Source organism: Pempheris klunzingeri, chromosome 11 (genome assembly GCF_042242105.1).
Source record: "Pempheris klunzingeri isolate RE-2024b chromosome 11, fPemKlu1.hap1, whole genome shotgun sequence".
In the NCBI taxonomy this organism is placed as follows: Eukaryota; Metazoa; Chordata; class Actinopteri; order Acropomatiformes; family Pempheridae; genus Pempheris; species Pempheris klunzingeri.
Window position 1 is genome coordinate 24084473 of NC_092022.1, and position 124017 is coordinate 24208489.

Genomic DNA, 124017 nt, shown 5'->3' on the forward strand with positions numbered 1-124017 from the left:
TGGTCGATGGTGTCGAAAGCAGCACTCAGGTCTAACAAGACCAGGACAGAGAGAAGTCCTCTGTCTGATGCCATAAGGAGGTCGTTTGTAACCTTCACCAGTGCTGTTTCTGTGCTGTGAATCTGACTGAAAATCCTCAAATAGACTATTAGAGTTTAGAAAATTACACAGCTGGTTGGCTACAACTTTCTCCAGGATGTTGGAGAGAAAGGGAAGGTTGGATGTAGGTCTATAGTTAGCTAACACACCTGAATCAAGAGTAGGCTTTTTCAGGAGAGGTTTAATTACTGCTACTTTGAAGGACTGAGGTACATAGCCTGTTAGTAGAGACTGATTTGTCATATCCAGTAAGGACGTGTTAATTAGGGGCAGGACCTCTTTAAGGAGTCCAGTAGGAATGGGGTCTAGGAGACATGTTGACAGTCTAGATGAGGAGATTATTGAGGCCAATTCAGAAAGATCAATGGGAGAAAAACAGTCAAAATACACATCAGGTGTAACAGCTGTTTCTATGGTTCCTAGGTTTGAGGTTGGACCTTCTATTAATGAGGAGTAGTAGGCTGCTCTGGCATTACAGAGGGCCTTTCTATAGGTTTTCAGACTATCTTGCCAGATTAAACGGGATTCTTCCACTTTGGTGGCCCGCCATGTCCTTTCTAGCCTTCGTGAGTGTTGCTTAAGCTCACGTGTCTGGGAGTTATACCAGGGAGCTTGTCTCTTTTCTTTAATTCTCTTCTTTTTTAGAGGGGCAATAGAGTCTAGTGTCATTCGCAGTGAGCCTGCAGCACTATCGACCAGATACACAGGCTGAAATACTGAAGGAATCACCTCCTTAAATTTGGCAACAGCACTATCAGATAAGGATCTAGTGAGGACCTCTCTGTCATATAGACCATAGTCCAGTAGCAAGAAATCAAATGTTAACAGGTAATGGTCTGATAAAATAGAGTTATGTGGAAAGACTGTTAGCTGTTCACTCTCAACACCATAAGCCAAAACAAGGTCAAGAGTGTGGTTAAAACAGTGAGTTGGTTCATTTACACTCTGGGAGAAGCCAATTGAGTCCAATAGTGAGACAAAAGCAGTGCTAAGACTATCATTATCATTATCCACATGAATATTAAAGTCACCTACTATAATCACTTTGTCCACACTGAGGACTAAATCTGATAAAAACTCTGAAAACTCAGTTAAGAATTCAGAGTCTGGACCAGGAGGGCGGTACACTGTGACAACCAACACTGGTTTTAGAGTTTCCAGGTTGGGTGTGAAAAACTAAGAGTAAGACTTTCAAAGGAGTTATAATTAAGTTTGGGTCTAGGTTGGACTATTAAACTAGAGTTAAAGATTGCTGCAACTCCACCTCCACGTCCAGAATCTCTGGGAATGTGAGTATTAGTATGACTGGGAGGAGTGGCCTCATTAAGGCTAACATACTCCTCAGGACGTAGCCAGGCTTCAGTCAGACACAATAAATCAATTTCATGGTCAGATATCAGATCGTTTACTAAAACAGCTTTGGACAGCAGAGATCTGATGTTTAAAAGTCCACATTTCACTCTCCTGTCCTGTTTCATAGTATCAGTGGTATTAACTCTGATTAAATGTTGATGCTGAACTCCTCTCCTGTTGGACTTAATAGATCTAAATGATCTGAGTGGTCGGGGGACGGACACAGTCTCTATAGGATGTTGGGTGGGTGACTGTTCTAACGGAGGAGCAGAGAAGTGTGTAAGACTGCAGCTCTGCTTCCTTGTCTCGACTCTGGATTGTCAAGTTTTAGGATTTATAAACTTCGCCATATTTCTAGATAAGAGAGCAGCTCCGTCCAAAGTGGGATGGATGCCGTCTCTTCCAAAATTTTGACTTCCAATTGTCTATGAAGCCCACATTGTTAGCTGGGCACCACCTCAACAGCCAGCGGTTAAATGATGACATGCGGCTGTACATGTCATCACTGGTCAGGTTGGAGTCTGACATTGTTTTGGCAAAGTTATACACCGACTCCACATTAATTTTAGTGACCTCCGATTGCCGTAATCAGGTGTCATTAACACTGACGTGAATTACCAAATCTACGTTTAGCCTTCGCCAGCAGTTTTAATGATATGTAAAGTATAAGACTGATATTTTTTGACCAGTAAGAAGAGAAATAAAACACCTCAGTCAGGTCTGTCTTGCTCTGATGCTCGTTTGTCTTGAGTATCCTGTAATGGCCGGTTGAAATCAGTGCAATACAACCTACTTTAGCACAGTAACTCCCAAAGAGCCTTTTCTGTCATTGCAGAAGCTACAACAAAGCCAGCTTTGTATTATGTTCGTGTATCTCAGTGTTTCCAGGAACAACAGTGCAATGTAGAACACAAACGCAAACATTTCTTAAAATATACAAGAATCAAGCCAGTTTTCATTCTTCTGTTTTAAATCTGACAGCAACAGTTCACACACACACACACACACACACACACACACAAAAACTGTGCCACATCCAGCATGTGATGTGATGATAAGCTCGGGGTGTATCCTGGCCGGTAGAGTTGGGTTCAAGGCTTGAACCCAGTCACCCCGAGACCGCCGGCTGGCACGACACCAGAGCAAACACACCCATCTTAGGCTGAACACACAGCACAGGTTAGCAAATAAAGTCAGTTTAATACAGTGTCCCAATTTACTACTAATGAACTAATGAAGAAAAAAATACAAACTCATGATAATCATGACTCAAGATTTTGTAGGGAACATGTTTTTTTATATTCATTATTGAAATGATCTAAACAATCAACTTGCATTTAAAAGAAACTTACATATAATTACAGTAAATGTAAAAAATATTTTTCTTCAAGTTCGTCTTCAAGTTAAGGGGAAACGTTAGTGGCATTAGGCATTAGTGACCAAGTGACCTGTTAAAACACAACAGGAAAGATTAAGTACTTGAACACCAACTGCAAAATGCTGCACTAGTAAGAGAATTTCAGTATTTAGTAAATACTACATTTATATTAGTGTGCACGGCACTGAGAGGCTGACATGCAGACAGAGGCTGTTTGTTAACTAACCGGATCAGCAAGAAATTTGGGGGTAAGCGTGCTCAACAATAGCTGGTTAATCTCCTCAGATGTTTTCCTAATCATTCACGCTCACCAACCAACTCATCAGAGTGCTGATATGGGATGACTCTGTAAAATCCTAGATCATGTTCCATTATGATTCCACTGAATGTTTTAATCAACATGCATGTCGCAGCTGCAGTATAGTTAAGATCTGTTTTGTTTTAGGTGACTAAAACATTTCATAATTCTAATAAAAGTCAGTGTTGATTGTTGGTAGGAGACTGTATGTTAATGTGCACGTACAATATATACGGCTGTACTTCCTGTACTTCACAAAACATAAATACTCTTTAAAAAAACACACAAAAAACCCCCACTGGTGTGGGTCATTACACCTTGACATTATCAGACAGGTGAATGTGGGACGAGAGGGAAATATGATAATGTGTTATGAGATATAACACTGCTTGTGTAATTACTATTGATTAAAATGTTCAAATTCATGGAAAACATACATGCAAATTCACAATAATGTGATATTAAAATAGGACTGTTGCTTTTGTTAGTCTGATTTGAAAACCACACGTTTTCATTTCGTCACTGTATGTGACACTGAGCTGTGACATCAAGTTACAGATCTAAAACCAGTCTGGAATGACTCACACTTCTCAGTCTGACAGGATTTTACAGTCTGGCTCCTCCTCCTGTGGGCTTTTTACCCGCTGCTCCAAGTTCCCGTCACCTTTGTGCAGAGTGACCTTTATACAGACTAAACTTCATACCTGGTGATGGTACAGAGAGGAAGAACACAACACAACACAACACAGCGCCGTTGGACCAGTTTATTTTATTTTTTCCGTGTGTTGTGCATCGTGTCATTTGTGTTACTGCCGTCACTGAATGTTGTGCCCACATTACACAGAATGTGTATGCTCATACTTGTTCGGCGTCATTTCAAACGCTGGGAGCAGCACGAATGAAATCAGAGTTGAGGCAAAACCTGAACAAAATAATATCTGCATGATAGAATTTGGAAAAACCCTTATGAGGTACATTTCCAACTGGGGTGTTTATAAGTAAGTGATTGGAAAAGACACAACAGACTATCTTTCCATGCATAATAAAAACAGATAGAAACACTTTCCAGGATATGAAATGATGAAGTTTAACATGAGGTGGGACCAAACGTGCTCATGGAATCCTGCTGTTCTTGTTTTCAAGCTGGTTGTGTTTTGTTATTCCACTGGGTCTTTCAAAGGGGGCGGCATCACTCCTACCTTTAATTTAAAGTTAAAAACATCACATGGACACTTTACACACTTAAATTATAGTAATTACACTATAAATACACTATAGTAAGTACACTCTAAAGGTGCTAAAAACTTATTCATAAATACTTATTCATAAAGATGAATAAACACCTGACTGGAACATTTTTTAATCATCATTCCTCCCCCAACGTCCTGTCTCCATGTGATTCATCTAAGAAGGTCAAATAAGTGAGTGATGAGTGTGAATAAGTAAATAAGTAAAAGGTTGTTCAGCAGTGTCAAATATTCACAGTAGTCTCGTGTTAAGCCCACAGAGTCAAAGTGAAGAATGAGCTAGAAGGCGATGCAGCAACAAGACTGTGTTCTCACGTGAGCTTACATGTTGACATCAGCGTCGCTGTGGCGTTTTGTGAGCGACGAATCCAACTGTTGGGCTCTCTGCGTCTCATTTATACCACGCAACAAGATCCAAAGTTTGTCAAAGAGGTATTCTGGGAAATTTGGGAAACACGTGGCAGGATAACGTGTTGAATTTCATACTGTACAATCAGCCCAATAATAGTTAGATCCAGCAGACGTAGAATGTAGGGAACACAAATGTGCATCAATATTATATTATTGCCAGGAAAGACGACACACCAACATATAGACTATCATGTCTCTCAGCCACGTTTTGGCAAGAATTTATGACTCTATAACCACTTCACCTGACACAATATCAAACAAAAACAGTGTGTCTTCTGAATCCGGCATTAGATATGAGGTGTGCATAAACACTCTCATCTTCTTCTATATCACAAAATAACAGAATAGTCAGGTGGGAGGATGGGGTTGATACGACTGATATATTTTTCCATCTTCCATCCTAATTTGAAATATGGTCTCAAGGGTCCGTTTGGTGGCCATCTTGGATTTCCAATGAAAATCGAAAACTAACTTTTGAACTAGACATTAAACAGACAAATGATGTTATTGAAATTATTGTCATGATTCTAACAAGTTTGTTACATTAAAAGTCAAATTTGTCTGTTTTCTATTTTGTCTATTTTCTTTTCTTTTTGTTAGCGTCTGATTTCACACCACTTTGTCAAGTTAAGTGGTGTGTCACTGACGATGTGGCTCAGCTATATAGCATTTGTGACAGACATCTCCTTTCCGATTCACCTTATTGCATGGGGGATGTCCGTAATCGCATTCCAGAGAGTCTTGCTGGTGCAGATCACTTCCAGTTTGTCAGAGCTTCTGTGTACTGTGCTGTCGATAGCATCTTGGCGTTTTCAACTTAACTGGATCTATTTAATGCTTCATTGTCACGCCTAATCACTCGCTGTACATTTTATTCTAAGCTAGCACTCGTAGGTCTCACTTTCTTTTAGCCATTGTCTCGCTATTTCTATAGTCATATAACTGTATCTCATCAGCTAGCTTAAATTTAGCAATTATGAATGGTTTGTGTGTTGGTAAGCAATTTTTTATTCAGTGTTTTCATAAAAGCCTTATTTTTATGCTTTTTATTTATCGTTAAATGCATATGGTGTTGAAATTGAACAGTTAACAGTCTTTCCACATAACTCTATTCTATTGGACCATAACTTTTGATTTCTTGTTACTGGACTATGCACTACATGACAATAATGTCCTCACTAGATGCTTATCTGAAAGTGCTGTTGCCTAATTTAAGGAAGTGATTCCTTCAGTATTTCAGCCAGTGTGTCTCTGTGCTGTGGATGACCCCCATGCTAATCTGAGCCCCTCCCACATTGATTATCTGGTCGATAGTGCTGCAGGCTCACTGCGAATGACACGAGACTCCATCGCCCCTCTAAAAAGAAGATAATCAAAGAAAAGAGACGAGCTCCCTGGTATAACTTCCAGACTCGCAAACTTAAGCAATATTGGAAGACTCCCACTAAATCTGGCAAGACAGTCTGAAAACCTATAGAAAGGCCAGAGCCACCCACTACTCCTCACTGATAGAAGAAAATAAAAACAACCCTAGATTTCTGTTCAGCACGTTAGCCAGGCTGACAAAGAGCCAGAACTCCACTGATCCTTGTGTTCCTTTAGAGCTCAGTAGCAACGACTTCATGAGCTTCTTTAATGATAAAATTCATCACCTCCTTCCCTCAACAGGCTCTGATTCAACCTCAGACTCAGGAATCATGGAAACAGCTGATGGGCTTAATGTGCATTTGGACTACTTTTCTCCCGTTGATCTTCCTAAATCGGCTTCAACAATTTCCTCAGGACCTGTTTGGCAGGTAAAATATTAACCAATCCAGAGCCATATTACTGATGCTAATACAGATTGTCAGACTGCTGATTAAGACCACTGGGTTAAAGGCTAAGCTGATGCTGAGTACAGGTGTTTGTGGCAGCAAGTCGTAGTTGACTTTGACCCGAGCGTAATCCAGACAGAAATGTTTTTCTAAAATCTTGGATGAAAATGGAGGCTTAATGATGGACTACATTTACTTAAAACAGGGAACAAACTAAGATTTTCCTGTATGCCACTACAAATGAGAACCGTCTCCATAGAAATTTGAGTTTGAGAAGTTTTGAGTCTTTGAGTACCTTAAAAAATGTGACATGACTTTGAAAATACTACTCTGGCCTCTCAATTTATTTTTGAGGCTGTATCTTTGCGCCTCCTGTGAATCTAGTTCTAAGATGGAGGAGACATTTGAAAGAGTTACAGAAACTTGGGTGAGGATGAGGGAGGGGAAGAGGGAGGGGAGAGACAGAAGAGAGCTCTGCCTCCTTTATTAAATAAAGCTTCAGCGAGGTGTGCTGTGTGTCTGTGACAGGGAGGACACAAGCTTTTCAGCTGAGAGGAAATGTGAGACAAAAGCAACCGATTGGCCTCCTGATGCTCGTCCATTCCTCTGTTTTTCATCCTTAATCCACAGTATTTTTCTGGATGTGTCTCATCTTATTCTACATCTTCACTGATGTGAAATTCTCAACGCACTGGGTCTGAAAAGCCTAATTACAACCAAACACTGAGCACAGGTAAGACTTAACTTTTCTTGCTTGTTCACACAGAAATATGAAGAACTCCTTGTGATGAACTTGCCCAGACTGCAGCCTTTCATTTGTAAACAGATTCTCATTGCGTGTCATGTTTCTTGCTCATTGCTTCTAAAATTATACTCTTGACTATAACGTAGCTCTACTTTGCAGAACACCAATCACTTTTTAAAGTGACAAATTTATAACACATAACTCTGGAAAAATCCATGTAATGAGTGTCATGTCATGTAAATAATGTCAAAGCATAATGATTTAATTTGGAGTTTGATTTGAAAGTCTTATCATTTGCCCTTCGGCTTTTTGGCCTTTTACTTGTGCACTTGGCCCGAGTGCTGCTCTGCTCTCAACCAGCTCTAGTTACAGCAGCTGAAGTGCAGCACGTCCACTGCACAGTCACCGTATCATAATAGTGGTTATACCCCCCCACCCCCACCCCCACCCCCACCCCCAGACTGTGTCTGAAGGTATCCTGTGAAAGTGTTAAAGGGCATTTTCATTTTAACCTGTGTTTTATTTTCATACATTTTGGACAGTGAAGACACAAATACACTACTCACAAACAGTTAGGGATATTCGACTTTCAGGTGAAATATATGGAAAATGTAAAAAGTGAATGCTACAGTGATATTATATCATGAAAGTAGGACATTTAAGTAGAAGCATGCAATGGTGATTTTATTCATTTTAAACAATTTATTGAAAGAAAATCTAACAACACTGGTAGGTAAACCACAACAAAACATTTTCAGTGTCTCAATAAATTGGGACGTGGCCAAAGGACGTCCACTCCTCTCCTTTCTGTGACTCTTCCAGTCTCTGTATCACTGTTCCAACCTCCTGATGACACTCTGTGACCCTCTAAGCTCAGTGAACACCTCCGTCTGAGGACTTCCTGTTTGAAGCCTCCAGTGTTGAGGTGCTGCTGATCAACTGTTAGGTGTCGTCTTGGTCTCATGATGTCAGAATGTGAACAGCAGGATGAGGAGGACTGTTTAAATACCAATTCTAACTGAAGCAGGAAATGTATTGGTGGATTCATGGATCAAACCTGTTGTGAATGTTGCTGTTAAGCTTCTTGTTAGAGAACAGCAGCTGGTGCAGAAAGTACTGAGACACTGAACAGTTGGACATGTGCATTCAAAGGTTTAGAGAAGGTCACATTAAGTTCACCTGGAAAGGTTAGAATGCATTTTAGGTTCATCCTGAAATTTCACCTGGAAGCTGAATATCCCTAACTTTTAGTGAGTAGTGTATATCTCACTGACAAGCTGTGACACTGTTTACAGAAAAAAACATTTGCAAACTTATCAGGTTGACTGACTGACAAGTCGTGTCAATATTCTGACAAAGTATGTGAAAACATCAAAAAGCTGATCAGACAGCTGCTCTTCATGTCATAGTGATGCTGTAGTGTCACCAGAACTCAGAAATGAACTTGGCTTTCAGGTTTCTATTTTTGTTTTCAGCCCTCTCTTGTGTCCTTATCAGTTCTGATAACATTTTATGCACCACCTTAATTGCTGATCATTATAACAGAGTCCAGTGGGGCAGCTAACACGACTGTCACACAAGTTGTAAACACATTTTGTTGTAAACAGTTTTACCATTTACCTTGAAGAGAAAATAACTGAACAAAGGGGATCTCCACAAATATAGATTACTAATATTATTAATATATTACACATCAGAGTGTGTTTGGGAGCACGTGTGTTCATTTCGCTCAAGTGATGTCACCTGAGTCAGCACTGGTTGGGTCTGAGGATTACAAGTTTGAAAATGGAGGAAATCTGTTGGTGTGGAGCTGAACAGACATCTGTATCTCCAGAGCAGGTTAAGGGCTCCAGCGGTCATACTGCATTGTGGGTAATGTAGGAGCTTTGGCAAAGAAGAAGAATGTGTGGGATAAAAAAAAGATGATATCTCTGGTTTTATTGCATTCAGTGCAATTAAAAAAAAACTTTTATTGTTATGAATCTAACAGTGTTATAGGAGTGCAATGCTCTTTTAAAGGCCAGCTTCACTTTTTTTTTTAAACCAAATTATATTAGAATTCTGTTTTCCAACCGTATGCACACTATCATCTCTTTGTGCATAATGATTTTAAAGGATAAGCCAGGTTATGGCCTGACAAAACCACCAATGAAGGTGCAGCAAGTAAGTCTAAGTATGTCTTGGCCAAGTGAGTTTACTTGCTAAGTTTACTCTGCAGGAGAGGCAGTGCAGCATGAACAAGCCTTAATGAGTACAGACATACTGTTTGATATAATCCAGCAGAAAGAGAGCTGCCCTCTGAGGTCAGGGGATTTACAGTTGAGTTTGTTTTTGTGAACTCCCTGCCTTCTAAGACTTTATCGCTCTGCCGTTTGCTGACGAGGCAAATCTCCTTGGCATCCATGTCATTAGTCAGGATTAATGGAGACCTGTTGTTTCACAGGCTGCAGGGCAGCATCTGCTCCTATATCACCGGGGAGTCCTGTTAAAACAACCATTAACAGCTGCACAGGTGGGATTTTTATGTAACAGCAATATACCAACTATACTGCAGTCTATTTAACATCTCTCAGTTTCCACAGAAATCCAAAAGAGCAGAAATCAAAACACTCCAGTGAGATTGGGTTTAATGATGGTGAAGTCCAGAGCTGCTCTGTGTGAGTGCAGCGCTCTCTATGCTGGTCATTGTAGTATTATAATAGTATCATCTAAAAAAATCAGCTTGTACAGAAATTCCTAATGAAAAATTGCTCTACAAATGAACAGCCCCTAAGAACATATCATATCAACATATCAATACATTTTAGACCATCTCAACATGAATACAGAGCTTACTCATAACTCATGTCATCACACCACAATGGCAGAAAAACTTGATTTCCAATCACTCCCAAAACGGTATTTGAATATTTTCACAGACTTCTATAAGACGGTTGGGGACCGGCCACAAACCAACAAATATGCTACACTCATGGCATAAGAGTGTACAGTTTAGTTAGGTTTAGGCATTAAAACTACTAAATTAGGATTAGGAAAACATAGTGGTTTGGATTCTTCATTGCTTAGTAACAGCAATGAAGATACGTTATGTAACTTAAGTGATGTATGTTACATACATGATGCAAGTTAATGTAATTCAACATTGACTTTTAGGTTCATGAACAGTCCTGTGTCATATTAATTCCATGAATATGTTAGTCCGATATGTTACAGTAATAAACCCAGTTACAGTTACAGTAGTGACGTTAAAATACAATTACTCAAAGATGACTTTTGGTTTCACATGGGACACAAACAGCTGTCTCCTAGTGAACTCCCCTCCTCACCCAGACTTTACCTCTCTTTATGCCTCCTTGTTCAAAGTATATGAATTCTAGCCAGCAGGCTTTAACCACAGTGTTTAGAGGTAATAAAGCAAGCAACCCCCAAAGGCACACAGCATGCTGCTGCTAGCTGGCTAACTAGTTAGCTCTGTCCTGTTAAAAGTTGAAGATTGATTGATGAATGGATGTCATGATGCCATTTATTGAAATAGGAACAAATGATTAAGTAAGCAAACGCTGAATTTTGATACAAAAATACGAAGAAATTGTTTTTTTGGTTTTTTGTTTTAACATCACAGATTATTAAGTCGGAGGCCGAGGACACACTGCCTACCTGAACCTGTTGCTTTTTTTTCCGGCACCCATGTTAACAGGTTAGAGCAGCCATACTGTTATGTGGACACCACATGCATGCGAGCTGCAGCAGTTAAGCGAGGCAGCCATCACGCACAGGTGGAGGTAGGCAGTGTGGCACTCTGCGATACAGCCAAAACAATACTTGGCATGCAAACTGTTATAGGAGCTCGGTGTGGGCTGGACTGGACTTAAACTGGGCAAAAGGCCATGAATGATATATTCTGATATTCTCAGTATAACTGAAAAGTCTGCACTTCCCCACCAGTGGAAACAGACCCTCCACTTACATCACTGTGACCTCTGCACTACGTCTACTTCAAGTGTAAGTCACACCAGAGCTAAAAGAAGCAGCCTGGTGAGGTTCAGATGGCTGCTGACCTTTTGACTTGGATGCTACTTGACTCTCTGGAAGCCATAAGCCACTCCTCCACTCCATATGAAATGCAGAACTGCACCGTCACTGCCCTCCGCGGGGAACCTGCAGATGTTGGGTTCATTTTCTGCATATTTTTGTCTGAAATCTCCAGAATTCCCGGTGAGCTCGTTCAGCTGCTTTATTAAACTGAGGGAAAAGATTTGATCCAAGGTGGGTCTTTGCATGAGAAAAGACAGTGTTTCTTTATCACCAGTGAACCTGCGTACAGTATTTTTGGCATATCCCTCCTTCCTCCTTTCCTTATTTCACATTTCTTTCCTTTTATTCATGTCCTCAATCCCCTCTTTCTGTCTGCCCTTTCTTCCCTGTTTGTCTCTTTCCTCCTTTTCATTTCTCTTTACCTCCTCCCTCCTGTTTTTATTCTTCTCTTCTTCCTTCTTTTTCTTCTTTCCTTCCTTTTCCACATTAATGTTTCCTTCCTCCTTCCTTTCATGTTTCCTCCCTCCCTCGCTCCCTGCCTCCTCCCTTCCTCCCTTCTTTCCTTCCTTGCTTTTCTTTTTCTCTCCCTTTTCTTCCCTCTGCCTCCCTTTCCTGTTAAGCTGATACTTGTATCTACCAGTGGTGGATACAACAGATGAATGGGTCTGAGGGAAGATAAGCAGAGGCAGATGAAACAACAGTGGGCAGCAGCGACCTTTCCCCTACATCCTACCGACAGACCGGGCTTATATAAGCAGTGTTTAGGTTGCCCAAACAGCAGCACAGCAGAAAATCCAAGATAGTCACATAAGGAATGGATCAGGTCAGGACATGCCCCTGTGTTTCCACCCATATAGATTTCATTTGGATTCATTCTGACACTGCATGTTTAAGTTTCTGTAATCCCTCTTGTCTTCTGATTAAATATATACTCTTAACAAATTCAGATCAGTCCGAATGTGACTCAGTATTCTCACTATTGGGTGAAATGTGTTGAAACTCATTTTCACTCAGTTTTACTGTAGGGCTGAGCATAATCCCACAACGATCCTGAACCCCAACCCAAAGAGTGGAACGTTTCTGATTGGCTGTATCAGTCACCTGATCTCAGTCCACCCAATCAAGTGAATCACACAGACCGTCACCATCGAAATGGTAAATGGTCTGAGTTAGTTTTACAGCACCTTTCCAGTCATTTGGACTCAGTGCTTTTGCATCACATCCTCATTCACACATCATTCATACAGGAGGAAAGTTGGAGGAGATTATTCTTTCACACATATTCACACACTGAAGCTGCTTCAGGAGCAAGTTGGGTTCAACGTCTGGCCCAAGGACACTTCGACAGATCCAAGACTTTAGACGAGTGATTTAACACCAAATATTAAAGCTGTTGTGCAGGACTTTTACATATAAATGAACATCTAGCCAAACGAGTTCACACAATGCTGACTGAGCTTTTATTTCACTGTCTTTAAATATAAAATGTCTTTAGATATAACGCAGACTATGAGGTCTTTAACCTGATAGTCTGTGTTATACCTCATATCCAATGTGCTGGAGTGCACAGAGTGAACAGAGAGTAACCAGAGTGCTGCTCACACGCTGCACTTTAGGTCACGTCCTACTTCTGGGCTGGTATTCTGAGTGACCCTTGACGCTGCAGTGGTGGATATGTTTTGGACACACAACAGAGGTGATGAAGCACAGCAGTCAGTACTGTGTGAGAATTCAATCAGCTGCAGCATGTGAAAGGAGGTCACCTACATATGAAATGCCACACGGCCTCAGAGCTGAGAAACACTCATCACTCCGGTCCACACATGCCGTTATCATCCCAGCATGACCAATCACATTTATGTAACCAGGACTACAGCCAGGCCTCTTGTCTCTAATCCACATCCACACAGCTGTGTGGTTTTCAGGAACGTCCATTTTTATAGTCTCTTATATTTAGATGCACATGTATAGCTAATACACCGTGTCTCCAAACCAGCTTGGTTGCTGGGAGATTGGTGACACAAAAGCTGAAATGAGACATGCGTGAAATTTGGATTAACGTGTTCCTTTTTAGCGCACAGTTGATGCTCAAACCATGAAAGGATGAGGAAGATTTGTGTTTACAGCACAAACAAAAAGATCAAACCCAAAACTGGGGCAGCAAGGCTCTCAAAACAGACCAATGATCCCTGGACTGCAAGTGGATCTTATCTTTAAAAATAAATGTTGCTGTTTCCATGAAAGATGTCACCAGCCACCCCACAATCTCACATTTCAACACCAAAACAAATATTTTGAGAGTTCCTGTTACCAGAAAAAGTAACTTTTATCTAAAGCTAACAGGGCAGCGGTGGTGGCCCCGACTGAACCACGATGGACAGACCTTAATTAAACACAACTATGCAAACAGCCCTCGGGTTGTTGACTTGACTTCAGGATGAATCACTTCAATCCCATTTTGACACATCACCAGTATACCTGCCAAAACCTAAAGCTCTTTATTTATCTGATGAGAAGTATTCATTTACCTTTTCTCACCCAGGATCCCATTTGTAGTTCATAAAACAAAAGATCTACAGCAACAGAGATTTAGGTTGTTCATGCTAAAAGCAATAGCAGGTCATCCCCAAACATTAGACAGTGGAGGAAGTTCTACATACGTCCTTACGGGCTGAGACAGTTTTGTGTTGTCCATCAACACCTGAAGGTCATGGCTGTTCCAAAAAGAAACACTCAGGGGGGGGGATATGTCATATCATGCTGAGTTCAGGTGTTTCTTTGCTGATAAGGTTTGTTTTAATTAGTTATTTGGGGTGTGACATCATGATTGAGTCGGGCCGGTGTGTGGGCAGTACCTGGATGCCACATCTGAAATAACTCCATCACTGCTGTCTACTCAGACACTAATAGAATGACAAAAGAATATAAAAGGGTCATTTTCTCAGTGCCATTATATGGGTCTGTTTTCAGAGTGCTTAGATAAGAACCCTCGGGTGTATAATACTTTTCACAGTGCATTGTGGGATACTTAAAGTTTCACTTTATGGGGTATAATAATTGTCTCTATAGGTTTATGTAGTGGACTGTATAGTGAGTAGTGAGTCCTGGAAAATAACACAGAAGAACAATGCGTATTATGTATGTATGTTGTATTAAAAGGTTGCTCTCTGCCAGCAAACCCTCTAATAATGAAAACACACACACACACACACACACACACACAGAGTACCTAATATTGGCAGGATCAGTGTTCCAGGTGACAGGTTGAACAAACTGTTCCTGCATTCATGTGAATAATTGTTTCCTCATGTTTGGACATTCAGCCGAGCTCAGTATTTACTTTGCCCTCTTCATGTCCTGTCCACGTCTCTGACATTATTCCTTTTGAGTTTCTATAGGAGTTTCTGTTCTGTCTGTAGCTGCTCACGCTAACCGGCCTCTCCTGTTGTAAACTGGAAATGTAAAACATACAGTACAGCTACTGTATGGACTGATGCTGACAATCAGCTTTAGTGGTAAATCAGCAGAAGTTAATGTATTCTGCCTTTTTTTTTTTACAAACGAGAAATGAGAGGTGGATTAATTTGAGGAATAAGTTGGAGCTAAAACAATCAGTCAATTAGTCATCAGAGGAAAAACAGTCAGCAATGATTCTAGTAATAAATTCATTATTTCACTTATATTTCAAACAACAATTAGCTGGTTTAATCCGTTTGCTATAAATGAGAATATTTCTTTTATTTGTCCTCATTTCGTTTTATCAGTCAATCTTTCTCTATTGTCCACAAAGGAGGAATTAGGTTTGTAGCCAGGTGACAGAACTTGTTGACACAGCAGCTTATCTTACAGTATGTGACGGCCAATCTGATATCTTTGGGTCTGAAATGTTGTTTGGACAAAAGAAGACATTTGAAAATGTCACAGGTAACTTGTGAAAGACGTGTTACCCTATTTTCTGACATGTTATAAAACTCATAATTGATAATTCAAATAATTATGATAAATGCTAGCAGTTCCTTTTGGACTTCACATAAGTCTTTCTATCCATCCAGAACAAACAGAATCGTTATATATATCTAATGGAAGGACACGTCAAGTGTTTATAGTAAATGAAAATGCTTTTCTCTTCCTTTCATTTTTGACCTTGACTTATTAACACAATATTTGTTCACAGAGCAGCGTACGCATCCGACTGAAATCTCATAATTCCTCCTCAACTTTAGTTTTAACTCCAGACTGACATACCGGACAGGTTTGAGGTTTGACCTCTCCCCCTCTCCCCCTCTCCCCCTCTCCCCCTCTCTAGGATGCTGACCCTGTAGGTCAACGACCCAACAGACCCGACACGCCATGACCAGCGTCAACTCTCCAGCCTGTCTGCTTGCCCGCAACCACTTCTACAGAAGTATGACCGCACACACACACACACACACACACACACACACACACACACACTTTATTTTTATGACTTCAATCCAAGAGAAGGCAAATATTTCAATAAGAACAAAGGTTTGGTGGATTTTGTGCATGTGCACGTGTCTAGCAACAAACTCTAGGAACATGGATCTTCTTTAGAAAACCTGCCCTCTGAACTTTTGAACTTGCTGGCTGAACTCTGCATTCCCACAGTGAATAAATAACATCCTGCTTGTCCTAATTTAGTTTTCTGAACTGTAACGTTATCTGGCTGAGCATCTTAACCCTCTACAGGGCACTCATTGAAATACTTAGAAATTCTACATTTCAACCCTAGACCATCATTACAAGACTTTCTTTTACTTTTGTGAGTTTTTAAAAAAAAATATTAATTTAATGGTGATAATCAAGGTCAGTGAAGTCACCATATATGGTTTCTTGCCGGTCTGTCATGTAGCCTGATTGTCTCTGATTGGCTTGGAGAAATCTCGTAGTTCTACTGCCTCATGGTGAGACAAGGGGCGGCATTTTGAACTCCCACTTAAGTTACCAAATATGGTCCCTTGTCTGATGAAAGGGTTAAATGCTGTTTCTACTGTGCACACTGAATCAGCACTTACACAGAAATAAGGTACGGCTTTCTGTCATGCCATGTGCACATTGCACACACTTTCTGCACACTTCCTTCTCATAGTGGAGAGGAAACAAATAAAAACAGAGGCGTAGGAATGGAAATGACCTCTGACAGACTTCTGTGAGCCAAGTCATGTTAATAAGAATACAGCCTGTTCTTGTAGGATTTAATTAAGTCAAACTTGAGAAAACATTCACCAGCTCATGTGTTTCTCAAACAGTCCAGTGGGCTTGAATCATTAGGAAGAGTGCCCAGCAAAACTGAGAACGAGTAGAAACTTGCTTTGGGTTACAAATGTAAGTATGGTTCTTCAAATTCCTGGATGACTGCCAGTGGCAGAAGACAAAGTGGATATATCTCCTGCTCTGTGCTCTGTGCAGGATGAGTGCTTGGATAAACACAAGTCACATGTGTCACGTGTAGCTTACCTGCACACCCCAGCTATAAACACCATGAGGTAGCCTACATTCAGCCTCTCAGAAAAATGACTGGCAGTCATCCAGGAATTCACAGCACTATAGTTTCATTTGTAACCTCCGTTCTGTTTCCTTCCTTCCTGGCTTCCAGTGGCATTAAACAAAGTAGATGACCCATACCAGTAGTGTCACAAGGAATAAACACCCACCTACTGGTCAACTGCAGAAGCCAATGGTGGAATAGCTAATGGGGCCAGCTAATCTCCGGCCACACGGCCAATAGAATGACAAAAATCATCCGAGGAGGCAGATTTACCCACACAGCCCAACTGTTTCCATATACAATCCTTGTGGAAGGAGCTTTCCACAAATTAATTTTGACAAATTAAGGGCTCAAGGTCCGTCAAGAACAATCAGTCCCTCTCAGTGACCATACTCAGAACTGACGGATGCCAAACCTTCCCCTCCAGTAGGGAGAGGACGTTAGTCCTCACTGTGAGCCGCCAAGGATCTCCATCCAACAGACTGAGGAGTGTGGAGAACCTTGTCCTTGATGGCCACCTCGGTGCCATAGCAGGACCTTGTGAGATGCTAATCTCACCCTGTGAAGCATTAGTGTTATCAGGGAATCAGAGGGAATGCATAAAAGTGGTCCCCTCCCCTGAAATACCACTGAGGTTCTGTATAAATGATTACATGCTTGCCCTTGAGAAAGGGGAGGAAGTGTTTCAGTAGACTGTAGACAAGTAGACACTCCGGGGTTCTGAGACATTGATTTGTTTGTTGCTGTAGAAATGTGCAGCAGAGATGAACAAGGCATTTGCAGGTAACTCTCACCTTGACCCGCCTTCAAGACTGTTGTATCAACTCTGCAGAGGGCATAAATGCAGCAGCTCCAAGAATATGATTGCTGTGGGTCAACTAGTAGCATTCCCAGAAACTTGACCCACGTCTCCACTGTCAAAAGACTGTAGTTGGTCCTGAATCCGCGGACAGGACAGCAAACTGGTATTCATGAACCTGAAAGGCAAAATGGATAAATTTTCTGGGCTCTGGGTGAATAAGATAAGATAGATGTCTTTGAAGGCCACTGCTTATGGAGGTGAGCCATTCTCTGGTGTGATAGCCTGAAGGACATTGATTGTATGGAGCATCTAAAATAGTAGGACTCCCAAAGTCATGACCATCCTCAACCTGAAATTGAGCTCCACAACAGGCATACATCAGCATTGCCTCATCCCAATAGGGGATCAGACTAGGAAATCTGAGTGAGAACTGAGCCACAGAACGCAAACCAGAGCTTCTATCTGATTTATATCACTAACACAACTGAACAGAGACACAGCTAGCCAGTCAGGCCAATCAAAACCAGCAAGTCAAGTCATTCCAGGCCTGGTCACCTGAGTTGGGAATCCAAGCAAAAACTGCAGGTGGCCACAGAACTTTATTGGCACCTTGAGCAATATCTCAGCAGCTAGTTAAAGACTAACTGTAGACTCCAGCTGGCTGTCCGCTCTAAATTAGCCTTACAAAGTTAGGCAAGGAAAACTAGGCTATGGATTAACCACCGCACACAGCTAGAACTAGACCACAAAAGAAGAACAGGGTACTTTAACGTCAGCGTCACAGTCCCGCCCACTCCGTGTTTGACTGACAGATGATATTAAGGAAGAGCAGAGCAGAATACAACAGCAGAAAGCAACAGATCGGCACAATAAATCTACTTTCAAGAGCTTCAAATGTTCTTGGCTGTTTGGTTTCATTTCCCCCCCTAGCTTCTGTGTCACATGCAGTGAAATCAGCTTTTTGTCAAATAAGAGTTTACTATAGTATAATACTACACTACTACACTATAAGTACATCTCCCCTCCCTTCCCTGTCTATCTCCCCATCCCTCCCTCCCTCCCTCCCTCCCTCCCTCCCTGTCCTTCTCTCTCTCTCTCTCAGACTTGCCTCCCTGTCCGGAGCAGATGAAGCCTGTTTTTAACTGTCAGAACAACTCAGTCACACACAAACAGAGACGGGTCACCCTCTTGGTCACTATGGCAACGCCTCCTGGTAAACCTATATACTGCACTTGCACAGTAGAATGATGTAGGATAGTACATGTTTCCAGAAGGGCATAGATGTTGGCCACTGCTGTTAGGTGGCAAGGCCTGGCTAATAGTCTGTGGTCCAGTTCATTCAGGAGGTGCTGAATGGGGTGGATTTACTTATTCAAAATTATGGAAACTCACATACTTTAATTTTTCTATTTAGAAATTCACTGTAACTTTGAGCAACATTTACAACAAATGCAAAAAAGAAGGTGTTATCTGTTCCCAGTGAACGTTTGGCTCCATTTCCTGAACTTTTATCCTCTCAACATCAACCCTTTTTTGGAATGAACCCTAACTCTTTATTTAGCATAAAGAGTTAGATTGAATATTGAATATTGAGAACTAGGACATGTTATATGCTAGAACTTTGCAAATCACCACATAGCTTCTACATGTAGTCAGCCAGGCCTGTATAAATCCCCACCTCTACACCTAACCTTATGGAGGCTAGGGGTTTTTTTTAGTTTGTGGTGTCACTGGTGTCCCAACCCAAACCCTAACCCTGCTCACTGGCAAACAGGCGGGCTTTTAGAGGTTAAGTGCTTTTGTGGCCCTGGTGTATAAATAGGTAAGTAGGTCTAGAAACAAGCACTCATGCTGCATATGCAAAGACATGCCTGCTCTCTCAGAAAGTAGGTCAGTATCCTGTATATATACACATATACTATATACATATATATGTCCTGCTGACAGGCATGTGGATGCCTTCCCTCTCTCTCTCACACACACACACACGTGCACTTTCACACATGCAGTGCCAGTCACCCAGTTCCTAAAGTGGCCTTTTTAAACCGGGATAAATCCAGTTACAGATGTGGACTAGTCTGAATCAGTAAGGCTGGAGGTATTTTACAGTTTATATTATCATTATTATCAGTAAGTCCCATAAAAAGACCAACACCAATACTGTGTTTTAGTGCATCTCTCAACACTTTTGGACTTCCCAAACCTGTCTGTGACTCTCAGCCAGAGTGCTTTTCTTCCCGTTGAGACATAAATCTTTCAAAAAGGGGCCACAAATAGAAAGTTTCCCTTCTAAAAAAAAAAAAAAAGACTTCCTGAAGTTCCTCAAGCAGCTGGACACTGTAGCTGTTACTCAGACCTGAGGAAATTTGTTGGGGACTAATGTTAGCTTGGGCTGAATATACACTTGATCCTCTCGTGAGTATTTTCAGTCAAAATAAACTACAGCGATCAACAAGGTTTGGTACTTTTAAGATTACAGATGATTAATGATGTCAGTGCTACTGAGGACTGATTCACTTTAAATCAAGCAGTGTCAAATTTCAGTACCAAAGAGTGCATCTGGGTGAGACTGTAGGCTAGAGTATATGTTAGAGGGAAAGAGAGAGAGCGGAACAACGTCACCCCTGCAGCTTGGTCAGTCCAACACTGTGGTTACACTTTTTAAAACATGATGGGGGAGTGAGGGGCTTGATTTTGTATGTGTTCTACATTACAACTTAAATTACATTTGGTATTACAGAGAGAGTAATACACTTTGGTATGTGCACATTAAGCACATACCAAAAACTCAAGCTGGATAAAAAAACAAAAAGCAGCAGGATCTTACACTGAGATATTTTTAGAAAAATATTTTATGAGTCAAACTAGTGTTTCTTTCTCTTCCCAGGATTTCCTGGTGGCATTGGAACCAAAGGATTATGGGTCAACATTGTCCTGGGCGCGTCCACCTCCAAACCAAGCAGCCCCGCTGATGGTGGTGTCAAGTAGAAGTAAACAAGTGCACCTCATTGGTTCACAGACGGCCAGGAGGTTAAGAAATCAGGACCTCTTAGCTCCTCTTGTTTGACCGCCTGTGTCAAATGGACAATAAAAGACAAAGTGGACAAATTTCGTGTAAAAGGACACTTAAATATCCCCCTTTTTCAAGAGGACCTAATGTTTGATATCAAAGGCTGCTGATGCAGTGAAATATTGTGATTTCAGAATGAAATGTGAGTCTCCAAGCGGAGCAGAAAGTTGCCAAAATGTAAATGTAAAGCAAAGCCTCACAAAGTGCACTGTGAAAAGATTGTTTGCAACTCTAGGCTTGAGTCAAATGTCCAGGTACTGAGGACAGTAAGATATGTAATGATTCCCTGCCCCAGTTCACAGCCATGTAGCTAAGTTTGACCGGTGCTGATGTTTTCATCAGGAAGAAGGAAGCCAGCCTCTTATTTCTGACATGTTTTAAACAAACCTACAGGATCTACAGTCACCCTGAATGTGCATGTGGGGAACAAGCAGGTGCAGAGTACCGAAAGTGAACTGTTACTTAACTACTCGATTGAAAGAACATGACTTGGAGCCATTTAGATAATCTCTTAATTTACTATTCAGATTAATTCAAGCAATCTGTCTTGTAAAAGTGTTGGTCCTATCAAGCAGTCATTCTCTGAACAAGACAGACAAAACTTTGATGGAATAATTTGCTGTATTTCTGATTCATACGTGTATGTGATACTTTGGACTGTAGGCCGTACAAAAATCATCATTTTCTATTGTTTTATAGACCTAATGATTGCAGTGAGAAATGAATGGCTGGTTGCAGTCCTGTATGAATAACAATACCTATATACAATACAATACAATACAATACAATAAGCCCTCAAGCTGAAAAACATTGGTCACAAAAATGCTCCCCCGGGCAAAAAATGGGACACTAATGAGGCAGCAATGGAGCAAAATTTTATTTCAAATAAATACCTTTGCAAGATTGTCATGCTGGGTTATTAGTGTAGAACTTTGTATTTGCTTTGACTAAACTACAGTGGTCGGCTCAGGTGATCATCATAGTACGTCAGGTCTAACAACTGGCTACTGATTAGGTATCTATTAGTTATAGAACTATTAAATGGTCGATAACTATATATGTTTGATTTGAATACCTTTGGTTTTGCACTCTTGGCTGTTTCACTTTTTGCACATTCCACAGGCTAATCAATACTCAGTGAATTGAAGAGATAACAAATTAATAGACAGAGAAAATAAAAATGTAAACGAAGGCCTGTTCTGTTTTAAATACTATCATGATACTGATTCAACCATATAAGCCACAAAACACTATAACCAGGGGGCCAAAAGGAGGCCAGGTGTTGAGAAACAGGAGTGGGGAGGGAGGGGTCTGACGACAGGTGATAGAGGAGAAACTCTCCTCCTTCCCTCCAACTCTTCCATGACCCTCCGAGCACCCAATGACCTGGAAAAAGTGCAGCGTAGGAGGCCGGCCGGCCGCTTGGCTCTTCAAATGAGCCACAGAGCAAATCCTCTTTTCAGCCCATCACCACTGTCATGCAGAGGGGCCACTTTACAGCAGCGTCGCCCATTGTTTGTCTTTCCTCTGTTTCATAGAGACAGACAGAGAGACCGGGGAGGGAGGGAGGGAGGGAGGGAGGGGGAGGTGAATAGGGGACAGTAGTGCTTACACAAACCCATTTTACAGTCAAAAGGGAAAATCCTTGCGTCAGGATTTGTGCTGCACTACAGTCAGCAGGGAGATGTTTCTCCACACGTCAGGATAACTTGTACAAATCAGAAGATAAAAGGGAGTTTGTAGAATTGTAATTTTAGAGAAAAGTTCGCCGATGTTTCTGCTTTCTGCCTCGTCATCGCCTCAACTGAGTGCATGGAGCAGGCGGACAATGGTCCTCTATGCCTCAAATGCACTCCTGGCAGGATTTGGATATAAATTTGTCATTTCGCTGGTTTACTGCAGTTAATTCATCCAGTGGCCATAGATGTAAGCACCGAGAGTTTACTGTACAGATGAGTGTTTGAATTCAATTCAATTCAGCTTTAATTGTACCTGTAAGGTAACTGTCTGCAGCAGCTCTCCATCCAGATTAACAGATACAATCAAAATAAACAGAAGGGGAAAAAGCTTAAAAACAACATATATAAATAAAATGTAATCAGTATGAATAATGTGAAATACAGGGATCAACACCAGCACTTCCACCAAGGTGAGTCATGTTACTCTGAACGCCATTTTTGCAGCAGTCAGCTACACAAAGTGCAGCCGTCAGCTCTTCAATACGTCAGATTTCACATTAGTGTGGGAAGATAAGGGTCAAAAAGGGGAAGATAAATCACTTGCTGAATACACAGAGTTGATAGTTGATGTTAAACCGAAGCTCCACACAGTAGAGCTTGTGGATGACAATGACCAAACTGCATTTGGTCCAAGCCCAAAGCAGGCTAAGCTGCCTGGCAGTGCAATGAAAGCCAACATCTCTGTTTGGTGGTTTTTGTTGTTTCACAGGAGGGAGGCCAGATCATCAGACCTCCTAAACCTCACCTGACTACATGCGTATCCTTCTTTTACCTCAGGGACCCATAAAGAGACTTCACTGCTGCTACAGCACCACTTAAATTTAATTTGTTAGCTCTTAGTCACCTTTGTCCTGTTACTACACTACATGTGTAGGGTTGTTGTTTTGCTCCGGGGACCAGGAGAAACACGCTTTCATTCTGACTGCACTGTACACAGATGGGGACAATCTGAGTCTCTCTTATCTCGTAAATCCAAGAAACTGACCGTATCTACGGGAACAAAAACACGTGGTTGTTTGTTATGTGCACAAGCCGCTCACACCAGCTGCCGTGTGGACATTCCCCGGTGAAGCACCACAACCCATGAGAAACTTTCCATCGACAGAACGGAGACGGATAAATGTAAACCAAGAAACCGGTCTGACATGAATGTAGCACGTTCAGACTGAATAAAGGGAAAGTTTATATGAAATGTTGTGTAGCATGACAAGCAGATGGCCACGAGTACAGGAGCCTCATGTTGGAACGCAGAAGAACTTGCTTTAAAAAGAGAAGTAAAGCTGGGAGACTTATAAGAGCTGCCAAACACAAACAGAAGGTGGAGAATTAAACAGCCTGAGCTTGTGATTTATGCTGCAGGGTGGGAAGAGTGTGTGAGTGCAGAGGTTTGTCTGCCAGGTTTAAAAGGTGCTGTGAGGAAAATATTAGACTGTATTAAGGAAGGGGAACCAATCAAAAGAAATGGAATGTGGCCATGAGGGTGATAATGAAGTGTTGATAAGACCTGCAGCAAATTTTGTGCCAGGGTTAAGTCATACAGTGAAATTAAAGTACAAACACGTCTAAAATTCAGGCTAAAGTTTGATTGAAGCTCAACTTCAGGAGCAAAAATCAGAAGGCGACACCCTCGGGAGTCGAGCCAGTTTGTGCAGGACATGTTTGTCTACATCCACAGAAACCAAGGACACATTACAAAACCGCAGCAGCAGTCTGAGGACGTGCATTGTGCCATTTCACTGTTTACTCTGTTCCTGGAATAGCCAGTGAACCACTCCCTGGCAAACACACGGTCACCTCCCGGTCCTTATAGGGCCATTTAAACCAACAGCTCTCAACACATGGCACACTAATAACTTATCGCCAGAGTTAAAACCATGATCTTAAGAGCACAGAGTAAGCTGTACGTGTACTGGGACAAATGTTGTACATATTCAAGCATTACTTTGGTAATTGTCCGCTGAAGGCACACTTTGTGAACTTGAATGTGGTGCTTGAGAACAAAGCATGAAGCCAACAGAGAACATTAGGCTGCAAGAGTCTACTTTATTGCATTTGCAATCACAGGGTGACAAAAGTGAAAAATGTTTTAACAAAAGCACGTGGGTGTATGTTCACCACAGTGGGTCAATGCACCACAGTATTACAAATACAGAACAGTACAAATGTTTAAAAAAAAAAAGGAGCTTATCAGTTGCATTATGTTTTTTTTTTTTTTAATTCTTTTTTTTTTTTTCTTGGTTGTCAATAAAAACAGAAGAACAAAACACAAGGTTACCGAACAAAAACAAGTAAGGCAGCCTGTTCTACGATGAATAATAATATTAAAAAAACTAATACGGTTGTAAACGGGACATCCTCCCGTCACCTAGCGTTGGTCGTTGGTTCAAATCCCCCGAGGTGCGGTGTGGATCAGAGTGAGGCAGCGGGATCAGGAGGAGGTGGGGCTTCCTGCGTCACTGCTCTCACTCACCTGCCGTTGCATCACCATCTCCCTGGCAACGCAGGTGATCTGACCGTTCGTCACTGCACCTGGGACCCCCGCCCTGACGGAGAGCGAGAAAACGGTGTAAGAGAAAGGGTGGCAAACCGGTAAGGACTGATCGGTTGAGGTAAATTAAATACACTCAAATCAATTTGGCTTTCTCTGATTTTATTTTTACACACATCAGTCAGATCGTGATTTATTATATTATTACGACTAGAATTTAAAGAACTTCATTTAAAATCCCCCCACTTTTCAAACGGTTTGCAAGTAAAAACACTAGAGGTAGAAACACACAGAAAAAGCGGATTCTTTTACAAAGTTTGAAGACAATTAAAGATATTTTTTTAAAAAGGAGATTCTGAGAGAGCAGCAACTGGACATTTCACTGTAAGGATTCAATCAATCAATCAATCAATCAAGGATTATGACCAGGACTAAAAGAATTAAAGATACAGTGGCAGTGTTCAGCGATGACTCAGCAGAGTGTGTGTGTGTGTGTTATACTTACTTCTGCTGTGCCTCCTCAGTCAGTGGGGTCATCCCTGGCTGCTTCCCAAAAAAGAAACTGGACCACCAATGTCCAGAGTCCTGCTTGGGGAGTCCTGTGGGGGCAGACGATGACACAGGTTTCTACGGCTGACACAGTAGCTCCCGTCCAATCACTACACTTCTGTCTGCAGAGCTCGTGTGCAGGCAGCACTCTGACGCGCAGCGCTCGGAGGAGGGCAACGAGGCTGACGGTTTTAACATTCTGCAGCAGATTAAAGCTACTTCGCTCCTAATTACGACGTGGGGAAAAGTAGCAGCGGCAGCGGCCACCGAAGCCAACCAGCAGATTACTCACTACAGTGACCCATGTTAATACGAGAGCATGCGTTTCAACAGCTGCACTCGGAGGGAGGAATAAGTCGGGCTTCCTGCCTCAGCACTGGGACACGTGTTTGGCCCTGTGTCAAAGTGACTGGGACGCCCTGATTAGAGTCACACAGCGAACAGCTGCATTTACAGACAGCCAGTTACAGTACAGCTGCTGTGCCACAAGTAGCTTCTAGGTCAAGCTAATTCTAAATGGGTGTCAGTCAGGGACATACATGTGTCTGTATGTCTGTAAAAATAAATTATGCTATTTAAACGAGGTTAAGTTCTATTTTCTCTAGGTTTTTCTTAGTCGTCGATGGCTGTAATAAAATCATTCTACCATTACTGTTATTACTATAATTACTAATTCTATGTACAGTACACACCTGCACATCTTCCCCTTTCACCTTCTCTTATGTACAGCACTGTGAAAAGACTAAAACTAAAGATATTTTCTGTATATTTTCCATTTTATTTTAGTTGGCTTTATACGAACACAATATCATCGAACTCAGTTCTCTCTTTTTTTTTTTAAAGGTCTAGTTTTACTTTTATTTCAGTTAACTAAAGCGTTTTAGTTTGTTGTTTAGGTTTAGTTATCTACAATAACCTTGGTTATTGTTACTACCCTGGCACCATTAAAAAGCTGAGGCAGCAGATAAAAAAAAGACACGTCGACGCAAACTTGAGCCAGCACTTAACCGACGGCCCAGATGGTTTTCACATAAAGCTGCACTGAGACGCTGATCCAGGATTACTGCTGAAGTCAGCAGATATTAACTAGTGCCGAAGGTTATATTGGTGTACCAGGGGCTGAACGCACATCCACCCTCATCCAGAAAGACGAAGCGAAACACGCCTGAAACGACTTTCCTGACAGAAAGAGATCAATGAAACGAAAGAACATGGGCTAGGTGGCCACCGCGATGACTCAACCAGTGTAACTCTGGAGTCTGAGGCAACCGCTGACTCAACCGCAGTAATCCTGAGGTTACTGAAACTGCTGCACCGCTTCCGTACCATGACGTGGATTACGCAATGCCACGATCTTTTAAAACTATTAAACTGGAGGATGTAGGCTAGTTCCATTTAAAAAAAACACAATAGTGGATTGTTGGCTGACATGAGCTCCAACAGACAGAAACATCTGGATCCAGTACACACACACACACACACACACAGTTGTTGTTCTTGAACAGAACACACTGTTCTGTCCAAACCACGGCAATTTCAATGACTCAATGTTTTTTTAGGAGTGCGAGTGTGTGTGTGTGATCTCTCATACGTCATTTACTGACTGGATTGTTACCAACTCAGAAACGCTCTGGCAGCAGCTTTGATTCAGTTCATTTGGAGCGCAGAGTAATAACGACCTGTGTCGGTACTAATAAAACTGTTATGTGCGGTAGAACCTTTTTTAATTCGTTTGTGAAAAGTTTTCTACAATAATATGAACCATGTGTTTGTCAGCCGACCTCTCCTTTAGATTAAGATTTAAAGGATTGGGTTTAACCTCCCCCGAGGGTCTAAAATCTGTTTCAGAGGCTTTTGCACACATTTGAATTATGCAGACAAACAGTGAGTATCTGCAGTTTCCCTTTGCACACAAGAGAGGTAATATTTTGACCTCAACATTTCTTCTTCTTTGTGGGTATAAACACACACCTGGGTGGTGAGGGATGACCTCTCCGCTGTACTCCGAACTGCCACAAGAGCTGCTGCTGGACGTAGAGCCGATGCGCCCTGCAGGAGGAGGAGCAGAGACAAGGTTGGGAAAGAGGCCGGTTTCATCACAGTCGACCAAAGTGAAAAGGTGAAATGTAGCAGGTGGACAGCTCCAGGTTCACTCATCTTGGATTAATTCTTTGAGTCAAAGGGAGAACTTAATGCTGTTGCATAATATGAAACAATGAGAGGGGCGAGGGGGAGTTCACACGGACACGGAAAATGAAAACTCATTTTCCTCTGCTTATACAATCACAGCCTGAGGGCCGGCTGAGGCTGTAACGCAGGCTGCTGAATTGATTCACACAGACAGGTTACACGTCTATTTGGCACTCTGGGAAACATAAAATGATCACAGCTGTTTGTGAAGGCAGGAGACTCCCAGTGATGGAGACGTCCCTGTCTGGATAAACAGCTGCACCGATGTCTCCTCATGTTTGCTGTGTTGACACATTTGACCAAACTGACAAAGACTAAAACTAAAGACATTTTTAATCAACTAAAATGTTTTATCACACCTCGTTTTAGAGCCCAGGGCATTTAAGAACCTGGAATAAACACATTTGGGGATTTTTTTATTGAAAAAAGTTGCTGAACAGTCTTCCTTTGATCAACTAATCGATTATTGACCAATCATTACAGCTCAATAGCTGAGAGTAATAATACAATCAGTTCAACAGATTCTTTCTCCCTGAGCAGAGCCCACACATACTAGTCATCTAATATAGGAAAACACCACAGTGACTCATGCTCTGAATTTAAGGCACTTTAATAATGATGCATCTAGTGGGAGTTTACTGGGAATCCAACCGTGGAGCAATAGTCCGTTTTGAGGAATCAAAAGGAGAGACACTCACTTCGGTAGTAATCGGTGGTCGCCACGAGAGAACCGCCTGCTGGAATAGCCGCCATTCCACTGCTGTTGGTCGTGGTATGCTGTGCTTGATGGAAACCTGGACGGGAAAAACAGCGTGGTCAAACCCAGACGGGACACATGACTCCCCAAAACGCTGGGGAGCTTCTTTTTTTTTTATATATTCATTTCACATCAAATGCCCACGAATTTATGATTTCATTACATCAACTACTGATTATTTTCTGTTGAAGTTATCCATCATTATCTTGATTAACTTTTCTCCTCACATACAGCCAACCAGTTATCTAAATTGGGCACTTACATTATTGACTCGTGTGCCAATTACTGCTCAACTGATTGAGGAATCTTAAACAAAAATGTATTAATATTAATTCTTAACACTGAAGCTGATTATTTTTCTGTCAGTCTACTAACTGATGAATCGGTTGATCCAGAGCAGAAATAAATGTCATAATTTATTATCAATTAACTGCTCGAGGAGTCACTTTGCTCAACTAATGATGGTTTCCACAGTCATTTATTCTGTCATATTACTTTGATTAATCATGTCAGACGACACGAACAACATGCTTGGCTGGTTTGTTTGATAAATGACTGCTGATTTATTTGTTATTCACTTACAGCTGATGCTGATTTATTATCTGATCCCTTCACTTCAGGAGTGATTTGCTCTGCTTAGCCCCCTAATCTATTTCCACTTTAGATTTGAGCTTGTGTTTAATTTTACCATCTAATGGTACGTTTATGTTTTTAATGTTTTCATGTACATTTAATCCATTTCACTGCATCTAATCGCTTTGTTGTGAAGCACTTTGAGCTGCCTCTCCTATGAAAAGTGCTATACAAGTCAAATATAACAATTATTGTCATTATTATTATATTATTATATCATTATCATCGCTTGTGACCAGTCAACAAATACGCAAGACTGATCCTTACAGTATAGTATGCAAGAAAAACGTGGAAAAAGCAAACGCTAAATTCACACAGAAGCTGATTATGTCCCACAGATAAAACACTCAAATCGTTTATAGAAGCAGGGACATTTCTAGGGTTGTTTTTTTTTTTTTTTTTGCAGATTTAACAGCTGCAGACTCTCGTCTTCCCGCACGTCCGCATCCTCAGCACGGTGACGTCGCCCATGTTTGGCAGGGTCTTGTTTACATGAGGGGCGCTGCACCAAGTCACTGTTCCGCTTCATGACACACAGCCGGGGACCAATAAAGGCTGAATCTAAGGAGACCACGAGCAGGAATTAAGCGTGTCCTGAGGGGATAAAGCTAAAAACCGCAAGGCTTGACCCTTTCCCGTGTCCAGAGGACATTTTGACTATAACAAAGACAATTATCAGGTGTTAATATGGCCGTTGGCATGCTGGTCTTCGGCCATTAAGACCCAATACAACGAGAACAGACACACCACACAGACGAGTGTTCCTCTGAGTGTTTTTTTTAACCAAAACAAAGGCACCCAGACAGCCCTGCAGCAGCTGCCATCGTCAGCTCAAGCTAGCTAGCTAGCTAGCATCGTTAGCACGTCCCCACAGCCGGAGCCCACCACCATAAAAACAACACGGTTCTCCAACCGCTTTCAGATGACCCCCTCACCTTTTAGTGGCCCAGACGTGCTCGGTGTTCAGTAGCACCCAATTCAACTCAGTCGGCGAGGCTGGGGGAGTAAACGCTAGGCGACGGGGCCCATTTGAAAATAAGTTTTGGGTAAATGTAACCCTCCAAGGTCCGAACGGAGATCGACGCTGCTTTCCTAACGGCCAACGGTCTGCTCCGGCTTTTATATACAGAGGGTGGTGACGTAGCACCAGCAGTGGGCGGGGCCAAAGGACGACTTCCGCGCTGAGAGCTCTGTGCAGGCTGACTGCCCCTCTGTCACCCCAGCCTGCCTCCTGCAGAGGGGCCTTCCTCTTATACGGTGGGGCAGTTAGCAGCAACAGTAGTAACAAACCTGTGAAAATACTCTGCTACGAGTTAAAGTCATGAACAGGAAATGTTACATATGTAAAAGTTTATAAGCAGGCAGAGATCTGCATCAGTGGATTATTACCTGTTACTGCTGATTATTACTGTTTAACTGTCTACTATTTTGTCTCAGACAGGTAGAAGTACTCAGATCTACTTGTGTAAACGTAGCGATATATTGTAGTAAACTACATTACAAGTAAAATAAATGCAGTTTTTACTTTTTCAGAATATTATGTATTAGATCATTGGATTGTAGCTACGCACGCCTGTATGTGTGTGTGCATCACTTTGATGGTGAAGCTGCTCAAGGTGGGGCTACTGCTTGTGAATGCCTCCCCAGAGCCACGCAAAGTTTTGACTGAAAAATCACCAAAACAATGATCGAAATAGTAGCCAATTCATTTTCTGTCAATTTATCTGGTAACTATAGCAGCAAAATAAATGCAGTGCGGTAAAAAGTACAATAGGAAAATGAGAAACACTCAAGTAAAGTTCAAGTGCCTACACACATGGCACTATACAAATGTATTTATTTTACTACCTATTAACAAGCTGCTTAGTGTCACACAGGTGTGTGTTTACCTTAAATGGTAAATGGTCTGTACCTGCATGGCACCTTTCTATTTCTAACCTGGTACAACAGCACATTACCATATCCATCAGTCCCTTCAACATAAGGTTGGATTTTATTCAGATTTGTACCTCTCCCTAATTTTATTTCACCTGCTGTATTTGTTTTATTGCAATTTTTTAAAATAAAATCCTTCATGAAACTGTTTCGTTATCTTGTTTTCTCATTATTGTGTGTCTGTTGCTAGTTTGGTTGCCTTTATGTTGCATTTTGAAAAATATATTTTATTAAGCTATTTTCTGATTTTTACAGGATTTCTCTAAATAATGATCTGTGTTCAAACCTCTGTTTTAGTCACACAGTTAAAATAAGATTCACCCACTCTCAGGGACTTTCACAGTGTCACCCTGACTCACTGTGAATCACAGGTGACTAACCTCAGAGGAAAAGGTCCAGACATGGAGCACTGTATGTGCAGGCTGCTCTCTCCTGTGGTCACACATGAGAACTGCAGTGGTGTCATCACCCCTCAGGTAGACACTACAGTGGATACACAAGCACACGTTATTGTGATGAATTATTATTATTATTATAGGATTTTGGTCATTTAAACAATTTTATTCTAGTTCTCCATTGTATGTATTCCAGATTATTTAGGAATGATATTCAAAGCTGTCTTTGTAAAACAGTTAGAATGGTCATGCTTAATGGTGGTGATATTTTATTTTATCCTATTTTATTTTGTAAGATAATTCAAAGATTCAATCCAACTGTGCACATAACATAGACCAATAGAAAACTAAACTTTACCTTATAATGGACATCATCCTCTACAATTCTCTAGTGAAATAAACATTTTAAAAAGCCAAGACCCAATCAATATTTGAAATGTAAAAAGATTACTGACTGATGTTACTAACAATATGTAACCTTTAATTTATCTACCTTTCCTCTCCTGTGTATTAATTTGTTTTATATTGATATTTTATTTTTTATCCTCTTCTTTTTTTACTCTTTGGCATTCAGTGTGGATGGCAAAGTAAGATTTTCATTGTACAGGGAAACACATGATAATAAACGCTTTGAATCTTTTGCTGTTTACATTTTAACATTGTCAGTATATATTATTTTATTTTTTGGGGGGGGTGTATTAGGAAGCAGGAGATTGTTAGATTGATAGTTATGTATCCCCCTCCACATTGCTGTGACCAGTCGTAGTTTAACACATGTGGATGATCAAAACAGTGACTCGTTGTCGGCAGGATTCGAACCTGCGCGGGGAGACCCCAATGGATTTCTAGTCCATCGCCTTAACCACTCGGCCACGACAACTCACACTGAAACACCTGTAGTGAGATCTCGCGATACATCCCAGTGCTGCGTATGTTCTCGGGCGTGTTTACATTTCCGACTGTCGTTGGATTTGGACACCTAAACCTAATTATAACCATTACCACAAGCCAAAACTTTGGCCCTGACCCAAAGTTTGGCACACTGTGGTTAACCTGTGTACGCTGCAAACACGTGACACAGTGAGGAAACAGGTGAGACTTTCTTCAGAAGTATCTGTCCCTGGTGGTCTAGTGGTTAGGATTCGGCGCTCTCACCGCCGCGGCCCGGGTTCGATTCCCGGTCAGGGAACACAGTTTTTGTGTGTCTGCAACAATTAGATTAGATATTGTTTATTGATCCCTCAGTGGGGGAAAGTTTGCTGTTACAGCAGCTCGAGGGGACAGACAAAAAGCACACAGTTAAAGAAATGTAAATAGCAATAATATAATATATACAGAAGAAAAACCTATATACACAAAAGAAACAATTATATAAAGAATAATTACAGAAGAAAACAACAACAGGGTGAGGTGGAATGGGATGTGAATTACTGCACAGTTTATGTAATGACTAATAAAGTGCAATAAGTGGTGGTTGTGATTTTGATTGGTGCAGCAGACTATATGTAATGTAATGACACCAAAGTTCTCCCACTTAACTCAGCAGCCTTTTCAGTATAGTTGACTTCAGTCATATAGTGCTATGTGTCAGGTAGTACTGTGGAGTATTTATACAGTTTCTTTCTCTTCATGTGATACCCGACCTTGTCTAGCACTAAAATCACTGCTGACAGCTGTGGTGTCCTAAGATTGTTTTCTTAAAAAGTTACCTAATTATTGCATGCAACTTTGTTTGACATAAACAATTTAATCTGTACGAAATTCTGACAACAGACGTGTAGGTTTAACACCTCCAAACATCCATTTTCTGAAATAAATAAGCAATAATGCATCTGAAAAGTGTCTAGTCGGTTTTATGTAGTAAAATGACGCTTTTTTTAAAAAAAAACAAACACAAAAACTGGCCCATATTTGTGGTTGGGTATTAATTTAAAGGAAAAAAATGAGATAAAATGAGCTCAGTCCAGTTTCATCATTCCAGAAACACGATTGTGTTTAATAAACTTTTCACAGATTCCAAGAACAGGTCCACACACCTCTCAGTCATTTAAAGGAATGCTTTATTGATATCCAAACATATACAACAAAACCAAAGTGTTTTTTTTAATTCATTCACCATAATCTTCCAAATCTGATCCCTTTTGATATTCTACATCAGCTAGGCCCAGGACCTAAATAAAGCTATAAGGACTCTACTGTCGTCCAGCCCTTCAGCAGGGGCCGGAGCGTCTGAGCAGGCTCATCACGTGCTGCTCTTCCCATTATTCTTTTCTATCAGTCTCCAAAACAAACCGACTGCAGCTTTAAACAGACGACAGCTACACTGCAAAAACAAAGTCCATCCTAACAAGTCATCGATCCAGTCTTTAAATCCGATTTTTCTTGAACACAGTGAGGTCAAGCAATCGCGTCTGAGTGAGACTTTACACTCTGATCTGGTTTCAGGAGTCAGTTCTGAGGAAAATGACTTGAGACTGAGAATTCTTGTAGTGTGCAGCTGCAATTGTCATTTTGGCAAAGCAGAAAGTCAGAGGTTTCATGAGATTCACAGGCAGAAAGAAAGATTTTGTAACAGATATTGGCAACAGCTGATGGCAAATCATCTGTACAAGTAATAAATCTTCTCTACAGTCCACCTCTGCTAGCAGGAGGAAAGCCAAAAGAAACCAGAAGTATTCACCTAACAGGAATATAACTACCCAAATAATCGACACAAACACAAACAAAACGAGAAAATACACGTATGATACACTGGCAGCAGTTTAGAAGCAGTTTGAGGGGAAGCTTTGCTTAAAGACCGGGTATTTTCATTTCATGTTTGTTCATTGGAGCCCAACCCTGCCACAGAACGATGGCCCTCCTTTTTCTTTTTCTTTTCTTTTAAAACCTTCATAAGAAGTTTTGGCTTAAATCATCTAAATGTTAAAAAGGTACATAACTCTTGTTTATCCTTCTTTCTACTGCCTCAGTAAAACACTTGTCTGAGCCGACGCACTGAAGCTTGGCCAGTTAACAAGAGCAACACTGTGCAGCTGTAACGGGAGAAAAAGGGTTTTGGCAACGTAAGAAGCGACATCTACAAACCTCAAGAGCCTCCGGATAAACCCTCCACGAGCTTTGACAGCAACTCAAGACTGACCAACATTTTGAGACTATTTCAGCAAATTTTTTCCAAGAGTTGCCCTGTATTTTTTCCCCCCAGCATTAATGTCGCCTTTTTATCAGACACTTCAGCCACAAAAGGAAGAGAATACAAACTCCCTACTTTTTCCACGCTCAGGAGAAAAGTGGCACTGCTGCACATCTGTCATCGTCTCGTCTTCTGTTTGTCACTAGAGGTGCACAACGATAAGAGCAACGGTGATTTTGTACAAAACGTTTGTTAGTTTGGCCTCATGCAGTGTATGTGTGTGTGTGCAATCAGGGCATCTCGTAGCATTTAGTGTGTACTATCAGGAGTGCATTTGTGTGTGCGTTAAGGGGTTGCTGACAAAGTTTCTTCTATGGCAGCGAGATGTTCTCCATGACATGTTTTGTAGCCCGTCAGACTGTAAATATTTTAATGCTAACTCCCCTTCCTTCAATTGAACCACTCTGTACAACTTAAAAAAAAAAAAAGGAATATAAAGAAAAAAACAAACTATTTCTTTTCTGCTATCTAAACTGTAACAACAGGTGAACCATTTAAAGTGAGTAAGGCCGATAGAGAAGCGTTGACATTCACCAGGTAGTGTACACAGCGAAGCGGCGTCTCACATCGAGTTGTGTGTGTGTGTTAACAACGGCAGTCAAACCAGGGTGAAAAGAAACGCAGTCAAAGTGGTTTCCAAATCGTTTGACCCTGAAGAGGTTCAGTTTGACTTGCAAATGGCAGCATCAAAGCGCCGCAGCAGCACATCGGAGATCAAACGCACCTCCAGTCTGTCCGATGAAACCGCTTTGACTGAGCTCCTTCTTACCTCGGTCCGATTAGTCCTGCACCCACGTGGGCACAAAACGACCGCAGCTCATCTACGAGTCGGTTTCACAGGCACAGGAACGTTTAGACCATAAATGTACTTTAAACAGAAGAAACTCCAGACGGACAGTAACCTGTGCCTGTGAAATGGACTCATAGTGTTTCCACATCAGAGTTTGTTTATCCTCCCGCTGCTTTTCCTAAACCTCCCAAACTGATCACTACCACTCGGCAGCATCAGTGACAATATATTTATTCATATATATTTATACATATTGATAAAAGTTATGTAAAAACATTATGCAAAGCAGTGTAAAATAGTTTCAATACAAAATGGTTTAAGGTTGTTGTTTTTTTTTACATCCTGGGGTGCGTTTAGGGTGTTACAAGAGACCGTGGTCGTCTTTGCATGGTTGGGATGGTACAGCTGAGATGAGATATGCACATGCATGTAGCAGTAGTAGGTCTTAAGAGGGGTGAGATGCTGGATTTTGGGCCCCCCCCGCCCTCCCAAGCCGGACCTCTAACCTCTAACCTGTGAGTGCAGCCCGCGCTCTAGCTGCTGGCGACCGCAGAGCCGCGAGGTAAACTGGACACAAGTTTAAGAACAGGGTGGGGATACTGTGGTGACACTAGCAGGTGCTCACAGTGTAAATGCAGTATTTATGAAGCCGACAGCAGTCAGAAACAAAGACAGGATTAGTAGGTTTAAGTAGCATAGACATCACCATCTTTGCTTATGCCCGCAGAATGCTCCTCCACCCTCAGTCTTCCTAAACTCTGAGCTGCAGGGTGCAGGGTTACTTTTTGATGCATCGGTATCTTTACAGAACCACAGTTCTCTCATTTAGATAGACGTCCTGACATAGTATAATGCCTTTTCTTTAGCCAGGTGACGACCAGCTTATAAAAAGTGTGTGAGGTGTGCAGGAGACTAGTGTCAGTGTTTGTGGACTAACGGACGGGGTGCAGGTCTAACTGGGGAGGAAGTAGAGGCAGGACTGGTGATGTAACACAGCAAGGCCAGTAAATTATTCCGGTTTAGACATCAACAAAACATTTTCCTTTTCCTCGACAGTGAAGCAGAGGGATGGGACCGGTGGGGAAAGCTTTGTCCCACCTCGAACCCACGAGTCCTTCACCTCCGCCTGTCAACGTTTACACACCCTGGGGCGGCGGGGTGGGGGAGTGAGTGATGGTGAGTCAGTGAGGTGGAGGGTCAAAGGTCAGGGCTGACTCTGCGATGTGAGGTGATAACAGTACAGTCTCAGGTCGTGAGGAAAATGGCAGCGAGGAGGAGGAGGAGGAGGAGGAGGAGGGAGAGGAGGGATGTGTTCAGAAAGGCGGGTTCTCCTGAGTGGGGGTGGTGTCAGTGGGAGTGACGGCCTCCCCGTTCCCTCTGGGGCCGACAACCTTGTACTGGGAGAGAGGGAGAGTGAGAGGGAGAGCGAGAGACACAGAGAGAGAGAGAGAGAGAGAGAGACAGAGAGAGAAGGATGACAACAGAGAGGAAATAACCCAAAGTGTTATTGATCGTCATCATTAATATGCTGACTCATGACACTTTGAGTACATTTAAAACTCATTAGCGTTCCCACATCTACACTACCTACTGCATCTAAGCAAGCTCTTACTTGGTGTCCATGAACTAAAAACGACACTAAATAAGGTCCATTTTTGAGCAATTTCTTTTTTAGATGGCGACTATTCTCCCACAATGCAATGAAATGTAAGAGCGGCGCATAGCTGGAAAAATATAAAGACATTGTGGATGTTTGTGGAACAGAAAGATCTTTGGAAACAAACAAAGAATCAAATAATAGGAAAAACATTTTGCAGACTATTTGTGAATTGACGTAATGTGTTACGTGCACATAAATGCAGTCCAAACATTTTTTTATGCTATAAGTCTGTTTTCTTCAGTCACAGTGTGTTAGACACACAGATGTCCTACATTCAACACTGTGCCTGAATGCATCCTGTGTAAACACAGACAGAGGACTGAAACAGCCGGCTCACTATCATGGTGGAAACAGATGCCGTTTTTTCATTCATATCATTGTAAGACTCTACCGCAGAGCAGTCACATCATGGCCAATGTCTGCTCACCTTCAGGTTCCCCATTTTATCTTCAAATGACTTGAAGGTCGCAGAGTTCCTGCAGGACAGAGACAGGACGTTACATTCCCAAGAAGACATGTTGGACATTACATGCAATGATACCACGGTAATTATACCGGCATGTTAACAGTGAAGTCCAGCTGGTAATGGAAACATAGACTGTTAAAACATCCGTGACGTCACCCATAGGTTTCTGAAGAGCCCAAATGAAGCTCAATTAGAGGCTCTCTGGAGGTCGCCATCTTGGCATTGCTCAACTCCGCCCACTCGCGGCTAATCCAAAAATGGGCAAAGAGGCGGGACGAATGAAGCCTGGCTCCTGAGACACGCCCATCTAGAACTACGCTACCAAGCTAGCTACGGCTAAGAGGCTAAGCTAAGAAGCTACTCTGCATGACCGTGCTGCTCTCTCGTGGTGAGAGACAACAGGCTGTGTGTGTGTGTGGTGGATGTCAAATGTTGGTTTTATCTGTTTGTAATGTGTGACGTGTTCCAAGTTTTGTGGTGAAAATGAAAATAAACCTTGAAAGATTGACGGAAGTTAAAGTATATTACGTTGCTGAATATAGAAATAGAAAACTCATCAAAACATCTGAGTGGCATGTGAACTATGTATGTAGCTTATTACAGGGTGACTGCGGACCGGGCCTCCCAAATAACTAGCAACCAGCCATCTGTCAGCCTGTCAGCCTGTCAAGCCTTAATATAATTCAAACAGGTGAGTTATAAAATAATTTACACCCCATACAGCTTTCATGAGCAGAAAAATTGTCTATAGAGGCAGAAAAACATTTTTTCTGCGAGGCTGTAAACAGTTCAATTTCGGTTCAAGGACAGTGAAACAGAATCTTTGTAAATTATAGAACAATACAGAGAATGGCATAAAAGTTAATTCAGCATATCAGTACAAAGCACATGTTCAACACATCAGGAGCAAATAATGAATCAAATAAACAAAAACTTATTCTCATGCTGTCACAGATTGGTAAACATTTACTTGAATAGCTGGTCTACTAGCAGTATAATCTACACTGAGTCGATAGAATATGACGAGCTGCTAAATGCTGTTTTAAGTTTTCAAGGTTTACTTTTATAAATAAAGAGCCTGAAGAGGACTGTGTATCAAATATCGTGTCCACTCAGGTTCTTATTTTAAGTGTCTGACAACATCACAGACAGGATCCATACAGAGAAAAGACCTTTAAGATCGTTTTGGTTTCACCACAAACAGCCGTTATATCGCTCTCATCAAAGCCACAAGACTCAATTAACAAAAACTGCCTCTGCCTCAGTCAGTTAGGTTGTGTGCATTATTGAGTGACTTGTGGTGTTTTAAAGAGTTAGTTCAGATCCAAATTCACAAAAACTAGACCAACAACAACCAAAGCCATGTTCTGCGAGGTAAAATTACGTGTTTTGTCAATGGAGTCTGGTGGCTTAGATCTACTGGACCAATGGGGCCCTGGTTTAAAAATACCAGATTTATCCTTTAACCTTTAATCAACTTAAAAAATGGAATCTGGCCAAGAAAACAGAATGATAAGAAGCACAGACCTCAACATATAAACAAGAGTATTACAGATGAACACAGGGAGAAGTGCTGTGTGTTACACTGAAGCAGTAGTGAAAAAGAAGATTTGTGTGTTACTTTACCTCATGGCGGGCATACTTATCGAGTGGCGAATGGAATAGTTGCTACTTTGTAAGCGTTAAAAGAGAAGAGACAGAAGTGCAAGTGTTATAAAGCAAGCAAGCAGTGGGACACACGCAAACAATCATACGGACAATTTAATGCAGTTGATACAACAGTTAAAGCGTCATTAGTTAGCCCTTGACCCACAACTTGATTTCTCATTCACATGTACTTTAAACAGTAAAACATGATTCCTACGTGCTTAAAAGCTTAAATTAATCAAATTAATCATTGTTTTGTTAAGTTTCAATAAAGCAAATTCTTCAAGGAATCCAGCAGCTGCTTCTGAACTCAAATAAAAGCCTCAGACCACAACCAGAGCACATAGTTCTTTATGGAAACTGTCTAGGAAATCACCCTACTTTAAATCATTGAACCATTAAATAAAGTGTTACCATTATTTTAAAGAACCAAACCCTCTTTCTGTTTTGAGGCATGATGTGATCCAGCAGATTTAACAATTAAGTGTTCTAAAAAGCTACATATAAGTGACATGGCAGCAAATAGTACCATTAAAGAGCTACAGTTTTATAATATAGGACAACAGGGTATGTATCTATATGCTGGGGAAAAATAGATTCAGGCAACATAAGGGAATGAAATAATAGGGGATGCAATGGCTTAGTTTAAAAACGCCAAAAGTTTGGAAAAAGTAAAAGTCAAAGTATCAGCAGCAAAAATGGCAGAGCTTAACCTCTATGATAACTTATTTTTTCTAATTTCAGCTCATGTGATGTGATTAAACTGATGGATGTACTAACAGGACGGGTCCGTCTTACCTAAAGGAATTAGAGAAAGGCAGAGCTCTGCAGGTCAAACCAAGGCAGCGATTAAAAACAAGAGGAGAGTGTCAGGCAAAAGCAGCAGCACCGGAACGCACACACACACAAACCACAGCGGGCAGACCATGACGGCACAGCTACGTTATCGGCAGGGGAATCGTGAGGGAGGGTGGGGTAGAGATAGAGCAGGGACGGGTTAAGGACACCAAGTGACTCTGCTTCTTCTATCAGCAGCCTGACTTTCAGGTTTCATTATCTGCACACCAACTTGGTTTCGTTTCACTGATGGAGGCCCAACAAGGCTCATCCAGCTATGAACACAAGTTAAATGAAATACATTCAAATTCAGTTACCCAAAATGCTCATAAATAGCAGAGTGACAAATAATCATCGGGGCGTGGCTGGGAAAATTACCCTCAGCCAACAACAGCAGATCACATGGCAAATTTAATACGATGTGCATTTCCACAAAATCCCATCAGTGCAGTGGAGTCTTGTTCACTCTACTTCTTCTACTTCTTTAACAAATGTATTGTTTTCATGCTCAAATTAATTCCAGTTGTTAATTCTTTGCTGTGCTCCTGATCAACGTTAAGCTACCATGAACACAACTCAACACTTCCTGATGATTTTTCACATTAAAAGCCTGCATTTAAAAAGGAAGGATATGAGACTTTTTAATGGGAAAACTCTGGACAAAGGGTTGAGCTTCATTCACGGCTGCTAAACATTGTTGGGGAGGCGAAGCAAGGTGGACATGACTTAGGAGGTGGACTTTATATTGAATTTATCAAAATAGCTATGAGTTTGCATTGACTGGGGAGCAGAGGGAATTAGGAATAAAGGCCCGTCTCAAATACAGACCTCTCTGCCACTGAAGTAAAAAAAAAAGGTTACCATTTGAGAATTTACAGTCATCTGAAGCACAGACTTCATGTCCTTAATATTTTGGTACCGTTTGAGCTGAATGAATGAGTAGTTCCAGTGCTGTGTGTCCACTCCTTCTTACCTCCACTACAATTATGTGTACCATGTTAGTGTTGTTCATGAGTTTAGCAACACAACCAGCACTGAAAACTAAAACAAGGTGCAAAAATGGGGACATTTAGAACAAGAACTATATGGAAAACATGCAACATGAAGGGACGGACATGTCAGACACAAAGGTTCAACTGGGTCAAACCTAATGAAAAATGATGTTAGTGGGATATAATGTGTGACGAGCCAATGAACAACAGATATACACATCATCATCACCACACACACTCCATCAGCCGTGAATCGCTTCCTCACACACACACACACATCCATGAATGCATAAAGAGCAAATATCAATGTGGGTGGTGAAACAGACATGATATAATAAGGACAGTTGTGTAGATCAACAAGGCGCCATCAGAGACAAGTTAAACATGAAGGAGTCGGTGGTTGGTGCGTCTCCACTGAGTATTTGTTTTCCCATTCAGAACCTGCATGTTTTCACTCTCTCACCCCTCAATCACACTTGGTAATAATTTGTTACTCAACGTAGCCATGTTGTGTTACTAATGTTTTCTCACGTTTGGTCTTTTCTCACCTGAACGTCTGCACAGTTTGAAGCAAAATAAACAGACTACATAGTGTGATTCAAGGGTGGAAAAGGGTGCCTACATTGCAGGGGATGGTCCAACTATTCTAAAACAAATGTAATTCACTAAAGATGCTATTTCATACTCAAGTGGCTCCAATTTAAATTTAGCATTTGGGATTTTACTTCAAAAACACACCAGCAGAGCTTCACTTTACTGATGTCTTGGATAATAAAAGATGTTACAAAACAAAAAGTCTTTACTTTGTACAGATGGAAAACAAAGCAAGTCATGTTGAAGCACCCTGTGAGTTAGTGAAATGACCTTTTAGGCAATAAAGCTGTTAAATAAACAAACAGACAGGCACTAGGGACCGGTTATCATCTACAGCACTACTAGAAAAGGTTAGAGGAGAGACTCAGGTCAGCACAAGGAGACAAATTCAGTGCTACAAGATAAAAAGAGCAGTGGACAGTGTCACAGTGAGCAGACATTCAGCTGGTGATGATAACTAGTACCCTGGTTATGAATCTCATACAGGTTTTGACTCTGGAAAATAAAGTTCACATGGAAGCCAGAGTCATCTGCTTATTCAGCCTCTAACATGCACGATTATTATCCACTATTTCTGTCTTCGTCTCATCACGCCCAGCACCCTGGACACATTTACTGCTGTTTTTCTTTTCCATCTCATCCCCACTAATGGACTGTGACATCCTGAGTGGCCTTACCATTCATCCTTATCACATTTTTTGTTTTACTGGCTAACTCCTAGTAAGTGCATCTCTGCTAGGGGCATGACATGCCTCAGTACCTTGGCTTCCACTGTGTATGTATCTATATTTCTTTATCAAATATGCTGACTGGAGTAACCCAGCTGGCATATTTGAGTTTCTGAAAACCGGGTTTATCCAGGTTTCTGAAGTTAGAATATGATGTTTGCATGCACAACACATACATGAGATACTTCAGAAGCCTGGACATAACCTGAGATACTAGCCCCAGCTGTTTGGTGTCACCAGATTTGATAACAGTTTACAAAAGGACTGCATTAGTTTTCAAAAATATATTTTTTATTTTTTCTACATTTTCAGAAGTTCAGAGCTTCCTCCTCCATCCTGGAATAAATCTGGATTTGTTGTATGATATCCAGGGTTTGGGATCTTTGTTTCAACACCGTCCACTCCACTCATTTGCTCTTGTAGCCTAACCAGACTGCTGCATCGTACCTCATGTCGCCCAGTCTCTTGCTGATTACAGAGCCCACTGTGGTGAGAGCTGCACTGGTCTTCTGTCCCGCCTGGGAAAGAGTCTCCTGAGTCTTTTTGTATCTGCAGAGAGAGAGAGTAAGAGGAGGAGGGAGGGATGGATGGCAGGATGAAGGGAGGGAGAGAGAGAGAGAAGGTGGGAGGAGGAGAATAGAGAGAGAACAATAGAGAAAAGGAGCAGGAGTATGATGTGGGACAGCGGAAAAGAAAGAAAAAAGGACAGGACAGGAGGAGCAGTGACAAAGAAGGGAGGAGGATGGAAAGAGGGGGAAGACGACAGACAATGAGCAGAAAGAAACAAAATAGTGGAGCAACAGAATGCAGAAAAACAAGGCAGATGGATGGGAGAGGAGAGGGGAGGGAAGGGAAGGGAAGGGAAGGGAAGGGAGGGCCAAAAAGGTAAATTAGACCAAACCATGTGACCACAACGAAACACAAGCACAAAAACAGTGATTTAAGTTACTGCTCCATCCCACAAATGAAGAAGTGCAGTGTTCACCATCCCAAAGGTTAGTATTCACACAGAACACACAGCCACATGGGAATACAGGAGCGTAGGCCACAGCAGCCAGGTGCCAAAAGGCTGGTGTATCAAAACAAAAATAAAAAAAAAGCCTGTTCTGTTTGCTTTTTAAATGAACCAAACATGTGATGGCTGCTGTTACTGTTTCCAGTAATTTAAAAAACAAACAGATGAGAGATTTCTTTTTTCAGCATCTACTATGTCTGAGAAGAGTTCCTCAGTTTTAGCATACAGTCAATCATTCTCCTGAAACAGCTTCCCCCACAAGTAGAATAACGTCAGGTATGATTCAGCATGTCCCACTGCAGCTGAGGGCCTGGAATGGTGAGTGTCTACTTATTTCAGTGCAACGGAAGAGAGCAAACAAAGGGAAAATCAAACACTCACGCTGCCACACCCATCTCTTAGGGTGTGGTTACGCAGTATGATAGTATCACAATATGAAACTTTTTTTTTTTGGATTCTTCTAGAACCTGCTTTAGTCTGCGGCTTCCCCCTTTTTCTAAATACTCAAAGCAACAGCAGCAATGGTGACAACAACTGCACAGGACAGGCAGGTGGAAAAGGTACAGTGGTTCAGCTCAAGACTGGTCCACCACTTCAAGAACTAGGGCTCGATTGGAGAGGTGTAAAAGGCCTGCCATCGTAGTAAAGGGATGATGGCACACACCTTTTAATACAGTCATGGTGTTGTACGCATGATAGGCGACGAAAAAGTAGTTGGAAATAGAAGAAGTTGAAACCCGTGCTCCTTTCTCGCCTCCACACACTTGGCCAATCACGGCATACAGTGGGCAGGATTCAGAAAGTTTCAGATCAACACGATTATTTCTAATGCGCCAAGAAAATAGTAACAGCAGATGGCTCCAAACGACATTCTTACACATCAGATCAGTTTCTCATAAAATGATTCTTATTATTTAATTCATGAAACTTTCTTCTTTCATAATGGACAGATGTGAAATAAGAAGCCATCTAGTAGCATAATAACAGTATCGTACAGGGAGTATAATAACAGCTTACAGGTGGTCAGCACATACGCTTGAAGAGAGAATTCAAACCGCTGCACTAGACTGTGGCATTAATGCAGTAGATGTTTTGTGTACCAGGCTGGGTGTGGTGGATACAGTTCAGCTCGGATCACAAAACCTTAGTGGCAGGCTTTCATATCTCTAACTGAGAGGTTCTCAGTTAACATTTATCATTGATGATCTGTTTAAAAGGCAAAGGGGATAATTGTTACACTTGTTGGCATCTTCACTCTGACCCCAACAAAATAAAAATGTACTGAAGACCAAACACAGACCGCTGTGCTCTCTTGTCCAACGTGAACTTTTCTGGTTCCAAGCTCTGCTCCCTTATATTTCACCATATATTATATTTCACTACAAATGCGTGTTAACTGGCAAAAGTTACAGAGAGGGTGAAGTAATGCTTACACAAACATAACAATGGAAAACACACACACACACACACACACACACACACACACGCCAACTTTATGATCAACTGAGCAATTCAAGCACACATCAAGCCCCAACAGCTTTGACTGAGCAAATACAGTTTTGGTGATAAGCTGGAGAGGCTGAGCACCAATGCACACAGCCACGTCCATTAACATGGCTGACCTTCCACACTAAACACACACTTGCTGAATGAAGAAGTATGTACTATTTGATTAGTTTTACGATCCTTCTTGCATTATTTTAGGCTCATGCTGACTGATGACTGAAGTACACATCAATATCGACAAAAACAAATCTTTGTCATCATCCCTTCAGTCGTTAAGGCCATTTAACTTCATTCACTCTCAGAACTAAGATATTCTAAAACTAATCTCTAGAATCTGCGCCCTCCCTGTGCATTTAGAGATGTTTCTGATGGCGAGGCATGAGCGGCCACCGAGTCCCATTAACCTGCTACTTTACCCGTGCTGATTATCATTTATCTGAAAAGGGAAGTGACGATAACTTACACTACTGTAATGTCATGCGACACCTTCTACGGAGCTGAGCTTATTACTGTCATCACTGTCATTACTTCAAAATCTTTTCTTGAAATTAAATTTTAGCTTCAATAACAATTTTAAAAAATGCTAATCAGAATAAATGATTTAATAAAAATGTGTTAAAATCACATTAAGCATCTTGTTAAAACACATAATATTCCCAAATACAAGATGACATTGACATTACGGCTGAGTTGTCCACCCTTGTATTTCACAGGTGTGCTGTGACGTAGCTCCCTCTCCCCCTCCTACCCCTGCTGCCCCCTGGCAAAACAATCTCCTAACTCTGAAGTACTTATAAAATCATAATAAGTATGGAACGTATATCTCGTCTTTAAAAGCATGTTTAGGTGTCTTCTGATATAAAGCAGAAAAACTTTCCTTAATACAAAAGCCACGAACGCAAATATAAGACCATCACCACCACAATGGCAAAAGGCAAACAAAAGCAAAGAGGGATGGACAGTCAAACAATAAGAGAAACCCCCCTCAAAACAGAAAACCAAAACTGAAAGAAATCTTAGCTCATCTACAAAAACAAGAACACAAAAGAGAAAGGGGTCAACTCACGCTTCAGAGTGGGCAATGTCATCCAAAGTGGCTGAGGCAGACAGATATCTGAAGACACAACAGCAGGATAATGACACAGGGGAAGAGACACACACTCACAATACAGCACAGCACAGTAGAGTTCAGTAGACTTAGAGTTACACTTCCTAAAGGCTTCTCATTTCCTCCTTCAACACCGACTGAACGTTTCTCGTACGGACCGGATTAAAAAGGTTTTGGTGGAAGAGCATTGGAATTGGAAAGATCTTTAACATTTAAACCGATGTAGTTCACAGGAGAAACGGCAGCATTAACAACACCATAGAAAATCATAGGAATAATGCAACCAAACATTTTATTGTCTCCCCCGTATATTCAATGATGAATAAAAAAAAAAAAAACTCTCAAAACTGAAACTCATCATTTGACATCTGATTGTTCCGAATTATTTCAACGGGAAGGACAAAATGAATCAAAACTTTAAGTTAATGAAGGTAATGACATGTGATTTTGTCCTGCTGAACACTGGGAAACTGTTCACACTCCACTAGAAAAAACAGAGATGTGACACAATTAAATATTACATTTGTTTATCCAAACCGTAAAAGAACATCAGCTTATGAAACAGACACATGAACTTAATTCTATCATTTATGATTACATAAAAATTATATCAAAATGAGTGTGGAATCACCCGTCCAGATTGTTTAGCTACAGATTAGCTGTGGAACTGTGATTCTGCTATAATGGAACAAGACTTTTCAGTATTACTACTACACTAATAACAGTATGTTAGATGATCAATGCAGCTGTTATCCAGAGTGCTCTCAACATCAACACTCCCCGTGTAACGTGTGAAACATACCAGACTTCCCAGTGTGCTTTTCTAACTGTCACAGCAAAGCAACATTAAAGTTAAGTACTAAAACATACGTATCAACCTTTTCTTTAATATGTATCCTTTAAATCAGTTTAAACAATTTCGATCCAGATCATTTTGAACCACCCTTGCTTACGTCTAAGGTAACTTTTTTAAGGAATACAAAAAAAAGAAAAACATAGATGTGGATGAAGAGGTCTAGACGTCAGCCAATAAATCTGAGGTGTTGTGAGACGATTATTAGGAGAGGAAAGTAGGGGGGAAAAACTGATTTCCACTAAACAAAGCTCTGCTTATTTTTTAAGCTTTTTATCCTCGTTAGACTGTTAACAATCAGTCAACATATGCAATCAACGACAAGGGGTCACATGCAAGCAATACTTCATTTTTAAGGGTCACGTGATCCTCTGATCTAAATCATGTCTAGCAGTGTTGTGGCTATAAAAAAAAAAAATACATTACAGATAACATTTTAGCAAAGTTATGCTATAACGTACTGAAGATCCATATCTACAGAAGAAAACTATTATTATTATTATTATATTATTATTGCACCTGTCAGAGCTCTCACTGTGCCGGCTGGGTTGGGTACACAACTACAAAGAGGAAGATGAGGGTGGATGCTCCGGTAAACAGACAAACTCATTCTTTTGAATGTGCTGAATTATTGTAAAAAGATGTGTTTACTGCACCAAACTTCACAAGCAAACTGATCAAGCTACTACAGAGGAAACACACATCAAAGCCATTAAGAATGATATAGAACAGACTTTTAGAGAACCCATTGTTACAGCTACAGCTACTGCATTTATAGAAACACATATATATCAGTGACTGGTAAGGATTAGAGAGTACCCTAAATGTAAAGTGATGAGTAATGTCATTGTTTTTATCAAAGTAATAAGTAATCTAAACATTACATATTAAGTAATGGACTGTATTTTCTGATCTTGTGTCTATGTTGGTGTGATAAAAGAGCAGTTCAACTCCACAGGAAACTGTGAAGGGAAAGGGACACGGTGTTAGTGGAAAAGCTGAAAAACGTGATGGTTTAGTGTGGAAAAAGACCCATAGTGACTCTCAGACGGGTTAATAGATCAAACACCAGTTAACACAGCCTATCCATGATTAGCAGCAAAGCAAGCTTAAACACACACACACACACACACACACACACACACACACACAGAGTCCTGCCTGTGTGGTATCTATAAAAAGAGAGGAAGTGGGTTTGTGCTGACTGTTCAGTACAACAATGGAAGAGCAGATAAGGAAGCACAGTCAACATGAGACAAGAATGGCAGGAGACCAAACTGAGTGTTCATCTGGCAGAGCCTTTGATCCCTGAATGTTTCCAGTGCGTGGTCCTAAGACTCCTGATCCCAACACTGAGCGTCTCACTCGACACAGCCAGCAGTGTCAACAGCTTTAATACTGTTTGTACATGAAGATATCCTACTGAAGCACAGTCTTTCAGCTGCATTTAAGAGCTCTCAGCTCATGTGAAGGCGATCAGACAATGCCAGAGACATATTAGGACATACTAAAATGTGGATGTGTTTGTGCACAGCCTGTTATCTGAATACACTACTAATGATTGCTAATGTAAAAACCGGGAGAGGATTATGAAAGGTAAGTATTGAAAAATGTGTGATCAAGGCTAAAGATATAGCAGAGTGATCGCAGCTGGAAACTGTTTCTACGTTAACCTACAGCTATGGTCACAAACACCTTTGTCACGAACCAAACTCCAGTGTAGGGAAGTGATGCTGTGGATTCTGATATTATGTTTAAGCTTATGGTGACACGCACTACAAACACGACATCTATACTTGTTTCCATTGGCTGATGGCACCCACAGAAACTCAAACTTGGAAGGAAAAGCCCATAAAGTACTGCTGTTTGACTGAAAAGCAAAACAAAAACAACAACACCACACCAATCACTGCTTAGCTTTTAACATGCTAAACAATAAAGTCAAATATGACCTTGCAGATAGCAGGAGAACATTTTTCTACCGCGGTCCAATGCTGTTCCAGTAACAGGAGACAGCTCTGCTCCAGACAAGGCCAGTCTCTATATCCTGACTTACATCAGCACAATGCAGCTTACTGTACAGCACAGTGACTTCATACACACCAGCCTCATCACACTGCACCGCCTGCCCATACACCACTTCACTACCTTCTTTGTCGAGCAGTTATTTGTCGTTGTCGAAGGAGAAATCAGAGTGCAATATTAGTTGAAAATATGTGAGGGTTCAATGTTAGATGAAATCCACACATGGCTACTGGGAAGAGTTTTACTTTCTGAAGGTCTAATTAATTTCCCTTTACATTCTGAGTCAAAGAAACGCTGTTTGATTGTTATTGTGCTAATAAAGCATATTTAACTGTGCTGACTGGCTCTGTTTTCATGGCAACCCACCAAGTCTTTGTGCCTCCAACATATTCATAATTCATAACCAAGTTATGTCTTTGGTTAGTTCAATTGCTCCGTTTGCACCTCATAACCTCCATTTCTCTCCCCCTCATCATGTGACTAAACAAAACACCGTCTTTCTCTCCCTTCCTCTCCGCCTCTCTCTCTCACATTCCTTTCCTTTCCTCTCCTCCAACTTGTTCCATTCCTCCCACTTGACCAAAGCACATGCATATGATAGGAGATACAAACACACCCGTTCCCTGCGCTCTACTAGGCATTGAGTGTATGCATGTGTAGGCCTCAACCAAGAGCGATGTGCCTGCCTGCTCGTCTTTCTGCCTTTCATTGCAACTATGTGTAAAAAAATCCACAATTATTCAGGCAGTGTGGTGAAGACATATCTGAAATAGTCCAAGACAGAGGGATGCGTGTCTACTTACACATTCTCACAGTCTCTGTCCGTGTGTGAGAGTAGAACAAAGAAGACAGACTAAGCGCACCTGTTGTGGTTAGTGGAGGTGTGTGTGTGTGTGTGTAAAAGTGTGACACAGCGTCATCAGCGTCACCCTGTCAGGTTAGGCTCACTAGCTGAGTGAGCTTGCCAATCCAGTTCATTTGAGAAGCAGCCACATGGAAAATTCCATTAGCCTCAGACCTTAGAGCAGCAGCCTGGTGGAAACAGGCAGAAAACTCAGATTTTATGCTTTTCTTTCCTCTTCTTTCAGCAGCAGCACAGAACCATCTCAAAAATCTGCACCGTCACACTGTGTGCAAATTGATTTTATCTAGCCAATAAGCCCAGAATCAGAATCATTATGCAACCATTGTCAGTGTGCGGCTCATTGGAGTCTCATTTTTGACAAATGGGCTGGTTATACCACCAACAAGCTTGACTTTTTAATTATAAATATTTGTCTTCCATCTATCGTATCATCACCTTACAGCTAAGAAAACTCAAATGGAGAATCAGACAGTGTCGCTTTTCAGTGCTGGGAATAAAAGCAGAGAGGAAGTGTCTGAGAAAGCTTAAAATATGGAGGAATGTTGATTTGGTGAGGAAGTAGAGAGGAGGACGTGTGTCATCACTTCTGGATGGAGGAAGAGCAGACAGCTGACCTCAGAGAGGAAGTAAAAAACAGACGGATGATGATGATAGAAGGTAGACAGAATGATATACATGTTAATCACAGAAAAAAGTCCTTTATTTACACTGACTCCCATTAAAGAAATCCTGCCACGTCTCAATTGTATTCAACCATCTCAACTTACTGCACCATCTTGAAAAAAATCTGAAATCATCAAAACACTAAAAAAGGTGGGTCACAGGTCAGTTCGCAAACAGATTCAAGTGAATAAGTTATGCTACTCAGGCTGCCAAATCCCACTTAAGTGCTACAAGTCTGGCCACATACGCAAAAGGCTCCTGACAACAGTAGGAGTACTGATCCCAAATCAGTAAAAAAAGCTCCTAAACAGGGTCCGGCTAAACGTGGTCTCACTCCTGTTCTCACTTTTTACAGAACTTTAAGTGCCATCACACTGGAAATAGAAAACTATTCACTTCCTCCGATACAGTTCAGAAGATTAATGCTGCACGCTTATTTGGAGGCAGTCCTTTACAGCATCTCATTCAATGTGAGCAGAAAGAGTAAACCCACTACAGACAAACGTTTGTCCTCCCGACGGACTCGAGGTTAAACACCGACTGTTGAAATGGAAGCGTTCTCAAACATGGTTAGAAGGTGAGAAGGTTCGAGTGTGTTTGAGTCGAGTGAAAGTCAGAGCGTGAGAGAGCAAACACTGCAGAAGGCCAGACAGGCTGGTGAGCGAGCAGCAAACAGTGCATGGACTCACAGATCCGAACTGGTAACTCTGTCATTCCACTCGCCCAGTTTCTCAGTGGTTCTCACATAGCTAGGAACAGAGACATGAGGGGGTCAGTGAGGGCACAAAGCAGGCTGGCTCGAGGAGGAAGCCGGGTTTAGAAAATCCTAAAGAATCTCTGTCTGTTTGCAATTCATTTACAACAAGTTGGATTTAAGACTTAAAGGAGTTTAATTGTGAATGCACTTTAAGACCCATTTCACATCTATACCTGGCACAACAGTACGAAGGATGTGAAGGAAAATCCCAGAGTAGTAAATGAATTTATTCACATTCAACTGATGCAAGTTAACAACTGTTGCAACTTTATAAAAGTCACATTAACTTCACATTTTATGGCCAAAAAAATTGAGGTTGTCAGATTTTAAGACATTTTACGTATGTGATTGTTCCATGACACCTCTTTCTTTCCCCAGTTAGTTAAAGTTAAAGTTAAAAATCCCAATGTGGGCTGTCAGGTGCACATTCACTAAAGTCACACTGTAGGAGAAATGAGCATCTTATCCTAACGAAAACTGGTACAAATTAAATTGGGCTTCAATCGCAATACTGTGCAATAGAGCGGCCCCTTCCATCACTAAACTGAGGGCTTCACCTTTACGGATGATTCATCGAGGAAGCCTTAGATGGAAAAGTCTCAGATATGATCTGACATTCAGGGATTAAAATTCTCTCCCTTGTTTTTCTGGCTCGCTGGAGCGAAACTTGTGTCCTGCAGCAACAGCAGAATCCTAATGTTTGCAAATGCACGACAGGTACAAAACAGTTTAGTGGGGATTAGATGGTAATAACAGGAGCTTTGACGTGCTAATTAAGCTCTAATAATATCTGAGCATTCTGCTTTTAGTTGGGTCACTTAATGTCCAACAAAGTTAAGAGTGCAAATAAAGACCATCAAACTCTTAGAATAGTTTAAATGACCACCAAACATGATATCAAGCATGAAAAGTTATGTACTTGTTTCCTAAAAGGAGGTTAACACTGATCAAATAAAGGGTTAAGACACTTTACGAATCCGTGTGGACCGACAAATGGTTTCATCTTCATAATGAGTTAAGATGGAGCGCAGTAATAATCTCTTTTTGCTGGAAAAACTGAGTCATGAGCTTCAGCTGGATCATTTTATCGAGACGTTTGTTGTGTTGCTCATTAAGAGTCTTCAAACCAAGTTTCCCTGTGTGAACGCCTCCTGCTGGGGTTAAGGACAACAGTTGCTTAATTAATCATGTGTAATCAGATCTTCTCATTTAAGAGACAATTAACGGGTGAATTCTGATGATGTTGAAGCATTAAATTGAATTTCAAACGGAGCGGCTGCTTTGTTTGAACAAAGTGTTACCATAAGATGAAAAACTGCAGATAAATATTTGTTCCCCCAACTGTGACAAGCTAGATTAACAAACACATGCTTTAATACATCAATATTTCAGCGCCTTCACCTCTGCTGCAGTCCAGAGAAGCCAACTCTGTTTCATCTGTTTAAGAAGGTTTGTAACCACCCTGTATAATGTAAACCTGTGCAGAAAATTATCTTCAGAGGCCTGGATGTGTCACAGCAGGGTGAGTCTTTCTGATACTATGAAAGAATGCCTGCAGGGAGTGCAGATTCATTCATCTCTCTGGACTGCGATCGGAGTCATATGGGGCAAAAATGTGTTCTCAAAATGTGTTTAATAACGTAGGAGTGGTATTTTAGAAGGTTGCCAATACTCACATCTTACCTGGGTTCTTCTTAAGACCAAACTGGATGAGCGACAATCAGTTATCCTTGTTTATTCTTCCATTTTACTAAAATATCTATATAATGTCAGCATATGGTGCGCTTCTCTTTAAATGCACTCTTTATTAAACGGTAGCTGCGGCTCCACAATCTATTTTTCCGTTTGTCTTTCTGAACTAAATGGTTGTATACTAAAATTAGAGCACCTCATTTTTTTTTTTTAACCAAAATAAAAAAAATTAATGATGTTTTTTTTGCATTTAATGTTTCATTGCACTGCTGTGGCTACGAATGTGTTCACAATGACACAGAGACCAATTAACACCACCATTTTGTTTCACTGAGGCCACAAAGGGACCCAGAAACAAAAAAAACAAAAACAAAGAAGGGTTGTCCAGCAGAAAAGCTGAACCAATGCTACGTCACCCAGCTACACACATTTTGGCCAATCAAATATGTGCAAGAGTACTTCACCAAATATGTATGTATGTATAATCCTCTGATAAGCCTTCAAGCCACATACTGTAGGAGTTCAAGTAACAAAAGACCAAATGTTTGTTTAGTATACAAGTAAATACCAGTTTATGTCTCAGATTCTCAGAGAGAAACTCTGCTGAGAAAGTTAGTGGGACAGAAGCTCATCGACTCTCTGAACGTCCAACAACAGTCCAGTCTGGAGGGGCCCTGATTTAGCCTAAGTTGATGGTGTATATTCTGATTCTGTGGACCAGTGGATAACTGTTTAATGTTTAATACATACGCGTTGGAGGTCTGTACGTCTTGCCAGCTCTTGGTGAGGTTCTGTCTGATTTCAGTGAGCGGGCTGAGGCCAAGTTTCCTCTTCAGCTCTGTGGCGTGTCTCTCTTTGGCTGACAAAACCTGACGCAGGGTGTTGATCTCCTCCTCCACCTAAAACACAACAGACCCACCAGAAAGAGTTAAGTCTGGGGATTCCCCTTCGTTCATGGTATCTTACCAGGCTACAGCTCTTCTCTTTTCTAAATGACCAAAAACTGTTTTAAATTTGTATTCATCTGAGAAACACAAAGGTACTTCCCATCATCCACTGCAGGATTAAATTCAAATCATCCTCTTTACTCTGAGTCATGGTTTCACCTCCCACTGCTCTAATAATAATAATTTTAAATTGCTGTTTTTGAGTTAGCTTGTTCCATACAATTAAAGAAATACGAAAGGCACCCACACACTGAAATCCTGTGCTTAAGAGAGCTCTGATCCCACTGTATGCTTTTTGTTCAGCATCCACAACACAACTATTGTAGCCTAAAGTGACATGTAAACACCTGGTGATTTTGGACCACCGGGGCCCTACCTTGGTGAGCTCGGTGCGGAGCTCCTCTGCCTCTTCTTCTGTCAGGCCTGGTGGAAGAGGGTTGGCCGAGTTCCCCACTGCTCCCTCCACCGGCACGTCGGCCAGGCTGTCTGAATGATCCACACCGAGACCCTTGTTAGGGGAGTTCAGGTTGATGTCTGGAGAGAAATAAAGAGACAAGGACAAGGGGGGAGGTGATAGGATGAAAGGAAGGGACGGACAGAAAGCATGGTGGAGAACAGAGGAGGTTAATGAGTGTGAATACACACTTAGATCAGTTAAAAGCCAAGAGAGATTCACTCAGATGATCCCTCTCTCAGTATCCGTTTCACACCAAAACCAGGGCCAGGAGGAGATATCCGACGGGGAGAGAAAGTGGCAATTAGCAGAGCCAGCAGCCAAGAGCCAGCTCCGCACTCTGCAAGAGTAACTTAAGACCCATCTCTCTGAGTACAATTAAACCTTTCACTTTCTGTAAACAGGAACGCTGCGATAAAGTGGACCTGAAATAGCCAAAAGGAGGAAGAAACCATTCCAACAAAACAGCTATAATCCATTCCTGTGTAAACTTTAATTCCTCCAGAGATAAGCTGACAGCACAAAATACCAGTTTGAACTCTAAAAACAGCCACTGTCAGCATTCCTATGACTATAACAGCATCTTGCGTCATTCACCTGAGGACTCCATCATAATTTGGCAGCTACAGGAGCTCAGCGCAGCCAGAGCTGGCACACAGGACACAACAAGAGAAAGGAAAAAAACAAACTGGCGCCACTCCCCAAAAAAGCTGAGTAAAAATAGACTTTCTGCAGCTATAGTTCATCATTTACACAGTATTTATTCAGTGGGTGGGCCCAATATGAACGCTTAACTCACACACCACAATGCTTACAAACACACCCACTTCCACACCTGCAAACAGGCCGTGTTATAGAGTGTAGGACTGTCAGCCTCAGTCTCACTGATTCCAGGAGCAGACTTATATTAATTCACTATTAGCATCAAAGTAGTGTGCATGTCTATACGATTGACTGCACACAACACATTAGACACCACAAGACAACAGTGGGACAAGCACATGGTCGTGTTGCAAAACACCAAGATTAGCTTGTCTGCAGGTAGCGCTGGTGACGCCATGTGATCCCGTCTCAGCAATAACATCCGCATATGAGCCGGCGAGAAAAATGACGGCTCCACCCTGAAGGCATATTGATTCAGTAAAGAAAGATTCAGAAGTAACAGCAGCGAGGTTACAAAGAGACGAGGCTCAACAGTGAAGAGGATGAGTACAAATAGATTTCTTCTAGGGAAATAGAAAATTATATTCTTTGGTTATCATGTTTTGTGTTGTGAATCTGCCCTCAGTTAGTGATTCCAACACTTCCCAGAATGCCCTCTGACAACACGCGGAGCCAGTCCAAGTTCTGTTGCTTTCAATTAAAGGTTAGTTCCCTTATTTGCTAGTGATCTAACTACTCTGTAAACACTGCGGCATGTATGGGAGCACAGCCACACCCCTTACTTTAAAAACCTGGTCTATTTCCTGCTGACATGGATGTAGAATTTAAGTCTGTGTGGTACTTCTATGATGGTCTCTCCCTGTCTGGGCTGTGGAAAGACGCTCTTGCTCTTTGATTTTGACTGACACCAAATCTGACATCTAGTGCTAGTGTTTAGGATCGCTGAGGACTTTAATACCTTCACAGAAAAATATCTATCACCACACAAAAAGCACAGGCACATCATGAACACCTGTTAATGTTGTTCTTTTATGGTGGAGTTTTTAAAAAAAAATAAAAAATAGTGGCAGCAGTGTCATGTGAGAATGCATCAGGCCAGAAAAGTCCCTGGCTCGGCCAAAAATCCTATTCTCAGCTTTCACAGCATCATTTACGAAACAGCATTAGCAGGATTTTATTTGGACAGACATGCCCTAGTTTACTCCAGTTTGTCATACTTCAAGACAGGCAAATGTAGGTAATCTTAATCACTTCCTTTAAGTGCTCGTCCTGAAGCACAGGAAGCCTGATACAGCACGACATGTCCGTCATGGCCGCTCATCATTACAAAGCACAGGATACAGCCCGGGAAGTCTCATTAGGACATCCCCTAGGGCACTTTGTGACCACGATGACCTGGAGAGGCGAAACATCTTCTTTAGCGCTGTCAAATCGGCAGGACTGTTAAATTTGACAATTTCCAGGTGACCGTTTTATGTCAGCAACCCAACCCATAGGTCAGACGCTGTGGGAGCACCAATAGTGCAACTCATATTTATATCAGTAGAGTTGTTACAGTTTTTTGTATTTTATGTATCTAGATTTTATTTTTGACAATATGACAGCAAATGTTGTGTGGTGGTAAAAATGTGACGTCTGTCTTTTGTCTGTAAAAAGATTTTACAGACTCTGTTTGGACCCGTTTGGCTGGGTCAAGATATTTATACAAAAGTAGCTCTATACTTTTATATAAACATCTTAATTTGTTAGTTGTTTAATCCTGCTAACGCTTGTTATTTTGTCTAAACACTAAAGAAGATCTTCAGTGTAACAATCACAGTTTGTATCAAGATCTAAGCCATAATGGCCACCCATAGTCTTGCTATATATTACTCTCAGCCTAATTCGCTCACTGCAAAGTTTGTCAAAGCCAAAAATCAATTTGGTAAACTGTAAACAAGGTCAGACAGTTACACAATGATAAAGCAGAAGACCTTTCTGCTCATTTGTTTGGATCTCTGAGGGGCTGAAGATGGAGTCAATATGTGACAATGATAAGGCAGCAGCTAGCATGCTAACAGCACGACTGTGATCGACAGTCAGCAAAATCTGGCTGCTGTAACCTGATAAACAGTGATTAATATTGACTAAACTGACATACACGATAGCAGGTAAATAAGAGACACGGGCTGGTTGGGATGCCACCAAAACAACCTGCTAACACTTGTTTCAGCTGACATTAGTCCTTTTGTTTACCAGCTCGTCTCGTTACAACCGACGGGGTTAGTCTCACAGGAGAAGACAGCAGAGTTCACTTCTTAACCTTAGTGGTGTCAGTCAAATCAAACAGAGCAGTGCTGGAAGTAGTCGGTGGCATCAGTAACATGATCCTCCCTCCTTTGCTCTTAACTTGCTGCTCCTGTCCCTGTCATTTACCAGCGGGCCTGTCCGGTCCTCACGCCCGCTTCACTGTGATGGTTTATTCCGGTCCAAACCACCCAAACTTTCAAACAAACAAAGTAGCTAAAACCACAAAGTCGCTGGCTACTCTGGGGGCGGATTCATTTCCTACAACCGTTCGCTGTCTGGTTCTCAAACACCTGGACGCTTTTCTGGCACTAAGCTAAGCTACATGCTAGCTAACTTGCACGCTAAGCTAACAATTAACGTTACCTTGACTGGCGGGGTCCATGGCGTCGATTTGGCAGAGCGGGAACTCCTTCTTTATGTTAAATATTTAACTCGGCTGGTGTGAAATGCGGACAGCAGACTGCTACAGTTTGTCCTCCACCTGATGTCTGGAAATGTCCCTGGTTTTAGTGACTGCTCTCCCTCAGAGAAAGTCGTCGACAGCCAGCTCAGCTTAACAGCTCTCCGTGAAGCTAGCGGGAATGACGCGGTACGTCCGGTGAGGAACTTCAAAATAAAAGCTGTAGGATGGTCTGTCAAACATGAGCATTATTTATCTGTATTCAGGCATCTATCTATCCCTCATTTCCTCAGAGGTCTCAGCGAATCCCTTATGTTTATACGCCAATTTCCGCCATGAATTAAAGACAGCTAAAGTCAGTTTGGGGAAGCTTTCTTAAAAAATAACTTAGTATCACCAAATAACAAGAAACTTTGGCTTAGGCTCGTATATGAAATTGTGACTTTGTATCCCAATTACATTATTGAGTATCCCAAAATAATGTTTATATTATAATTATCTTTAGATATTTTGAGAAAGTCTCTCAGCATTTGAGATATGAAGTCATTATTTTGACACGTTTTTCTATATTTATTTGTTTATTTAAAGGCGTGTCCTCCCAGCAAACAGGAAGTTACTTTGCATGTTGCCTACGAGGAAACTTGAAAAGGAGGAAGAGTCATGACATCATCATATGAACTGTCTAGTCTAAACTTTTTCTGTCAGGCCCCCCTTTGAAAAATTTCCAGTTTAACTTTTAATGAATAAAAAGTCAAGATCATGACCTTTCTTTTTACTTTTCTACAAGTAGTTTCTTGTGCAAGTAAAAAAAACACTTCAATTACAACTTTGTAAACTACATTTTGTGACATTTTGTCACTAGATCGCTCCATCAGACTGCATTTTCAAAAATGAAGAAAATCAAATAAAATGTGCAGTCACCTTTTTTACAACAAGAACAATTAGTTCAATTTGTGCAAAGAAAAAACAACTAATACAGATTTTTGGCAACAACCTATTAACAACGATTAACCCGTTTTCCACTGCACATCTTTTCAAAACAACGACAATAAAGTGCCACCTGTGCAAAAGAACAAAAACAAGTGCAGGTATTTGCCAAGAAATATTTAGTCTCTTCATTTGTGAGGTCTCAAGTCACTGAATCACAGTGTTATTGGGTGCAGTGTGTGGGTATAATATTTGTGATTTGTGATCTTCATTCGAAAAAAACCAACACGACAAGTGAACCTGTTGAACCAAACAGTAACAAATCAGGTGAGTGTGTTGTGAGGGCTCAGGTCACTGAACAAGACAATAACAAAGAAGGTTCAATATGTGCAACAGCAAAGTTCAGGCTTCTACGTTACCGTCACCCCACTTTGTCTTCTTTGAATCTGAAGCATCTCCTGTTTTTTTTTTGTTTTTTTTTGAGGACCGCCACTTTGAAGCCTTGAGTTCTGCTTTACAGGCGTCGCCATGTTGTTTTCATCTGGCGATGAATGGTGTTAAACTACCAGCAGTACAGCAGTAAAATTCTGTATCACATTGTGTGTGGATTCAGCTGCCTGTCCTGTTTCCTTAACCAAACACTAAGTTCAAGCACTTTACAGTTGAACTTGAGGTGACACTTAAATTCACAATATCACTGTGTATCCCAGCAGGGACCTGCAGGGACCTGGCACGTTACTTCCACACATCGCCACATCCAAATGTCGGACGAGTCTTTTGGAGACGTCCCTCCTCCAAGAGACATGTGCCCAGGTTCCTCACGGGGCCCCGTACACATCTCTGGATGGATGGGTGTGTTCTTTTAGACATGGTTATGTTATGTAAGGCAGGCTCTAGGTAGCCTGCCTTTTATAAGGCAGACTCTAATAGAACCTCCCCGATCCCCTCCACAGGGCAGAGGAGGAAGCTCTGCAGCTCAGAGAGGAGCAGTCCGGAGCCTCTGCTCATCCTAACAGGAGGTCAGCTGCTTCACGCAGGCCGTCCCTTAGCCGAGAGTTGGTGTCAACAGTGGTCTCGGCCTCTGGGGAAGCTGCCGGCCTCCAGCTAGGAGGAGAGCAGGTGCTCAGACCGACTCCCCTCTGGGCCTCAGAGCTTCCAGGCTCTCTGCCCTGCCGGAGATCTGAAGCTAGAAGCTCACCGTGGGTCCTATTTACAAACTTCTGTCACAGCACAGTGATGTCATATATGAGGTCACAGATGATGTCATATATGAGGTCACAGCACAGAACATGATGATGTCATCCAGCTCTCAGGTTGCCATGGTGATGGTGCCTGCTAACACACAGCTGTTTTCATTGAGATGCTGTCACCCACTCTAGCCCTGAACATTCCACCACACACACACTAATGTAAAATCTGAAAAGGGCTGGAAAATCTTTTCAGCATTCACACCAATGAGATCAAATGGTTTTTTACATTGAATTATTGACCAGTAAGTGAGTGATTATTTGTACTGTTCCTTTACTAGTTTGATCCAGATGTCTAACCTGGTCCTTCCTGCAGCGTGGACACTTGCTGCAGGCTTGGAGGAGCAGCTGAGCAGTCAGACAAAATGAAAAGACCCTGTCAATCAGCCCCACTATCATTACCATCAACTTTCTAAGAAACCAGTGGAGCCTACAGGAAGTCACTGCACCTTTAGATAGAGCCAGGCTAGCTGTTTCCCCCTGTTTCCAGTCTTTGTGCTAAGCTAAGTGTAGTCTCATCAACAGCTGCAGCTAGTTTGTGTCTGTCCATCACCTGCAAGGTGGTCCCCTGTCACTAGCCTGCATTGTTTAATGGTGTCGGTGGGGGTGGGGTTGACACTCAGATTTGATCCTCAGGTAATGTGTAATGCCTTATACAAATGGTGTTTTTTAAAACAATTATTCATGCAGAAAAACAAATCAACATGTTTTCATATCATTAATATATTAAGAAACTTTAGTGACTTTTCAATGATCCCAAACTACAGGGGATCAGTCTGAGCTCTGAAGCTCCAGAAACTTCCATCACAATTGTCACTCCAGTTATGTGAAATCTGAGCTTGACTGGTTTTCGTCGTGCTGCCTCTGTTAGTGTGCAGCCTGCGTCATCCCATCTTCGTATTTACATTTCAAGTATGAATCTTTATCTGGACTCAGGGCTTGGTTTGAGGACCGCCACTTTGAAACCTTGAGTCCTGCTTTACAGACGTCGCCATATTGTTTTCATGGCCTTCGCCATCTTGGTTTTTTAGCACCAGGAGAGACGAACTACAGCTAGTTTGGTTAAGGAAACAGGACAGGCAGCTGAATCCACGCACAATGTGATATAGAAGTTTACTACTGGTCAGCTGTTCCTCAGATGATATCTGGCGATGAATGGTGTTAAACTACCAGCAGTACAGCAGTAAAATTCTGTATCACATTGTGTGTGGATTCAGCTGCCTGTCCTGTTTCCTTAACCAAACACTAAGTTCAAGCACTTTACAGTTGAACTTGAGGTGACACTTAAATTCACAATATCACTGTGTATCCCAGCAGGGACCTGCAGGGACCTGGCACGTTACTTCCACACATGGTCACATCCAAATGTCGTTACCACCACATTTTCTTTTGGAGGACGTGGACGAGTCTTTTGGAGACGTCCCTCCTCCAAGAGACATGTGCCCAGGTTCCTCACGGGGCCCCGTACACATCTCTGGATGGATGGGTGTGCTCTTTTAGACATGGTTATGTTATGTAAGGCAGGCTCTAGGTAGCCTGCCTTTTATAAGGCAGACTCTAATAGAACCTCCCCGATCCCCTCCACAGGGCAGAGGAGGAAGCTCTGCAGCTCAGAGAGGAGCAGTCCGGAGCCTCTGCTCATCCTAACAGGAGGTCAGCTGCTTCACGCAGGCCGTCCCTTAGCCGAGAGTTGGTGTCAACAGTGGTCTCGGCCTCTGGGGAAGCTGCCGGCCTCCAGCTAGGAGGAGAGCAGGTGCTCAGACCGACTCCCCTCTGGGCCTCAGAGCTTCCAGGCTCTCTGCCCTGCCGGAGATCTGAAGCTAGAAGCTCACCGTGGGTCCTATTTACAAACTTCTGTCACAGCAAGGTGATGTCATATATGAGGTCACAGATGATGTCATCCAGCTGTCAGGTTGCCATGGTGATGTTACAGATCAGAATCAGAATCAGAATCAGAATTCCTTTAATAATCCCCAGGGGGAAATTACTTTTGTTTCACACAGCTCCAAAAGAATAAGAATAAACTTCAAACACAAAAGTAAAAATATGAATTTATAAAAATTATGTTTTAAAATTATCATTACAAACTATTACTCAGAGATAAATTATTGCACCAGGTGAGTCCAGAGTCAGACAAATACTGAAATTAGTTTAAAAAAAACAACAACAACGTGTGACTGTTGAAAACTTAAGCAAGATAGATTGATAAGATATCTGAAATTACTTAATCGTAAAGGTTTTTTTAAACATTATGGTAAAGTATACTTTTTTCAGGTTCCTGAGTACTGTTGACAGTGTTGCACCAAACATACAAAACAACAAATAAAACATCTAAAAAGTTTACCGTTGATGCCTGAGCTGGACGAATCAAATTATTCCATGGTTCAATATATGTTTTTTGTTAGTACATGACATAAAATGTTAAATAAGGGGTCAAAATTTTTCAAGTGTTGATGCCTAAATTGTCCTCCCATTCTGCTGGCTGACAATTGATACATATAGAGTACATATAGAACATACAGAGTAAAATAAGGTACAGGTCCTGATACAGAGCCTTGTGGTACGCCACAAGAAAAAACAGTCATGAATACAATCACAGATGTACAGTAGTGATACCAACATTATTTGCCAGACAGTGTTGTTGTGGTATATCAAGCAGAACAAGGACGGAAGAAATCATTGCCTACCTTGAGCAGTTTCACTAAAATTTAAGGCATATCTAGAACAAAGAGGCATCTAATAATTACAGAACTGTTTGTTCAAATTTGGATTAAAAATAATCAATAATTAATTGTTAAGAGCAAAAGTCAATGAGCTGAGTAAAACTACCCTCTACAATTTCATGTAAAGGGAAGACACAATAGAGACGGGTTTATATTGTTTTTAACTATCTTATGTGATATCAAAGACAGAGGGCAAGCAGCTGGAAAAGTGTGGTATGCATAATATATACAGACTTAGTTGGTTGGAGGTGAAGAGAAAGAGTTAGCTGTTTTTATACCTTCATTTCTTCCCCTGAGGTTTCGTGATCAACATGTTGCTTATATTTTATCTATTTTATATCCACCCTTCTGTGTTCTGCTCTGTTTTTGTATTTGGAGCAGTCAACATGAAGGCTTGCCAAAAATGACCCCTAATGGCTGGCTGCAGTGTAAGTTATAAACCTGCGGGGTAACCCTTCCTGTTAACAGCCAAATAAATGAATTGTAATTATTAATTACTTTTCCCAAATATGGTTATTTAACGTCGTTCTTATCATTTTTGTTCACGTACTCGTTTTTCTAAATTATTTGGTTTTAATTAGTTATTTGATGCTATATAAACTCTAAACCTTGATTGGGAGCCCCATCATGTATTTGGAGCCAGAGTCTGCGCAGTAATGGTCGCGCGTCCAGCCCCGATCATGACTGCGCAGACTCTGGCTCCAAATCACGTAATCGGCGCAAGATGGCAGCGACCGTATCCGGGATAGTTTTGCTTCATTTTTGTATCTTTACAAAGAATCGGAGAAGATAAGTTCATCTGTGCGGTCTGAGGTGAAGCTCGCTCTTTGTCAAGGAAAGTGCTTTATAAACAAGGTTTGTCGATGTTAGTTTTTAAGTGAAGACGTGAATAATTAGATAGTAAAATACTGCAATTAAAACGATTTAATAATCGTCTAGACGCTAACGTACCCTACGTTAGCGTCGATGACGTGACCTGCTAAAGCTAACCAGGAAATGATGCTGGGTTAGCATGCTAACACACAATTGAAACATGACAATCGCGGTGGTTGTTAAAGTATAATGTAGGTATTATGTGGCGCCATTTTCTTATCAGCAACTGATAAATGAGACGTGAAATTTCGTTATATTTCTAGTTATTTATACTAGGATACATTAGCAATCACTATTTTAAGAATGTTGGACGGGCGGAGCGGTAGCGTTAGCTAAGCCGGGGCGAGGGGCGGGTTCAGGGGCCGGAGGGGCTGTGGGACACCGGTAGAAGAGTCACAGGGAGGAGAGCGGAGGGGGTGAGTACACGTTGTTTTCACAGCCACACTCTGAATATGTGTGCTAAAGGTTAAAGCTCAATGCTAAAACCCACACTTGCGTTGTTTCTTCAACACAAAATGAACGCAACCGTACGTCGAAGTTTACGTTCAGTCACGCTGTTAGTCCGCCATTTTCTGACGTTACGTTACTTTGATGCGCTTTAACGTTGCGTTAGCTCACGTTTTAGCTTCCGGCATGTAGCCACGTAACGTAGCTAACGTTTTTAAATTTAAACTATTACACGTTTATCTAAAGTTGTTGTGAAAATAAAGACATTTAGATGCATCCTGAGAATTTACACTAAACTAGCTAACTTCTGATTACACTTTTGAATGGGGTTTTGTAAATGTTAACGTTGACTTTGCGCAGACTTATCGATCAACAGTTTTAAATCTAAACAGATTAGAACATGATGAAAGTCACTTTACGCAAGAAATGTTATTTGGCTATTTTGCTTTAGCTAGCTGTCAGAGCTAGCGCAACATTATGGGATGTTGAGGTTCTTGGTTCATTGTTTACGGCGTATTGTTTGGACCCCGCGTCGTCCTTTTGCCTGTTAACATGGTGTCTCCATCCACAACAATGACCAATAATGGAGTCTCTTTGGGGGCAGTGTTGTTGAGCTGGCTGCAATCAGCTGATCTGAGCTCGGTTTTTGTGTTTCACGTCTCCTTGACACCGGTGACTGTGCTGACCCCGTGCCAGCTGCGGGTAACAACCTACGCCAGCTGATTCCATTGATTTCATTGGTCGGGATGTTACCCGCTCTAATCTGATTGGTGCAGAGACGTCAACACGCTGCTGCTGCGTTCAAGTCCACAACGAGAGTTAAGAGCTGACATCGCCAAATATAGTTAATTAAAAAAAAACAACCAATTACTTCGTAGATGTTCATGCTCAGTTTGGTAACTTAAAATCCCCAGTTGTTGACCAAAGGGAGTCCCAAAGTTCCGCCACGCCGGCAGAACTATGGAGGTAAGAAGACTGGACTTTCTTACTTCTCATCTGGAAGGAGTGAAATGAACGACACAATTTGAATGCAGCATTTTCGCGGGAAAGTCCAGTCTTCTTTGAGAGCGCGTGGAGGAGGTAAACAGTACACACAGCACGTGTCTGGATTTAGTTAAGCTACAAGTCTGCTGAAAGTAAAGTCGCTAGTGTTTTTGTGGGAGTCGAGAAGCAGTGACAATCCTCTGGGAGTCTCATCCTTTTAAATGCACACTGTAATTTAAAAATGCCTCCCTCGTGTTTCATGTGTTTACATCATGACATGTTTGGAAACACGTTATTGGGACATGTTCAGGAATGTGACTTTCAAATTAAACTTTCCTCTGTCTTGATCTTTTCCTGACTGTTCTGTCTAGATATTTACATTGTGTATGTGCAGGTCCATCCCTTTAGGAGATGTCAATGAATGTGGCCGTGACTGAGCCTGTGAGTTCGGAGAGACCGGACAGCCATGAGTTGCTGGCTTGGCTCAATGGCGTTTTACAGACGAGCTTCTCCAAGGTGGAGCAGGTGTGCACAGGTAGGACCATGTTTTCATTGTATGAATGAAACCTCAGCAGACAACCGTGAGTTATGCCGTTATAGTGCATATTTTGTGTATACTTTGGGTCTGAGTTTCCATTTTAAACAACAGCTGGCTGCATATTTTTCATCTGACCAGTTTCTACATTTACCAAGACCATGCAATTTACAATGGCCAGTGAAAACTGGAACAATGGTTGCCTCTGTGATGAGGGCATGGATTGGAAGTCATGAGAAAGGTTGTAGTAGGAGAAAACCTTGTATTCTACAGGAATCTCATTCACCAGAGAGCTGTCAGTTAAATCAACCAATAAAAATAAAGGTCTATATATAACTGGAAAATAATAAAGCAGACAATAGAGGATACATATCAGTGAACATAATGTCTGATTAGTTTGTGACAAAAAACAAAGGGTAAAGGCTTCTGGTTCTTGTTCATGTAAAACTTCAATACAGCTGTAGTGACTTAAACCAGACATCTATAGTGGCTGTGTGGTCGTATTTCGCTCAGTGAAACATGATGGATGTGTGAAAGATGATGACTTCATCTACACCCCTGCTTGGCTTGGCTTGTATAATTTTTGTGGCTTTTCTGCGTCTTTTTCTGTCTCTTAATAATTGCCTGCTCGTCTCCACTTCCTTTCATTGATTACTTTTGTGGTCGTGTGAATATCCAGGAGCTGCCTATTGCCAGCTGATGGACTGGTTGTTTCCTGAGTCCCTGGACCTCTCCAAAGTCCGGTTCCAAAACAGCAGCGTGGTGGACTGTGTCCACAACTACAGTTTACTGCAAGCTGCATTCCGAAAAGTTGGAGTGGTCCGAGTGAGTATTGTGACAACAGTGGTGGAAAACCAGCAAATCTGCATTTGCTCAGTGAAGTGAGGAGCTGGACTAAGAAATCAGCTCATTGTAGATTTGTTGCCACCAGTATATATATTGGCAGACCAATAACAAGGAATTTAATCTTTATCTATTATTTTAACCACCACATATTTAGATTTGATGGTTAAAAGTGTACATGAACTTAAACATCCTTTGAATGATGAATATAAACATACCTGCTACTTTCCTTCCGGCAGTTCATCCCCACAGAGGCGCTGATGAAGAAGAACTCCATTGTGGCTCTGACTTTCCTGCAGTGGTTTAAGCAGTTCTTTGAGCACAACAACAAGGGCAGGGTGTACCATGCCCTAAAGGCCAGAGGTGGACAGAGTATGGTTCCTACTGACTCAGGTGGGGGCAGTGTGTGTGTTGGTGGATAAACTGTTTGTCACACTGGTATAACACTAAACTTAAATTAGGATTGTGACGTTGTGTTTCAGGTTCTACTTCAGTTTTAACAGAGATACAAAGTCGGTAATATTATGTGTGTTGTTTCTGAAAAGCGCTCATTGCTTCCATTATAGATGGACATTACACCCAGACTGTTGTGACGACGGATGGCAACACAGTGGAAGAACGGAGGGAAGAAAGGCCAAGGGGAAATTTAAACAGGAATGCAGATGTGATAGTTCTGATATCAGATGATGAGGAGGATGTGGCGATGGAGCAGGCGACAGAGAAAATGGAGACAACGGTGAAAGGAGCACAGGAGAGAGAGAGGTTGAAGCGAGCAGAAGAAGCTGTGAACAAAGGAGATCGAGGGACTAGTTTCTACAGCAGTAATGTTTTGATGCGCTTCATCAGGAGATACTGTGTCAATGATGTGGACACTAACTCAAGAGGCAATACTGGGACAGCCGCTCAGGTTTCCGGCCCCTCAGCTTCCGCCGTCTTGAGTCCAACTCATCCCGCGGACATCATTAAAGCCTGCTCACACTCGCCGTACTGCCTCTACCTGTATGTGGGGGTAGAGCTGGACATAGGACAGACTGCAAGTGTCGTCCTGATTGGCTACTTTGACCAGAGCTCAGGGGTCAGCGTGGTGAGGCTGCTGCACGCTCTGCAGATGAGCAGTGACACTGTTTGCCCACAGACGTCAGTGGATACACACTCTGCAGCTGCAGCTGCTGATGCACACATGCTGGTTGAGATGCTAAACAAACTTGACCTTCCTCTGGCCAATCTAGCTGTGTTTTACTGCGACGCTCCACACCCAGGGGTGAGCCAGGCGTTTGTCTCCCAGCTCCAGGCTTTCAGCCCTAGGTTAATATCCCTCTGCAGCCTCCCTGGGATGGCAGGAAGAGCCTGCCAGGCTGGGCTTTTGGCTTCCTTTAGTTGTGTGGTTGACCTTGTTAGAGACATCCACCGTCATTATTCCACCTGCTCCTCCGACAGTGACTTTCTCAAAATGCTGTTTGCTGATGCAGAGAGTTACAACCCATCCCAACCTATTTCTGCACAGTGCTTATTTATCATCTGCACTGTGCAGAAGATGGTCGACAGCTGGAGGAATTTAGTGAAGTATTTTAAGTCGCTGAGGCCCACAGAAGATGCTGTCAGGATTGGAACCCAGCTGATGGATCATAAAATCAAGCTGTACTTCCTGTTTCTGTCCCACGCTCTGCAGTCCCTCCGAGCTCTCCAAGAACTGCAGCAGTACGGCACAGCCGACGTGACCGTGGAGCTCCAGCTGGTCTCCATGCTGGTTCACACCTACACAGCCAGTATCCTACATCCCTCGGCCGTCGAGCGCTTTCTCAGGGAGCGGGACCTGCAGCTCCTCCATGACGTCGAGCTGCTCCCCACATCAGTGGTGAATGTAGGTCCTCATGCCAGGGAATTCCTGTGGGCCACTGCTGTCGTTGATCTGGGGGAACGAGAAAGGATGGACTTCCTGAAGGATGCAGCAGCTTTCTATAAAGCAGTACTGCAGAGCTTAGTGGAAAGTATTCCTGCGCAGTTCGGAGACGTGGCACTAAGGAACATTGGCAAAGTGCTGAATCATTCTGAAAATGACAATGTAAGAAGATTTATTTCTGTAATACTATGTGAGTCTTAATACAGCCAGCTATGGCTTAATATTTGTCAGTTAGTTAGATTTTAATGGGAAAATACACTAAATCATAGTGGGGATGTAGTAGAAATTGTGGAATACACACATTTGTTTCCTGGTGGAGAGAAGTTGGGTAAATACCTACCACTATCATATCTGTCTATTGAATATAAGGGTACCATCAGCTGATGGTTTGCTTCTGGACTGCAGGCTGTCGCCCTAGATTTAATGGATCAGTATTAATCTTGATCTCAGCTAGTTCTCTACCAGAAAGTGAATAAGTGTATTTTCTCAATATGTTGAACTGTTCCCTAAACTGTATTTAGTTACTGATGTCCACCTCCAATTTAAAATGAGTTTCTAATGTTGAATCTACTTTTCCTACCAACGGGTACGTCGCTACTCACAATATCTGTTTTTTTTTTCTCCTCAGGGTTATAAATTGTCCAGTCATGTGCTGTCAGAGTTGGGGGTCCAGCTGGGCCTGTGTAACACTGCATCTTCAGAACAACATCAGCTGGCCTACGACTACATCAGTGTCATCCAGACCATAAAGGGGAAACAGACGGGAGGAACAGGAGGGGGCCATCACTGGCCAAAGGTAAACCAACAACGTAATGGATCAAGGTTGTCAAACATTTACATTTGTAACTGAACTGGAATGAATGTTGACTGTAAATCCTACAAGTTCAGTAACTACTTGTTTATTTGGAACATCAAAACAAGCGCTCCCTGTGTTGTCTGTGCAGATGCTGCATGGCATTAGACCGCACTCTCTTCTGCGTAGACTCCTCCTGACCCTCCTGGCCCTGCCAAGCTCTCTGCACAAGACACAGGTGTTTGCTAAGGTGAGCGTTAAAACCTACACTACTCACTAAAAGTTAGGGATATTCAGCTTTCAGGTGAAATTTCAGGATGAACCTAAAATGGATTCTAACCTTTCCAGGTGAACTTAATGTGACCTTCTCTAAACCTTTGAATGCACATGTCCAACTGTTCAGTGTTTCAGTACTTTTTGCACAAGTTGCTGATCTCTAACAAGAAGCTTAACAGCAACATTCACAACAGGACATTTGAATTCTTTTTGCACAGCCTTGGTATCTACACATCCTGTGTGCTTTGCCTTTAAACAGTGTTTGCATGTTTGAGAAGATGAAGAGATTTGTGTATGTGTGTGTTTGCTCCTGTCTCAAGGTGCTCAAGAAGGAACCCCCCAAAGCCTCACCTCAAGCGAGGAGGACAGGAAGACCCCGCATCCGCAGAAGGAAACTACCCGTCCAGGCAGGTCATGGTGGCACGAAGAAAGACCCGAAGGATGAAGACACTTCAACAGAGGATAATGACAGTTTTGTGGCCAAACCCAGTCTGCAAATTCCTTCCCAACACAACAACTGTATGGAGGACTCAGACTGCACAGACAACTCCTCTGGTAAGTCAGATGCACACTGTGTGGCTCCAGCTGGAAATGTGTGTCATTGTCTTTAGTAGTTTATGTTTCAGTGTGAAAACACGACTAATGACATGAACGTGCTTTAATGCCAACAGCAGTTCAAAATGTTGTTGAAGGTCATAACCAATATGATCATTTTTCATCAGATGTGCTTGATGTCACCGAAGTGTTCCACAAATATCAGATGAGCAGACCAAGAAACCCAGAAAGTAAGGAATGAATTATCTAGTAAAATGTATGACTGTAAGTTATTTCCAGCCTCATTAAATGCACTTCTCCACAGAAGCTGCATGAAAACAGGTGCTGCTGCTGCTTGTAATACGGTCCTGCAATACCTCTATGTTCCTCTTTCATGTGTCTGCACTTTATATTCTCAACCTTTGGCACATTTTTGTTCAATTCATAGTTGCTCACTGTCAATGTTTTGCAGGTTATGAGACTCCACAGGCAGAGACCGTATTCACTGTGGGTGATGATGATGATGATGATGATGATGATTATCATGACGGCGGCATGGTTTCCTCAAGCACACCACCCAGCTCAGCAGGATTGCTGGTAAAATCTCAGACTATTCAGTAGCATGACGTTATAACCAGTCATTTCTATTACTAATACACATACTTCCTGTTTTATTTTCAGCTGAGCCAGCCAGCAAATGTTGAGAGCAGCTAATAATGTTTAGGAATGCATCATTTAATGATTAAAAAAAAAATCTGATCTCTTTCAATATTCTCATTTAAACAAACATCAAAGTCAGCATTATAATCCTTTGGTGGTGTTAATGTGTGCTTTCACACCTAACTTGTTTAGTTTGGTAGGTTAAACTGGACTCTGGTATATCTGCCTGCTTGGCTTAGTTCAGTCAGGCTGCTGAAAAGCTGTCAGTCTGGTGCTCACTGATTAATATGACAGTTAATCCAAAGAAATTGCGTTTTCATATAGAAACTGTCAGTATTTATGCTTTAACATCCTGTGTGGTGTTGTACAGGATGCAATGGGGGAGCTGGTCTGGAGTCAGGTGGAGGGCTTCCCTCTCTGGCCAGCCATCATCGTACGGTACAGGGAAGGTGTTCAACCTCCAGGGAAGACGACTGTGGAGTGGTACGGACAGAGGATGACCTCTCAGGTGAGTCACGTGAGGGTGATACACAGTGCATTGCCATCCATGCTTTTTCACCTGTTAAGTTGTATATCATTCTTATACCTGTCTCTACTCTGCATGTGGTTTTCTTGGCTCTGATTCCAGGTCAGTGTGCAGTCTCTGAAACCATTCTCTGCCTTTGGCCAGCACTTCTGCGCCAACTCCTTCGCCACTCTTGCCACCTACCGGGAAGCCATCTTCTTGTCCCTGCAGGTCCGTGTGTCTCTGTGTGTTTTCTGTTGTACATAAGCAGAACTTAAAAGAAAAGTGGATGTGCTGCTAGCTGAGATCAGATCGAATCCTCATTAACAAATGTAAACCTAAACATTAATAATGTTCATATATGACGCCTATTTGTCCTCTAACTTGCATATTGATGTCGTGTCTACCAGGAGGCAGCTGTACGGTGCAAGAAGCACTTTTCTGCAGGTGTTGAGGACAGAGATGAGCTGCTGAGGCAGATGTTAGACTGGGCCTTTGGAGGCTTTCAACCCACGGCGCCAGACAAACTCACTAATGGTATGAGCGTTAAGAAGTCTGAATATTTCTACTCATCATTTTCTGACTGAAGTGGGAGGCATCATCATTATTAATAAAGAGGTTGTGCAGAAGCATGAACAAGCATCATCCAATTCTAGGTCACCTTTTCCAGAGACCTTTCTCATTGCATCATAGAGAGCTGAAGTCTGGAGGTCAGCTACAGACTAGCTCCTGTTTCACTGTAATACAATGACATTTCTCATTTAGTATTGTCATTGCATTACAGTGAAACAGGAGCTAGTCTTTATTTATTTATTTTACAGTTAAAGATTAAAGAAAACAATTTTTAATTTCTCATCTAGTATTCATTGTCTTCTTTAATCTTAAAATGAAATATGTTCCTCCCTATTTTGCTAAATGTAACTAATCATGGAGAAGCTCACTACCGTAGGCAGACCTGTTCTACAGCTTGTACAGATCATGTTAACTTTTACTGTTGTGTCAAATATCTATGACTGTCCTCTGTCCAGGTGTTACTGAAACGAACAGCAGTCCAAAGGTGAAGAAGAAACTCCCCGCTGAGTTGAAAGACGTCACCGTGTCCCTGAACAAACTGTCGTGCACCTTCATAGAGAAGGTCTCCCACAGATTTGGTGGAAAAGCTGCAGAGGAAGAAGTACCAGGAGGGGGACCCAAAGAGGTCATGAAGGAGAAGGGATCCAGAGGAAGATGGGTGACAGAGATGGGGAAACAAGGGAAAGGAGGATGGGAGGGGGAGAAAGATGACTGGGGAGGAGGGTGGGTGAAGGTGAAAGGAGGATGGGGGAAAGGGAGAGGAAGGGGAGGGAGGGTTCAGAAGAAGAAAAGCAGTCTGATTGATGGGATTGATGACGACGAGTCACCAGACTTTGTGCCATACAAGAAGAGGACCGTCAGTAGAGCTTACAACAAGGTCCAGCAGGTGACCAGCGTTTACACGCAGCCGGACCAGAAGCTCAGAGGTACGAAACACAAGTGAATCCTGTCATTAAGACATTAAAAGGTGTATATTTTCTATGCAAACCAGTGCAAATAGTTTTCATTCCTTGCAGAGGAGACCATTCATATGATCATGGACATGAAACTGGACATCGAAGGTCAGTGTTTGATCATGTTGTACATAGTTTGAATTCTACATTTGTTTCCTTTTGTGCATAAATATTTGATTTTGTTGTGGAAAACAGTGAAATGATGAGTATTTTTTTTAAATTATTGCTCTCAATACTCTCAGTTTTTCAGTTGAGTAAATGTGTAAATCTGTATCACCCAATGGGTCAACACAAAGGTGATTGAACCTATGGCCTCTGAAAGCTCATTTGCAGTATTCTGTGGTATTAACCGGGTGTCAAGTCGACTTTCCTGGGGAAAAATCAGAAATAGCATCCGAGGGGGCAGGTGGAAGCGTTGTGCTGTTATCTCCGGTCTCTGCAAGTGTTGTGAATAAAGGTTTGCTACAACTGTACGAAGACAGAAAAGACTGATGATTACAGACAAAACAAGGACAAATCCAAAGAAATGGTCAGACAAAGACAAACAGCCAAAACCGTCAGTGAGGACACTGTTTGGGTCTCTGTTAGAGGGACGTTCCAAAATACATCTGCAGTTATTACATTTCGCCACAGGTGACGCTAAAGAAAACCCAAACTGAGCTTTCTGTGGCTTTCAGTCTGAGTACTTCACATTTCATAAGCATGTTGCTTCATCTAACTGTAGTTGCATTTTTGCATCTGTGTAAATAATTTAGATGAATCACCAGTTGTTCCTGACTGCCGTCTATTTGTACGCCTCTTTGTGTGTCTGTGTCTGCAGGCTTCTGTTTGTGTTGTGGAGCCAAAGACATTGAGATATTCCACCCTCTGTTTAAAGGAAGCCTCTGCTTGGAGTGTAAAGTAAGGAGATGTCAACCTCTTTGTTACAACCAGTCAGTGACCTACAGCTGAGAATGTGTGTGAGAGACGTGTGAAACTGTGAGCTGAACTTGTATTTTCTCCTGTGCTACGAGTGAGTTAGATTTCGCCTGAGCACTGGCGGTGACGCTGTCTGTCTCCCTGTAGGACAACTTGAGAGAAACTCTGTATCGTTATGATGAAGATGGATATCAGTCCTACTGTACCATCTGCTGCTACGGACTGGAGGTCATTCTGTGTGGCCACGATAGCTGCTGCAGGTCGGCCTGTTCATCTCTTTCTCTACATCCAGTCTATCCAGAGGCTTTTCTCCTTCATGTATTGGTCCCTCTACCTGGCTCCTCTCCTCCGTCCTCCTCACCTCTCCTTTACGTCTGCAGGTCTTATTGCGCTGACTGTCTGAACATCCTCGTCGGTCCGGGGACGTTTGGCGCATTGAAGCTGCTGGACCCCTGGATCTGCTACTTGTGTCAGCCTCATCGGCCCCACGGCGCTCTGATTCCCAGAGAGGACTGGAGCATTCGTGTTCAGGAATTCTTCGCCAACAACAGCGCCATGGAGTTTGTAAGTGAATTGCAAATGAGAGCTCTTATGAGTGATTCTATTCAGGGATTTGAGTAACTTTGAGGCAGTAGTGAATAAAAGTGGTTTATAATAAAACTAATAAAAGTTTGAATTTGGATCCACCTGTAATATCAGCTGTCTTGAGCTATTTAAATTGTTCTTGTTTGAATGGTTCATTGAACACAGCAGAAAGTTTGTACATGTTGCCAGAACGCCTAATTTGCGGCGGGGGTTGAATAATTGTGAGTGCAACTGTATACCCTTACCACTTTTACCTATTCTGGTCTGGGACCTGCACTGTTATGTGCATCATATCATCTTATTTTGAGCACAGAAACCAAAGATCAGGTGGTTTTAACAACACTAATAATGAATTTGCTTTTTAAAAAAAGGAAATAATTTTATAGGGTACATTTAAGACAAATCAAAAAGGGTAAATATTCCATTTGGCTTTGCAGGCAACTCATAAATACACCATGGCTTTAGATATTGTGACTTTATTTTGTACGTGTATATACTTAGGATAATCTTTTATTGAGTCCACACAAGTAAATTGTCAAAGTGTCACAGCAGCAGAAGGAACAAGAATATGGAATCAGATTTGTTTCAAAAGTTTCAAGCAAAACGTATTAAAAGTCAATCAAAATAAATGGATTTGAGAGAGAGAAAAAATTAACTCAAGCAAAAAATTATAACCTTCAAACTAAAAAATGTCTCTTGAAAACAAATAACTCTTTTGTCTTTTATTTTGTTCAAGGATGTAGTTTTGCTCTCGCCCTCTCTCTCTTTTGGTTACGCTTCTGGCTTTTTCGTTTACCCGGAGGTTGTTCCCCTGTTTGCTTGAATTGACTCCTGGGGATCACTTTAATCTTGAAGCAGTTGCTTGTACGCCCCCCTGTGCTTCCTCTTCATGCATGCCTTGCATGGTGAATGAAAGATTCTTTCTCCCGCTTGGTGATTAGAAAAAGTTCAAAAAACTTTATAGATCCCCAGGAGTCAATTCAAGCAAACAGGGGAACAACCTCCGGGTCACAGCCGTGTCCCTCAAAAACTCAACAGCCAATAGGAACGCGCCCTTGAAAGAGCCCGCCCACGCAATAGGTTTGTGTCTAAACTCAAACAAAGAATCTGGCAGTGCAAACGAAAAAGCCAGAAGCGTAACCAAAAGAGAGAGAGGGCGAGAGCAAAACTACATCCTTGAACAAAATAAAAGACAGAGTTATTTGTTTTCTAGAGACATTTTTTAGTTTGAAGGTTATAATTTTTTGCTTGAGTTCATTTTTTTTCTCTCTCAAATCCATTTATTTTGATTGACTTTTAATAAGTTTTGCTTGAAACTTTTGAAACAAATCTGATTCCATACGAGAACAGATGCATACAATAGATCACTAACGTTAGGTAACTAGAGTGCTGTACGTGTTAGGAGAATCTACTGTATACAAAGTAAAAAGTACCAAGAACTATATATGTTTAAGAAGAATTTAACCACAGATTTGATTTATTTATCTAATTTCTCTTCAGGGATTAATAAAGTCATCTATCTATTTAGAAGATATTTTATTATATATTATTTGTTCTATTATTTTATTTCTGTTTTAGAAGCTTACAGGGATCCCAGTCCTATAAACACAAACTTCACAAACAAATCTGTTCTGAAATGCAGATTTCCATTAACGAGGAATTCCGCCGTCACCACATTGTTTTGACCTGTTTACTTTGTAGGAGCCACACCGTGTTTACCCGTCCATCCCTGCCAACCTGCGCAGACCAGTTCGAGTTCTCTCACTGTTTGACGGCATAGCAACAGGCGAGTACACAGACCGTGGTCCTGTTTCCCATGAACGGTGATTTTTACTGGAGGTTAACAGTGTCTCTACGGATGCTACTAAATTGTCATATGCGTTTCCCAAAACAGGGCTTAAGATCTCTGAACGCCCCCCCTCAAGATGATCAATGCACTTTAAAGTAACTTTGCTTATTTATTTGTCTGTAAATTGTGCTATATGTTAAAAATAACGTGTTGTTAGTGACACAAAGAAATGTTTTACACTTGGAATCATTTATCATTTTCTACCAAATGTCACTTAACAGAGAACATTTGTTTTCTTGACTCTTGAAAATGAACATAAAAATACCTGCTGGTTCTAAAGCTTTTCAAGATGCTTGTAGCGTAAATCGCTGATCTACAATAATTTTTAAGCATGTTCTCGGTTGCTATGCTTTTGGGAAACATCTCTTAAACTTATGGTCTCTTTCTTAAGACGCCTTTAGGGAATAAAGATCTATCTGGGACTTTATCAATCAGAGTTTGATGACCCGATGTGTCTGGTGGTCCGTTCAGTGGTCTCACTCCTCTGTTCTGCCCTCTATTATTATTATTATTATTATTATTAATGTTCTAATGTATGATCACACCGTGTATTTGTGTAAAAATGTTTTTCTTTCCTGATGTCTGTCAGAAGCTTACACCACGTGTGTGTGTGTGTGTGTGTGTGTGTGTGTGTGTGTGCATCTTTTCAGGCTACCTGGTGCTGAAGGACCTCGGCTTCAAAGTAGAGAAATATGTTGCCTCGGAGGTCTGCGAGGATTCGATTGCCGTGGCGGTCGTCAACCACGATGGGAAGATCGTCCATGTTGGTGATGCCCGGTTCATCACCCAGGAACATGTACGGTCTCTCACACTGCTTGTTTTCCTCCTCTTCCTCGTGTTCTTCACTGGTGACAATGATTATAGTGTCTGTGTTTGATATCTGAACTATTTATAGACTATTTTATAGACGCTGGTTATCTCATGACTAAATAAAGCGCCTTCTTGTCCCTCTTCGACAATCCAGATCGAGCAGTGGGGTCCATTTGATTTGCTGATCGGCGGCAGCCCCTGTAATGACCTCTCCATCGTCAACCCACTGAGAAAAGGCCTCTACGGTACTTGACTCTGTTGTGTGCAGAATACCTCTGCTGTGCTTTGATCATATTGAGTCATTACACATTCTGTTTAGTATCTCTTAAAGTTTAAACCACTATGAAAACATGAGAGGGCACAGGCCTCCTGCTTGGCTGTAATTCCCTCGTCTCTCCGGCAGAGGGCACCGGCAGGCTGTTCTTCGATTACTACCGCATCCTTCAGCTGCTGAAGCCCAAAGAGGAAGACCCCAGGCCGTTCTTCTGGCTCTTTGAGAACGTGGTCTTCATGAACACGCATGACAAAGTCAACATCTGCCGCTTCCTTGAGGTTCGCCCCTCCAGTTTAGATTTAAGCACTGTCCTCTCCTTAAAGAAATATATTATATTCTACCATACTATATTACTCCATTTCCTTTCTTACTGCATTTTTATTTCTCATACTATATAATACTGTACTACCTTAATGCTACTTTGTTTTATTACATTATATTTGTATCATGGTTCTGTAATTATCCAGACAAGCCAAGTATCATCATTATTATTCTGTCACTTCACTGAGACAGTACTTCACTGTTAGTTTAAGTACAGCATTGGATGTGGGTGCTGTGTGTATTTGCTGCTTGCCCTGTAATTTTGGTTAAATTGCTCTTGGATAGTTGCTATTTTCTATTCTTATTTTTATTCTATATACTTTTAATTGTTTTTATTTTGCTTTTGTTTATTCATCTGTTCTTCTTTCTGTCTTTGTTCTGCTGCAACACCTCAACTCTTGGGATCAAGGCTTTTTCTATCTTTTTCTTTTCTGCTCTTTTTTCCCCTCTGTATCTTTATCCTGTTGCTCTCTCTCCTCTTCAGTCTCTGTTCTAACTTTCCTCCCACTGGTTTCGTCCCTCCTGTTGTTACGCTGATTGTTTCAAACGTACTAACTAACTTGTTGTAAACTCAGAGACTGTTGCTGACTGTTGCTGCTCTCTGATTGTTCGACAGTGCAACCCGGTGCTGGTGGATGCAGTCAAAGTGAGCCCGGCCCACAGAGCTCGCTACTTCTGGGGAAACATCCCGGGGATGAGCAGGTGGGACACTCAGTCCTAATGGTTTTGACTGGAGCAATATAATGCATCTATATTTTTACTATTGTTTTCAAACCTGTTACATTTTCCAAGGTTTGACAGTTGTGTGTGATGCTTTTTTTCTTGTCTTAATAACTTTATTCTGTGGTTTATGCACTTTCTTCTTGCTTGTATACATTTCTTTCTCTCTTATCTCTGTTTATTTTGGTGCTTATTTCCCATCAGGCCCATTATAGCCTCCCAGAATGACAAGCTGGATCTCCAGGACTGTCTAGAGATCGGTAGAGAAGCCAGGGTCAGTGAGCAAACCGGCTCGTTCAGTTTCATTCACTCATTTTGTTTGATCCACAGTGCTTCTATTTTACACAGTCGCTGTGTCTTTGTCTTTACACAATTCTGATTATGTTGTTTTTGTTCCAGGTCACTAAGGTGAGGACGATCACCACCAATGCCAACTCTCTGAAGCAGGGCAAAAATGTTTCTCTGCTGCCTGTCCTCCAGAATGGCAGAGAGGACATCCTCTGGATCACTGAACTAGAAAGGTACGGATTGTGTGTGTGTGTGTGTTTGCAGGAAAAGGAGCTGGTGGATTCACATCATCCTGCTGGTCTGAGTTTGTTTAAAAAAAAATGCAAAATAGGAACAATCTTTTATCTTTTACCATAAAAAGATATACGTATACTAAATAATAATAATACTACTAGAACTTGACCAGCATTTATTTTCATAGTCAGTTAATTTGCCAATTATTTTTGATCAATTCATCGTTCAGAAAACAAAAGGACCAGTTCTAAAACTACAGAAGTGACATATCATATGTCTCGTTTTGTCTAACAGCTCAAAAGACATTGAGCTTATTGTCATAAAAGTGTTCTTAGTAGTGGTGGGTTAATTTCCTGTTGATAGGAATCATTGATCGTTGATTTAACACGCTGAGACTTCCGTTAACACTCATGTGCCTTTTCCCCTACTGCCCGCCAGGATCTTTGGTTTCCCCAAACATTACACCGACGTGAGGAACATGAGCCGGCAGCAGCGGCAGAAGGTGCTGGGGAAGGCGTGGAGTGTGCCGGTCATCCGTCACCTCTTCGCCCCGCTGAAGGACTATTTTGCCTGCGAGGAGCTGCCTCCTTTAACCACGTCCACCACCTCCAACTCCTCCACCTTCCCCTCCTCCCCTGCCTCTCCAGAACTGCAGCTGCTGAGATAGGGGAGGCTGGCTATGTTTTGTATTGTGTGTGTGTGTAGTATATTGTTTTTTTTTTTTTTTTCCACATCACATTTCAGAAGAAGTAGATGGGACGTAAATAGGCTATACAGTCTTGTGCTACTTTCATAAAGCCAGCTCACAGACAGGCTTTTGTGGATCACCGCCAAAGGGCCATTTGATCCGCTATGCACTCGAGTCTCTTGCATAATGTTCATTATATGCAATTTGTGCACACAACAGTCACTGGCCTTTGTCTCTGGACACTAAATGCCAGATCATGCTCCCTCCACCTCTTGGCTGAACTCCTCCTTAACCTCTCCACTTACTGGAGTTTGAAGATACTGCCAGTCCTTTCTTTTCACAAGTGTTTGTTTGTATCGTTAGTATTTAACGTGAATATTAATTGCTCATCCTGAGGTAATGCACATGTCTACATATAGTGTATATTCTAGAGTCTGCCATACACCACTGCTGCATTTTAGTTGTTTTTCAAGTGTGAGGTTGCAAAGTGTGAATCATGTTGAACTGAGAGCTGTCTGGCTGCTTTACTGTGATGCTTGAATCATTTTTGTTTCCATAAGAAAAGCAGAGCTTGCATTACTTTTTTATCAGTTTTTAACTTCATCCTTTTGTTTTATCTTTGGGGTTTTTTTTACTGTGGGAAGTAGATAATTAGGATTAACTTTTATTATGTGTATGTAGGAGGATGCATTGATTTGTTGTGATTGTTATTGCTGTGTTAGTCGTGTGTGTGTGTGTGTGTGTGTGTGTGCACTGCCACTTTTACACCAACAAAACCGTGATGGATGCAAAGGCCCTCAAGAGTTTTTATTCTGCTGTGGTGCTGATAACAAAGCCATACATGATTACAGTTACCTGCTGCATAAAGACCGTCTGTGGTGTGTACATGCTGTGACTTACTGTCTACAGTTGATCAGTCATCTTCACGCTATCGACGATCCACAAATTGTTGTTTTAAAGTTCCTCTGTAGAGGTGATTCTTTGTTTCTACAGAATCATTACTGCCAATTTTTATTGTTATTGCCTGACTACTCAGCCATTTGTAACTTATGCTGTAACAATGTTGTTCAATATTGACAAGTTACTGAACTGATACCTAATGTATATATTTAATACTTTGTTGCTGGTGTGTTTGTGATTAATTATCCGAGACCACTGTACCAGTAGTACTGTGGTCTGTTCTGACTGATGACTGAAGTGTGAATGTGGGTGTACGGTGTTTTTGCACATAACACCAGGGGACTCCAATGTTAAACCTGTAAATGTGGAGGTGAAATGCATCTGTACTGCCCATCATCAGAATCTCTGTACTGTGCTTGAAAATGGCACTCTGCCATTTATTTTTATCTGTGAATTGTACATCTGAGACACTGAGTGAAAATAAGGGATTTTTACTGTGGAATTCTGACCAAACCAATAAAAGATCCAAATCTAACAATGCATCTCATTGATGGCCTCTTTATTTCACTTGACATTTGTTGTCTGTTACTGAGGGTTTTACCTCAAATGGGACCATGAATACCACTGAAGACACACTTTTCCTCTCTACTTTGTCTCAGAATCATATTTTTGGTAACCCAGTGGCATAAGTGATGATTTTTAGGCTCTATTTATGCAGATTTGACTTCTTTTTAGGTGAGTAAATGAGAATAGGATAAGGGTTTGGTACCCCTGCATGCTAGGATTTTATTCCTGACAGTGTACAGAAGACTTTAAAACAGCATTTAGACCTTAATGTGTGAATAAGTCATACTTTAAATATAATTGAGTGGTTTTAAACAGTTAACGAAATTATAAAAATCCAAATGCCTTTTTAATTTGTTAAAGATCTGTGTTCTGCCTAAACTAACCTCTAGGTAAGGCTACCCCAAAGAAATTAAAAAACACTGACCGTCCTTTGTTGTCTGTAACAAGTCTCAGTGTAAGTCCTCAGTCAACATAAATAATGTGTACAAATATTTTTGTGTGCAAACAATGAAAAAACAAGTGAAAAGGTCTTGTTGGTTTGGGCAGAAATAAAGAATCTGAATACTTAATATCCAATAAAACCCCTCTACAACACGCTTTACAGAATATATTCCATGTCATTTAAATAAAATCTTTTTGATTTTATTGCTAATTTTGTATTTGTTCATTCAAGTTACAAAAATAGATGTCCAGAATACCCACAGTGGGCTTTATAGTTCAACCTGATATTATTTATTAGCTCATTAAGGACATTTAGATCAACCATGCACACATCTCTTTGTACCTCTCTCAGGGGTCTCGCCGTCGTTACGTTTAGGGTGTTACCCGTTTGCGTCGTGACGTCACGAAATCGTTCCTTCCGCTGCCGGTTGAGTGATCGTGAACTGCCAAGAAGAAGAAGAGAAGAAAAAGCAGAAGTGGCATTAACGTCGAAACAATTTCACCAGGGCTTCTTAAACACACCGAGTCACAGTCGAGAAAAACAAATCATCGTGTCCTAGAACTGTGACAGCGAATCCACTCGAGGTAGGTTTAACGGCGCAGAAACATGGTGTCAGCGTTATTTTGCCGGCATGTGAAACGGCGGTGGTGGAGGAGGCAGCTAAGCCCCGTTAGCTAGCATGTAGCTAGCCTGTGACTAGCAGGAACATAACCGGGCTGCACCCGTTTGATTTCGGAGTAAACCGACGAGGGCGAGGCGTCCACTACACCCCGCTTCCAGTAAGTCTTAGCTAGCATCTGTTAGCTGGAATGTGGACAAAGCGGGTGTGTTCGAGCTCCCGGTACCGAGAGTTTGGTGCATTCCAGTCACAAGCTAACGAAAGCTAGCGATGTGCTTGGAGAATATCAGGGCGGGGAAAACGTCACGTCTGTTGGGTAAAACTGGATCACATTAGCCGGTGGTCGACTTAAGCCAGTGATAGAAACGAAGCTAATGGGAGCTAACTAACCATCTTGGCCGCTAGCACAATACATTAGCTGCTAATAGAATGAATTGTCTGATGGCAGCGTAATAGTTAACTGTTTGTACAGTCTACCGGGGAGCCGCATAGCTAGGCTAGTTAGCTATTCAGGGAGCTACGCTGAGTTGCTAACTGCCGTTACCGTTAGTTTCCAAGTGTCTCAACGGGGCCCTGTTGCATTTAGCCAACTGTTAAGGATGAGAAGTAGAGCTCCGACACAGGAATAATCTTCATTATTCCGCTGACTATACTCTCCATCAAACATTTGGCCTTTAAAATCTCAAACACTCCTAAATGTATAAAATTTACAACGAAATAAGAGATCACGTTTGCGAATCTGATGGAAATATTTACTGACGTTACATGAAAAATAACGTGGTTTAGCTTTAGCTGGTATCACTTGTCCTGTACTGAATGTAGTACATTTAAACGAGAGGTTATGGGTTAGTTTAATGAATTTGTGACACATTCTGCATTAAAAATCGCCTGATAATTCAGGCTGCTCATGACTGAATATTACACATAGCAGAATCATTTAACTACAAGGTCACAAGTTTTCCTCCAAATACACTAGATGACTACATCTGAATTAAAGCCCTCAGCTATTTCAGCTGTTGAGGAAATAACTGGCACGGTCTGACCTGGAGATGTGCCCCAGCAGGGGCTGCAGAAGAGTTTCTGTTGTAACTAGAGACCTTATAGAGACTGTCATTGCATATATGAATGTAATATTGATAGTGCACACATGATGACTTCAGTCCTCTACATCTGTTATCAACTAGCAAAATATAACTTTGGTTTTTAGTTTCAGTATAGTTTTGGATGGCGGTATGTTTGGGCGAGCCTGCGATGTTGTCTTCAGTGTAAAGTCATGTTGTTGATGATTGATGGGTGCCAGCAAGTGCGACACTTGCGAAAGGCCAGAGGCTCGGTTCCAGCTAGAAGCAAATCCAAAATGAGGTGTCAGCCTGCCAAAATCAGTGGTTTAGACTGGTTTCCCCACGTGAGTAGATTACAATAGATCTACATATTAAAGCTGGAATGATTAGCCCATCAACAGAATATACTATTTTGATCATCAATAAGTCATTTTTAAGGGAAAATTCCTGCAATTTGGGTTCCTGCTTTTTAAATGTGAATATTTACTGGTACTCTTGAGCCACTATATAATAACATGTACTCGCTCTTCATGATGTTGAACTCAGTACTTTGGGTTCTTGGACTGTTGGTTTGGCAACAGCGCAGGAATTGTAATGGGCTTTTTTTTTTTTTTTTTTGCACCTTAATCTGAATTATGGGTTTTATACTCAGCAGATGAACCAATAATCTAAATAATCCTTGGTTGCAGCCTCAGTGTTGCCACAAAATAATTGGAGAATTTGCCTCCACACAAGTAATTTCTCAACGAATACCCGCAGTTGCTTTGCATGTGTCTATGCGTTAGGCAGGTTTTTCATGTTGGTAACATACCAGTTTATTGTATTTGATAAATGTCTCGTAATGATGAGACAGCATAAATTATGCAAATGAGCTCTCAGCCAACCGGCTGTGTGCTGGTACACTTTGCCACTCTGACGGATAAAACCAGTCATCACATCTCTGAAACCTCATCTGTCCTCGTCTTCTCCCCTGTGTCAGCAGGTGACCAACAATGGCTGTGAACGTGTACTCCACCTCAGTGACCAGTGACAACCTAAGTCGTCATGACATGTTGGTCTGGATCAATGAATCTCTACAGATGAACCTCACCAAGATAGAAATGTTGTGTTCAGGTAAGATCAACGTGTATGCCTGGTGCCTTTTTTCTTATCATGGGAGCACCAGCTATGTTTCATTAGCAGAGAGTTGTCAGTGAGTGTTCACAGTGGGAAGTGGAGGTTTAAGCACGCATGATATTTTGCACGACTGTGTGATTTCTCTTGTGTTTTGGAACAGTAGGTCAGTTGCCGCTGATGTAGAATATGTTGACAATGTGAAGTAGCTGAACATTAACACCGAAAGTAGGTAGATTTTGTTCTGTTGGCCAAACCTTAAGTGTGTAACTGTATTCTTCACTCCTTTGTACCACACCCATCTGCCTGTGCATGCATGGGTACGTAGTCTGCAGATTGCCAGTCTGACTTGTTAATGTCTAAACCCTCTGGTTTTTGTGTGTAATTAAAAGGCATGTCAGAACAGTTGAATGACAGCGAGACTGGCTTTAATCCCTGATGGATAGATATATTGTAGATTTTCATCTGCTGTTGAGAGATGACATTAAAATATGATACTCTACCTAATGTGCATTTGTGCTGGTTTTAGTTCACACCATCAGAGAGAATCTTCAGATGGGTGTTTGAATGGCAGCCGTTCGTACATACTGCTCATTCAGCCTTGAACCAGGCAGTCAACTCTTACCTGCTCGTCACTGTCCAATAGTTCAGAAGAATGTTTGAAAAGACCTAAAGGGATGGTCTGTGTGTGTGCCATCAGTGTTTGAATAAAGAAATGTCTCTGTTCTCACATGAAAGTAAAATGAGCTCTATTTTTATCCTTTCCTGTCGCTCCCTCACTCTACATGTAAGAATTTCTTAGGTATCCTCTGATTTTGAACACGCAGTCCTATTCCACAGTTTTTGCTATATTGGAGGACCTTTTAATGTAATTTCTGACTATTTTTTTTGTGTTCAGGTGCTGCCTACTGCCAGTTCATGGACATGTTGTTTCCCAACTCAGTGCCTCTGAAAAAAGTCAAATTTGGTGCCAAGCTGGAGCATGAATACATCCATAACTTCAAGCTTCTGCAAGTTGCCTTCAAAAAGATGGGGGTTGACAAAGTAAGTCACAACACACACACACTGCTCACATGTCAGCTTCAAATTACATGGTTCATGCTACAGATGTGCAGGCTGTCCGAATATGTTCAGAGGATTTGGTTTACTACAGTCTTACTACAGGCAAGGGTGGTAAGAGTCTGTGATGCAGGCACTGAACAAGTGGTTGTCTATACACTTTGACAGCACATTAGGTCCCCCCACGATGTGAGTTACACCTGTCCCTTGTACCTTTTGTCACTGCATTTAAAAAAAACAAACAGTTTTTCCCATATGATATTAAAGTTTTGTGAAGTTCTGATGGAGAAACATAATATTTTTTATTTAAAAAGGGGTTCTTGGAGGCTAAATTAAACTTGTCCTTTTTCATATAGGTTTTTCATTTTCCGTTAGGACAGGTCACCACACTGTGCTACATTTATGGTACCGACAAAATGCTGTGATACAAGAGTAAAAAATGCCTTGTCATTCGGTAACAAATTTCAGCATCAAAGCAGCGTCAGTGAGCCAGTAGACGTGCAGCTTACTTGTACTGAGATCTAATAATGCTGCTGTTTGGACTTCTTAGCGTTACAAGTGGTAGAGGCTGCAAAAACGTAGGTTACTGATAACGCCAACGCTCTGTCCTGCGTCTGAGCGTGCGCTGCGGGTGGTGTTGCTCACTCAGTGGTTGCCATTGGTAACGTTGCTGCAGAAGTGTTGTGACCAGCCTCCGACTTTCCCCCAGTGTCTCCCTCATGGGTACGAGGCTAAAGTTTGAGCTGCTAACCCCAGTTAGCACTGTTAGCACTGTTAGTGTGGCTGTGTTGTTGATGGTGCGGCACGGCAGTGGCCCTGGCCCAGCAGAAGGAGCATGTAGAACTTCTAAAGAGCTACAAAATAGTAAACAAGTAACAATTTGGTCCATTAATGTAATTTTCTTTGTGTTAAAATTCACTTTCAAATGTTGGTATAGAAAATATCATACAACAGCCGGTATCAAAGTCGAGGTATTGCTCCTGGTTTTGAAAATGTTTGAATGATAACCAGAGTTATTTTTTGATTGCTGAACACATGAAACTATTTGGATTGAAAGTTTATTGCACTTTTGTTACTTTACAGCTGAGAAAAGTCCCGGATCACCATAGAATACAAGATGAATGTATCTTCTTATCTTATAATATCAATGAGCATAAAGTTGCTAAAGTTTAAAGGCCGTTTTCTGATGCTGCTTCACAATAAAAACCTTTATAGCAGTGGCTGATTAAAAAGCTTATAATGTGGAGCAGGTGCAGCGTTTGGAATACATTAATAATATCTTAACAGCAGCCATCATATTTACAGCAGTAACACTGGAAAATTAGTGAACACGTCGCCTGATTGTTAAGGATTAGTGAGCACTTGGTCAAGATTACTGGGCCACCTGCCCGCTCTTTCCTGTGGTGGAGAAAACACTGCAACTACACTTACAATACTGCCGTCTGTTCTCACGCTGTCACTGTAAAGAATAGTCATGTGTCGAGGCACCGTGACATTCAAAGGACCTCACAAAGAAGGTGGGAAAAAACAAATATTATATACAAGTCTTGATTTTTGAAATTGAAACGGACAACCGTCAAGAGAACAAGAGGACAAGAGAACAGGAACCAAAATGTTTGGCCCCTGATCACTGTGGCCGGTTGTTAGGAGGGATTATCATAACATGTCTTAAGAGTCCGTCACCAGTCATTCCTCAGTACGCAAACCCCTCCCATCCCCTCGCAACCAGCAGAGCTGCCTCTGCGGCACTTTGTTAGCCCGGCTGTCACTCTTTGCTCTGTGTGTGTTTTTTTTCATTCATTCATATTCACTCTTTTTTTTTTTGACTGCACTAGAATCAAATAATCTTTGTTAAGTTGACCTGATGTGAGCACATGCTTTTATTTAAACACACATTGTTCAGCTGCAGGCATGTTTCCCTGTATGCTACAGGGCAAACTACACTATATTCCTTGGTTTTAGTTCACTAGGCCTCACTAATTGAAAAGACATAAAAAGATATAAATATATTTGCAGTTGCTTGAAGAAGTTCTTGCAGATCTGGACACTTTACAATATCTTGATGTTGTGAAAAAGCCAACACAGATGATTCAGGGCAGGGCAGATCCAGCTTCAGTCATCATTTGTTTTCAGACTGAACACGCTGCAGCTTGCAGGACTATCGACAAAGCTGCCATCATTTATTCATGGACCACCTTCTTTCCTGCCATCTATTTGATGTCACTGACCACTTTAGATCAGTGGTCTGTTTGAAATGCCTGGACAGTGTTTCATTTCGTATGTCGGTGTAAGGGATACTTGAACGCGTACAACAACACATCGGTGTATTCATAGCTGTTCAGGGTTATAATCCCAGGCATTGTGTCTGCACTGTGGACTTTGCCCTCATTCAAGCTTTGTGAGTGTGTATTGTCCAATGATTGTCAACGTGGCTGAATAAATGGCTTTACTGCTGAGCCTTTCCCACTGACTTATTTCTTTTGTTTTACTGCTGCTCTTGTTTCGTCTCACTGTGGCTTCAGTTTCCGTCCAGCTTTGTGAAGGATGTGCCCCCCCCCCCCCCGCTGTTTTGGTTTTTGGTGTTTTTCCTGACATGAAACTAAGTGTTGATGTGTGTTGGTAATTGGCCTGTCATGATAATTATTGAATCAACTTTGTATGATCATATGATATATGGACACGGCCTCCATGTCTTTCTGAGCTTGATAATTGTCTGTTGTGTTTCTACGTGTGCTTTTGTCACTTACATTTTAGCCAACATGATACAAGATGAAAAGTTGTATGTAAATTACCTGTCAGAGGATTAACAGCTCAGTTTACGTTAAGCTACCAGGCCAACATCTCTCCAAACATCCTGGTCTGAATTTGTGTGCTTTTTTTTGCTCCTAGATCATTCCAGTAGACAAACTGGTGAAGGGGAAGTTCCAAGACAACTTTGAGTTTGTTCAGTGGTTTAAGAAGTTCTTCGATGCCAACTATGATGGGAAGGAGTACGACCCAGTGGAGGCGAGGCAGGGCCAGGATGCCATGCCCACACCCAACCTCGCCACGTCAGCTCTCAACAAACCCCCTAAAAAGACCCTCAGTCAAGGTCTGAGCTCCACTTGGTCACTTAGTTTGAAACTGACATTGAACTATTAAGAGGGTGGGGTGTTGCTGGTAAGTTATGAATTGTTTTGTCTTGTTAACCTCCTCTGTGTCTCTTCAGCTCCCCAGAGGCCACCTGTTGCCAAGGTAGCGCCCAAATTGGCAAACGTCAGCGCGAGGAAGCCGGGGATGGGAGGAGGCGACGAGGAGAGGGCGGAGCTCCTCAATGAGGTCCGCACATCACTGTGAAAACAAAATGTTTGCATGTTCTGTGAAGAAGACACCAGCCTCCATATAATCACTGATGAAGTAGGGCTGAAACTACTGATTAGTTTCTCGATTAATTTACTGGTTATTTGGTCCATAAAATCTTTCCATTTAAAGAGCTTACTACTTCAAAGTAAATCAAACGATTCTGTCCGTTAACTTGATTAACGGACAGCTCTAATGAAAAGTGAAATAACCAGTTTTACAATAAGCAAGTAATTTAACCGACTTTTGACGTAATATTGGAATGAGCTTGATCTGATGCTGCCACAAAACTTAATGTTCTCTTCCCACAGATGGAGATCCTGAAATCTACTATTCAGGACATGGAAAAGGAGAGAGACTTTTATTTTGGTAAGCTGCGGAACATTGAGCTGATTTGCCAGGAAAAGGAAGGAGAGGGCGACCCCACGCTGCAGAGGATCATAGACATCCTCTACGCCACAGATGTGAGTGTCTAAATCTCTTCTATATATAACTGCTTGTCACTTCAACATGAAGGCTAGTGATGCTGTAATTCATTGTGAAGGCCAGTGAGTCGAGGGTTGGTTTTTAAGATGGAGAGAGGATGCACGTAAAGGCCAAAAAAAATAACGACAAAGAATACAGACAATACGACCTACTACTGTGTTCTGAGTTCAATACCAGATGAAAGCCCATTTGCTGTGCTGTTAACAACTGCTGATGCCGTTGTGAATTCCTGCAGAGGAATGGCATCCAGCTTGCTCACTGTGGCTGAAAGCCTCAGCGGTACAGTTCTACAGACGGCATGCAAAGTTCCTGTGCACACCTGTGAAATACACACATTAAAGTATCAATTCTGATCCTCCCACATTTCTTCTTTGGGCAAAATCTTTCTGGTTGTAGGGAAGAAGAATTCAGATAATTAACTTCAGTAAATGTAGCAGTCATAAGTAAAAGTGCTCATTATACAAAATGGCCCATTTCAGAATCTCACATATTACTGTGTTATAATAAATGATGTATTAATGCATTCATCACTTTAATGTTGCAGCTGGTAAAAGTGATTTAAACATGTAAATGGCTGGTTAGCTTCTGTTATTAAATAAATGTGGTGACTTGAGTGAATGTGGTTATTAGTTTGATGAAAATACATTTTGACGTGTGATTAATTTTCTAATTTGGCTCCCCTGTATGCCGTGAATGAATGGGTGTTTGTGGCGTTGGTGCAGTAGAAAGTGATGACATCAGCCATCGTCTGTTCATACATAAAGTCCTCCTCCTCTTCAGCACATTTATCTCTTCCTGTTTCTCTGTGCTCTTCACTTTTCTTTCCTGTTTATAGGCGGACAGTGTTTACTGACGACGAGGGCTTGGTACAGCCCAGTCAACACTAGATTTTCATTGATAACAATAATGATTGACCAAAGTCATTTTAGAATAAACGTACCACAAATACAAATAATCTTGATTATGGATCCATAGTAACGTGTTTGTTACCATATTGAGCAGAACATTTTACAGTCTGCAGATCAGCTTATCAGTCCTCTCTGGTGGACACACTTTGTAATGAAGGCTGCAGAATTACGTCACACACACACACACACACACACACACACACACACACACACACACACACACTGGAGTGGTTCCTCATATCTGCCTGTCTTTGTCTCTCCAGGAGGGTTTTGTGATACCGGATGCTGAGGACCAGGAGGAGTTTTAACATTCAAGACCACAAGCAACTCCTCACCTAGACGCCCTGGTCTACAGACCCACCTCGAGATCCCTGCTTAAGCCAAGACGGCCTGTTTGGTTTTATGTCCAACACCAAACTAGATCTCGACTTGTGGCCTCCCCTCTCCTCCCCTTCCCCTTCCCCTTCCCTCCCCTCCCTTTCCCTCCCCTCCTCACCTCTCCTGAACCCAACTCCCAACCTGCCGGACTTCTTCTGTAGCGTTCAGCCGCCGTACAGCTCAGCTCCTTCTTTCCTGAAATAATCGACAAAGCCTCGGTCACTGCCCCTTCTTCCTACCCACCTGTTAGAGTCCTGGTCCTCCCCCCCCCCCGCCTCACCTGTAACCCCCATCCCCCAAACCAGATAGCGCAGTACATATCTGGTTTTTGTAATGGACTTGAGTGTGATAAACACGGTGATGTTTTCTGTGTGTGTATATGTGTGTGTGTGTGCGTGCGTGTGTGCGTGTGTGTGCGGTTGTATGTGTTAAAAAAAAAAAAAAAAAAAAAAAATCTAGCAAATCAAAACGTGAAGAACCTTCTCCAAAGGACCCGGCTGTCAGCTCACAAGTCACTTTGTCCCAAACTAACCCAGACTTCTGGTTTGATGGCACTGCCACCGTTTTGTGCCTCTCCTGTTGCCACTGAGTTTAACTCCCTTCGGAAGTAAAGACAAGAAGGAAAAAAACACATTCCCAACTAGAACACTTAGTTTGGCATCATTTTGAACAGCGTCTGAGGTGTGTCGTGTATTTTTGCGAGCTGGTCCAAATTTTAGTCATGCAAACTATTGTGCATTTTGAAATGGTGATCATTTGACCAGCAGACTTTCAGAAGTGCTGCAGAGGTTTTCCAGATGATTTCGCTCACATGTTTCTGAATGACAAAGCAGCCTGAGGGCTGCACACACGGACGCTGAAGGGCTCAGGGCTTAGTCTGGGACAAAGAAACAGTCGGGTCTTCTCTTGGCCTTTTTTCCCTCCTGTGACCAGTTGTCACCACCAAGGAACACCATCCTGATTTTGTCCTGTAGAGCTTCAGAGGAGCTTTTGTAAATTTGTGCTACTGTTTTATCACACTGTCCCCTCACTCCATTTTATTTCTTTTTTTTTTTTTTTTTGTCTTTCTTTCCCTGTTGAATGTTTTGAAACCATTTTCAGGCACCTGTCAGTCTTGCTCTTGACTTTATACATTTGTTTCGGTTGAGTTTTTCTCACACTCACTAAATGATCGCTCCACTGGAGAGGTTAAACTCGGGTGCAGAAACTTGTTTTCCCAGCCACCACAGTAGAGAAGTAGGGTTTGGGATATCTAAGGTGGCTCTTCTTGTAGCAGATCAGATTTGTTTTTTTTGTTTTTTTGCTTCCAACACCGACATGCTCCCACTTGACGTTGGTGTTTGACGTTTTAGGCTTCTTAAAAAGGCAATGTGGACCTCTAAGGAAGTGGCTTTCTCTTTGAGTTGATGCGAGATGAAGTGTTAAAAGCTTTTGCAGACGGCAGCCTTTTGATCAACATACCAACATTTAGTAAGAAGTGCACGAAAAAAAAAGTCAGAATGTGCGTCGTCAGCAGTGATTGTTTTGTCTTCTGGAGCGTCTGTTTGAGGCACATGCACACCGGTGGCCCTTAATCTGCCCCCAGCCGGTAGAGACGGGGCGATGGAGGAGCAGACCAGCCACATTACTAACACTGTGAGCTCCGGCCGTGGCTGATCCACTGGTCTTATACTTTCCTGGCTGAGCTGAAAGCGCCTCGTGCTTCGTCGCTCTGGACCGATGATGAACCTTCTGCTCTGATTACTAATGTTGGATTTTGTTTTTCCTGAAGCTGTTTCAAAAATGTGGGATCAATGAGTCACCAACGTGCTACACTGGAGGCTCATTCCTTCCTGGAAGTGCAAGACAGGTGTCTTACCCCCCCCTTTTTTTTCCAATCTCCACATCCTGATTGACCAATTTTAATCCTAATGTATATTGTGGATCTAATTTGAGACCAGTTTTCCCACTGTATTCTGTAAAAATGTCATTTTTGACACATTTGAACCTAATTTGAAACAACACAGTTGTGCTGGTTCCACACAGACCGTCAGCAGCCACTTGTTGTTATTGGAATACATAACTTTAATGGCCTTACTCTTAAAAGCATTTTGTTTTCATAAGCAAACATTTTGCATAACTTTCTTTTTTTTTTTTTTTTTTTTTTACTTTAATGTAAGTCTGCTGTTTTTGGGCAAGTGTTTGTACTGTTCGTCATATTTTTTATGTGTTCTGAAAATAAACAACATTGGAGGTATTTTGGACAAAAGCTCAGATGTGTCGGGGTGCAGCAGATCACCTGTCTTCCATCAAATGCTCATGAAGCAGACAAAATATATATTTATGTTACACATCAGTTGGATTTACTTCGAATGATTTCTGGTGAGTGATTTGTTGTTGTTTTTTTTCTTGCCGCCTGTTAGAGGTGCAACTGTAAATGTAGACTCGTATTAGGGCTGCAACGTTTCAACTTCTGTTCTGTAGATTTAAAAAAATCATTTTGCTTGAGTTGAGCAGTTTTCCTCTTTGGACAAACAGATCAGCCGACTCAGCAGCTCTCCATCATAAATGGAGTTTTGTAAGAGTTGTAGCCACACAGTGTGATAGTTGACACAGCTCACAGCCTTTACCAAACACTGCCATGAGTAGAAGGGTTGAATGTTGTACAAAATCAGAGGGTGCCTGGGTTTAAAGTTTTTTTTCTATGTTCTGGTAGTTGCCTTCAGTAAAACCTAAATCTGAAAAAATCCATCTTTACTTTGATGTTTTTTAGAAATAATTTCCAAATTGTACTTTTTTCTGAATGTATTCTCTTTTTTTTTTTTTTTTGATACATCTCTTTGCACAGTCGACCCTGTAGTGTGGTGATGTGCAAGTGCAGTATCTTACTTTTGTTGTTTGCTTTGACTGACTTTCAGCTTTAATTTGAGGCCTTTCACATCCACTGTGGGTGAACGGTGTTTTGCTCCTAGTCCACCAGTTTTTGGATGCAGCAGCAGGGAAATGATCATAAAAGCGAGTTTTATCCAAGTTGGTTACATCGTCAGTCGTATGTTTCAACAGCTGAAGGCTTCCAGTCAGCTGGAAGTGGCTGCAGTAACCAGATATTAGAGATGACTTTTTCAGGCTCATTTTGGTTGCTGAAAACTGGCACTGCGTATAAAAGGGGCTTCATTTTATCTGCTGTTCATCTGACGTGTCTGTAGCATCAAAGCAAAGCTGAAGGTCAGAACTTTAACTTTAACCTGAGAATAATTCCTATTTTCAAACCTAATGTGTTGAAGTTCAGGGGCAGCACAACAAAAACTGTTACTGAAGACGATGAGTTTCCCGAAATGTTCCTTACTCTCAGGATGATCTTTGGCCTCGTTTAAAACTTGTGCAAAGGAAACTAAATCCTGCTATAATGGAGACTTTGTGTCAGAGAAAACCGCTTAAACAAACGTCTTATAATGAGTTGGGCTGCAATTAAGTGTTTGTTTTTTTTCCCCCATCTTATACAATTAAAAATGCCTACTGCGCTTTCCCACATCCCAAAGTGGTGTATTGAAATGTCTTGTTTTGCCAGACCAACAGTCCCCAGATCTCAAATATCATATAATAATAATGATACGAAGTGCAAATCCTCATATTTTAGAAGCTGGAACCAGCTAATGTTTGGCATTTTTACTCTGACAGCTCCAACGATTCTAAAAAATAGTTGATTACCTTTTTTATCGATCGTTATTTGAGGTATTATTTCAGCTTCTAAAATATAGACACTGTAAATTATTGGAAGAATTGGTGTTGGTTAAACCCCAGTCATCTCCAAGCAGGTTAAAACGAGCTCCAAATTGGTTGACTCAGAGTTGTTGCTAATCTTGGGTTCACATTTTGTATCTAAAATCCATATTTAGCAGTTTTCTGAGGACATCCTGGTGTGAGGCAGCGTTTTTTGGGTGAGGACAACCCTCATGTTTGTTAGGTGGGTTAACGCCAAGACAAATCGTAGCACACTGAGGACAGACACACACACACACTGCAGGAATTCAGACGCAGCGTAGACACTTGCCCTCTCTGTATACTGTGAGCGTTCTCAATGCAGGAGAACTCTGAACGCTTGGAACTGAAGGCCGACTTCTGGCGTTTCGAGCAGTTCTGACAAGTGTGTGTCGTAGAGCCTTAGTGAAGAAGTGCTTTTTGTTATGCAATGTTAAAGGGGAACAGATGTCCCCCTTTACATAGTGGCCTCTGTACTGAACCCAGTGCCAATGTAACCCCCCCCCCTCCCTCCTCCTCAGTCTGTAACTGTAATCAATTCACTTAATGAGATTTTTGTCTTTTCATAATGTCTGGAGAGGTTTTGACAATCTCCTGGTTTTTGCAGCTCCGAGCCCGTTTTCCTGACAAGTCACTGAAAAGGATTTCAGGTTGTGTGTCGACTCCTGTCTGTAATGATAGCAGTGAAGTGTGTGTGTATGAGACTTTGGTCATTTTCAGCCTCACACAAACCTGAGGCAGTTCAGATATTTTGGCCTCTCTGGGGATCCGTAGCTCATTTCCAAGAAAAAAACCCAACTGATTTCAAGGTAAAAAGAGCCGACATGTAGATCCCAAGTGTCGTGTGTGTGTGTGCTTGCTGAAAATGTCCCAGCAAAGTCAAATAATAATGTTATCGATGATGCTTGTCTGACCTCTGACACCCCCCCCCACCCCCACCCACCTTTCCAACGGTCAGTGCTGATGAGCGTGTACACTGTGGGCCGAGTGCCACCCGAGTCTCTCTCCTCCCCGTCTCCTGTTTCTGCTGGACTTTAAATGTGTTTGTTATACTCTGATAAACTCGATTTTCTTCAATCAAGTTTGGTACAGACAATAAAACAGTATTTCCACGTCAACACTGGTCTGTCTGTCTGTCTGTCTGACTGAATCTGACTTCCCCTTCATTTTGTGAACAGACCTGCAGCGCAGAGTCTCATGAACAGCTTTTCCAAACCTGTGAATCAGAGACAGGAACACTAGTCATCTGTGAGCTGAAGGAAACCTCAGAGGATCAACATCCCCCCCCTGTGAAACATGCAGCAAATCAGAGGGACAAGATTCAGGGTTCCTTTGGGTGCTAGAAATCCCTGAAAATCCCTGAAAATATAATTGTGGTGTTTTCAGGGTTTGAAAAGTGCTCCAAAGTGCTTGAAATTCTAATAGCGTGATTATAATAAATCACCAGCTGACTGAACAGTTTGCTGAAGTAATGCAGGTTGGTTAGAGCCTAATTTAGTTGAGTATATCTAATTTACCACAGCGGTAAGATGTGTGCTGAGGGTTAATGTCTCACAAGTTTTAAAAACCATCAGTGTTGGAGATTCAGTGTTTTAGGGGTGGAAGATCTCACCTTGAAAATCCTGGAAAAAGTGCTTGAATTTGACTTGGGAAAAAGAACCCTGAAGATTATATGAAAGAAACAACAGATGGAAGTCAAACACAGAGAGGATAAAGCCGTCTTTGTGAGTCACAGGCCTGTGGTTGACCTTTAACCCTTGGCGGTCCAGAGCTGTGACATCAGAAAGTGCTGCGGGGGCTTGAGAGCGCCGCTCATTTAGATCCCTTTAATCTGAAACAGTAGCAGAGCCAGTCGAGGAGGAAGTTCCCACATCCACAGTGTCATAATACTCCATTGCAAGTCTTCTATTCAGAGTACCTGACTGATGTATTATGATAAATGACAACAGACTCCGAACTCCTCTATGTACCGTTGGTTTAGTCCAAAGAGTCTCCACATCAATCTTATTTTGACTTTAGTTTTCATTGTATTTGTTTTAGTAGAGCACAAGCACATAAGAGAACAGGGACAGCAACAGGAAATCTATCTATCTATCTATCTATCTATCTATCTATCTATCTATCTATCTATCTATCTATCTATCTATCTATCTATCTATCTATCTATCTATCTATCTATCTATCTATCTATCTATCTTCCTTCCTTCCTTCCTGATTACTTCCTGTTTACTTCCAAAGTTAAACTTTATCGCCACCTGCTGTCTGTCAAACTACCATCACACACACACACACCCTTAATGATGATGACTGGGGAAATATAAATATTAAATATCATATGTAAAAGTAATGTATTTAATCACTGGTTATTATTTTGTTGACTTTTTTGTATCTTGTATCTTATAAAGTTTTTGCCAACAATATGTCTTTGTACAGAACTACAAAAAGTAGAGAGTAAATCGATCATCAACTTTAATAGCAAAATAATAATGGCAATGACAATAGAATGAAATAAATAATAAAATACAAATTAAAGTATTGCAAGTACCATAAAATATCAATACAATCTAAAAGATTCGCGTAGTTTTAATTAATTTGGACCTAAGAAACATCTACATTTTCCCCGCATTTAAACTTTTTGTCTTACACGAAGTTTCCAGATATTATTATTAAATCCCTACCGGTAACATTAAAATAAAAATAAGAATAAAAATAGCTTTGAGTTCTCTTCCATCATTTGAAACCTAAATATTCAACAGCTCCCGCTGTAAACATTTATAACAACCATAAGCACCTGAATGCAACGAGGGTCGCGTTTACCAGTGTGAGCGGTGTGAAGGCGGAGCTTTCGGGGAGAGCGTGAAGGCACCGTGAGCTCTGATTGGCTGCCGCTCAGGGCCAAACAGAGTTCAGCGCCACACGCTCGCTCTCCTTGTCAAAAGAAAAGGACCGAAGAAGAAGGCGAAGGAGAGGAAGGCTGCTACTGCTGGGACAAAACCAGTTCACCTCGGCCCCCCCGGACAGCATGAGAGGCACTCTGCTGACTGAAAGGAACAATTAAATCTGACACATGTAAAGGTTTTCAGTCCGCGCAGCTGAAATAGAAAGGCTCGTTTTCCCTCCTCTAGAGTGAGCTAGCTTAGCCTGTTAGCTTAACAGGACACTCACTCCCCCGTGTCCGTCCGTGCAAGATTCACCTCCAGGACCGGAGAGTTTCCCTCGGAGCTGCACCACAACTCACCTGGACTTCACTTAACAGCCGTAGCTGCACGCACTGGGTCCAAACGTGGCTTTTGCACGTACAGTTTCAACAGTACGGCTCCAAAAAACACCATTGCAAAACAAGGAAGTCTGAATGAACTTTGCTGCGAAGCTGTTAGCTTAGCATCTAGCCAGCCCTGCAGCTGCGTTGCTTCATTGTGCCGCTTGTTCCAGCGGCTGAGAGGGGTCTGCAGTGTTGATTATTGATCATCTGTGAAAGCATCGCGGCGTACAGGCGAGATTTCGATCGCTGGAGTGGATCTGCCACAACGTCCCGCATCTACTAACCTGGAAAAGAGTCAGACATGATTCCCGACAAAGCGCCGAAGGAGGACGTCTTCCACGGGTCTGAAGAGTTGAAGAAGGAGGCTCACATCACCAGCTTTGAGAAATATAAAGAGCTCTACTTGAAGTCCACAGAGAATCCCGATGGTGAGTCCACGCTGTAATATCTCAGTTATCTTACCTGTACACCTGCCACACACCTGCACCTGACTCCATCATTCAGTTTAGTGCAAACAGAGCTGGTACAACCTCCAGAGGAAACACAGCTGAACTCCTCTGCATTGTCGAAGCTGTTCTCGGCCAGAGTTGTCTGAAAAGTCTCCAAAAACTTGTTAAATGTTTAAAGTTTTGTCGCAAATATCAAGCCTCAAATACAATTAGATCATTCTTGACTTCACTAAGGATTTTATTGTCCCTCTCTCAGAATAATTAGATTTATTCTAACAATACCAGCAGCACTTTGTTAATTGGAAAAAGGCTCCTCTGTGTCATTTAACTTTTACCTGGAGAAAATAATTCCAAAGGAAAAACTAAACATGAGAAACAGATTTTTACTGTAGTTGTTTAATCCGTAAAATATGGAAAATGGATAAAAGTCACATTTTCCCAGTCACCAAGTTGATGTTTTCAAATAACCTTTCAGTCTGCCAGACGGTCCAAAGCACTAAAATAGTCCCCTTTCAATAATCCAAAACACCACAAGAAACATAAATGTTTACCGCTTTTTTAAAAGGCTTTGATTGTACACAGTTTATTTTTCTGTCGGTCGACTAATCAATTAATTTGTGAATCCTTTCTGCTCCATTTACTTATGTAACATTTGTGAATGGAATGCAGTTAGTCAACATATTATTGCTCCACCCTTGTTTTTCCAGTGATCAATGTTCATCAATGTTTTGTGTTAGTAATTTTTCAAAGTAAAAGCACTTGGGGGGGGTTCACTGTCTCAGATGTGAGGATGAGATGCTTGTTTTCACCATGTATGATATGTTGGTTGACTTAGAAAAGCAACTTGAATACATCTGGATGAGCTGTAGGTTTATAGAACAGAAATATTTCAATATTTGACATTTTATAGACATCAATTATTCGGGGGAAATAACTGTTGCATCCTTATGTGGTTTGTTCCTACAGAATTTATAGAATATACTCGTTGTTACCTGCAGACAGCCTGCACTGAAAGGGTTATTTAGGGCTTTGCACTAATAAGGAAGCACACCTCTGTTGTGACCTTTGGGTGTGACGCTCCTCCAGTAAACTTGCCAGACAGGAGGGATCTGCATCTTTCCAGCTATTGTTACAGTCAGCTCAGAATATTTCCTTGTCAAGTGTGGAGGCTACATAAAGTAGTTCAGAGTGTTGCAAGACAGGCAATCAGACTGGTGTAGTAATTTACAGTAAGTTAATGGTCAACAGAAAAAGCCAGTCTGCTCACAAAAGGAAATCTGTGATTTTACCGAGAAGGAAACGTTTCAGCAAGATGATAATTAACCACTTTTAGCTGTAAACAGTATTTTATTGTGAAATCACAAATCTTGAAAGACGGTAGTTTTTTTTTTTTGTCCTTACAACATCTCTGCTGGGCCTCCATTTTGATAATCCATAAGTAATTCTTCCAGATTCTTTGGTTGTAGCTTCACCAGCTCTGTTTATTTATTCAGGATTCAGTCAAAACATTTGAAGACGTCGCAAAAACAGATCTTTCAGTCATTTCTGCCCTAGTGTGTATGCTGAGTGGAGCAAAAATGTGTTGATTGGTTCAAGAGTTGATCCAACAGAGAATCAACTGATAACAGTTATGATAATTAATGACAACCCTTTCTAAATATTTATTCAGAACACAAAGGGAACATTTTCACTTTGTCCAGGTAACTACTGTTGGACATCTGTTGTAATTTTAACATTTTAAAGAATAAACTTTTCATTGATTATAGTTAAGGTTTCATCTTTAATAAAGAGTTGCAAACAACATTGTTTCTTGCTGTCATGCTGTGGTAACGGCCTGTTCCACCGTTTGCATGTCGGAACATTTAAGCTGTTATTTCAACATCAGAATTTCCTCAGTTTGATATCTTCATTGAACAAAACAAACTTTACGCTTGCGACTCGTGTATGAACATCCGAGAGCTCTGTGGGACTTTGCAGATGTATCTGAGGTGGACTTGTGCATCTTCCAAATGGGCATTTATGGACATCTCCAGTGTTTAATCAGAAGATGTGTCTCTCTCTAATCCTGCAGAGTTCTGGGGAGACATTGCCAAAGATTTCTTCTGGAAGACCAAACACACGGGCCAGTTTCTCGACTACAACTTTGATGTGACCAAGGGAGAAATATTTGTCAAGTGTATGGAAGGCGCTTCCACTAACATCTGCTACAACATCCTCGACCGCAATGTCCATGAGAGGAAACTTGGCGATAAAGTGGCCTTTTACTGGTTAGTGTGTGTGTGTGTGTGTGTGTGTGTGTGTGTGTGTGTGAACTGTGTGCAGAGTCCCACCACAACCCTCCCACTCTTGTGCTTGAACACTCTGTGACTATAAATACAGCGACGATATCTCTTATAGCGGTTCGCGATTATGAAGGTCGTGTTTGACTTTGTTCATTTGGTTGTCTACAATTCCAATCATGGCCCTCGGCAGCTTGATGGGTGTGAGTTCTGAAGCTTCTCTTCTGGTGCACCAAATAAAGTTTTCCTTTTTTAGTTTCTCTGACCATTGATGGCTTCCTTTTCTCGTGAGATGAAATTAGTTTTCAAGAGAGACGTGTCGAAGAGGGCGGTACAGTTGACCAACGGAGCTGTCAAAGGCTACAAAAAAGAGCAAAGATGTTATTTGGCTGAAGATGCTCTGTAGTTTCTGTTTACATTCAGTGTTACTCCCCAAAACACATTATGACCCTTCTTCTTCACTGCCTTTGCTGGCTAGGTGCAGTTTTTTGCATGTTCCTTAACCCAGGGTAACTTTTTATAATTTATACAGACAGGTATTAGATAGGGATGTGTATTTCAAGCAAAAGTACTCGGCCAGGTTTTTCACCCTTATTGATGAAACACGTAATGTTTGGGGCAGAATTACAGATTTGAATCAGTTTGGATTAAAGCAGACGTCGATTGGATCACTGCTCACCATCCGGACCAAGCGCTGCAGTGGGGAGGGTCCATCGCCCCGGGGAGGAGAGAGGAGAGAGAGCAGCTAATATCTAGGGCTGCTTCTAGCTAATGTTCTGTCACAGGAAGTTCAGCTGGACGAAATGGGACTGAAATCAGAGACTTTTCTTTTGTTTTTTTTGTTCTTTACACAGTCCTGTCTCCATTTCAGAGCCCCGTATCAATGTAAGGTGGAAGAAAATAATACATTTTAACAGAAGATGATAGTCGTGTAAACTACTTGATTTTTGTTTTAGTATTGGTGCATGCCAACAGTCAACAGCTTTGTCACATAACCTGCATTTTGAACTGGTGACAGCTTTGTGTTAGCAATGGGAGAACTGGTTCCTGATGCCAACCGCTTCCATATAGTCTGATCCATCAGAATCGCATGCCTGCAAGCTTATCAGTTCCTTTCATCAATGCCAGGAGGTTTTCCTCGCAGTTGCATATTGCAAAACGATGATGTCGGACTCGTGCGTCTACCCTGCTGGTTATAACTGTGCTTGTTGTAGTAGCTGTAGAAATAGATAATTTTAACTAAGGGTGGAAACACCAGCAGTATGCTCAAACCTCTTTCTACGCAACACTGGCTAAAAGGAATGTCATGTATTTGACACTCGACGCACGAGTGTCGCTGCCACCCAGCCGAGCAGCATGTCCAACTTAACAGATTTTTATTTTTCCTCTGCACCATCTGAGGCTGTTTTCCACATTGATGGCTCAGAAAACTAAACTCTATGGTCCCTCCAGAGAAGGCAGACACGCTCATTTTTCTGTAGAATTGCTGATTTTATGTCCCAGATTTATATTTGGTTCAAGCTTATTCCCTTTTGAAAAGGAGTATTGTTATTTATTCCAATGTTGCCACGCATATTAGTAACCGAAGAATTGTTTATCTTATCAGTCAGGGTTAGATTTGTTTTCCAAGTTTTATTCTTTTAACAAAATGTTCAGATGTTGTTAGGCAGACATGGTGGTCACACAGACCCTGAACTGACTCCGAAAACCAGTGTAGGCCCACTTTTTTTTTTTCCACACAGAACACTGATCAATAATAGAATCCATAAAACATTGGACAGAGAAGCAGAATCAATAATGGTACTAATATAAGTCCTACCTTGTAGGTGGTGCTGGTCTCATTCTTGATAATCTATCTTGCACATGAAGGCATATAAAATACGATGTACCCCTCATTTTTCAGGAAAAACCAAATGTTAGAATGTTTTAACCATCCAAGCCTGAAAAGCTTTTACTGTATTGGCCCCATGTTACATTTGAATTGGATGAAGATGAACTTGTATGAAGGACTCTGTTGTCTCTGTTGGTCCATGCACAGTTCTGTTTCTATTACTATAACACATATATATATATAACATAACCTGCCATTTCCTGTGCATTTCAGGCTGCTCTTTCTTTTGGTTTGTTTTAACTACAGAAAAGGAGCAGCAAATGTTGACGCCTTCATGTTCTCATGTATGTTTAAGGTACAAAGTCTCCTAATTGTTCCTGGCACATAGGGCAGGGCTCCTGGTGACTGAGCTTGTGCTCTCCTGGCTCCCAGGTTATGGTTTTGATTCTTATCATAATTTTATTGATGCCCACAATTGATCTGATTCGTCCTTGGGCTTTTTTTTTTTTTATCTACTATTTCTAGCTTATTGTGAAGCATGTTGAAAAGTGTTGTGCAAATAAGGCTTTACTCACTACCCACATTAGAGTGTATGTGGAAAGTGCAGATGAGCAGTAGCTGGAGGAAAGAGAAGATGGAATAATGGAGAGAAGTATGTGAGAGTGGGGGAGACAAAGGAGTGAGGATGAGTGCAGCTCCATTCATTCGATATGTTGGTGTTCAGTCCTGTTATTGTCTTCACAGAGCCGACCCCCTCACAAAGAGCCCTAACACACACACACACACACACAGAGGAGGCTTTAAATACATCAGTGACCCCCTTTGAACACACATTCTGTTGTCCTGGGGAATGTAGGCACAAACTTAACACACTCTTTCACTATTTCAACTATCATTTTAGTATAAAAGTATGGCCTCATAGCTACTTTTTTGTTTAGTGATGTTACAGCTGGAGAATGAATCAGATTCACTGGAGGTCTTGAGAATGTTTGGAGTAGATTCAAGAGACAATTCATTTGTTGATTCTATTTCACATTGTCAATCTGCAAAGTAACTAATGAGTGAAGTGATCAAATAAATGTAGTGGGCTAAAACGTTTCCCTTTGAACTGTTGTGAAGTAGAAGCAGAAAGTAGTACAAAATGAAACAGCACGTTTGTTTGGCGAATAGAGTCGAGGCTTGTTAGACTTTCCCCTTAGTGCGAACTATAATTTTGGGAGTTTAGACAGTGAGTTCTATTCATCAGTTACAAAGGCAGCTACTAGGGGTGCAAAGATTCACCAGGACGAACTGGAAATCGATTTTAACTTTAAAGATACGACTGCATCAATTTGCGGACTGAATTGATCTAAACGTACCGTGAAGCGGTCGGTTGCTGGCTCTAAAGTGACGAACCGGTCTCCTTTGGGTCTCCCCAGTCCTGTGAGACTCCCGCTGTGACGTTTACCAGACTAATGTTTGCGTAACGTCATTTCAGAGGCGGCAACAACAACATGGCACATGACAACGACAAAGCTGACAGAGTACCATCAAATCTGAAGTTTGGAAGACCTTAGGATTTTTGAAGAAGGTCAGGAAATTGGGCAAAAGTCTGGCCATTTGTAAAGTGTGTGGAACAGCGAACAAATCTGAACAAGCAAGGACTTCTACACTTCTTCCAGTCACAGCTAAGCCACAACTCTGTGAGGTCCAAGGTAATCACGGCGTCTATCGCCCATTTTATTGTTAAAGACCTTACAGTTTAGTGGAAAGTTTTTCGCGACATGATAAATGCACTAGAGCCGAGCTAGAAGACACCAAGTAGACAGCACTTCACTGACAAATGAAGGGTGCCTTAGTTGTATAGCAAAGGAAGACAGAAAGTTAAACAAGAACTTTCCAATGCAGAACGAGCGCCTGGACTTGTTCAGTTTTCAATGAGTCACACACAGGGAAAAATATAGGTGCTTTATTGAAAGAGGCATGTGTCAACTGGGACATGGCGGATAAGGAACCGGCCCTGGTGACTGACGATGCCAGAAAATGACATCTGCAATGCTGAAGATGTCAAAGTTGTTACCACCATACTGTGTGAAGATGAGCAGCCTACAGTCTCAATGGTTGCCCCCCTCAACGCAAGACTTCTTAAGCACTTTGAGGGTATATATATATATATTGCCTTTCTCTTCTTTTTTTTTATGGACACATACCTTTCATTTGACTGCTCCATCTCTTTCTCTCGGCTGACTTTCTTTTATCAGACACTGCACTTGTTCCAGTTTGTCCCAAAAGGCAACCTCACTTCCTCTTTTCTTCCTGTCTAAGGCTTTTTGTCCTCTTCTGCTCGCTTTTCTCTCAGTGTCCACTTGCCTCCGGTCACTGATGTGTCCTGATATGAATGTCGAGTTCCCTGAGAGAGACTGAGTCGGACTACACAGGGCATTACAAAGCGGGGTTATCCCAGGAGAGGGGAGGCTGAGAGTGGATGTGAGTGAATGTAGCAGCGATACTCAAAAGCGTGTCCCTTGCTGTGGTTCTGGATTTGGCTGAAAACCTTTTTGAAAGCTTTAGTCCAAAGCACGTAGGGCTGCACCTGATTATTTTCTCTACCAGTCCATTCATTGCTGGCTCTTTGAAATGTCACATACTGTAGCAGTGTAAAGTTTTCATCACAGTTTCCTTGAACCAACAATCCAAAATCCAAAGAGATTTAACATCATAGAAGTAAACCAGCAAATGTGTTACAGATTTAATTTTCAGATGATTAATTGATTGTTGTACGTCTTGTCCAAAGTAAGGCAACAATTATTTTAATTTAGATGACTCCGCTGCTTATTCTCTCTATTAATAGATTAATTTTTAGCCTATAAAACGTCAAAAAAGAGAAGATATGTGACCAAAATATTTAATTCATAGACCATCAGAGCTGTTGTGGATCCATTTTCTTGATAAACTAAAAATGCATATGAAGTTGCTCCCAATGGGATTATGCCTAGTGCAATTTGACTCGATTCAACCTGATGCGATTTGTCAATCAAAAGAATACATTGCTAAGCAATTCGAGATGCTACAGAGTCTGATTTTACTGCTTAATCAACCAGCAAATCATAGATTAACTGGAAAAAGGGACATTTTACTGTATGTGTTTCTGTTGCAACTCAAGCTGTTATGCTGTTTCTTTTTGTCCTCTTAAAAAAAAACAAAAAACACTTGATCCTTTCTCAGACACGCCTTTTGTAGTGCAGAACAACTTTAGAGAGTGAGTAAATTCAGATGTAAAAAGTAAGCTGTTACTGGCCGTTTTCTAACGGGGCTGGTTGGCACAAATGCACAACATGAGTTCAGTCACAATTCAAACATAGATTATGCCAGAGAAATACACAAGAGAGTGTTGAAGTGTTCCAACCTCCCCCGGCCTCCCCTACAGCCAACGTGGATCATAACAGATGGAGTATGGAATTGATCTAAAGATACTCTGTTCAAAACGAGACCAAACTTTTCTATGGATGTCAGTTTTTTTTTTAGCTGTGGACGGACAGACGGATACAGCGTCACACACACACACACACACACACACACACACACACACACACACACACTCTCAACGTCTCACTTTGCTCTAAAAAGTCTTTTAGCTGAAGGGCAAATGAGTGCTTTCTCTTTGTTCTGTTAACATGCTGCTCCGTATACTGAAGACAGTGTTTGTCCTCATTGGAACCTGACATTTAAATCCACAGTGTTGAACTAGGTTTTACTGTTGTGTATTTATAGGTGTGTGTACAGTGCTTGACGCTGTGTGTGTGTGTTTATAAATTCTTGTATGTGCTATTATCGTCTTTAACATTTCCAGATAGGATAGCTGGGCAAACAAACATGCCGGATGACCTTCATTGAAGTGTTTGTTTCCAGCACCAGCATGTGTAATAATTGGTAATAGAAAAATAATTGCTGTTCACAGGAGGATAGTTTTCATTATCAGTCATTTTCTCAATTAATCATTTAGTCTTTAAAATATTATGTTATATTATATAACAAACACCTAAAAGAGCTGTGTTAAATATGATCGTTTTGTCTGACCAATATAAAAGAAAATTATTATTTTCTTATTAATTTATTAGAGCTTTCATGTTGTTGTTTGATCCCCTACCACAAATTGCCATTAATGCTTGACTGGATAAAGCTTACTGTACTATTCAGAATGAATTTTCATGTTGCCATTTTTTTTCAATCTGCTGCTTCTATAGTTGCACAGTATATGTAAGAGTTGGTGTGTGTGTGTGTGTGTCTAGAATCCTTGTGAGAAATGACATTGCTTACTCTTATCAGAGCTGATTAATTAGCAGACTCTGGGTGTGTCGTCTGGTCAGAGTACAGATGGCTTTAATAGTGTGTCTGGCTTCAGTCTGCAGTCAGAAAGAATAATGATGACAGCAGGTAGAGACCCAAACCCGACTCTTATCAGCTGTCGGGTCACAGAGATGTTTCAGCAGCACACACACTGCACTATAAGGCATGTACTCACAGATAATGTGTGCACTATTGAGAAACTCTGTGTGGAATACTCGCACTCTCTGAGGCAGTTATCATCTACAACTGTTTAGACAATAATGGAAAGAGAAGGTGCAGAAAGATGCTGGCGAATTAGAATTGAACACGTACATCTACCGCTCTCCTAACTGCGCTGTAATCTGTACTCCTCTCCATGTAGTGAAGTGTTCGATGGTTCACATGGAGAAATGTGCCTTCAGTTTCACGGTGGGAGATCTAACATGAAAATATAAAATAACTTCAAGCATCCTTGATATATTTCATACCTGTACATGTCACACTGTTTATCTGTGCTGAGATTTGCAGGCTTTTATGTCTCCCTGCCGTTAGGTCGACATGTCTAGTCTAGTTATAGTTTTCCCTCTCATTTTAAAGCTTCTTGCGGTCTAATTTTCTTCCTCATGCTCTCTAATACTTGCACTTCTTCCTATTTCTAGCTCTTTCCCTCTAAGCACACTCACACTGTTACTCTCCACCTTTTATCTCCTACCTGAGCACACTTCCAGCTCTCTTTTTGAGCTGTGTCCTAGTTTCATTCTACATACTTTACTGTGAAAAAATGTGAATAATTTGTAGATGGTGATGGGAAAAGCTCCAAACGGTGAAACAAAAGTATGAATTCTTTGGAAACACAGTAGGGAAGTTTAGTTTGTAGTGTAATACCAAAGCTGCAGCTTGACACCCGTCAGCACTCATTGCATTATTTCCTGTTAATGCAAAATGGAGTCCATCGATTTCTTGTAGCTGAAGGCATGCTGATGATATGATTAACACCCTTTAAAAGGAGGAAATACTGTATGTAGTTATTTTGCCTAAATTAAAACGTACAGTCCTTATACATCGAATCTGTTGAATTGGTTAGAATTTAAGTGTAAAAGGTGTGAAAAAGGTGGACAAGTAGAGGGAAATATACTCAAAAACAAGCTTTGGTATACGGTATACAGTAGCAGGAGAGGATTGCGTTCATGACATAATTGATTATAGATAGATTTATACATCAAATATCAGGAGTGTAACAGTATGGAATTGTGTATAATTGGATTTAATATTTTCAGAGTACAGAATTTGTGCCCAAAGCTTCCTCCTTCAGCCTTCCCCCTCTTTTCCAATCACTTCCTGTTTGTCAGCCACGTTTTTCAGTTTCTCAGCCGTGATGCTCAGAGACAAGTTGGACGATGCTCGCTTAAGAGCATGGCTGTAATGTAATAATGTGGCGAGGCAGAGCTGTCACAACCCATTCAGGTCTCATGTTTCTTCTTGAGACTATTAATCTAAAGGAAGGTGTGTGTGTGTGTGTGTGTGTGTGTGTGTGTGTGTGAGCGCATGACCTTAAATGATGCTTTTGCAAGCATAGATTTCCTTAAACACCCAGGGGGAGAAAAAAAGGGGGGGAAGGTTGAGACGAGTTGAGTTTCACAACTGGGCTGAAGTTCTACTTACCCACAGATGGTGGAAGGCATCAGATGTGTGGGCTGTTTGGTTTGAAGCTGCTCTTTAGTGTTGTGGTTAAGACATGTGGGCAGAGCTTGGTTGTCTGCTTAGGGCTGTGCAATATGACAAAACTTATATTCTGATACACTTAATTTCATGTCCAGGTGATGATACAAGAGTTTCTTATTACATTTTGAATTATATACTCGACAAATGAAAGATACTTAATGATATTTTAGAATCATTCTCCTTTTATCAAGAACCTTTTGTGCTAATTGAAGCATGTAACAAAACTGGTCTGCAGCATCATTTGCATAGCTCCTTGTTTGACGTTCACTCTCCTCCATCTTTGCTTGTGTTGCCTTAATGCAAATATTCAATGGAAGAAAGCAAAGCATCGTCCAAATGCTGAAATATATTGCCATGAATAGTGTTGTTTGCTATGCAATATAATGTTGGGAAACCAGGAGTAGTTCATATGTTTCTCTAAATGTTTTGATGTTTCCTTTAGGGAAGGCAATGAGCCCGGTGATGAGCTGACGGTGACCTACAGAGAGCTTCTGCAAAGGGTCTGTCAGTTTGCCAACGTCCTGAAGTCTCAGGGTACGTTAAAGCTACCTGATCTATAACTACACCAAAGACAAAGATTTGTTGGGTCTTCCATTACAACATTTTCCCCACTTCATTGTCGTCTACTTGATCATACCACTGTCTTTATGTCTGTCCTTGTCTGCAGGAGTGAAGAAGGGTGACCGTGTGTCCATTTACATGCCCATGGTGGTGGAGCTGGTGGTGGCTATGTTGGCCTGTGTCCGCATCGGAGCTGTTCACTCCATAGTGGTGAGTTAGAAACGCATGGCTCAATAACGGAAGGGCGCAAGGTACATTACAACCGAATTTTAATACTGTGTGTACTGCTGTTTCCAGTTTGCAGGTTTCTCTGCTGAGTCCCTGTGTGAGAGGATCCTGGACTCACAGTGTTCACTGCTCATCACAGCAGGTGGGCTTCATGTTGAGAAAACAAACCTACATTGCAGGTTTCCACAAGAAGATCTGGAAAGCCTTCTGGGGTCCAGTGAATTATTTAAAAAAAAAAAAAAAAACATGAACGCGCACATAGTTTGTTTTATCTCAATCCCACATACACCATCCTGCTTCCCTACCCCACCAGTGGAGACAGCCCAAACAAATGCACTGTGTCCTCCGGTTTGTCTGTTTGAACCAATGGGGGTTGAAGCCAAGAGCCACAGTCAGGAAGTCAGACAGCACTGAGAGCAATAGTTAGTTTGGATGTAAACATGGGGTTTGTTGGCAATAAGAAAATACAGATGTAAGTTTTGGTCTCTTGCCAGTTCTAGTTCTCTACAATGCTTAGAGCCATATTGTGGCATTGAGGGACACACCCTCTCTTTTTTTTGGACATTTGAGACACCAGTGACTAAAAGAGAAGAGGTTCAGTGACTTCTTAAGGACTCCAGAGCAGAACTTGTGGCTGTCAGTGGCCAGCGTGGCTGCTGCAGGGCTCTGAGGCCTCTCCCTGGCTTGGTTGAAACAAGTGGCTGAAGGAGCTGCTTGCTGAGACGAGGTGCTGAGCTATGACCAGTAATCAAAGTCCTATTAGCTGGATTAGAGTCTGGGGATATAAATCTGTTAATCCACTGGGTTATTGGCCTGTGGCAGGAGCCCCCCCACACACATTTTTCTCACTCATAGAAGTCCTGTAAGCGGATCATAGTGTCTGTATCTCGGGGGGGGGGGGGGCTTTCATCCCGATTTGCACTGTACTCATAGAGTATTGTATTACCTTTTATAACAAAAGTAACAGGACTCACTTTACCACTGGGTGTAGCTGAGGTTTATTACCGTAGATAAAGTTTTGTAAACTCTCCCAGTTACTCTGAAACTGCTGGTGTTGAGGCTGTGGAGCTTTACATTCAGTGACTTTGTTAGTAAGGAATAATAGAAATGGACGTGATGCTCTTGCACAGAATGACTTGCAGTGAACTGAAGAGAGATGTAGTATAATTTATTTTCTTTATTACGATTAAAATGTCCGATATGGAGTGGTGTTCTGCAGTCATCAGGGATATTCTTTTATTTAAAGATCCCCGCCTGGCATGTGAGAAGATGCATGAAAATAATACTTAAAGTTTAATTAAAGATTCTTTAAAGCACATCCACTGTTCTCCACCACTCAAGATCCAGAAGTCCTTTCAGTCCAAGAATAAGTGTAAGTTCATTCTTGGTTTATGTGCTAGGAGTTCTATATTGGATCAAAATCATCTTGCTTGTATGTGTGATAAAGTCAGATTTAAGGTGAGCAAAGAGAAACTTTCCTCCTTCAGCAGATGAAAGTGAAAACGGCCTTCATCAGTTAATCTGTGCATAGTGAGGGTCAAACATCTAATCAGAGGAAGCAACACATTTTGAGAGGATATTGAACCGTCTGTCTTCTTTCTGCCTGTTTTCTTGGTTTCTTTCTTTTCGTTTGGCTCCCAACATGTTACTGCTTTTTTTACTGCTAATCATAAGTCTGAATGTGGCTGAACTCTCGCTGGTAAATGGTGAGACTGAAATGTTTTGTTACACTGTCCCTGTTACATACACCAATGAATTTTTTTTTTTTCAAATGTAGCCTAATGCTAACAAAATACAAGCAGCAGCAAAGAGGGATGCTGGAAACGACTGCAAGCACAGAGATAGAGGGTTAAAGAACAAGTTAAGTCCGTCTTTACACATGAATCACATTGCAAATGCCATTGAAGCAACATCTTTATAGCACAACTACATTGGGGGGGCAAAATCCACAGTCTTTGCAAAGATGCATTCTGAGGTTGATCTGGAGTTAATATGAAGCTTAGGAACAATTCCTCTCTTAACATAAAGACTGTTAAGACTGGTCATTTAAGATGGTAGCAATGTTTGATAGAAGAATCAAGTCCATCCTGTGGAGTACTAATGTTTTTCTCTCTCACTGTCTTCATCTCTGTCACCGTCTTTGTTCATCATCATTTCTATCTTTCATTCGTTCAGATGGCTTCTATCGAGGAGATAAGCTGATCAACCTGAAGCTCTTAGCTGATGAAGCACTGCAGAAATGCAGAGACAAGTAAGCTGTCAAGACACACACACACAAACACAAATGCAGTGTCAAGTAAATTGTATTTACGCACGCACGCGCGCGCTGACACATAAATACCCTAACCTCTAACCCAGTCCATCACAACCACATCCCTTACCCCATCATCTAAGCACAAGAGCACGCACACTAAACACTGCCCAATTAAAGAAACAGAGTATTATGCTACCATCATTACTATTTACTGTATTTTTCGGACTATATGGCGACCGGATTATAAGGCGCATTAAGCGAAACAAAACAGTCAGATAAGTCAAACTTTATTCAACTCATTCACAATAACTCTCAACATTGTTCAGTTGTAACACATAAAATCCAAAACAATACACACTTCAGTGTCTGAGTTTGATAGTTGGGCGAAGCACAGTACGTATTACGGTACTCCGCGAGGCTCCTGACTACGGTAGCCGTAATGCTCCGACAATCCATCGAGCGGTGCGGCTTCGTAGCTTACCGAAGACGTACTAAAACATTTTGACAGATTTTTGAGCGCCGTGTACCACATAAAATCGGTTCGAGGTCAGTAAGTGCAACCAGAATTAATACATAAGGTGCACCGTATTATAAGGAGCACTGTCGATTTTTGAGAAAATTAAAGGATTTTAAGTGCGCCGTATAGTCCGAAAAATACGGTAATAACTTCTCTGTCCAAGGTGCATATTAAAACATACATGGAGTTGAATCCTGCACTTACTCTACATCCATAACCATGTTAAGATAACTGGAGTTAACAATGAAACATCATGCATCTGCACAGCCCCATAAAGCCAAAACACAGCAGCGCCGGTGCTTGATGACGCGCTGCCATGAAACACCTCACGCCTAGATGGAAAAACTGCTTCATTAAGCTCACTGAGAAATGATGTCGGCTCCATGTGTGTCTCTGTGCAGGGGGTACACAGTACAGAGGTGTATAATGCTGAAGCACTTGTCCAAAGAAGCAGAAGACACTCCTCTGGGCTCTCAGTCGCCGCCCGCCAAGCGAGCCTGCCCTGATCTGCAGGTAAACCATAAACTAGAAACCCAAACTGGGCTGTTCCACACCAGGACGAAGAGTCACTGTGACCTGTGGCTGCAACCTTAGTTTGACCTTCTGCAGCTCTACTGTTTCATTGTATCATGCAGTCCCATCATTGTGTATCTTATAATTTAATTTAATTTAAGTTCACATTCTCCCCAAGAAAACATCATTGCTTTGCTCCTCTCATGTTTGTCAGCTAAAATCCAATGGGGTCAGTTTTACCGACTAATTCTGGTGTATTATGTTGTTGAGCCGTTACCTCCACCCAACACGGACTTTTCCACCCAACACGGACTTTTCCACTATTTGTAGATTTTCTTTCAAAAAAATTTAGAAGCTCTGTGGATCTTTCTCTGTGAAACTGACCCCGTAGCTTCTACATTTTTTTTTTTTTATAACAAAATCAACCTTGAAAATCTCCTAAAACTTCTCTCATGGTGTCAACTTGAGGTGACGTTGTGGACCCTGTTTTCTTTAAACTTTGTGTTCTTTAATTTGGGTTTTTGTAATAACCACTCTCCCTCATTAACTTCTCCTTCCTCCTTCCTCCTCTTCCTCTTCCTTTCTCCCCTTCCGTCCGGCAGGAGAAACAGACAGGGAGAGTAAAGAGAACACGTCCTGTTCCGCAGGTATTTCCATACCCTCTTCCCTCCACCAAACCCCCATAACATCTTTGTTTTTGCTTTTTAAAGGGCAATTTCACCCACAAGCAGAATTTTCATATATAACTGCTGTAGGGTAAAAAGAATAAACAGTAGAAAAACATGCATTTTTAGGGGAATTTATTTTAATTAACAAGTCTTTCATGACTTGTTGGCACTTGAAATCAATGTCTCAATGAAAAAACCCTGGTTTTAGGATTTATTATTGCTGATTTATTGTTTTTACCCATCAACAGCAGTTTATTCCTGTGATTTCTGTGAGTTCCGATTATATTTGCGAACATGAAAAGTGATTTTCCTCAATTTAGAAACAAATGAACTTACATTTTGTGTCAAACATAATATCTCTACCATCTGCTGACACGATGAAAGCAGACACGATTACTTAAATTAAGACGTAAAACTTGATTTTATGTTTCTACTAATGACTTGTCAGCTAAAAAAGGATAATTCCGACCAATTTGTAAAATTTAAAGCTACAATCTGTTACAGAGTCATAATTAAGACCAAAACTGTGGTTTACAGAGGCAATATTATTGATTTTTATAATATGGGAAAATGTCACTAGTGTTCTCAAGTGTTTGCTGGACTGTGTAAATTCATGGGAATAAAATGTAAATTCTGTGTCAGCATAGAGTTTGGATTAACACTGTTTTTCTCTTTTTTTAACTGTTGTGAACACATTGTGTGTGTTGTTCACGTTTCGCTCAACTCCACGTTTTGATGGAGTTGAGCACCTTGAGACTAAAATGACCTGCTGTCGCTGAACGGTTTCGTGTTTTTCTTACTAACGTACACTGCTGTAACACTTCTCTCCTTGACTTCTACACCAAGGAAGAATCAGGGGTCTGTTGTTGTGGCTCAGTGGGGTATCATTTTAGGTTTCATTAAACACACAAGATTTTTTAAATTTTAAATCATGTCTGAAGGCCCATCATGAGAAATTCCCTATTTTCCCTATGATTTTACAATGCTCTTGTTTTATATGTGAATGTGTGAGTCCGTAACAGTTACAGCAATGCTCACTAATGTCTGTCAAATAAACCACTAAAGTGAATTAAATCACTCACTGTAAATATGGGTGATATTGTCAGTACATGTCATGGTCCACTTAAAGTGATACTTTGCCCATTTTCAGCCAGCTTTGCATCATTACAGTGATGGTAGTATATGCATGCGGCATGGATGAAGGGTTCGGTCCAACCAATAATGACATTTCCTATGTCAAAAATGAATTTTCACTCATAAACACCAAAGTGATATCACATTATTATAACAACAAAATCTAGTATTTGATCACAATACAGTGTTATATGGTATTATACTGATGCTGCACAGGATGGGAGAATTGATTTTCGTTTGTGTGTTATTTTCAAACAGACACATGGCTGCCTCCTTACTGCCAACACTCACAATAGTTGGAGCAGTTACTGGGCTGAGATGTATTCTTGTTGTTGCAGTAGTCAACATTAATGCTGAGTTTCCATTTAAACCTGCAATAACTGAATAATTTTGCCTACTTGGAGCCAGCTGAAACAAGTTGATAGGGTGAACTTGTGCACAATAAACACGATACTTTATATGGAGCCATGTTTTTGTCCTTCTGTCCAATATAGCACTCTCTTTTAGCTCTGTTTTTGGTCTCCATCAACTCCTTAGGGAAATGTGTGTCTTTTTAAGCAGCTAAATGCACCACTGTATTCACCAGCTAGTCCCTAACTGTGTTCGTCTGCTGTTTGGTGACGAGCAGGTTTCTGCAGCAGCAGCTACTCTTAGAGTGGAGAGAGTGAACCACAGCAGTAAAGTTGTGGGATGGACAGCTAAACGATGAGCTGAGAGTAACTGTAAAGCTCTGTAAAGCTGAGGGGAGCTGCATATTCAGCTGATAATTCCCTGTATGTTCATCACTACAAGTTACTCATTCAATTTGACATGTTGTTTTTATGAAGATATTGAATATGGCTGCCTTAAAACTGCTCCAAACTATGAAAAAAACAGAACTAATATTTTTATCACAGGCAAAGATTATCAGCAAGATAACCCACACGAACAAAGCCACACTTCACTTGTATTGTCCATCAATGTGATGCTGTTTTACCGTTTTACAAATTTCTCTCGTCCAATTAAATGATTCTAAGCAAATTACATTGCATTGAAAGTGATCGGTTTCATTATCGATGTATATCTTGCATGAATTGTCCACATTATGATACATGTCCATTAGAAAAATTTTATTTTTAGCTTACCTTTTTTTGCTTTTCATTCAATCATTTATCACCTATACCTTTTTTATTAATTTTTTTTTATTCATGTCCAAATAAAAAAACACAAAATCCCTCCCAGTACTTTGTCCAAATGCAGATACAATCAAACCCCTGATTCTTTCTCAGTAACTTAGTTGTGCATTGAAGATTTTGTCTCATGGACCAGAGGTAGAGCCCTGTGTTTCCTCTTATCAGCCGCACCCTTACTGCGGTCTGTGCTCTACGTCTTACCAGTGATGCCTCGTATCTGGAGACCATAACCTCTTATCTGGCTGTGTCAGTGGGACATACATGTAGTAATCATTCCTCTTTATCTGTTTGGAGCTGTGACGGGCAAGTTTTTCCTTATGGATTTGTGCTCAATTTAAAATAACTACTTAACATGATATCATGAGATCTTTAACGAGACAATCATCGGCCAGCTGTGAGTGAATTCCTGTATAACCAAGAAAACCTCATTATGAGAGGTAACTGATGCTGAGTGGACATCAGATCTGGGTTGATTTACTGTTTCTGGGGCTGGCTGATTGTTTTTGGCACATGAAGACCAATGAGATTGATCCAAAAACTATTCATCCATCACTCTGAGACAAACCAAAACACTTTAGTAATTGGAGGAATTGGAAGTCTTGCTTTATTTTATGACTCATTCTGTCTCTTTATATCTTTTCCTGCTCATCTTATCTTGCTCTTTCTTAAACTAAATCTTTCTACACATCTTATCTTGCTCTACCTTGATCTCTCTTCTCTTCTATCTTTCTGATAGTCCAGATATTGTCACGCTTTTTACTCCCCCACTTGTTTCTAACAAAGATAAGATTCCTCCCATCATTCCTTCAACTATGCTCACATTTTACTTCATGTTTTTGTTTGGTTTGATATTTAGTAGTAAGTGACCCAACTCTAACTGACACACAGGGAATAAGTTTCAACAACACTGTTTCTAACTTTTCTAAGTCTTACTTGCTTTGTTCACCGTAACTCAGATCTACAGTCTGCACTCTCTCTCCCCTCTGCTTGATAAAGTAACTTTCTTTCACTCTTGCTTTGTGTTTTAAATTGTAGAGATATGTGGTTTTTTAGTGGGTGCTTAAAAGGCATTGCAGCGATCACTGGAGTAATTTGTGTGCTCACTTGTACTGTCCGTTTGTCTCTGTGCACGTTGGTGTTCGATGCCAGGTCCCCTGGAACCCTGAGGTGGACTCCTGTTGGCACACTCTGGTACACAAAGCCTCAGACGAGTGTGAGCCAGAGTGGTGCGACTCCGAAGATCCACTCTTCATCCTCTACACCAGCGGCTCCACTGGCAAACCAAAGGTACAGTCAAAACATGTGTGTCTTGTGGGGCTACTGCTGCAGGGTTCTTTAGCTGGAAACTGGTGGAATTTGTAGTATTATATTAGATGTAGTGCTCAAACATGCCATTAAGCCACGGTCATCCAAAAATGTTCTGGTTCCAGCTTCCCAAATGTCACAATTTGCTGCATTACTTCCTCTTTTATATCATTAAACAGTGAAGAAAATAAAATTATAAGCCCCCTCTTGTCTACAGGGAGTTCTTCACACAGTCAGCGGCTACATGCTCTACACCGCCACCACCTTCAAGCTGGTGTTTGACTACCAGCCCGATGACGTCTACTGGTGCACGGCAGACATTGGTTGGATCACCGGACACTCCTACATCACCTACGGCCCGCTGGCCAACGGAGCCACCAGTGTCCTGGTGAGTGCCGGGGTTAATAATAATAATACTAATACATTTTATTTATAGCCGCCTTTCAAAAGACCCAAGGACACCGTACAACTTACTCAACTTCCTGTTTTTGTGAATCTGATGGTTGCTCTATTGTGACTGAGTGCAGGTGGTGTCTAATTCTGTCCTCAACAGTGTGCAACTAAACACTGCTGACCAATATTGTCTTTTAAATCCACCCCTCCTGTGATTTTAGTATGCGTAAAACACGTAACAAGTATAATCAGGTGGCAAAAATGAATTCAGTGTTCATTTGTATACCAGCTTCTTGTGATTGAACACAAAATAAGAATTTACAAATATTCAGAGACATTTAAAACAAAACGCAAAGAGCTAAAATAATAATGGTATCACATTGAGAAACTATCACTCAGCTGGAATCTTGGATGATTCCAGTTGACTGATATTATTCTTAATTTCCCTGACGCTCTGTTTCCTTCTGTAAATCACCAACAATGTCCCCTATCTACTAAACTTAAATAATACTGTTATGTGTGTTGTGATGTTAGCTGACCAGCGTATTGGCTGTCAGTCTGCTCAGCACTATCAGGAAGGTGACTTATTTTGTTTATTCATATGTGGAGGCAGGATGGAAACAACATTAGAAGAATAATTTATTGAATTGTAAATATATTGAATATAATATTGAATCGATCTGTCCACCTGCCACACCGAAATAATCTGCCGTCAGATTTTACGATGCGGCCAGAATCGAGATAACATGAAACTTTTATTAATAGCAGGTGAGAGTGCAAAGGCCCGTGGATCAGATATATCTAGATACTGGTCACATGTTAATACCAGGTGGAAATGGGGCCTAAAGCTCCACTGAAATGTTGTTCCTCTGCTTTGACTGGATACACCTGTTCAGTCAGTGGGGTCCGAAAGTGCCACTTGGAAGAGATGGTACAGTAAAGGTGAGGTGTGAAGATGAGTGACGTTGTTCTGACTTGGCTGCCGAACACTGCTGACGCTGGAGATGAGCTGCTGTCCCCGGCTCATAAACAGATGTGTTGAGACGTGAAATGCAGGTGAAAATGGCTTTAAAATGGTTTGCTCCGAACGCATATGCTGTTGTGAATGCCTTTCCAGATGGCAGCTCCACTAACTCATAGGTTCAGTTTGTGTGAATTTGATTTAAGGCTGCATCCGACATATATTTTTGTTAGACATTTGGTCTATAAAACATTAGAAAACATTGAAAATGTACAACACAATATCACCACAAAGGACTTAAACGATTAGTCCATCATCAAACTAGTTGCAGGTCAGTTTTCTGTTGAATGACTCATTTTTTTTTAAATATATTTACTGTTTGTGTGTGTTTCAGTTTGAGGGCCTGCCTACTTACCCAGATGTAAGTCGTATGTGGGAGATTGTAGACAAATATCATGTGACTAAGTTCTACACTGCGCCGACCGCCATCAGGCTGCTGATGAAGTATGGCAGCGATCCGGTGCAGAAGTGAGTTCTTGTGACCAAGTTGACCTCCAGTGATGCGCATCATGTTCTTATTGGGGGAATAAGCATAAATATATTTATCACTAGGTTTCTTCACTTCCTCTCCTCTCTCTCTCTCTCTGCAGGTATAAGCGAGAGTCTCTGAAGGTTTTGGGGACGGTGGGAGAGCCCATCAACCCTGAGGCCTGGCAGTGGTACTACACTGTGGTGGGAGAGAAGAGGTGTCCTATTGTCGACACCTTCTGGCAGACTGAAACTGTAAGTTGTAGTTAAGGAAGTCTCAGTTTTGACATTTATTATTATTTAATTGACTTCCTCATGGACAAGAAAGGATAGTTTTTCTAATCATTTTAGAGGAAAACACATTCATTAAAGTTTTTAACGTGTTTTGGGAATGTAAAATGTCTAACATTTGCCCTCCATGAACTGATTTCAGTTACCCCACTCAGTAGCACTGGCTGCAGACTGTGGGCTGTGCTGCCACTTGCTGGAATTACAGTGTATTCACACCACGTGGGACACAAAACAATTCTAACTGGATGTTTTCTGTCCTTTAGGGAGGACATGTGCTGACTCCCCTTCCTGCAGCCACACCCATGAAACCTGGATCTGCTGTGCGTAAATAAAACGCCCTCAGTGTTTATTTAGAATGTTCTTTGATTTCCACAGATGATGTTCTCCGTAGTAATATTAAAATAGAACGGGTGTTACTTTATTTACATAACAGCAGTTGCACATATAAGCTTCTAATTTCAAATAAGGTCCAAATGATGTTTGAGCAACTTGTTTCACATGTGAACAAACTGTAGATGCTGGCGTCCACAAGCTAAGAGGCACCGCAGAAAGGGGTTTGTATAAAAAGGACAGTATAAGAACAAGAATTAAACAAAATGAACATGTGACACTGGTAAAGTATAGACTTCATGTCACCTGTTGGTTTGTGGACTGCCATTTTTTGGCATTTTGGCCGTCAACATCTTGATTTTTTTTTTTTTTTTTTTTTTTTTTGAAGCCAGAACTGATGATCATTCAGTGAAGACCTGCCTCTGATTGGTTAGGTTTTGGCATGATCTGTGACTGGTAGTCCCACCATAAAAAGCATACGCTGCTTTATCATCTATTTTACTCTGAATGGGGCCATCATTTACAAAATGAACTTCGTGCTGTATTGAGGAAGACTTGAAACATACATTTGAGACCTAAAAACTTACCAGGAAAGTTTTTACTGTGGTTAGAAATCAAGTGAGAAGTAGTGGTAAGCTGATAAGCCAGCTCAGAATGGAATAACAAGATAAATATTTATTGGACATCATTGGACAATTTTCTTTGTAAAATATCAGAGTCTAAGTTCTTAAACTGTTGGCTGATATTCTAAACATGCATCATGGTATTAGAGAGTTTAATAGGTTAATGCTTAAGTAGGCTGATGCTTCACTCAAAAGTTCTTTGCAACTTTAGGATTTTTCTGTGAAAGTATTTTTAGAGACTTTTGAAATGAAACTAGATTAAACCCTAACACTTGGTGAAATCATGTCATTATTACTGTAGAACCTTCACACAAACCACTATTAATGAATAAAATGTTAATGTTATGATAAATACATAAATTATATACAGAGTAACACGTGTCCTCTGTCCTTTTCTGTCCTCCAGACATTCCCATTCTTTGGAGTAGTGCCGGCCATCTTGAATGAATCAGGAGAGGAGCTGGAGGGGCCGAGCGAAGGATACCTGGTTGGGATTATCATTATTATTGTTAACATTGATTTATCTCAACCAGTATTTCTGTGTTTAACGTGTGTTTATTACCCTCTTCTTCAAACAGGTGTTCAAACAGCCTTGGCCCGGTGTGATGAGGACGGTGTACGGAAACCATCAGAGGTTTGAAACCACTTACTTCAAGAAGTTCCCTGGATACTACGTGACAGGAGACGGTGAGAGATGAGATCTGCTGTCATAAAACACTGGCAGCCACGGTGACATGAAGGAGAATATCTCCTGTATTTAATTAGTTTGTTAGTTATTCTATTTTGTTGTATTTATTATTTCAGATTGTCCTTTATGTGTTTCCTTCTTCACACTTTTCATAGTCCTGCTGTAACAAGTCTCCTCTTATAGTATTCCACACTACCAGATATTATCTTTATTATTAAACTGCAGCAGCGACGGGCCAAAGACTTCATACTTTAGGGACGTTAGTGTCACTTCTTCCACCTTCAACAACAAAGTTAAATCAAAGTGAAAGAGAGAGAAGTTTTGTGTACAGCATGTACTGCAGGTTAAGATGTTTTCATTCACTAGCCTTCTCTTCACACTACTACTCCACGCTTAGTGTTTACAATAATTGTTTAAACTTAATTACTTTTTTAAATGTACAGGTTGCCGTAGAGACAAGGATGGCTACTATTGGATAACGGGAAGGATAGACGACATGCTGAATGTCTCAGGTAGGACTGACCACTGAGCCAATCTGATTTATGAAGACATCAATGAGGATTAAACCTGTGTGTGTGTCTGTGACTGTTAAACAGGAGTTAATAGTCAGAATAGTCAGAGGGCAGCTATGTGACTATTTTACATTTTTTTTTCAATTTATTTTGTTATTTTCAGTATTCAGGTGCAGTTTGGTTATGTTTAGGCAACAAAACTGAGAGTAGCAGCATACACAGAGTCAACCGCTAACGGTCGTTGCTTCCCATTCTTTTCACCTAGGTCACTTACTGAGTACGGCGGAGGTGGAGTCGGCTCTGGTGGAGCATGAGGCCGTTGCCGAGGCTGCTGTGGTGGGGAGGCCTCATCCCGTGAAAGGAGAGAGCCTCTACTGCTTCGTGACTCTCACTGATGGAATAATGTACAACCGCACGCTGGAGGCAGAACTGAAAAAACAAGGTTGGTAACACGGCTTTTGGAAAGGTGTTTTTTATGTTTCACCTGAATAGAATTAGATTTTTATTATGGAGGAAGATCCTCTGAAACAGTTTTTAGATCATCATGTGACACATTAGGTCACTGATACCTTTTAGGGTAAAGAAAAACAACCCTAAGTCTGATCCTATTGTACAGATGTAAATGGAAAATAAACTGTGCAGAGTACAGTGCTTCACTTTTCAAACTATTTTTTCTAAAATCCATGTAGTTTTGATTGAGAGATTTTTTTTTAATTTCTGCATAACATCTGTAATGGTACATCTGTAGTGTCCAGTGACACGTGATGGAAGTCAGATTCTGATGTGATGTATCTTCTGTGTTCACAGTACGGGAGAAGATCGGTGCCATTGCAACACCAGACTACATCCAGGATGCTCCAGGACTCCCCAAGACCAGATCTGGTGAAGTTACAGAACATGTCTAATGATTGATGGATAGGTTCAAATAACACCGCTTTTCTTTTTACCTGCTAAATTTACACCTTGCTTCACTTTGCAAGGTTGGATGAACCTGATCACATCAAAGAAGCCACCACTTGCTGTGTATTATACATGTGCTACTCTTTATTTATCCTGGTCCCAGTGTAGAGTGGGCTTTGCAGCTGTAGTTAAATCCATTTTTCCAGACAAAATGAATTAATGCTACCCTCTAGATCAGGGGTGTCAAACTCATGTTAGTTCAGGGGCCACATACAGCCCAATTTGATCTCAAGTGGGCCGGACCAGTAAAATCACAGCATAATAACCTGTAAATAACGACAACTCCAAATGTTTCCCTTTGTTTTAGTGCAAAAAAGTACATTCTGAAAATGTTCACATTTAATGAACTATCTTTTTACAAAACATTATGTATGTAATTTTTACACTTTGTAAAGTCATCCCACGGGCCGGATTGGACCCTCTGGCGGGCCGGATTTGGCCCACGGGCCGTATGTTTGACACCCCTGCTGTAGATGTTGCCTTGATGCACTCCCCACAGCTGCACCACAAAGAAAATGTATTTGTTTGAATGTGCGAAGAGTCCAAACTTAAACAGGATATTAAGTTGCTTCTTAAAAGTGAAAAAGCCTATTTTTTTTTATATTAAAAACAAGTAAAGCTTTCACTTTGTTCCTTAACTCCTAAACAAACACAAGCACAAACATCACCTGTGCCCTCCACTCTCTTCAGGTAAGATCATGCGTCGGGTGCTCCGCAAAATCGCCTGTGACGAGCGAGACCTGGGTGACATCTCCACGCTGGCCGACTCCTCAGTGGTCGAGCAGCTCTTCCAGAACAGGTGCTGCACCGCCGTGTGACGCCCTCCAGGATCCTCGGAGGGAGGTTCCAACTGCAGCCGCATGCCAGCGGTCACAAGCCTAACCAGGGAAGAAGAAGATGAAGAAGAAGAAGAGGAGGAGGAGGAGGAGGAGGAGTTCCATGAGCTTGGTCCTGTCCAACAAACAACCTTTAGCTCCTGATTTAAATGTATTTAAAATGTCCCTACTGTCCTGATATGTAAGAAAGCCACAACACCTGTGTGGTTACTGGTAGTTATCTCACACTTCAGTACCAGTGGTAATAGCTGATTGGAACGGTAGCAAACAAAGCTTATCAATTATAGAGAAGATCTGTTGACTTGTGGATGTTTTCCAGAAGACAGAGCTGCTGCTGCTGCTGCTGTTTAAAAAGACGAGGGAGTGGTGATCATGTGAGCCAGAAGCCAGAGGTTGTTTCTGTGAAAGACCGTCTGCAGTTGAACTGTGCAAGAGGTAGAACAGGGTAACACTTCATGTGGTGTTATCCCAGTGTTTCAGCCAGTAGCACACTTGTACAGTGCTGTTACACCACAGTGAGTCCTGTCCGTACGACAGCTGTCCTGAGGTTCAGTGCTGAGTTTCTACACTGGAATAAGGCTGATTTGAAGTGCTACCTGTACCTGCCGTGTAGTTGTCCTCCCCGCACTTGCTGCCATAGTACTGTTATGTACACTGATGATTAGCTAAATCTGAGAACGCTCAATATTCCTACTAGCTCTAATTTCTAATGTAATTTTTTTTTTTTTTTAAATGTAGATTTGTGTAATTTTTTTTAATTTTTATTCCAACTTATTTTTGACATAGCATTGTTGGGTATTTCTGTTTGTTTGTCTGCACGCATGTAAGTTCTTTTTTCTTTGTTTTTTTAGTTTTTTAATGGCAGGGATGTGATCCAGCTCCTCTGTCAGCCTGGTGGAAAGTGTCATGCCTCTCACAAAAAGTCCCCAAACCAGCTGCAGGGCTGATGTTGAAAAGGGAAAAAAAAGTGTGTCAATAACTCAAAAACCAAGCTGTCTGGAGTCTTCTCATGTTTAAGTAGCGTACTGTGTCTAGACTGAAATCACACTTGATAGTGTTGCCTGACTAACATAAGGTACCAAAGTCAATCCCAAATGGCTGGAATGATTTGAATTTGGTAAAATAATCAACTGTTTTTGGAGTTTTATTGTGAAGGAAGTGTGGCTCATATGATACTATAATATATATCCATGGTGAAGCCATGGCACAGTTAAGAATCATCTCGTCTTTAGTTACTGCTTTGTTTATTTCCTGTTGGTGAGAGAACATCAGAGTATTTAAGCTCCTCTGTATCAAAGGCAAGTTCATCTTAGCTCTTCTAACTTTGAATGATTGTCTGGAAAAGCGTTGGTCTTGTCTTCATGAAGTGGAGGATCCGTTTCTTTGACCCAAACTAGACACTAACTCTCGGGATGTCTTAGAGTACCCCAAAATAAACGTGTGTGTGTGTCTGTGTGTGTGTCTGTGTGTGTGTCTGTGTGTGTGTCTGTGTGTGTGTCTGTGTGTGTCTGTGTGTGTCTGTCAGTGTGTGTGTGTCAGTGTGTGTCACCAGGTTTGGCTCATGTGTCTTTAAGTAGTTTCTGGACACCAAATTTAAAAACCACCTTAATAGTAGGGTACGTTCATTGTGGACCCCCCCCCCTTTTTTTTTTTTTTTTTTTTTTTTTGATGATGAATGTCCATCCTGCTCTTTGTGTTCACAGTGCAAACAAAAGTCTGTATGTTCCCTCTTCCTGTCCTGAAAGACTTAAGTCAAGGCCAGGCAGCATCCATCCATCCATCCATCCATCCATCCATCCAAACATACCAAGTGAGTCAAAATGAACGAAACATTTGAACTAGGAGCTCATTTGGGGCTTGAAAGGTTTCTACTCTTCCGCTGTGTTTGAGCGTCGTGAACTAGAAGCAGGACCTCGTACGGATTTCATCAGCTTTTCGCTCCTTTTTTTTTTTTTATGCGTTTGCTGTTTGTGTCTCAATGTGCCAACCTAAGTAACAGTGGAGCCGGGGGTGGGAAGCTAATAACTGTATCTAATA

The 124017-nt window shown here is 41.4% G+C and overlaps 5 protein-coding genes, 1 long non-coding RNA gene and 2 other non-coding genes across 13 annotated transcripts; 5 read left to right on the plus strand and 3 right to left on the minus strand.

Annotated features, from left to right (window-relative positions):
- Positions 1-7097: 7097 nt before the first annotated feature.
- LOC139209536 (uncharacterized) lies at positions 7098-21670 on the plus strand. Its single transcript, XR_011585219.1, has 4 exons — positions 7098-7333; positions 15687-15785; positions 18794-18904; positions 20579-21670. It is a non-coding gene; the product is annotated as an uncharacterized lncRNA (long non-coding RNA).
- A 2853-nt stretch (positions 21671-24523) lies between these two features.
- Positions 24524-30200, minus strand: ppdpfb (pancreatic progenitor cell differentiation and proliferation factor b). Its single transcript, XM_070839681.1, has 5 exons — positions 30053-30200; positions 28426-28521; positions 27509-27586; positions 25494-25587; positions 24524-25043 (listed from the first exon to the last, which is right to left on the minus strand). Exons 2-5 carry the CDS (start codon positions 28478-28480, stop codon positions 24929-24931), a joined length of 342 nt encoding a protein of 113 aa, XP_070695782.1. The 5' UTR covers positions 28481-28521; positions 30053-30200; the 3' UTR covers positions 24524-24928.
- A 2045-nt stretch (positions 30201-32245) lies between these two features.
- On the minus strand, positions 32246-32327 carry trnas-aga (transfer RNA serine (anticodon AGA)). Its single transcript has one exon. It is a non-coding gene; the product is annotated as a tRNA-Ser (tRNA).
- Positions 32328-32564: 237 nt separating this feature from the next.
- On the plus strand, positions 32565-32636 carry trnae-cuc (transfer RNA glutamic acid (anticodon CUC)). The gene has a single exon. It is a non-coding gene; the product is annotated as a tRNA-Glu (tRNA).
- An 853-nt stretch (positions 32637-33489) lies between these two features.
- On the minus strand, positions 33490-57746 carry tpd52l2b (tpd52 like 2b). 4 transcript variants are annotated; one of them, XM_070839397.1, is made up of 8 exons: positions 57552-57746; positions 54159-54316; positions 53586-53734; positions 51076-51135; positions 45939-45986; positions 42799-42900; positions 37515-37563; positions 33490-36818 (listed from the first exon to the last, which is right to left on the minus strand). In XM_070839397.1, exons 1-8 carry the CDS (start codon positions 57568-57570, stop codon positions 36741-36743), a joined length of 663 nt encoding a protein of 220 aa, XP_070695498.1. In that variant the 5' UTR covers positions 57571-57746; the 3' UTR covers positions 33490-36740. The 4 variants fall into 4 exon arrangements, with proteins under 4 accessions (XP_070695498.1, XP_070695497.1, XP_070695499.1 ...); XM_070839396.1 differs by having other exon boundaries at positions 33490-36824; XM_070839398.1 differs by lacking the exon at positions 51076-51135 and having other exon boundaries at positions 33490-36824.
- Positions 57747-57769: 23 nt separating this feature from the next.
- On the plus strand, positions 57770-79027 carry LOC139209335 (uncharacterized). The gene is made up of 27 exons (XM_070838985.1): positions 57770-57777; positions 59229-59345; positions 59469-59714; positions 61350-61515; positions 65198-65324; positions 66004-66149; positions 66407-66560; positions 66734-68229; positions 68696-68863; positions 69012-69110; positions 69457-69729; positions 70701-70838; positions 70959-71066; positions 71246-71372; positions 71864-72334; positions 72425-72469; positions 73182-73261; positions 73427-73539; positions 73660-73843; positions 75566-75650; positions 76364-76509; positions 76678-76768; positions 76927-77075; positions 77735-77820; positions 78043-78112; positions 78238-78359; positions 78799-79027. The coding sequence occupies exons 1-27, from the start codon at positions 57770-57772 to the stop codon at positions 79025-79027; spliced, it is 5244 nt and encodes a 1747-aa protein (XP_070695086.1).
- Positions 79028-81385: 2358 nt separating this feature from the next.
- mapre1b (microtubule-associated protein, RP/EB family, member 1b) lies at positions 81386-90419 on the plus strand. 2 transcript variants are annotated; one of them, XM_070839315.1, is made up of 7 exons: positions 81386-81541; positions 83617-83750; positions 84649-84794; positions 87699-87900; positions 88018-88127; positions 88460-88612; positions 89806-90419. In XM_070839315.1, exons 2-7 carry the CDS (start codon positions 83630-83632, stop codon positions 89848-89850), a joined length of 777 nt encoding a protein of 258 aa, XP_070695416.1. In that variant the 5' UTR covers positions 81386-81541; positions 83617-83629; the 3' UTR covers positions 89851-90419. The 2 variants fall into 2 exon arrangements, with proteins under 2 accessions (XP_070695416.1, XP_070695415.1); XM_070839314.1 differs by having other exon boundaries at positions 83620-83750.
- Positions 90420-97177: 6758 nt separating this feature from the next.
- On the plus strand, positions 97178-122414 carry acss2 (acyl-CoA synthetase short chain family member 2). Of its 2 annotated transcripts, XM_070839281.1 has the most exons (19): positions 97178-97348; positions 99441-99636; positions 107949-108040; positions 108174-108277; positions 108365-108437; positions 110471-110546; positions 111468-111579; positions 112182-112226; positions 115703-115840; positions 116076-116246; positions 117607-117740; positions 117863-117995; positions 118295-118351; positions 119391-119471; positions 119563-119671; positions 120116-120184; positions 120450-120626; positions 120992-121066; positions 121835-122414. In XM_070839281.1, exons 1-19 carry the CDS (start codon positions 97222-97224, stop codon positions 121960-121962), a joined length of 2097 nt encoding a protein of 698 aa, XP_070695382.1. In that variant the 5' UTR covers positions 97178-97221; the 3' UTR covers positions 121963-122414. The 2 variants fall into 2 exon arrangements, with proteins under 2 accessions (XP_070695382.1, XP_070695383.1); XM_070839282.1 differs by lacking the exon at positions 112182-112226 and having other exon boundaries at positions 121835-122413.
- Positions 122415-124017: the final 1603 nt, after the last annotated feature.

Bases quoted from the DNA above. Each gene is read 5' to 3' on its own strand.
- ppdpfb (XM_070839681.1), bottom strand. From the start codon at position 28,480: ATGGCGGCTATTCCAGCAGGCGGTTCTCTCGTGGCGACCACCGATTAC. The intron at 27,587-28,425 runs GTGAGTGTCTCT...CTCCTCCTGCAG, and splicing joins GACCACCGATTACTACCGAA to GGCGCATCGGCTCTACGTCC. The intron at 25,044-25,493 runs GTAAGTATAACA...GCTCTCCGTCAG, and splicing joins ACTGAGGAGGCACAGCAGAA to GGCGGGGGTCCCAGGTGCAG.
- tpd52l2b (XM_070839396.1), bottom strand. The intron at 51,136-53,585 runs GTATGTATTAAA...CTCTGTTCCTAG, and splicing joins GACGTACAGACCTCCAACGC to CTATGTGAGAACCACTGAGA. The intron at 37,564-42,798 runs GTACGATGCAGC...TCTGTCCTGCAG, and splicing joins AAGAGACTGGGCGACATGAG to GAACTCTGCGACCTTCAAGT.
- LOC139209335 (XM_070838985.1), top strand. The intron at 69,111-69,456 runs GTGAGCGTTAAA...TCCTGTCTCAAG, and splicing joins AGACACAGGTGTTTGCTAAG to GTGCTCAAGAAGGAACCCCC. The intron at 75,651-76,363 runs GCGAGTACACAG...GCATCTTTTCAG, and splicing joins GTTTGACGGCATAGCAACAG to GCTACCTGGTGCTGAAGGAC.
- mapre1b (XM_070839315.1), top strand. From the start codon at position 83,630: ATGGCTGTGAACGTGTACTCCACCTCAGTGACCAGTGACAACCTAAGT. The intron at 84,795-87,698 runs GTAAGTCACAAC...TTTTGCTCCTAG, and splicing joins AAAAGATGGGGGTTGACAAA to ATCATTCCAGTAGACAAACT. The intron at 87,901-88,017 runs GTCTGAGCTCCA...GTGTCTCTTCAG, and splicing joins TAAAAAGACCCTCAGTCAAG to CTCCCCAGAGGCCACCTGTT.
- acss2 (XM_070839281.1), top strand. From the start codon at position 97,222: ATGATTCCCGACAAAGCGCCGAAGGAGGACGTCTTCCACGGGTCTGAA. The intron at 97,349-99,440 runs GTGAGTCCACGC...CTAATCCTGCAG, and splicing joins GTCCACAGAGAATCCCGATG to AGTTCTGGGGAGACATTGCC. The intron at 115,841-116,075 runs GTACAGTCAAAA...TCTTGTCTACAG, and splicing joins GCTCCACTGGCAAACCAAAG to GGAGTTCTTCACACAGTCAG.